Source organism: Myripristis murdjan, chromosome 16 (genome assembly GCF_902150065.1).
Source record: "Myripristis murdjan chromosome 16, fMyrMur1.1, whole genome shotgun sequence".
NCBI lineage: Eukaryota > Metazoa > Chordata > Actinopteri > Holocentriformes > Holocentridae > Myripristis > Myripristis murdjan.
The window spans coordinates 30,363,786-30,506,692 of record NC_043995.1 but is presented as its reverse complement, the minus strand read 5'-3'; the positions used below and the strand labels follow the sequence as shown (position 1 = coordinate 30,506,692).

Below are 142,907 nucleotides of genomic sequence, written 5' to 3'. Positions count from 1 at the left end.
GAATGACATGACTGGCAGATATCCAATATTTAACCATAAAGCCAAATGATCAGTGCAACACGTTCATCTCACCACATCCCTCCCAGACATAAAAACAAGTCACACGCATGTGATTTCACAGTAAAATAAAGAGCTTACTGCCAAAACAAGTTTGCTGCTCAAGAAACAGCTACAGCACTAATTACCCCGGTGTGCAAAGCATCACCGTCAAACCCAACGGCTGATAAGATATCAGCTTTTTGCTGCCATAAAACATCCTCACCGCTGCGTCTGCATGGTAATCAGGTCTGGCATTACAAAGAATCAGTGAGTAGCCATATCTATAGCATTAAAAAAAATCTGAAAACAACACAGTTGCAATCAATACTGGAAGCAGACGCGCCGATTACCATATGGTAACAACAGCAAGCACAAAGACGTTCCCAGGCTTTGATGGTAAAACAGTGGACACCATTGATGCTGCAGTGAATACGATGCACCCTCGCCGCCATAATATGCTGCATATGTTTCTCAAGCCAGTGCAACTCTGTGGGATTAACCCTCGAAAACCAGACATGCACAGAAATACACACACACACACACACACACAAACACACACACACACACACACGTAATCTCGGGGTCCCCCTAATCATGTTCCTTGCATGGGTCCCCCTCTCTTCATTAAAACTCAGACAAGAAAAGGGGGTGCAGACGGGAGGACGGTGGCAAAGAAAGGCTGGTGAGACAGAGTCCTCCAGCCTGTCTGGTTACGAGTGTGGGAGCGTGTGTGTGAAAGTGTGTGTGAGTGTGTGCATGGGTGGATATGTGCCCTCCGAAGGGGGTGTATGGGAATTGACTTTGGTATTAAACGAGGTGATTGAGAGACCCCGCTCCCGTCCTTGGGAGTGGAGCGGCTTGGGACCCACCATTACCACCGCAGCAATTTGCTGTCTGGGAGGCACAAAGGGGAGGTCAGAGGTCAAATAAGTGCACTGAGATGGAGGAGCTTTCTCATGTTAATGCCGTCACAAACAACTCCGCGTCGTCATTCCCGGGTTTTCAGAGAGACGTGGCAATGCACCAGGTGCTGGTATTTCTCAGTGCGTTAATCCAGCTGCAAACAACTGCTAATCAAAACTACAAAAGTAAAGGCAAAGACAACACAGTCAGTATTGCAGTCTTTATATTTGTGGAGATACTGTGAAAATATGATGTTCTGCAAAATTAGAAGATTAAATGATTTGGACCTCCGTAACTTTTACCGCCTGGAAACTTCCTGGAGTGCATCTTTATTCTTGACTTCACGCTGCATCAGAGGGCGTAAATAACAATTTCAACTAATGAAATCTTCACAAACGTTTGATCAATACTGCCTGGAGTCCTGTAAGGTCCAGAAACACATGCCAGAATCTGACTCTTGTCACAAAGTTCCTAGCCGAGCTCGATCCTAAGCTGATAACTGTTTTTTTTTTTCTTTTTTTTTTGCCCAAACCTGTTCCAAAAACACACACATATACAAAAAGAAAGCAAAGAGATAAATCTTAGATAGAAGAGTCTGCAGCCATCATCTGTGTATGCACATATACATAATGTCAAAAATAAAATGCACGGTCTAAACTTAAAATCTAAAGGTGCCACTGAGCCTGACCCGAGGTGACTGTGGCCTGCATCCTCCAGCAGGATCAGGTGCCATCGGCTCCTGATCAGGCCTGCCCTCCTCCCATCCCACCAAGTTAAACTGTTTACCTTCAAATGTAAAAAAAAAAACCCCTCCATTTTCAAGAGAGTTACTCAAACTTAAGTGAGATCAAGGTCAGTCAAACGTAAGTGGTGCCAAAATAATCGCACAAGGTGAATGCAAATAGAGTTTCTGTCGTCTAACAAGAGAAGGGCAGTGAGGTTCGTACGTGTGAAAATGTAACCAGAAACAACTGCGGAAAATGGCACTAAAATGCAAAGAAATATAGGCATAAGGAAAGAGACAGATAATGACATTCTTGTTTTTGGACAGCCGAGCATAAAAAAACTGCCCGCGGCAAAGATGGAGGGTAATGTGAACGTGAATTTGTTAAAGTCTTGAAATGTGAAAATAAAACAACGTGAGATGATGTGAAACTGTGACGTTCAATCAGGTTGTCCAAAGATCAGCGCCTGTGCATATCTGATTAATCTGCTTTATTATCACTTTGGACATTTCTCAACAGCAGACGATGTACTGCACCACCAAACACATGGATAGCATAACCATATATTTATGAGAAAACCCTTCAGTATGTCAGCTTTAACTGGTGTGAACAAGAGAAGAGGAGACACACGAGTTCATGATACTTCATTAGCTGCCAAAATCTCAAACCTGGTAGGCGGACAGGTCACTGAAACCCCGTCCAATGAGCAAGCAGCTTGTTTGGAGCTGTAATCAGGCTGCATGAACCTGAATGAGCAAAATGCAAAAATGAAACTAAATCATCTTTTCCACTGTGTTTCACACCAAAGAAAACCAGAGCGCAGGTGTGATTGCACCCTTGTACACTCTGCTGTGAGTCACCTCTCTCTTTCACACACTCAAACACACACACACACACACACACACACACACACACACACACATCCTTTTGTGGATGGCTGGCTGCCTCTCAGGAGGAGGCTGTGGGATCAGGCCTGTCTGGGAGCGAGCGAGCCTCCTGCACCTCCGTCCTCCTTCCTCTGCCGTCCCATTGAGGGGGCCCGGGAGAGAGAGAGGGAGGCCCCTCCACACGCAGACATGAAGAGCCGGCCGAGGAGCATTAAAGGTCCCGGCTGCCTGCTTGTCTTGCCGTCTGGTTGGAGAGGCTTTTCACAAAGTGGGGAGGTGACAGCGAAGGCCTCAGCGCAGGAACGCTCATTAAGGACGTCTGAGACGGAGACGGCATGGGCTGCTCATTGTTCCTCCTCTCCCTGAAAGACTAATAAAGATTATTTCTATACTCCATCCAAACAATCATATCAGTGCTCAGCGGTTTTCAAAGTGGGGTCCGGGGACCTCCAGGTGGCCTTGAGATTTATGCAGGGGGCCCTCTGCAAAATGAGGAATTTCACTATAATTTAATTTGACTGAAACTGTTATGATACGAAAATGTATGAGTGATTATTTTAACATTATGTTTTAATTTCATCACAGAATCTATTTGTCAGCCTTCAAGTTCGGCTTCTATTTAATACTATTTAATCTTTTCAGGGTCCCCTGGGTCAATATCCCTTCAACAGGGGATGAGAGGCTTGATAAAAGTGAACTTGAGGATCTGAAATATGAAATTGTTTGAAAACCATTTCCGTATCTTTCACAAAAGCTGGAAATAGCTTCAGCGTCTCACAGAGTGGATGAATGTCTCGTGTCGGTGTCTCCTCGCTCTTTCCTGCTGCACAGGAAGTGATGCGCCTTATGTTTCCAGTTTGTTTGGAGGAAACAGAAGAAGAAGAGCCGGGTGGTCAGCGTGAGCAGCGATGGCCGCCGTGGCTGAAAAGAGCGCCACCTACAGAAACTCATAATCATTGAGGCAGCGTGTAAAATGTATCTATCTACTTTAGTGGATGACCTAGTCTTATTATTTTTAATTAACTGTATATTTCATTGTATTTTTTGTACTTTCTTGTCCTACATAACTGCTAATTTAGATCTATTTTTTAATGTAGTGAAGTGCTTTGAGGTATGTGTTGTAATATCGAGCTATAAATAAATAAAACTTGGCTCGGTCACAGGGGGGAAAAAAGGATCTTGCAGATTAGATTGTAGAGCCAAGAACAGCTGTGCTGATAATTATTATATTTGATGGCTGCACTGCAAACCATTCCACATGTATTTTTACTTTTATTAGCTTATTATCATTATTGTTTATTTATTTATTTATGTACTGTTGTTGTTATTATTGCATTATAGTGCCATAACCCTTCTTGCGGACTTTCTACCTGCTGCTTGGTGTAAGAACAAACTTCCAATCCCTGAAATTAAACAGATTTCATATTTTGTGCATATCTCCTGGCTAATATTGTCATCAGGACTCCACACAGACGATGTGCTCAGGGCTGAAGTAACATGTGGACCATAGAAACCAGTTCAGAGAGAGAGAGAAGGTGAACTGAGTAACTTTATTATGTGCTTTTATTTTTTTGAGCATTACATAGTAGCTCAGTTAACATCAGCCATCTATGGTTCACATCTTCCTGGTTGGTATTTGGCCAATTTGCTCGCCTTGTTACCTGCAACATCGACCATGTAACTCAGTCTCTTTAGTCTGTACAGGAACGACATTTTATTTGTACTCTGACAATAAACTTAACAGTTTAAGCTGTAATAATTTTACCTACAGTTACTATAAGCACAGTATGGTAACAGCAGGCTGCTCACTCTTGCTTCAGCAGGCTTGAAGTCATATTTGCAGTTTTAACAAAGAACCAGGTGTGAGGTAAATGTCGTCACATGAAAAAGTGAATTTGCTTTAAAATGTGATGAAGTTGAGGTATCAGCAGATGTATAAAACCTGAATGTTAGTTAGTTAGGTTCTGTAATAGTTATTTTTCCCCCTCCTGCACTGCTCTGCCCAGAGATCACCTGTCAATCAAAGTGTGGGGGCGGGGCTTGGATCTCCTGTTGATGGAGTTTCTCTCTTCTTTGTCTGAGCAGACATGGTGGCCATCGCTGCTTCTTCTTCTGTTTAATCCAAACAAATCACTGTGCAGAAAAAAAAGAAGATAATATCGATGTTTTCATGAGCTGGATTTAGTTTTGGACAGTCGCACCTGCTGGCAGTGAGCAGCTAGAGCTTAGTTAGAGGGACTTTTATTCACATTAAAATGTCAGAGGTTGAGAAACCTTATTCTGAACTGAAAATGTTAGGTGAACTGCATTGTGGGATGGGTCAGGAGGACTTGATGACATCATCAGGGCCAGCATGTTTTATACACACTTTCCACTGTACTTAGCATTAAATGTATAAAATTTCCCAAAATAATTTTGTAATAATGGGAAAAGTTTTCAAAGTTATCAAGAAGTGTACGGGTTGGCCCAGATTTTTTATTTTATTTTATTTTTATTATTATTATATGCTTTTTTTTGTATTTATTTTTTAACCATTATTCAGCACTGTATAAGCCTTTACATGATGTGAAACAGGTTACATCATTGTGATATTTCTACAAAATCCCTAAACAGAATTATAATGAGTTTGTGCTGACAGTGAAGCCATCCTACATGTTTTCTCTCCTCCTCCTCTTTCTCCTATGATGTCACTATAGTTCTCCTTTAATATCCTTATAGTAACTTTTAGTGTGTATGTGTGTGTGTGAGTGTGTGTGTGTGAGTGTGGTGCTCAATTCGTGCTACTTTATGGTATTTTTTAGGCACCACTGTAATATTCCTGTAGTATTTCTATAGGAACCGGATGTATAATCTATGCCATGCAGGCTGGCACCCTCATTATCCCTCTAATCAATTACTCCGCAGCATGCATGGGGCGGCGTGTGTATATGTGTGTGTGTGTGTGTGTGTGTGTGTGTGTGTGTGTGTGTGTGTGTGTGTGTGTGTGTTGGGGGGGGGTTGCATTAGATGCATTCTTCTTGTCTGCAGGATCCTGTCTGTCTCAAGCTCCTGTGTGTTCAAAATGATTTTTTTTTAGGCCTGGATTATTTGGTGGATACTCTGAGACATTTTCGGATAATTTGTGATGCGAAAAAAAAAATGGCCTGTTACAATTTTTCTCTTAAAACGTTTTTATAATGTAATTATTACATCCCAAAACAATCGCTATAGAGCTTGTTTAGTTATTGCATAATTTGCCCTCAGTAGCATTTCTAATAATGATAATAATAAAAACAATATCAACAACAATAATAATAATAATATATATATTTTTTATCATAAATTAGGAGCACTAAATTTCCCATCTTGCTCAGAGCATTAGGTGCTATAAGTGTCAGACAGAAGCCTAACTCGGTATGTAATTGACTTTCTCCCATGGCGATCAATACAGCGCATTAAAGCGTTTCTCTGTCTCATATCTCGGTGAAATTATCTCCTGCTCCTCCCGCCGCCGCGTGTCCGCACTTCACACGCCGAAACTTCCTCGTTTCAATCTAAAGTGTGATCTGCTGCGACAGGACGTGAAATGTCAGCAGGAGACAAAGTCCTGGCCTCGGGTCTTAGCGACGCTCCGCTGCAGGACAGGAGGCCAGAGAGAGAGAGAGAGAGAGAGGCCAGGTCAGCGTCTTGGCTCAAGGGCACTCCAGCAGGACCACGTGCTGGGACTGGGATCGAACCTGCGACTCTCTGCTCGCAGGCCGGGCTGCCGCACACACACACACACACACACACACACACACACACACACACACATACATACCCGACCTGCAGCACAGCCTGTGGTGTTTTCAGTGTAACTTTATTAACAATAGGCTACATGACGGGACACAGTTTGCAAATTATTTACAGACACCAGGTTACATGAGAGAGAGTTTATTATTTAAAAATACAAAAATAAGAAAGAGATTTGAGCAGTTATTTTGGGACTTTGAGGGGGAAAAAAAAGATTTAATGCAAACACCATTAATGTCTGGTTTCTAAGGCGTCAGAGAGAATGGGCGAAGACGCATGAATTTCCTTTATCCATTTTTTTTTTTATTTTTTTTTATGATTATTATCATTTTCATATTTGTTCAAAGACACTTCAACAGGTCTCGAGCTGCTGTCCTGTTTACTGACATGCTGATTATTAGGATAAAAATGTATTATGAAATTCGTTAAATTTATGCCAAATTTTATTCATGAAAACTTTCTTATTAGATATTGCAGGTTTTTTCCAAACGGTTTATTATAATTCTGCTATCATATCCTAGTACATTATTAGCTGGAATTCATTGTATCTGCCATACAGGGTGAGAACGTCCACAGTGAATAAAAAGTTATTCAGATTCATGATCAGATTTGAACTCAAGCACCGGGTTGACAGGAGATGTGCACAACCGACATTTTTAAATTATCGATTAAACTTTATTCTAGATACAGTTATTAATGAAGACTTTATTAGCTGTATGTTTTTTTCCTCCTAAATGCCTTCAGAATCACATTTCAGCTTGGGTGTGTGCACAGTCCTTACATCATCACAGAAATCACTTAATTCAAACCAAACTTTGCTGGTAAAATCTGCCTTTTGGGATGAGGGATGATTTTTGGAAAAAAGTTATAGTTCCAAAAAAATGTGTTTAAAATCAGATTTTAGCTCAGATAATGCTCTGGCAGGAGGAGGTCAACTACTGATTATAATTCAGTCATTTTATTCCAATCTCCCATACATGCAAGTTATTCCTACCTTTCCAAAATGGGTTTAAAATCGGATTTTAACAAGAGAAATGGAGTGGGCCAGCTGGGGGGTGTGCACCGTCCTGAATGATCGTGCACATCATTTGCATTGGAATTCAATTCATTGCATATTAAGACTTCCCTGGAGTTTTTGGAAAGGTTTTTGCCTCCAAAGTGGGTTGAGAGGAAGATTTGTAACTCCAGCCCTGCATTGTGCATGGCGCTCTGCACAACCTACACAATTACTTACTTAAAAAAAAATGTGATGGAGGCGGGCTAATTAATCCTATATTGTGATAGAAGCTGCATAAATCATCCTATATATTACGATTTCAGCGGCCTAGAAGGTATGATCTAACGGCCCTTCGTGCCAGTGCCTGCAGGACCTTTTCCAGGCCTTTTCCAGGGCCCCTCTTGTCTGCTGAGGGGTGTCTAATCAGGGAAGACAAGCGGCTGAGGGAGTGACGATGCTTAATTGGCATGGAGTCGTGGGAACGCGTAAACAAACAGCTGCCATTTTCATTTTTTCTCTTGTTTCTCATCCCTTCCTCATGAATAATCCGCGTAAGTGGAACAGCAAAACCTGGCAGCTGGGAGGGTGAAGGAACGAAAAGAGAGTGAGTGAGAGAGAGAGAGAGAGAGAGAGAGAGAGAGAGAGAGAGAGAGAGAGAGAGAGAGAGGAGGCCCGGATTGGAGATTAGCCTATTTAATCCGCCCTCCATCTCCGCAAATGATGAAGATGAGGAAAAACACGCACCTTTTTTCTTTCTTTTTTTTTTTTTCCCCCAAGATAACTGCTTTTCACATTCAGAACACCACATTCCAAGGAGAGTGTGTGTTTTTAATCCTGCTCGCATGTCCCTGACAAAAAAAGAAAAAAAAAAAAATACTGTAATAATCCTATAATATTCCCATGAGGCTTTACAGTATATCTGTGGTGGGGACCTTATCGAGTTTTTACTGTGTTTTCTGCGCCTCCTTTGGTATCAACACCCCATAATATCCCTATTATATTACAGCAGGGTCTTGTAATGTGTCTGTGTTGCTCAGCTGTGGGATTACAGTGTCTTTATTTTATCAGTCTTTATATAGACCTCTCTATATATTATATCTCCTGTGGCATCACTGAAATGTTCCTGTAATATTCCTTTAGGGATTAATGTGGCTTTCAACAACATGCTACTCAGTGAGTACATAAGGGTCTTATTGTATTATATATATTTTTATTATTATTTAAAATCTCCTGCAGTATCAACAGCCTGCAACACAGTGATGTGTGTGTGTCCATGGTATTGAATAGTTTATACTGACTTTAGTGTGGCCCATGCTGTTATTTTTTTCATGTTTTTATCTCTATTATAGGCTATTCCTATAATATTTCATGTTTGCTGTGGTATATCTGAAACTAAGCCTGTTAGTGTGTGCAGTTACCTTTGTGTGCTACTTTACATGCGTTCCTTTCTTTCCTCATGATCAAATGTTAAAAGCCCTTGAAATAGTTCTGTTTCATAAGGAGTGGCTGGGGGTTTTAAAACCTCCATCAGTTATTGACCATGCAGCAGATTTCCATTCACAATGAATAGACTGACATCCTCAGATTTACAAATGAATGGGTGTTATCCAGCAACACCTTCCCTGCTAATATTAGCAGCAAGGTGCATGTGCTGGTCTTATTGTTGGCCCAGTGAATGATCCTGACCTTGCTGACATCTTTTTCTTTTTAGGTGTTGCCGATTACGCCCACCCGTGTCAGTCAAAGGGGGGAAATGCATTATTCATCCAAAACTGAAGGTCACTAACACGTTATGGTAAGATACTTGAGATTATCCATGTAAAACCACACATTGCATGCCATGCCTGGAGGATTTTGCAGCCAGCGCTGTTATTCCTGTACAACAAAGGCACGGTCAAGGCTGCTGCTTCACGTGGAAGTTGTGTTTTCCATCAACAAAGACATGCTAGACATGTTTTCAAATTTATTGTAATTTCATTTACTAATTATGAGGTGTCATTTACTGCCCATTGAGGGATTTAAACTGAGAGGGTATAGTTAGTCAAAATATCCCCCAAAGGATATTTTAAATCCTTTCAAATTGACTGAAAAGCTGCAGCATTGCCACACTGGCAAATGACGCTGTAATTTGATGCTGGAGTGTGTTATTCAACAGTTAGCATGAAGCTTCATATTAGTTCCTCTCCTTCTTGATTATGTTCTTATTAGCATTTCATTTTCAGCATTTTAATCCCTGCATATGTTATATCAGACAACCATATAGTGCTGAGCAGACATTAAGATTAAGCCCTGATTAAAAATGAGAATTAATTAATTCTTTTGAAGTTACACATCTCCTGATTGGCTCTCACAGTAAAGCATAACATAAATCTTAAACCAGTCCTCAGTCTCCATCACGCTCAGATCTGCACTGACTGGGTCACTTTTGAGGCCAGATAAACAGAGATTCAGCGCAGTTATAATTTTTTTGAATGGGCACAAATTCACACACACACACACACACACACACACACACACACACACACATATATTTACAATGCAAATCAACAGAGAAGACAGATATTAACCTAGTTACTGCCAACTTGGCAGCACACAGCCGCTGTGTGTCTCTGGCAGTGCCAACACAGCAGTGGAAGGAGCTGAGATATGAGGCGTGGAAGTGGTGAGGAGCAGTGGAGGACGGTGTGTAATTTGGGATATCATTATCTAAATATTACAAATAAAAACAACAAAATTTCCCTGTTCATTTAATATCTGAGGAATGTCAGATGTCAAAATTGGCCACACATTCCCTCTGAATCTGAAAGGCTTTGAAAGTAGTGGCTTCAAATGATGTCTGTCAATGTCCCAGTCTATTTTTCTCTCTATCTATACACACACACACACACACACACACACACACACATCTATACATATTTATATATACACAGATACAGATATATAGATATAGATTTATAATGGATTATCAGGAGTTTATGTACCTGTTGCCTTTGTGTATAAATAGCTCAAAGTTTCCAGTTAGACTTGGAAAAGGTGTTTGCATTTTTATGGAAAACACACACACACACACACACAAACAAACAAAAAAATGAAAATGCTGCACAATGTAATTTTATAATAGTGCAAAAAGTCGAATCAGTTTGAGAGAGTGTCGGTTGTGCCGCGCAGTTCGCTGATCCTTCAACAGGCTTATTGATGACATGAGAAATGTGTTTGAAATGAAACCCAATCAGTGGGCGAAAAATCCCTCTGTGAAGACAATGACAGGTGGGAGGAACGTGTGTGTGTGTGTGTGTGTGTGTGTGTGTGTGTGTGTGTGTAGGAGGGATGGAGGGGGAGCACTACTATGCTTGGAAGGATTTAAGGATTTGAGGTAGCTTTGATAGATTTCTTTACATGAAAGCGTATATTTTTCTTTTCTTTCTTTCCTCCTTTTTATTTTTTCCAGATAGACATAATTGAGTATGGCAGCGGAGAGCGAACACACACACACACACACACACACACACACACACACTCCTCTGCAGAGCCACAAGTTACATCATTTGCAGAGTTTTGTTGTATTTTCTGCTCATAAGGAGGGGTGTGCGTGCATGTGTGCATGAGTGTGTGTATGCGTGTGTGTGTGTGTGTCTATATATGTATATATGAGGGGGGCTGGTAGGAGAAGAAAGCAATACGACCACAATTGGGCCAATGAAGCATATCACGCGCATTCACTTTGCATTTGCCACTTCCTTCAAGACTTTTCTTTCTTTGATTTCTTTGAGGCACTGCGGCACTCCTCAGATGCTAATAATAGACTTGTCCATCAACTGTCCCCACCCTTGGAGTTAATTGGCGCTGTGCAAAGGGAGCCAGCATTGCTCTGAAGTTGGGCCGTCATTAGATCAGTGGATGCTGACCATCCCCGCTCGCACACACCCCTCTGATCTGCACACACACTCTCCCTCTCTCTCACATACACACACACACACACCACCCCACCTGCTCTCACCATACACCCCTGCCGGGTCAGACCCTCCCTCCGCCGTCCCGCGGCGTCGTCTTAGAAGGTCTCGGGAAGGCCGACCTGCAGCCGTTTCCAATGTTTCAGAGCTGCCGGTCGTTCTCTGGCCGGATACCTGACAGCCACACGGCCGACCTGGCATGTGCCGCCGCATCTTTTTACCCCAAATCCGCCGCCTAATTGCTGCCCACGTCACTCAGGCCTTTATTTATCGGATGCTCCCATTGATTCGGCTGTTTTGCATTTTGCAGCTGGGGCAGATCAAGCTGATCCACGGGGTGTTTGTCCACCGAGAGCTGACGCAGTGCTGCATGTTAGCAGCAGGCGCCAGGCAAGACACACACACAGGGGCACAGAGACGCTGCCTGCCAGGTAGCTTCAGCTGGTGTGTGTCACTGTGTGTGTGTGTGTGTGTGTGTTTAAGCTCTTGTGCATGCAAACAAATATGTGTAAGCCAGCGAGTGTTTCCTGCATTGGTATTCTCCTTTCCCTATCTGGATGTATGTGCTTGTACCGTGTGTGTGTGTGATTGTGTGTGTGTGTGTGTGCACAATAAGAATCAGATGGATCAGATCATAAACTGTACCCTTTAATTATCAATCGATACCTTCAGATTTGTAAAACTCATATTTTCAAACGCATACTCTCAGATTGAAGTTGGAAAATGATGCACCCAGTGAAGACAAACAAAGCACAAATAATGCTATGTAACATAAATAAAAATGTCCATAAATTGGATTTACCTGGCTTATGCTACACCACCGTCTGACTTAAAATTGTGCCACATGCATATGAGGAATTACTTTTGCAGAAAAAGCCAATTTGTGTGCGTGTATTGCGAATCCGAGAGCAACATTTCATAATTTGAGGGTACAGTTTACACACATAAGGGTACGAGTTATAAATCAGAGGGTCCAGAATTGTAATTTGAGGGTAGAGAAATCTTATTTTTTCATGAATTTATTTGTTCTACCATGTGACCCCAAGGGGCTTCCATAGAGATTCCAGTGGGGAGCTCTGTTGTCCCATGATGGTCTAAATGCTGTGTGAGAGGCTTTCCCCGCCCTGACAAGAATAGACGTCTTGAGGAAAAACTGAATCCTTGTAATGTTTTTTTTTTTTTTTTTTTTTTTTTTTTTGGTATGGAAATCATCACATTTACACACAACATCAGCACAAACTGGCTTGTCATGCTCTCGACAAAAGCTATTTTCCGAAATGTTTCTGTGTCTGTCCCTATTTAAAAGATTGAATAGAATAAAAAGGAAAAAAAAAAAAAAAAAAGGAGAAAGATCAAGACAATTATTTTGGAGGACATCCATCGTTTCACATGTTTTGACATGCCAGTTGGATTTGCACCCACTTTCCCTCCCATTCGGAAGTATTTCTTGCAGCGGGAACACTCGTCTCTCCAGGATTTTTTTTTATTGCCCCATCATGGTGTAAATGCCGTCTTGGAGGCTTTCCTCCTTGACGAGAATAAAAGTCTCGGGCAAACGGTGAATCCGTGTCACTTTTGTTCGTGGAAATCATCAAATCTGCATCCACGGAACATCAGCACGAGCTGGCAGCTCCAATCCAAAATGTCGGTGTTGGTGTCAGCCTTCGAAACCCCACATCAGCTGAACCCCAGCGCGCACACACGTGCATGCATGCATCAGTTCGTGTGTGGGAGAATAAACGTGTCCTTTGGGAGTGTGTGTGTGTGTGTCTGCAGGCCTATATGTGTGCACTGGGGGGGAGGTTAGGAGGGGGGTTGGAGCACAAAACGCCGCCTCATGCCCGCTTCGCCCCCCCCTCCCTCTGCCCTGGCACCTCTTCCCATGATGCCCCTGCCCCCGGCTTCCTGCCTCTAATGGCCGTCTCTGTGTGCCATCTCGGGAAGCCTGACATCCCCTCCAGAGGCAGAGGGCCCGGCGTTAATGGAGGCCATTGATGGGCAAAGAAAGGCTCCTTTGTGGTGCCGGGGGCAGGAGTGGGCACCCGTTTGCTCACACACAGCTTCCCCTCCTCACACACTGCGCCGGCCGCTTAGAACTGAGTGCCAACAGCGGAGATCGAAAGACAGGAGCAGCAAAGTGCCCCCACCGGGGAAATGGCAGAGAGGGATGGGTAGAGAGGCAGAGAGGGAGGGAAGGCGAGAGGGATGGTGAGAATGGGAAAGAGAGGGGGGGTGGAAACGAGAGAGGGGCGAGCTGGTGAGGGGGGGTGGGTGGCAGCGAGAAAGCAAAGAGGAAGGGATAGGTGGGGAAAGGCCAGAGCGAAAGAAAGCCAAGAGAAAGAGAAGGAGAGATTAAGCGAATAGGAGCAGATTCAGTTGGCACATAGGAGGAACAAAAAACAAAAAGCAAGACGGGGGGAAAAAAAAAAAAAAAAGCAGGGAAGGAAACAGGGTATAAACCTCACAACCGAAAACAGAAAAGAAACCCCGGAGAAAAGGGAAATTGAAAAAAAAAAAAAAAAAAAGGCAAAAACAAAGAAACGGAGGTTGGGATCGCCCACGTCAATGAAGCTGGGTGGCCCCCGGAGGAGAGAAAAAAAACTGTCCCGGGGTTGGAGAGGTCTCCCTCTGCCACTGTACCGCCTGTCAGCCTCTCGCTGGCTCGCTCCCCTCGCGGTGATTTATAACACCTGAATTGTTCTCCTTTAACAGAGTTGTGAATGGAAGGGGGAGCCGCCGGCGTGCCAAACAGCCTCGCTGTTATTGATAACCAAACAGATGTGTCCAGCTTGGAATGAACATCTGACGCTAAATCCGGGCTAACGGTTTTTGTTGTCAAGGAAATACTGTACGCTGGCAGCCAGGCTCTCAATAGAGATGTTTTTTTTTTTCTTTTCTTTTTTTTTTTTTCTTTTTTCATGTGACAGGATATTGTTTTCATTCATTCAAAAAGCAGTCTAGAAAAAGTCTTTTTTTTTTTTTTTTTTTTTTTTTTTTTTTTGGTGGCAGTGTTTTCCGGGTGCCTTCGCCTCGGCGTCGATGCCGAGATGAAGAAAAGACTTCATCACATAATCACAAATGCACCTTTCTGATTATGCTCATTTAATTATCCGCTGAATTCGAACACGCTCTCCGAGGCTTATGGGGGAAAACAAAAAGAGCCCCGGCGACGGGAGCCTTCCCCCGACTCGACGACGCCACCTACCGATCGGACCGCCGAGCCCCAACGCGCCTCTCGTCTCCCCTCCTGCCTCGCTCGCAGCTCCCCGCATTGTTCAGACCGCTAATTCATCCCAACAGCTCCTGCTGCTAATTTCCAACCGCTGGCAGCGTGCCATGGCCGGAAGTCGCGGCGCGCCCGCTGTATCCATGCGCCACCGTGGGAGAGCAGCAAGAAAGTAGTGCCATATTTGTCCCAGTATGTCATCTGTTTAACACGCCTGATTGGCTTTCACACCATAGCCTCCTAATTAATATGCAGCGGCCCCTCGCCCCGCCTCCCTCTGCCATCCCCTAAGACAAAAGCGTATTGTGCGGGCACCTCCTGTTTTAATTACGCTCAAAAGGGAGCCGTGTGAGTGTTTCAGTGTGTGTGTGTGTGTGTGTGTGTGTGTGTGTTCGTTTGTATGCTGCATTTATGAATGCATGAGCAATGACCGTGTGCGGACGGTGTGTGCATGCACAGTATGCGCGTGCATGCATGTGTGTGTGTGTGTGTTTGAATACAGCACTATACACAAACGTACAGTATGTGCATCGAGGGAATCATAAAACAAGCACATTCATCGTTCTGAGTGCATGCCATCTTGCACGTATGCCCTTGCATGTACGCGTGCGCGAGTGTGTGTGTGTGTGTTTTATGTTGGTGTGAGTGTGCGTGTGTGCGTGTGTGTGTGTGCATTCAGAGGGTCCTAAAACAAGAAGAATTGCAATGCCATTGTGAGGGGAGGAGCCGGCGCTGTCCTATCCCACAGAAAAAGTGTTGTTGCTTGTTGCCTTCATGCAAATTGGCATCCGATAAAGGTTTTGGGAGAGCCACAAAGAGGGCTTGTGATCGGAGCGCTGAGGAGAATGGGAGAGGTTAGGAGGGGTTATGGGGAAAAGACAGGGACAAAATTCCCATCGGCGTGCCCGGTGCCATCACGTTGCATTCCTCTCTTCCTCTCTCTGCTACTTTTTCACCCTCTTTTTTTTCTTCCCTCTCCCCTCCTTTTCATCCCTCTCTTCCTCACATCCATGACCCGGTTATTAATTTGGTTGAGATTAGTCGCTTGTTAATTAATGCGTGCCCCCCCCCCATCTTTTTCCTCTCGCGCTCTCTTTTCTCCTCTCTTCTCCTCTCCTCTTTCGATTGTATCGGATTCTGGGTACATTTTTTTTTTTCCTTTCCGTCTTTTATCAGTAGCTTTCGTTCTTTTCTCTCTTTTTTTTTTTTTTTCGCGCTGATGAGAATGAGGTAATGTGGAGTGTGAGGGGTGTAAGAAAAGGGGATTGGGTGGGTCCCCCCTCGAATCCCCTGAGGACCTTTTCAAAAGCAGATAGTGAGCTCTTAACGACTGGATATCACGGCATGAATAGTTGAATGAATTCATAATTTTATGCCATATGTGCCGGCGAGCGCTGCATTCTGCGCTCTTGCTCTTTAGATGTGCTGAAAATAACCTCGGACTGATTCAAGGACGGAGGGGGGGGGGGGGCGTCCTCACGCGCTCAAAATCCAATTTCTGCGTGTTTTGAGGCTGAGACAATGATGTTGCACACAGCTAAAGTTCAAAATCCCACAAATTCAGTTTACGGGGCGTCAAATTAAAACCGTCTTTACACTGGTGTGGTTGCCTTTGTCACTCCAGAGCTTCGCTGGTTTGGCGTAACGGAGCCGAGAGAGGACTCGGCTCGTATAAAGACATACAATGCAGTGCGGTTCAATACCTCGAGTCTCAGCATCACCGAGTGAATTGAAATTCTTGTGAGATCTGCTTGAAGTCGATTCAGCTCGGATGGCTTCATATGAGGCTGTAAAGGGGGGGGAGGGTCACGGTCTGGGCTAACGAGAACCCCGGACGGGTCGGTGCCACTTCAACAATCGTTTTCTAACAAGAGAGGGACTCAAGAACGTTTTCCTGCAACAAAGCCGCCGTCTTCACGTGTCTGTTTGGCTGTTTCAACACAATTAACAAATTATGTGAAAGCAGCGTAGCTCTGACCCACACATTGCATGTTGTGGATGCAAATTATGTGGAGAAGATGTTCCTCCAGGATTAGGATTATGCACGGCCTTTTGTTGATGGGCAAGTTTAGGATAGCAAAACAACATAGGTTAGGATTAGGTTAGGATTAGTGCGGCTAAAACACTCGGGCTAAGGTTCGGGCTGAGGTTAAGGTCATGATTCAGTGAGAAAAAGAAAATTGAACCCAGGTTGACGAACTTTACAATACGACACTTTCACTTTCCATCACACACTTTCACAACTTTTTCTTTCGCTTCCTTTGTATCAAGCAGGTATTCTCATTATTGTTTCTACAGTGCACACACTGCTGTGTGTATGAACTGTTCTACCATTGGAGAGAGTATTGAAGAATCATCCCCATGCACAAGTATTGTTATTTTGCTTAAATTACACTCACTAAAAGTGAAATTACTGGTGTAAAAAAAAAATGTATTTAAGAAAAACTGAAAAGTCGCTTATTGAAGACAACCTTAGGCCAAATGTTACCGAGTCGCAGGAGACACTGTTGCGTATAATCCTCCCCTTAAAATGTTAAAAGGGTGAGATGACAAAGTTCAGACGACACCGTGACACTTAATAAAGAAACAAAAACCAGGAGCTCAAGCGAAGAGGCACATGACTCAGTGTTATCAGCAATTACATTTGCCAGCCTCTGATGCAAAGGTTACGGACGGCCTGCGAAATTTGTACGCTGATAGATGTGATTTAAAACGGTGTGAAGTTCAGTCTCTCAGTCAGAGCATAATTAAGTAAAAGTACAATTACTCGCTGCAAAGTAAGAAAGTTGCAAATACACACAAAAAAAGCCAAAGAAATACCGTAACAAGATGAAATGTAATTTGTTACTTCCGTCCTTAAAGCGGAATCAGAGTGTGTCAGAGTTTTGGATGCCAATATTTTTTTGTTCTATTCTCATACTAAGAGTTTTCTGGTATCTGGGAAACATTATTACCTTTACATGAAGAATGAATTCACAGAGAAAACATCACTGAAATAATTAACTGAGTAAACAAAAGAGAGAGAAGAAGGATAGCAACATTTCACTGCAGGTTTCACAGGCACTTTAATACTGGATTTGCACCACACTGACTTACTGATCAGATATCTAATGAAAGCCCAATGTGTGTGTACTTCTGCATGAGAGCACAATCCCAATCAAAACAAGCGTGCACATCCATATATGTGTGTGTCAGATGCATGTGTGCGTCTCAACCCATGCGTATGCGTCCCATAACCTGCATCTGCATAAGGAGGGATTTATGTGAACGTCCATGAGCGATGTCCTCCTCGCTCCTCGTGCTCCCAGCTAGCCTAGCGTGACTTCCTAGCCACTCCTCTCTATTAGCGGTGCTAACTCGGCCCCCGGTGAGGCCCTGCTGAGCCACATGTTCCCTGAATGGACCCACTCAATTAACAGGCCATGAAGCCCCGACCTCTGCCGACCTCGGGTCACGCACGGCCGCAATGCCTGCAGCTCAGAGGAGTGCACGATGTGGATGTGGCTGATTTGGAGCGGGGAGGGGGTTTTGTGGGGTTTTTTTTTGGTGGTGGTGGTGGGGGGGGGGGGTCTCAGGGGGTGGAGGTGAGGGTGAGAGGGCGTGAAGGGAGGTGGGAGCGGAGGGGGTTTGGTGGTCAGTGCTCTTTTGTTCCCATGATGTCCATCTTGCCCCCCTCCGCCCCTTGTTTCTTTCATAAGTAGTGTGTAATAAATGCCTTTGTTGGTTTTTCCTCTTGTAATGGGTCCGGTGGGAGGCCTTGTTAGCGCGCGGGGTGCTAAGCCAGGGGACCTCGCAGGAACTTCGGGATTAGAGGCAGCCGTTCTGCCCTAAACGTGATCCCTCCGTGTCACAATGGTCATTCAGCCGGTGGATGAATATAATTTCCTTAGATCATCTTAACTGTGAAAGCTTTTTTTTTGTTCTATCTACGGCAGTTAAATATGGGTTTGGTTAGTCATCTGAAGTAGAATTAAAGGCCCAGTATGCGGTTTGAGGAGGGAAATAAAGGGGACGTGAATAACAGAGTGGCACATGAATGATATAATGACCTTTAGCGGTGAATGGAGGGGATCAAAGTAAAATCACATCCTTAGAGTGATGTTTAAGGGCTGCAGCTTCCTTCGTTAATAAGCAACTTTACTTGAGAGGCAGAGGGTTGGTATGTGTTTTTTTTTTTTTTTTTTTCTCTCCTTTTCGGTGTGTTATAAATTAATCTGTAAGGCTTTAACATGGGTAAAAGCGGCCACCAAAGGCATAGAAATTTGCATACAGTTTCAAGCTTTTTGTTTTTTGATTCCATATGCATTTGGTTTGCATCAGTTTAGACGATTCAGTTCAAAATAAATCCAAATGTTCGATGAAATCACATTACATTTTTAAACAAGGATGTCCCACGACGTCAACACATTTCTATATCTAATTTGGAGCCAGTCAAGCTTTTCTTACCTGCTTGGTATTACGGGTAAAAGCATCCATCTCAGCAGTGGCACTTGAAACTGAACCAAAACACACATATAAAGTCAAGCCGCGCTCTTCCTTGTAATTACATTCACGTAAAAAAGATGCATGCTTTTCAACACGTCTCCATGTGTAATTTGGGAAAACACATATGCACGACTTTTCAGCACCGCAAATGTTAATAAGTTGTCGAAAATGAAACACATGGGAGATTTGAAAGCGGTGTGTGTTTACGGGATATGTTTCTGTTTTCAGTGCATCTCCATCATCATTTTCACACATCCATGGTCAGAGCAGACTGGAGGGGAGCTGCAGGCGTTGCAGGTTGCACTCCGCTTTCACGCCTAGGATTTGTAAACTGTGAATGAGGCAAACATTTGCACAACCAAAATGAACATTGCTGCTACTTTTGTTGATTTGGCATTCACACTGCTAGCCATTTTTCAGGGAGGAAATTCAAGTGAAGCACTCCGGAGTACTTGTGGAGCACTGAAGGCAATTTCCCCTCAGTCAAGTGGCTGAAACCCTCTCCAGCTGAACAACTTCCTGCGTTTAGCCGGCACCCCCCACCGACACCACTGCTCCATCATCACCCTGCTTAGCTGGCATCAGTCACAACCTCACAGCAGGCCGCTGCTCTCTGCAGAATGGTGCCCAGAGAGCTACGACGACGCCTTTGTTCCCGGATATAATCTGGAACTAAACGACGAAAAACACATCGCTGAAAATCACAGCCAGAATCCGAGAACGTGGCATTATATGTCATTTTTCTTCCTCTTTTGATGTGTTTTTGTCCCTGTGAAGCTTTGTACTGTATCATGTGTTCTCTGTGTGGACCAAACAGAGATTTCCAGTGATAATTATATTGCGTTGACAAGTGTTGTTTGTCCACTCACGGAGCTGACACGGCTGTTCAAAACTGCCAGAAGTGTAAAATGGATGGGATTCACTCGACCACAGTTTTTACTCATTCACACTGAAAACAACACTGACAGTTATGCAGTTAGAAATTGTAGAAAATAGACGAGCAAATAATAAATGATGCACTCAAAATTCTATCAGTGCAGACATGATAGTGGCTGAAGCCGTGCTTGAGGCGACGCCACAATCCAAATATCTGCCTTCAGTCAAATATGAAGTTGTTATTAGCTGAGCAGTCGGTTTGTGGCTGACAGAAAGATTCAATCAGGACGTCAAATCCTCACAGTAGCTTTCGTCTCAGCCCATTATGGCTTCCACAGGGCTGCAGGCTCGGGCTCCCACAGGGGACCGGCAAGTCCTGAGGGAGCCTATTAACCCATTATGTTCATCTCCAGAGCAGTGTTAAGGACAATCACACATGAGGTGGAGGCAGAGCCACAGGAGGCTACATCTGCTTAGGACAAGCCCGCTGCCGTCCACGTAGCCCCAGGCGCTGATCAGCACCGTTCCCAGGCCTTCCCGTGCCTTGCTCAAGGGCCTGCGTTGAATACGTCTAAGTCATGTGGCGGCTCAAATGCGAAAGGTGGCCTCTTGCACTCACCAGAGAGAGAGTGACACTCGATGTGAGGAAAAAGGGGTTGGCTGTGGTTACGGTGATGTGTAATTCCACAATAATGAGGATTTCCTTCTTTCCTCTTTTAATTTTCTGACTCTGATATTTTTTTTTTTTTTTTAATTTCAGTGCAGCAAGGACAAGATGCTGTTGCTATGAAAATAACAAATTGCCATTTACACTCTACAATATGCAGCGGGCCTAATAGGTCTATTCCAAATCATAATATAGGTCAAACTCGAAGACGATTTGTTCAGTTGTTATTATGCCCTTAGTATAATTACACCGGGTCACTATGGAATACGTCTTAAGCAGCAGAAATTAAAATAATTAACGTGATGATTTTATCTCATATGGCGATTTTTATGTGTGGTGAGGTAAACGGCCTGCAGTGTGCATTATTGCACACCGCTTGTGGGTGTGTTTCTCTCTCTCTCTCTCTCCCTCTTTCTCTCTCTCTCTCTCTCTCTCCTACCTGTCTTCCTCTGGAGGGGTGGAGCACCTGAAGTCAGTCAAGCATCAGAATAAACGGCGAGCAGACAAACTCTTGCTGAAAGTCTGCAGCTTTGCCCTTTTGGGGATTTTTCTTGCTTTTTCTCCTCTGGTCTTTTTACCCTGGCACGTTTTTTTTTGTGTGTTGGTGTGTTGGGTTTTGTTATTTTAGTTTGCTTTGGCGGTCACTGGTTGTCCACTTATCGCTTTTTTTTTTTAAATTTAGTTCAGTTTACATCCTCTTTTGTCATTTAGGAGAAATAACCGGGTTTGCACGGTCCATTACGTGGCTCGCCCATTTGCCTCCTTCCTCATCTTTTATTCTGTTTGGCTCTGATCCCCAAAACCTTTTGCTTGCTTTCTTTTCCACTTTGACTATGCTTTTCTTTTCTCCTAAATAAAAACCTGTTTTTTTATGGTTACTCGGAAATCATGGCGTCCTGTCATATGTTTCAGATTCCAGTTGAGCCCGTAGTTTTTCGGGGAGGCCGTAACAATGACAGCTGTGGGATAGGCCTGTTGTACAGTGCATTACAAATTTCTTTTCTTTTACATCAGGGTTTACCTCAGTGTCACACTCACGCTTCCAAGGTCTTTAAATAATTGCAGGTATGATACCAAACTAGCACATTTCTGGAACACATAGAAGACAATACAATGATTACCATAATCATAATCATTATAATTTTTTCTGCATTTTAATTAGCCCTGTGAAGCTCAATTAAGCTCTTCAGTCTAAACGCCTATTCAGTAAACAGCTGTCCACCTGTCTTCTCTTTCCTGGGAAAAGACTGTGGCGCCTGTTCACGCGGCGGTACCGTCACCAAACCGAGGGGGGAGAATCAGGCTCGGCCCCTGCAGCCAGCGAGGGGCCCGGCCTACCAGGGGTGATTAATGCCACAGGCGGCCAGGACAAGCAGGAGAAGCATCTTGAAAACACAATATAGCTTGTTAAAGAGGGAGTCGAGTACAAGCAAAACTACTTAAACAAGACAGCTGCAAGTACAAATTCAGCTCAGACTGGGTTTTAAAACAACAAACATAAGTTATTGATAAAATCATTAGGTCTGTGTGCATGCTGCTGATACTGCCTGGAGCGATATTAACCACATGCAAACCTGCCAAGTCTGCAATTTGTAAAGAAAAAGATAAATTATCCCATCATACTTTGTTCAAGACAACAATTGAAAACCAAAAAGTGAGGCTTTCAATGCATTTTTGGTACACATTTTGTTTTTTATCGAAGTCAGGAGGACAAATTGTGAAGTCTTGATCTGTGCACCTGTGTCTGGAGCACCGGTGATTTCAGATTTCAGTAAATCTCATAATCGTGTTTGTGATTTGTTTCGAATTCGCAGAACACAGAGGTTTGGAGGTATTTAATTCACTTTATGAAGTCCTCATGTAATATATAATACTCCTCTCTTGACATTTTAATGACAAATGCAGCCTAATTTGGATATGACATTGCCTGTGAATAAAACCTGTACGTGGTGACAAAAGAGAGGAAATTAATGAATGAGAATAAATCCATGCAAGACGTCACGCTGTAAAACACGAGTTCAAGGGATGAAATTACTTTTATTTTGAAAAAGAGGTTAAAAAAGGAACAACTTCGCTTTAAAGCCATGATGTTTGTTAGCAACTTGTTTCTCTGATGGCATCATGACTCCTCAGATCTGGAGCAATCCTCCTAAAAGTCGAGGAGAAATCAAATCTAATCTGCCGAAAATGCCTGAAAATACACCTGTTCTCACTGGCTTTCTCCTAAAATAACAGTATTAATATATGTTTGTGTGTATGTGTATGTGTGTGTGTGTGTGTGTGTGTGTGTGTGTGTGTGTGTGTGTGTGTATGCATTTTTTCAGGTCTTATTTTCTGTTTGAAACACTTTGTAGCAGTTGCTTTGAAAAGTGCGATGCAAATACAATTTATTTACAAAAAAAACAAGTTGCTGTGTCACAGTGTAACATCAGCTTGAAGGAAAACCCTCTGAAGTCTCTATGAAAGTTCATCTCCTAATAAATACACTCAAAATATTGGTGTGTTGTTGCTTATGCCTCTCCTGCTTCTCCTCCTCCTCCTCCTCCTCCTCCTGTGAGGCATTAATCATCCCTCATACGCCGGGCCCCGAGGAGCCCATATCTAACAAGGACACCCGCTTTCTTCGGCTGTTTGATCCCCGAAAGTGAAACTGTGTTAATTACGCGGTGAGAGAAAAACCCCATCTGGATTGGAGGCATTAACCCCTTCCACAGAGATTGCAATATCGTCATTAAGTATTCAAGAAAGAGAGGATTAGTGTGGACTGGCCTTCATCATAACAAGCAGCGGCTTGATTGCATCCACTGCCAGTCGCCTCTCACCCACTTTCTCAGGTTGGCATGAAGCTTTAACAACATAAATTAACAGTTTGCTGCACATCCTGGCAAACAGGATCCAGCTGAGTGAAGTTACACCAAGTTAGGGCCTCCTCAGGAAAAAAAGCTAAATAAAGGTTTCCCTTAAAATATTTTAGTGTTTAGTGAGTTTCCCTTTGCTTATAAATTAAATATATGAGGTACAATGAAGCTTAAAGAGCAATGAATGAATGACACAATAACATATTGAACAATTTATTTTGTCGAAATAAACCATCGTTGTGCATTTATGTTTCAAGGCACAGTTTCTCCTCTTGAGCTAAGGAAGGCCTCTCTTTTTCACAACTATAGTAAAAAAAAAAAAAAAAAAAATAGACGAAAAGTCCATGAACCACAGTGGATGTTGTATAACAGTTCAGGCTAAAGTAGATTTTAATGTATATAACTGAATGACAATAACATTTCTATTCAAACTAATACCAAATAGTCTAATACATGTTTTTTTTAAAAAAAAAAAAGTCACAGAAAACCCCGACCCTAAAGTATTAAGAGAAAATGCACACATAAAAAAAACATGTTTCATGATACTGATGCATTCTTTCTTACTGAATACTTTTGTTTTAAACCAAAAAAAAAAAAGAAAAGAAAAGAAAAAAAATAAAAATGTCCTGATCTGATATAAAATGTGACCCATTTTTATTCTCAGTTTCTCAGGACTCAGTTCATTTTTTATTTTTATTTTATTTATTTATTTTTTACACTTTTTTTTTTTTTTTTTTTTTTTGATTCCATGTTTCTGGCTATGGGGGAATCTATTTGTCTTTGGTTTTTTACCAAGCTGTTGAAATTAAATTCTGTAAATATGTCTTGGCTGGGCTGAGGGGGGGGAATTAGACAGCATTTTTTTTTTTTTTTTCATCAAACAGACAAGTCATTTCCCAGTGCAGCCCCTTCACTGCCTTCACAGGCCTGTGGCACAGACCAATACAGCTCCAGAGCGTCCTCTAGTGGCCAAAAGGTAGTATAGCGATCTGTCATATTATGAAGTGACAGTGGCATTTTTTTTTTTTTTTTTTTTTTTTTTATACATTTTACACATAAACACAGATATGTGGCTGCATGTTGAAGGCGGTGGCTGTCAGGAGGGCAGAAACAAGCACCTCCACCTTTAATTTCACAAACTACAGAGCATAAATCTCAAGTGCTGGGATATTATGAGTGTGTATGTGTGTGTGTGAGAGTGTGTGTCTAACTGTTGAGCTTCTCAGATTCTTCTGTCCTCACAGTGGTCAGCTGGTCGTCATGACCGGCCTCTTCACCAGGCACCTGAGAGAGAGAGAGAGAGAGAGAGAGAGAGAGAGAGAGAGAGAGAGAGAGAGAGAGAGAGATGGGTTACAACTTCAACCTGCTCAAGCTTTCTTTTGGTTTCTGTGACAAATTTTTTCCCCAAAATGCAAATTGTAAAAATGTCACAAACTTCCTGTAAAGTTGTTTTTTTTTTTTTTTTTTTTTTTTTTAATCATTATTAAAAGTTGAAATGCAAGTCACAGTTGGAGTCACTGAAATCAGCATGAAAAACATCAAATAACCTCATACATTTATGCAAGGAGAGGTCAGAGAAAAGATAAGGAACTATTATTAAAAAAAAAAAAAGGACAAATGATAATAATGATGATAATAAAAAGTAGGAAAAAAAGTAATTTCTGAGTGTTAAAAAATGTGATAAGCGATTTAAAGGTGCTTTAAGCGCAAAAAAAAACGAAGTAAAAATAATAAGCAGAAAAATACAATATATATATATATATATATATATATATATATATATATAAATATATATATATGTATATCTTTAGTAAAAAAATATAACTCAAGAAGGGATTTATATATTATTTTTTATATGTCAAAGGAAAAGAAGGAAACAAAAACAGGAAGTGGAAATGTCTTTCAAGAAAATGCTCATGTTGTTACATTCAATTAAAAAAAAAAAAAAAAAAAAAAGAACATTTTTCCATTCATTCCCTGTCATGTTGCACTGAACTGTGGGAAGACAAAAGTAAAACTAAATGCTGCCAGTCAGGGTGGAGGCGCCTCATGTCACCAGGGGGGGCGCTGTGCTGTGCACCTGCTGGATGACATCATGCAGTGAGTGTGCACTTGCTCCACCTGGTGGACAGACAGCGGTACTGCCTGAGTCCGCAGAGCTGAGCCAATGCTGTGCGGTTGTTGGTGAAAGCACGCCATCTGGTGTCCAAATCACACTACAGCAGGACCTTCAGTCTCCTTCAGACTGAAAGTGAGGCTACCTCACCATTAGAGAGAGCTCATCTTTCCAAATGTTTAGGTGTGTAGTTTCAGATTTATAACCTCTAGTTTAACTTTCCAGTTTCTGCCATTCATTGTTTTTTATACACATATTTCCCTCGGGATGAATAAAGTATCAATCATATTCACTACGTTGAGCTCAAACTTTAGACAAATTAAGAGGAAAAATGGCACCATAGCACTTTTACCCAATTTCCCCTCAGGAATCAATAATGTACTCTTATTCTGATTCTGATTTATGTTTTTACATATCTAAATTTATTGTGAGTACACTGTTGTATTGTTTTTTACTTTACTGAATATCTTTGGTATTTATATTGTGCTTTGTAGGGCATTTTTAAAGCACCAACACAGCCACATTTATATCTTAAGGTGGTTTTCATATGAAGAATCACCAAAACAATGAATAAAGGTGTAAAACTCACCTCCCAGTAGATGCTGTCCTCAAAGCAGATGGTGTCAGGAGGAGCACCAAAGATGGGCAGCTTCAAAATGAATCCTACAATAGGAAGAAAGAAAAAAAAAAAACATATATATGAGAATCTGGATCTCTTTAAATGCCAGGTTTCACTGATGCAGTGAAGGTGAAGATTGGATTTTTCACAACCAGCTGTGGAAAAACTGGGTGTCGGTCTGCAAAACCTGCAGTGAAAGCTGCCTCAGTCTGAGGAAATTAATTGTCTTTCAGCATCATGTGATGTTTAAATGCTGTTTCAGTATAAATCACCCAGTATCAATAACCCTACCAACCTCCATGTGTATGGTCATTTTCTGCAGTATAAATGTTATTTATTGTCATTTTTGACTCTTTTATGGCTCTACAAAAGCGCTCCTCCCATTTATCAAACACATCCCGGGGATCTGGTGTGTACTTACCGACTATGAGCCCCCCCAGCAGGGCGATGCCCAGCGTGACCGCCAGGGAGATGGCCTGCCGGACGCCCTGGAACGACGCTTCGATCTCCCCTTTGGCCACGTCAGGGAACACGTCCTCCAAACTGAAACACATAGACACCCAATATAGCAGTGTTAAGTCATGCATTTTTCATCATCATCATCAGAAACACTTTATTTGCCAAAAACAACTTTTTCCTGCACTACATTTATCTGACAACTGGAGTCACTAGTTACTTTGCAGAAACAGCTTTTCCATGCAAAACATGTGCAAACTAGCCAACAGGAGCAGTTAGAGCTGCAACATTAAAATACCTCTAACAGGTAAATGCAGCGATAATTTAACTCTCTGAAAGGGGCTACTTTTACTTTCCTTACTTTACTTCATAAATACACGGCAGTACATGTTACTGCTGGTACTTTTACTGAAGTGTTTTCCCTTTGTGGTAGATTTTCTTCCACCACTGTCTGCAGGAATTTGTCTTGGTGACACTGGCTTCCTGACTGATGGTGCAAGACACATTACACTTCTAAACAGACAGTTAAAAGGAGATTATACATTTTACTCCGTATAGTTGTGTTGTCTTTTCCAGGTCTTTTAAAGCTTTTAAAAACATGTGCATGTCAGTTTGTGGGGTGGCCTTTTGGAATAGCCTTGGTGTGGCGAAAAACATAAAAAAAAATTGAAATGCAACAACAAACAATGATTAATGGACAAAAATAAGGTCGAGGAACTCAGAAGAAAAAAGAAGGGCCATGTCAGCTGTGTGATGTATTGTTCTGTGAGATATTTTTTGCATCCTCAATTTGGTGATTTATTTGTTGGATCTGTTTGAGAAAAATAAAAGAAAGACAGAAAGAAAGTAGTCGCAGTGAAACTATCTGCAGCTGCGTGCAGCTCTCTGGCCCTCACATTATCTTACTCAAACAGCTTATGGGAAAATCTGGAAATTCAGGATAAACCACTCCTGTTGTTTTTTCCCCTTATTTTTTCAGATGAAAAACAGTCAGGCCAAGATACTTGATCCTTTCCCAGTACACTCACTGTGATGTCACTCTCCCTCAAGCACTACCAGCTTATCTGTGCAATATTCAATCTACAAAACAACAACCTTAGGTGAAATTTTGCGAATCAGCAGTCTTTGATATTTATTTATTTATTTTTTTAAATCTAGGAGAGATCTGACGAGAACAGGCACTCCTTTCCAATAATGCTCTGTGTTCTTATCCATAAAGGGACACACTTAAATGCCTGGGAGTTTCCAAGCAATGGGGCCTTTATGGGACTGGTGCGTTGCTCAAGGGCATGTCAAACAAATATGTTGACGGGAGGAAGACTCGTACTTCATTGTGTATCCAGAGCCGCTCCTGGCCAAACTCGGGCCCTAAGCAAATTTCATAATGAGGTCCCCCCCAGTGTGTACAAAGTCAGTGTGTAACAAAATGCCATTTAACATAACAATCTTTATTAATAAGAACATACAGCATCTGAAATAATAATAAAAAAATAATAAATTAGGTCATCCAACACAGGTGTTTTGGCTTGTAATGTGTATTACATGCTTCAGCAGCACCGGTAAAACAAACACTCACCCGTCTCCATAGACGTCCCTGGTTGCCAAGGCGGCGGTGACAGCGCCCACTATAGCGCCCAGGATGCCGGGCATGCCGTGCAGGTTGTGAACCCCACAGGTGTCCTGGATCTTCAGCTTCTCCTCCAGGATGGGCTACAAGGAGGAGGAGAAAATTTGAGGAGGATTGCAAGGTTAAGTGTCTGATTTACGTCTTGGTGTGACTGAAACGTAAAGCCAGAACGGCCGAGTCGCCCTCACCGACAGATACTTGAAGCCCAGGACGGAGATGATGCCGGCCAAGAAGCCAACGATCATGGAGCCGAAAGGCGTCAGCATCATTTCACCGGCTGTTCCTGCGGCGACTCCACCGGCCAGGGCTGCATTTTGGATGTGGACCTACAGAGAAAAGAAAACTTAATTCGTTTCATGGTCACTACATTATCTTTTACTGCAGCTGCATCACATATAACTTGACCTAAAGGGACAATAGCACACCAAATCAAGGATCAACTAAATTAAAACAACAGATCGTAAAGAGTGCGAGGAAAAGAGAAACAGTACTGACAACATTCCTGTTGATGCTGAATGATCATGTAAAAGAGAAGTGGCCTCCAACTAGGAAATCAGCAAAATAAACGCCAAGGAGAGAGGCTGGAGGTAGGTTGTAGACAAATTAGGAAACACATGACCACTTTTTGCGCAACTCTGCTGGGAAACACCGGCCCAGGACTCAACTCAGCAACTGTTGCAGATCAGAGTATTTGTCTTTATCTGTTATTTCTGCCTCCAGAGCAGCTGTGCCTTTTATAAAAGCTTTTATAACTAAATCAGCAATCTGCAAAAGAAAGGAAACATGCAAGCCGGTGGAGGCTGCAGCCAGACAAATGAAGAGGAGTTGAGATCGTCTAATATATCTGGATAAGTTCCAACGAATTGATCGTTTTGCAACACGCCTGCCTCTTTCACAAGGTGTGTGGGTGTAATATTTGATTTACTCAGCAGACTCCTCGATCCCAGCAGGTGATTAGTCTGTCTTCACTGTCAACAGGGCTACACGGTATGTGCACTCCCTTCTCATGTCGTTGCAACACATATGATTGTCTTCTGGGTCTGATTGCTATCCGTGCAGGAATGTGTCATCTTGATTTCCATGTGATTTACTATCGACAGCTGATCGCTCGAAGGATGCAGCGAAGACGCTACCCTGTTTGAGTCACCTGTTGAGACGCCATGTGATTCAAATCTTTTTTTTTTTTTTTTTTTGGATGATCTTCCGGTGACACACTCGTGAACCTTTGTCTTGTGAGAGAGCTTGTGATGATTTTCAAACCCTGATAACCTGAGGTCTGCACTGCTGACAAGGTCGAGATGTTTGAAAACCTTTCTCTATGAAATCCCCTTGAATCTTTGTTTTTTACCTTGCACTTTTCTATTATCCATTTTCGAGTCACAGGAATATTTATTCTATGTATGGTCAGTGCATGGAACTAGGAACTTTTTAAGGCTCTCTGATTAAGAAATTCAGGTAAATGCTTATAACGCCAATGAAAAAATATCAATAGGAACGTTGGAAATGTGTGGAAATGAAGCTTAGCCTGCTGGTTCCTGTCTGCAACCAATCACAACCTGACCTGCTCGCCGTTAGCCAATCGTTTGTAAGCCGCCAAACTTTAAAAGCGCTCTCTCTCCTCTCAGCTGTCATTGAGCACTGTAGCGTTTCATGACCATCCTCCAGCGCCAGATCCCTCTCCAATCAAATCCCCCCATCAGAAGTTTCCTTCACATGAAGGCGTTCCAACGTCGACTTCTCCGGTTCCTCATCATCACCTCCAGAGTCTAGCCTCCAGGAGAATTTCCCTCATATACAGAGGCACTAAATTCATGGGCTGGCCTCCCGCGGTGATCTCCTTCCTGCCAGGGTCAAAGTGCCAGAGAGTATTTCCTCCTCTTGACTAATACATCTAATCTTACTTCAAAAACCTTATTCTCTCTTATAAGTCTCTCCTGATTGAAGTGTTTTCCGGTTTGCTCTCCACTTCAATGCCTGTTTGGGCTTAGACTTAAAATATAATACTACTAACAGACATTTTTTGATTTAATGCAAGCCCACACCTGCTATTACGTCAAATTGCTTCCGTAGTTTGAGCAGCCGCCAAAACAACCTGACGTGTTTATTTTATCATGATGTGAACGGCGAAAATGAGGATCATCTCAGCATCTTAGTGAAGCAGACATGAGCAAAGGTTTGGCATTTTTTTTTTTTTGTTCTTGAGAAATGACTTAAATGATTGATTAAATGATTATCTAAATTAACTGTCCTTCCTTTCAGTGCTCCTATCGACTGTAACAGTGAAACTCTAGAAGTCAATAAATCAGCTGAGAAAGGACTGGCATGAACTCCGGACTGAGCATCCCTCATGGCGGCTGGACGCCTCGGTCACGGTGTTCGCCTCCGTGTCCTCACCATGTCCAGTTTGCCGTCGTGGGCCGTGAGGGCGGACAGGGCGTAGGTGGACAGGGTGCAGGCTGCCAGGGAGTAGTAGGTGTTCATGGCAGTGCGGTGCTGGTCGTCTCCGTGGGCTGTGATGGCAGAGTTGAAGCTGGGCCAGAACATCCACAGGTAGATGGTGCCTAAGCAGACGTACGACAAGAAGAACTTACAGTAAATTAGGTTAGGTTATTTTCCACTGCTGTTTAAATTGTTAATACTTCTGTTTAAATTGTTCATATTTCTATTTTTTTTTTTATAATCCTGTTTATAGTGTTTATATTGCTTACTGCTATTTATCATGTGTATACTGTATATTTCTTCTAAATTTGCACATTGACCTACCTCTATGCACATTTTATACACCCATGCACACGGTTGCACATTTTAGATCTTATTCTGTTGTACTCAGATCTTATTCTGTTGTACTTAGATCTTATTCTTTTTTTTTTTAATCTTTTTTTTTTATTGATTTATTTAACCTGTAATCTGTGGATACTGCTGAAAAACTGCGAATTTCCTGCGGGATGAATAAAGTATCTATCTATCTATCTATCTATCTATCTATCTATCTATCTATCTATCTAAATTAAAGCCGAACAGGACAATTCTTTGACTTTAATCACCAGAAATCTTTGTAAACTGCACTAAATATAACTGATTCCTGTTTGATTCATCAGTTGTTGTGCAGGGATTTCCTCCATACTAACGCCACAGTTTAATTTGGGTAAATACAATGAATCTCAGTCGATTAAAGGGGCTCCACTTTGTTATTCTGCTTGTGGCCACGCTGATCCGTCACTGTATGGACAGACGTTTGACGGAAAGTTTGTACACAGTAACGTCGAAAATAAAAAGTTAAGCCTCTCTGCATTTCTCTGTTTGTGAGATCCAGAAAAATCCAGAGCAGATGCAAATGGACACTCCTCATTGAAAAACAATTAAAAAAACAGCCAGAGGCACCTTGGATCAGTGTGTCCACAGTCTTACAGTAGGCTGAAGGCAGGTGTACTGGTACATATCATACTGCTTTTTGGTACTGGTAAGGGTTTCCAAGCATCAAAAACAATCAAAAAGTATAGAAAAGCCTCAAAATGGTGTGCTTTCAAGATGTGAACTCGAGTTTCTTTCTTTGAAATCGATGCATTATGATTATATGTGGAAAGCCGGATGACAAAAATGTACTTTCATCACAGCTGCAGGTCTTAAACTAGAAGTAGAAGAACAGTAGAAGCATCAGAGAAGTCTTACCGATCATAGCGAACAGATCAGAGTGGTACACCGAGCTGTTCCTATGCTTGCTCTTGTCCAGGTTGGGCCGGTAGAGCACCCGGGCCACCACCAGGCCGAAGTACGCCCCGAACGTGTGGATGGTCATGGAGCCACCAGCGTCCCTGGCCTGAGGGAAAGTCAGTTCACACCCTGTTATTTTTAAGGCCTGCAGTGTTTGTGCCAGTCCAGGAAATTACTTAAGGAAGACTCTACACATGAGGAGTGCAATCCCAAAATGAGATCTAAGGCATTTGATTGAAAAATGAAACCTAGTCTTTGAAAATGATTGATAGCATAGCATTAAATCAAAATAATGGCACATTTACTGTAAACTAAGAGTGCCTCGTTTTTTACATCAATTAGATATAAAGAGTAGAAAAATATGAAAAAGCATGATTATTGCTTTTAAAGAGGTTAATTTACTATATTTCTTTCAAAAAAAAAAAAAAAAGATACATAGCATTTCAGGAATAGGACTCTTCACATAAACTATGGGTGCTCACCCCCAGAGCCGACAGCAGGATGAACTCGTTGACGGCGAACAGGGTGACCTCAAACAACGCCATGACCAGCAGCTGGACGGGGCTGGTTTTCCCCAGAACGGCCCCGAACGAGATCAGCACAGAGCCGGTGCAGAAGTCAGCGTTGATCATGCTGCAGAGGACAGAGTCGGCGAGAAACACCATTTGCAAAGGATTTAGCGAGTGGTAGCACATAAGAACAGTAAAAAGTGCAGCTTGCATCATTAGGCTGCAGTATTAAAGGTAAATAGTCAGATGCCAAATCAACATCTGTTTGCATTTGCATTCAATTTTTGTGCAGTTTGGCTCCTTGAGTTGTCTTTGTGCAGAAGAGCTGCAGCAGACGACAGGTGGGAGAAAGTGATGTGTGTGCATGTGTGTCTGTGTGTATGTGTGTGTGCGCGTGTACATGCGTGTTCCTACATGCCTGAGGGTGTGAACAGGTGTGCTTTGGAGTGCACTCAAGAGAAAGGAGAGGGCAATAAAACTAAATAGCATACCTTGCATATTCAGTATTTTGCAAGGTGTCCATGGTTTGTGTGTGTTTATGTGTGTATATGTGTGCGTGTGTGTGTTTGTGAGAGTGTGCATGTGTGTGTGTTAAGGATGGGACAATCCATTTAAATTCAATATGCTGTACTATAACAATGCTAGGTAATCTAGGAAAGAAAAATTAAAGGAATAATTCACCACTGGAAAGATGTTCTTTTCATAAAATTGGGCTTTCTATTCGGTAGAAAGGTGCAAACTTTTTTGAAATGGGTGCACAACGTGACTGGAAAAAATGCAAACTGGGGCAATGTGTGTGCTAACCTCTTGAACAGGCCTCATAAAAAAAAAAATGCATTGTGTGTACAACAAAACAAAAAATGCAGGTGAACACTGATCATTTGCATATACTGAAACATTTTTAAAGTCCCTGTCATGTATCGTATTGTCCGTGTTGTCCCATCCCCGGTGTGTGCACATGTTCATCACGCACCTCTCCACCCCGATGTGGATCTTGCCGTGGTGCATGCCGTGGAAGAAGCCCTGCATGAGCGTGGCCCACTGCAGGGCGAAGGCGGCGATCAGGAAGTTGAAGCCCACGCTGCTGAAGCCGTAGCGCTGCAGGAAGGTCATGAGGAAGCCGAAACCGATGAAGATCATGACATGCACATCCTGGAAACCTGCACGGGGCAGAAAAACGCAGGATGAGACTAAAAAAGGATGGAGAAAACCCCACAGAGGTCGGAAGGATGCAGGTGGACGAAAATGTGTCGATTACATTAAAATGGTCATGTGTAATTTGTGAATAAAAAGGTATGACGGTGGCACATCAGTGATGAATAAACCCAGGTCAATCTGTGCAAGAATTTTAATCATGGTCTGCTTCAACATCCAGAAAAATCTGCACAGGTTCCTGCCAGCGACTGTATCACCTCAGGACTTTGTCACTGAAAACAGCCGCTCTTTGTGAATCAGTGGTTATATAACAAGTAGTCAATGGAAACTCCACAGGTTCATCTGGCCTAGATAGACCTTCACTTTGTGACTCAGAAAAGATGCAATCATCCAAAGCACATCACTCACAATCTCTACAACATAGATGCTCCTGAGAGGTGATCGCTTGTTAACTAAGGACTTCTATGCTTCAAAAAAAAAAAAGCATGATAATTTCCTTTTATATGTCCCACCAATCATTTTGAATCATTTTGTCACTTTTCTGAAATGGTGGTGAAATGCTCCTTTTGCATCCCGGGGGTTCATTCAATCCTCCTCTCTGTCCTGATTCACACAACCTGCCAGAGCTGCATTGTAGCTGTCCTTGTTTGCTGGAAACTGATAGACAATATCGCACTGTGCTGTGGCTGCTGTTGCCATGGCGACCGGTAATTGGCATGGCCGCCGGAGGTGTTGCCAGCGTCCCCGTTGGCATTTTGGCCCAGATTCCTGGTGCCATCCGCAGGGACACTGATGCAAACACAGGGGTTGCTGGGTACAGTGAGTGACATATTCTGACACAATCTGCATTTATGAGGTAAACGCAGAAATTTGTGAGCGAGTTCACCGTGAAACCAGCGAATTTGTATTAGAATTTGACTGATATGGCTTTGTGAGGGTTGATAGGTTTGATTTTTCTTTTCATCCAAGAATTGTGTGGGTGGGAAAGGGTGGAAAAGCCTCTGAAAACGCCTTTAGAGCAGTGGCTCTCGACTGGTGGCTCGCAGGTTGATTCTGAGTGAATTTAGGCATCTGAGCCCATTTAGTCAGAAGAAGAAGAAGGAGAAGAAGAAGAAGAAGAAGAAGAAGAAGAAGAAGAACAAAAAACAAAGCTTTTTTTGTATAACTGATGTACAGTATTAATGAAAACTAAAAAAATAAAAACTAGTTCAAGAAAGGTTTCTTCTCCTCAGCCTTTTCAACAAAAGAAAAAGACAAGGATGTTTATATTAGGCCTATTTGTGTATTTTTGTTGTCTTAAAAAAGAGCTTTGGAGGCCTGGATTAATCTCTAGTTGCTGTTTCGGTGGCTTATGATCTCTTTGAGTGAAAGCACTGTGGATTACTGCTCTTCTAATTTTGCAAATTGAAATTAAATGGCTCTTGAGTGAGCCTGAACAGACCATGAGACTCTAAAACACCTCAGTGAAACACAAACTAACGGGTCTCTTAGTCTTAGGTGGTGTAACAGCTGCATCTTTGGATGAACCAGGGGGCCTGTTGGATCGAACCAGCAGCCACTTCAAAACTAAATGTTTCTGGATACATAAAACGCTGAATGATGGGTATATGCCGACTGAAATATTCATCAGGTATCTCTTCCTGACCATCAGCCGATGAGCAAGAAAAGATGTGACATAACGAGAAATCAATACCATCTTTCACAAGACGGCATGTGCATCTGTTGATTTTGTTGCTACGGTGACAACAAGCAACCGCCAATGCAGGTTTTTTTTTTTTTTTTTTTTTTCAAAGATGATTTTTTTGGCATGTCTGCTTTATTTGACAGTCACAGTAGAGATAAACAGGAAAGGCAGGGGAGAGAGGGAACGACGTGCAGCAAAGGACCTGAGGTTGGATTTGAGCCCCGGTCACTGCGATCGGGACTGAGCCCTGGTACATGGTGTGTGCTCTTAACCGGTGAGCCACCGGGGCGCCCCCACCAATGCAGGTTTTTGATCAGACTATGGAAGGAAACAAAAACAGGGTGCCATTTGTCCACCTTAAGCTCACAAGACATTTCCCAAAACCACCTTAACTCAAGATCTTCTTCAGAATCAGAATCATAAATCACTGATCCCTGAGGGGAAATTGGGTAAGATGGAAATGACTGTACACTCCTGATCATTTCTACATGGCTGAGTGTGTCTTAAGAAACACACACACATAACGACATCACTGCGAGGTCTGTTTTAGTGTTTTAGTGTGAACGATGTGCAAAAAAAAAAAAAAAAAAAAAAAAAAAAAGCCACCCACCCTCTTCACAACCTGTGACCTTTCATTTACAGAACAGCCTTTCTGATCACTAAAACTCCCTGTGGCGTGTTGCTGTATGTATGGACTGTGTGTGTGGGTGTGTGTGTGTGTGTGTGTGTGCTCTCAGGTGACCTGTTGCACAAGAGGAAGACAGTCGATATCTGTAGTTTACATACCATCCTTATCTGCAGGGAACATACACACAATACATTCACTTAAACCGGCCGATGCATGCTAAAATGCCGAGCTGCACATGATCCTGCTTTAGAAAAAAAAAAAAAAAAAAAAAAAAAAAAACTGCTATGCATTCATGTGCAGCGTTGGAGAGTGTGAACCTGTTTGTTTATACGTGGATGTGCACGCTGTGTGCACACACTGCAATAAAACAGAAGGGCCAGTTTCCTTCTAGCTCATGTGACAGTCAAGTTGTCGGGTTAAAGATTATCTGACACACTTATATTGAACTGACCTTCACTCCCTACTGTTTTTTTTTTTTTTTTTCATTCAATTACAACGGCAATAGCTGTAACAAAACTACGATTGTGCATGTGTTTAATTTTCCAGTTTTTCATTTAACGGCCTGATCTATCTCAGAGTTTTACGACCACGCCCACTCCGTTTTAGTGTCGTTTTATGGTCGAAATGCAGCTTCTGAAGGTTTTCCACCATGATGAGAATGGAATTACGGGGTGAAATGCTGTATTTTTTTCTTTTTTATTTACATAAAAACAGTTTAAAAAAAAAAAAAAAGTAACATGGTGAATGTTGGCAACTTCAAGGCACATGGCTGCATAACTATCAGAGAGAGAGACAGAGCAAGAAAGAGAGAGGGGGGAAGAGAAAGAGAGAGAGAGAGAAAGAGAGAAAGAGAGAGAGAGAGAGAGAGAGAGAGAGAGAGAGAGAGGTGTTGCAGAACAGGTAGATATTAGAGCCCGACCGATTTATCGGTAGGCCGATTTAATCGGCCGATTATAGCCATTAGGGAATAATCGGTAATCGGCCAAAAGTTGGCCGATTGACGCCGATGTTAACACTTATTTTTCCACTAGTAAAATGCAGGGAAGATGGTGTTTTCTTAGAAGTAATGTCCTAGCGTTACGTATCCAGTAGAGGGCGCTCCGACTCCTTTCACGTCCCGCTCAACAGTGAAGCAGCAGAGTGAAGTAGTGAGAAGAGGGAAGAGCCGACAGCGTGTTTACTGAGCCCAGCGGTTTGCTTCAATGGTAAGTTTATAACTAGTTTGTGAATTAAACAATAACTCAATAAGTTTCCCATTCCCCATGGCGAGCCTCGTTGTGTTTGTCACACTTGACTGATATGTTAGCAAGCTAAAGTTAGGATGACCTAGCTTAAATATTACCTTGCTGAGCACTTTCCATGCTAGCAGACTAGATAAGACCGGAGCACATTAGGATAACGCGTCGTCGCCGTGCAAAAACCATTATGGGCTGCATTCATTTACAGCAGCGCACCAACTGTGTTTTTTAACTTGTGGCGCTGAGGTAGAAAAAAGCGTTTCTGGTCCAAGTTATAACTTCATGGAGGAAAGAAAATGTGAACGCACGTTTAGAGGACATCAGAGAGGCGCATTTCAAATCATGTTTTACCAGAGACTTTTATGACGCTGTTTCTCCACCTACCTATTACCTACAGATAATAATTTATTAATAATTTGTAATTTATTACACTCACTGACCACTTCATTAGACACTGTGCAATGTAATGCACACCAATAACAGCCCTGCCATGAATTCTACTTTAATAAATGTATTACTTTGTAAATGTTGACACTGTCAGAGAGATTTCTTTATGTTTTCTGAGATGATAGTGGGTGTTGCTGTTGGTGTGGAGAGCAGTATGTTGAAGTGTTCAGAGTATTTTGACCCTCTGGTGCATGTAAGTGGGGTTGACAAAATATCAGACACCTCAATATGATGCTCCTCACACCAACACCCACTGCCACCTCAATAATAACCATAAAGAAGAATTATCAGCTTTCTTACAGTCAACAACATCTTAAAAGTAATAGGTTTAGTCTAGTGAAGTGGCCAGGAGTGTACACGCCATATTCATGTGAACACAAGTAAGACAAATGCTTAATGTCTGAGTTTCAAAATGGCTCACATAACTAGACAGATTTGTAACGTTATTTTTTAACTAACGTGTATTATGTCTTACTGTTTTTTTACAGATGGCAAAAGAAGGTGGATGCAGTATGGTGTGGGACTACTTCACCAAGGATGTCACTGGTGAAGCAGTCTGTAATATTTGTGCAGCTTCTGTAAGCCAGGGATCAAGCAAGCAAAAAGCAAAAAACACAACCAACCTATGGCAGCACCTTAAAGCTAAACATGATGACATGATGATACTGCCTTTTTGCACATCATATTTTTGATTTGTTTTATGTTCAAATTGTTCATATGCTCCTTGTTCCACACAATTTCTGATAATAAAAGTATTTGAAAATAGTAAAATGTTCTCCCTTCAATTAATATCTTTGTAACAAGTGTTTAGAACTATATTTAAGCCATCCAAAGCAGGTTGTCTTTTTTTTTTTTCATTGAAAAATGTAAAAATTTAATCGGCCGATATATCGGTTATCGGATTTTTTTTATTCCCTAATATCGGAATCGGCATCGGCCCCAAAAAATCCATATCGGTCGGGCCCTAGTAGATATGCAGGTCTGCAGGCCTGTGGCAGTAAGATTGACAGACTCTGACAGTGTCAGACTTGTTAAGACACGCCCACCAGCTCTCTCTCTCTCACTCTCTCTCTCTCTCTCTCTCACACACACACACACACAAACATCTAGACACAAGCACACATTACTTCAGACTGATTTGTTAAGGTGGAGCGGTGGGAGGATTCAGTATCTGTGAAGTTGAGTTGAATGTAAACGCGTAGGCGGCGCTGACAATCAGGTGTGACTGCAAATGTAAATGTGGAGGTGCAGTCGCTGCAGCTGTGACCGTGTGTGACTGCAACTCTAAGTATCTACAGTGATGATGCGCTGATGTGGCTTAAAGCTGACAAGATGATGATGATGCAGTGTTTTTCTGACACTTTTGTTTTTTGTTTACGGCCTTAAATTCACATATAATGGGTGACTGGAGGGGAAGGGGTGACTCCACAAGGCTGGATCAAGTCTGACAGCTCCTGAATCCCAGTACCGGGCGTCAGGTTGTGTCACTTGGTCTCACGGTTTCACACTAACTCTGAACCTCCGGAGCGTGTTGTTCTTCAGGGTTTTGCAACTCAGTTCTTCTACTCATTTGTACTTACCCTCTACTTATTTGTACTTCTTGTACTTTTTGTACTTTTTGTACTTTTTGTATATTGTTGTATATTGTATATAGGTCGTTCATTGTATATAGGAATGTCATATATTCTTTCTATTTTATCTTTATTTTTTTTTTATTTTTTATTTTTATTTTTATTTATTTATTTATTTATTTATTTTTATTATTATTATCGTTATTATTATTATTATTTGTATTTTTTTTATTTTTATTTTTTACTTGCACAGTGCTGGAGTTGTTGCAATTACATTTCACTGCTGCTGTACCTGTGCATGTGACGAATAAATCTTGAATCTTGAATCTAAAACTGTAAAACCAGCTATCCAGTCACACCGACAGTCCATATTTTCATTTTTTATAAGGCAATATTTATTTTTGCAGACACTAGAAAAAGGGGTTTTACTGTCTGAAACTCAAAATTACTGGTCTGTGTTTCACCTGTAGTCTGGAGGGGAAATGAGCTTTTTCTACACCATCAATCCATATAAATCAGGAAATTAATGATGAGAAAGATCAATGGATCAGCGTCCGTGGGACGTCAGTGGACTGGAAAACATCTCTGAGAGCTGTTTACTCACAGAGAATGAGGCCACAAAAACACTCATCCAATTAGGAAATTGGATGTGTCTGCTGCAGCAGCTTTTTCTCGTCACTTTACACAGGACTCAGAAATGTTTCCCAGAGTAGCTGCGAGGGTTGCAACAATCTGACCACAAACAAAATAATCCACACATGCGAAGAGGCTGAGAAAGCATGCAAAGCTGTCATACTTACACGTAGGTAAAAATCACTGAGGGTGCATGTAAGAGAGGACAAGACTTCAGTGTTAGTAATGTATTGAGCTTCATTCGAGCAATAGCAACTATTTCTGTTCATTTTGAGACCATCAGTTGGTGTTTGTTACTTTTTTCAGCTTTTTTTTTCACATTTCTGCAAAAGTTTCCAGAGGCTCAGTCTGAGCAAATGTGGAGAAAGCAAAGTACCAGCATCTGCATCATGGTGCTCCAAATATCCTCATCCTCCAAAAGAGGTAAAAAGGAAATTCAGGCATGCATTACACTGCAAACAAGTCTTCATCGTAACTAGTTATGTAGTCAAAAATCAACTGTTAAAATGTTTTTTCCTCCAACAAGTTTAACAATTTGCGAGTGGAATGAGATAATCCCACTTGCTTCCAATGCTAATCAAGTTTATTTTCTTGACTCAAGTGTCATCTTTTTAATCCTAATGTTTCAACATATTTATACTTTATGTTCGCAGAAAAAATTGTGAAAAAAGTGAAACTGCATTGGAAACAAGTGGGATTATCTCATCCCACTGGCACAGATGTTTTATCTTGTTTGAAAAAAAAAAAAAGAAATATGTTATGATATATATATTTTTCAGTGTACTTGTCATAGCCAAAGCATCTCCAGCTGTGAGCCCTCGTGTCACCTCTGACCCCTCCACCCCGCTCCCTCCCAGGCGGCTGCAGGTCACTCACTTGGGTATCGGTAGTAGAAGTCGTTGTCATAGTCAGAGTGGTTGGTCTTGTGCTCGTGCCACAGCCTGGCGTCCGTCTCGTAGTTGTACTGCACCAGGGTGCCAAACAGGATGATGAGGATCACCTCCAGGATGATGCAGATCAGCGGCAGCTTGAGCCGCATGTTGGTCGCCGCGTCTGTCATGTTTTCAGAGAGTGTGAAGGAGGAAGAGGTGGGGTGACAGCGCTCTGCTGCGAGCCTCTGAGGGCTGCGCTCAGGTTGGGGATGAAAAGGGATAAAAGATCCAGCGAGTTTCCACAGAAAGCCACAGTCAGCCTCTCTCTCTCTGTCTCTCTCTCTCTCTCTCTCACACACACACACACACACACACAGGCAGGGGTGTCTTCAGTGCAGAGTTGAGGCAGAGTGTGTGGCGGTGGAGGGAGACGCCAGCAGACAGACACATGGATCGGTCTTACTTGTTGTGTGTTTTTGTTCTGCTGGTTCACGCCCACCAGACCTGCCTCTGTCTCAGCCCCTCCCTTCTCCTACTGTACGTTTTAAGGTGGCCTGACATGTTGAAGCTCACCTTAAAGTAGTCATCTGTAACCTTTTCCATGGAAATAAATGCATGTATTGGTGCTTTATGTCCCAAAATAACGATTTCATAAAGCGTCTCTCTCTCCTGCTCTAAAAACTCAGTGTCTGGTAGGTCTTTCCTGCTGCACAAGAGGTGATGCTTTTACATTCAGTTTGCAGCAGGGTGGAGCAAAAGGCCTAATGAAGGATGAGTTTGCAGGTTTGGAAGTAATGACCCATCGTGATGAAGGGGCAGAGGGGGCTCACCTTTCCTCTGATTGGCTCTGTTTCTCCTCCACATGAAGAAAGATCTTGTCGCAGCTGGACAACAGAATCAGAAGGTCATGGTCCACGATGCCAATGACGTAAATATTGTTGCGCCTTCGTCTTCCCTCGAGGTCCTCACGCTTATCTTTTAAAAGTGCAAGCTTGGCAGATAGTTTAATCTCCTCACTGCAGAACACCTCCAACTTCTCCAGCTCCACCATGCAGGTGCTTTGTGCTTGAGATGTGTTGATCCAGAGTCACAGTGTAGGCGGTTGCGGGACGGGACGTGCACCTCGCGGGCTGGGAGGTCATGGCCTCTGCCCCTTAGAGATGTTACCTTCAGAAGTAGCCATGTTTGTCAAAGTCCCAAAATAGCAAAGTAGATAGACCGACTTACTTGTCCACCATGGCTGAACAGAAAAAAGAAAAGAGCGCCACCACCAGAAACTCAAACTCCATCAAAAGAAAGAAAATCCAAGGAGAAAGACATCATAGTTCCCACCCACACTTTTTGATTGACAGGTGATCTCTGAGAAGTGCATTACAGAAATACTGCAATAATAAGCCCTGTGCAACAATGGTGGAGACTAAATTAATAACTGTGCCTTCGATCTGATGCTTTGCTTGTAAAATCTTTCAAATCAGCCAACAGTCGGCTAGGTGCAGCAGTTAGAGTTACAATACTAAAACACTTTTTACAGGTTAACTGCATCAATCAAAAAAAACGGGAATCTTTGAAGTGCGTATTGGCAGACATGAGCAAGTGGCAGCACAATTTTAAAAAAATGAATATTCCATCATTGTTTCTTAAATGGCATGTTTTAAGGTTTCAATTACTATGAATAAAATATTTTTCTTCCATCACTCTTGGTTTTATTGGATTGTCAAAAAGTTCCCGTTTTTTTTGGGTCACCCTGTACATTTCACTGCAAAAACTTCTGTACTTTTACTGAATTACAACTTTGCATGTTTTAATTATGTAAAGGATTTGGACACTTTTTCCGTCACCGCTGTACACTGGCTAGATTATTTAGTAGAGGCTAGCATGACTGGCCAGCAGCATGTTAGCATGTTAGCTCTCTCTTTAACTGCATGCGGTTGATAGTACATGTGCAACAACTGCAAAACTAGAGGCCTGATTCTAGTCAGAGCTACAGCACTGGGATAAGATGTTATGCATGGCCTTGTAGGAACTAACACCATTCAGCTGTTTGCACAACATCCTGAGGAGATACTGAAACCAAACCATCATATTCCACTGACTCCTCCACAGTCACAATAGAGGAGGCATGCGGGCCCGTGGTTGCGATGGCAGCAGCAACACAGTGGATCCACAGAAGACTGGGGTGGGACATTATGGGGGCGCAGACCGGCTGATACAGTGCGAGCGGGGGAGGGGGGGTCGGTGTCGGGATGGGTTTGTGCACATCCTCGTCCTGCAGAGTCTGATAAGAGACGTCAGTCACGCCTCTATCGGCCTCCTCCATCAGCAGACGCCAGCTTTTACTTCAGAAAGGTGCAACTGACAGGAATGCTGTTATGGTTTTGGGGAATCTTAACTATTGCCACTTCAGACTGCAGGCGTCAAAGTCAATGCCATGAACTTTGCTGGAGAAATTCACAAAAATAAATAAATAAATAAAAATTACACAACTCCACTTAGTATTTGTCATATGTGAGGATATCCACCTGGCTCTCTGTCAGGTGACAAACTCCTCTCTCTGTGTGTTTGAGGTCTGTTAGTGTCGAGGCAGTGCTGCCCTCCAGGCTGCAGAGAGGAAGCAACACAACACAAGTCAACACAAATGAGTGAAGTGAAGAATGAAGTCTTACCAGCTCTAGCAAATGAATAAATGTTTATTCACTCTTAGCAACTGGTGATATAATTACTAATGTCATAACTAATAAAATGTTCCACTGAGAGGGTGGTAATGCATTCAGTTGCTGGACAATATAATGACAGTCCATGACAACTAATGATGTACTGATAATGCTGACTAATGAGGTAATAAATAAAGTTGTTACATTATTAGTCAAAATTATTATTATTACATCATTGCTTGATATTATTACATTGTCAGATAATAGGTTACACCTTTTAAACACTTATTGATAAAGAGTCATAATTAAGAAATTTGGTCAGTGTATTACATTCAGATTTTTTTTTTTTTTACACATTATCTTCTACATTTTAATGTTATGATATTATTTGGTGAATGGCACATTGTCATTTAGTTCATTTGAGTTTTAGATTTGCATAATCACAAATTATGCACAGTAATTATGCATAAGTAGGAACATAAATGTAGTTTTACTGATGTATAATAGAAAAAGACAGTGTATGAGCTTTTTGGTTGGAACTTTGTGGTTCTATTGCCTTTTAAGGTGAAGTGTTTTTATTTCCTATCCAGCTACCAACTGATATACAAGCTGGAAAACAAAAATCACCTGAGGGCAGTTTGATAATGTGCAGGGACCAAAAACCTGCCGGCCACATGTTCCTCTCCCCCTGTTCACTTTTTGTGTGCGAGCTGCAGGGCCTGTCTAAACACACACAGCCCCGCTCACACGCTGAACCCCTCCAGTTTCTGCACTGGAAACTCTGGTCAGGTAAACGTCCGCAGGTGCAGATTCCAGCGGCGACTCTTTGCTAACGTACCTGTGCCGTCTTGCTGGGAGAGCTGATGGACAGCAGGATAAGCTGCTCAGCGCTCTGCTTTCACTGCACTGTATTTTAATGTGGTGAATGATGGGCCCGCCGAGGCAAAGGGGCAGCTACCTAAGTACATTTGCACTGGTTATTGTAACTGAATAACTTTTATTTTAGTGTGTTTTTTGCTGAAGTTTTGTAAATAAAAAAAAAAAAAAAAGGTGGAGTCATTCACAGCGAGCAACCAGTCAGCAAAGAGAAAAGCACAATCTAGCTTCAGGCTACTTTGTCTGCATACTTTGTTTTGCACTTCCAGTCCTCAGTCCTGCTTGTCCCACTGGTGGGTTCAACATTATAAATGCACACCCATGTTCAAACCAACAGAACTTTATTTTAAATTCAAGTGAAAATGCCAAGGTTTGCAGAGATACCAAGTCTCAGAGAAATGTGTGGAAAATGCTGAACATCTAGACTTGTTCTTTCTATCTGATTTGATGCTGCAGCTGTGAAACAAAGGCTTCTGGGGTTTGAAGATCAATCAGTGTAAGTGTGACGTAGCTTCAGCAGCGAGCTATATCTGAAAAAGAAAGAAGATTTTTCTAACTCTGAAGAGGAAATTCAAAGGGGAAAATCGGAGTTTAAGGGGTTAAAAGAGGTCTGTGTTGTGGTACTTTTAGAAATGCATGGAAAATATCACATGCATCGTTGTTCTCTCTTTAAATAGTGACTTTTACTACGTTTGCATGAGCTACTTTTTAACTTAATAGATTTTTTACACCGGCATTTTAACCTCTGCTTAAGAAGTATTTCAGCCACGTTACTTCTACTTGAGTCAGCTGTTTCACCATCCCTCCCATCCTTGTTCTGGTGTCAAGAAAATGGAGAAAGTCCAAGTCTTAGACAGAATACACAGCAGGTAGAAAACAGAGAAGATTGATACCACATGTCAATTGGAAATGCATGTTTTTCTCCTTTTTTTTTTTTTTTTTAAAATACAGCCCTTCATATTTGTAACTGTAATGCAACTGAAATTGAACCACAAAAACAGGAAACCCAACCCAGATCTGAACCCACGTGCATTACCGCTGATACAGTGCTGGTTTCATTACCCACAAGTTCATCTCAGTTCTTTATTATAATCCCCGGGAGAGGCAATCTGTTTGCAGCGTAGAAAACCATGACAGAACACATAGGAAAAGAGGGAAACAAGAAGAATAAATAGAGCAATAATAAATGTTTGTGTTGATTACACTTTAATCCCTGCCGCCCGTGATAATATGTGATGGACGAGTGAGATAAATAAGACTGAGTTTGTCTCTGAGTGCCTGAGAAATGCCAAAAGTCACAGCCATTCCAGAGCATATTCTAGTGAAGTAAGTCACATGGCACATAGTACAAGTTTTTCAAGCCAAGCGTATGCTCGTCTCGTGCTCGGGAAAATACCAAGCATTTCTTTTGTCATCACGACTTTCATCTCCGATAGAAGATACTACATTTCTTGAGATACCTCCAGATTCCATTGTGCTTAATGTTGTACAAATAACTAGAGCATACTGAAGAATAGCCAGCTGCTGTTACATGTCTGTGTATTTACTAAGAAACTCTGGACCTTTCCAGGCTGTTTCTGCAGCAGAGTCACCTCAAAGTCCTGTGCAACAAAGCTCATTGGTAAGAGGATGGTTTGATCCTGCTTTGGCCAGTTATGTGTCTCAGATAAAAGAAAAACACAAATTTCAAATAGCTGTGCCGCATTTATTTCCTCAAACTTTGTGGTGGCGTATCCCAGAGTTTATTTAGGCTTATGCTTTTGATGTGTTTAATAAAAAGTGCTTCACATACTTCTGAACCAAATAATTTCCTCAAACTTCACTTCCATACGATGCAGCCACATTAACTGCATCAGACGACATCCAAGACATTATTATTCATCTCGTTGTAAAATGGCCTGAGTAAGAGCATCTGCAGAAAGAATATAGAATATAGTCAGGACCGAAAATTGAAAAAGCCCCTTAGAAAACAACATGGTAGGCATTTTTGAGGAAAAGCACTTTATCTGTTATTTCTGTATGATTTTTTTTAGTGCTGAATCCATTTCTGCCATATGCCAAGCTGTAAAAGTTACCGTTTAGTCATAATTATTGATTAATTAGCATGATTATTGATTAGTCGCCCAAAGTGTCAATATTCTATATATGATTGTTTGGTATCATTGTAAAGGGGACCTTCTCAGCTTTCATTTAAGCCCATGGGTGTCTCTTTCTGACAAACACAGAGGTCACATGACCTCCTTAAACCATAAATTGCACACATTTTCCCACATTTTTCGCCTAAACTATATAGTTTCTTTTATCCCTGTGGGATCAAGGGATATCAAGGACCCAAAAGACAACAACCACAATACCTAATGGACTTTGAGGATTCAGGAAATGTATGATATACCCATACTATTTCTTTGTGAGAGGTTATTGTGAGCCTTAAAATAGCAGTAACCGACTCAGGCTCATTCACCTCCATTCATTCTCCAGCATTAGGTAAAAACGACCTCACCAATTGTTTACTGTAGATATAATGATATTATTACTAATACAAATGTAATAATCAAAGTTATCAAAGGCCAGGTAGACATTTATATACTTCATTAATATAATTCAGTGAAACAACATAGGCCTTTTAGCCGGGGTGTGTGGTCTATTAAGGGCGCTAAGGCACTGCACCTCCTGAGGTTCCAGCTGTGAAATACATATTTTCATGAGAAAAAAATTTATAATTATTATTGTATTGAGTGTGTGTGTGTGTGTGTGTGTGTGTAGTGGTAGTGTGAAAATAACACCTAAATATGTATTACAGCCAAGTGAAAAACAGAGGAATGCCCGGTAAGGAACTGATGTCATCAAAGATCATTATGAGCAGCCGGGGGCGTACGCAGCTTTTTGAGAGGGAGGCGGATAATGGAGTTTTCAGGAGACAGACTTTCTTTTTTCTCTTTCTTTTTTTTTTTTTTTTTGTTGAAGAGTTGCTGAAGAGTTGATGAAAGCTGGGTTTGTCAGAATCCAGGACCAAATTTTCAGCAAGTTTAAACAATGCTGAAGAAATAATGCAGAGAATTGACAGAGGACCTGTGTGATATGGAGAAACATTACCAGTTCCAGCATTAATTAAGCCTTAGCAATGCTGGAGTCAGTGGCCAGTGACCATGATGCAGTGGGTCACTTCCAAACTGGCGCAAATTACTGGTTTGCACTTCCAAGAACCGTGAACAGAACTGCTTTGGTCGAAAAGAGATATTAGATCCTATTAGTTTTACCGTGGAGAGATAGTGCTCAAGCTTTAGTTCCAAAAAAAAAAGTGGACCAGCAAGTGAGCTCAGAACGCAGCATGTGACTCAGTAATATTTTAGATGTTGGTATTGATAAACGCTCCTGCCAGCCCCAGACAGAAAGTCATTTTGTGCTCTGACAAGGTAAAAATCTTTTAACCATGTTCACTGTTGAGAAGCAGTTCCTCACAACCAGCGTTGCCCAGAAGCTGAAGACCTCCAATATGGCTGCCAGAGGGAGATTTACAGTTACTGTGTGTTTCTGTGTGTCGCCCCTCTGTTCATCATGCAGCCTCAGCTCCCCACATCCCAGTGTGCGTGACACTGAGTTTGTGGAAGTGGACGTTTCTTGTCACTCCATCAGATAAGACAATCGCACAATCAGACAGCGGTGACAGGACGTGTGTGTATCTGTGTGTGTGTGTGTGTGTGCTTGTGTTTGTGTTGGAGGGGGGTGGAGGTGGGGAGGGGGCGTGCAAGAGGCCTGGCACCAGATCAACTGGATAAATGCAAGACCAAACCTGCCCCTTATGTAACGCTGAGATAACACAGCGAGGAGCCACACAGGCACTTCACACTTAGCATCATAAAGCACAGCAGCTCTTTCATCTGTGTTTCAGTGGAGATGTGTGTGTATTTCAGAAACACTCACCTTAATGAGCCATTTCATCTAATGTGGTCTACAAAGGGCTGTGGTGGAGGACTTGATTCACCCTTTGTCTCCATACTTATTTTCATATTTTCACTTATCATGCATATTAATCCATATATCACTCCTTAATATTTGCAAGATTAATGACACTAATTGCAAATCAAGCTGTTTCATGAATTGTCATTGTCTTGATACTGGTGAACCAGAGCCCTATGATGGACTGGCCACCTGTTCTCCCTTGCCTTCCACCCAGTGCATGCTGGGATAGACCACCTACTTCCCTATTTCCCCATGGAAAATGACGCCGCTGAAACCCTGAAACAAGTGAAACTTCTGCGGAAACATCTGCATGTCTTCAGCATCAGCACGTTGCAGTTCCAGCTACTGTGGGCGGTAGCAGGTACATTATTATTATTGTCCTGATGGTCTTTTGAGCGTTGGTGTTGTGACATTCACCGGAGAGGAAGGCGCTTGAATAAGCTGCAGGGTAAACAGAGGAAGAGAGGAGGAGGGAGGAAGATAAGTCGACATTCCCATACCTGAGATCTGTATCTGCTACGAGTGTGACTATCACAAGGGGAATCCACGTGCTACGAAGCCAGCCCTCGACTCATGAGTGATTGGTGAAAGGCGCCTCAGGCCCATCAATAAATCTGTCCATGGCTGGGGCAACAGGTCGAATGTGAAGATGAGGCCTTTTATCCCGTTAATTTACTCAGAAATGACCCAAGGCCAGAACGCCGCGCCAGACTTTCCAGGAATTGCAATGTTTGTTTGAGCTCTTGATTTTATCTCTATTTATGTCCCATCGTGAAAAGCACTTTGTGTAAAATGAGTTCAATTTAGAAAAGTATAGATATACATTTGATTTGACCTTAATCTTATTGCTTAAGGGGCAGCATATACATTGCAGTGGAAATACATGGAGGCTCACAAGAACCGGCACTGCGGTGGAGATTGCAATCGAGCCAATCGCAGATGATCCTCGGTGGGCGGAGCCTGCTCGCCGGCTGGGTGATAGGTCGGCCGGAAATCACATGACACATCTCCGGCAGCCATCAGGAGACCACGAAAATATGAAAAACACAGCTTCAGTCAGGAATGTGTGTGTAGATCCTTTATCAGTGTTGTGAGGGCACAAAGGAGTTAAATGCTTTACAGCGGCCACGGAGGCAAATAGTTCAAAAACTGTGTATGATTTTTGTGATGTATTTTCAAATGCCGGGTCAGCATACCTTCAGGTTCACCTGCTTAGGAGTGTTTTTTAGTGAAAAAACTCCTCAAGGCAAGTGATGAAAGACTTACAGAGGAGAGAAAAACGAGAACAAATGAGGTTTGTTGAAGAGTGACATGATCTTTTATTTAGGGTCTTGTCGGAACATGGAGGAGTTCATTTACTCGTACACATGTTTTTGAGCAATTACATAACATAATCTCACACAGCTAATTTGTTCATGTAACCGCTTTGAAGTTACATTTAGTTTTGTTGAGTAGTAACTTTGTCCTGTTGGCTTTGTTCATGTCAGGGGAATGTGAGTGGTGGAAAAACAGGGTTTGTAAATTTTGCCCTGAGGGTGGTGCTAGAGGAAAGGTCATGAAGTCATCAAAGGTTTACAGGATTCATCCTCCGGGGAGTCCGAATGTGCTTTCCTAATTCCACGGCGATCCATCCAACACATTTTGAGATATCAAATGTAACATGTCTGGGCAAAAGGTGGCACTTCAGGAAAGGTCATCAAGAGTCATCAAAATTAAAGTCTTCCTTTGGGGAGCATGAATGCACCAACCACATACCAAATAAATAAATAAATAAATAAATAAATAAATAATACTGATGTTTTGGTCTGAGTCTAGCAAAACACAAGGCCACCAAAATCATCAGGGTTCATCCTCTGGGGAGCATCAATGTGTTCTTCAGATTGACATGACATGACAATCTGCTCGATAACTGGTACATGTAGAGATATGCTGTTCACCTGTTTGGCCTGAGGGTGGCGCTAGGGGAAAGGTCACAGGGTCACCACATTCAAGAAGAATCTTCCTTTGGGGAGCATGAATGCCCTCACCAAGTATCACGCCATTGCACTGATTACATTTTGTGATATCTTGAGTCCAAAGCTCAAGTTTTTGCATAAGTGCAGCGCTAGAGGAAAAGACATGAGGTCAGAAATCGACAGGGTTCATACTCTCAGGAGCATAGATGTGCTCACCAAATTTCATGGATACCTGCTCAACAGATTTTGAGATGCATATATTGCCTTGGAGCTGAGCGGACAGACAGGCCGACACAGCCGTCCTAAGGCCCACCTGCCAGCTGGTCAACAACGCAGCTCTGGAGGAAAGAATAACTCCTGTTTTCAGTCCCATTCTGGTTATTTACAGCAGCTGATTGTTTGTTGCAATACCAAGGGTCAAAGGTCAGATTCAAGTCCATTCAGATTCGTGAGCATAACAAGTGTAAGGAATGCAAAAACCCCAGCAGTGCCCACATTTACCTGCATGAACAGGAGGGAGGATGCAGGCAGCGCTCAGTCAGGAAGGGGGAACCTCTCTGAGCTGTCAGCAGCGGTCAGCTTTTTAAACTCTGACGAGGGGAAATCTTTCACAATGCTCAAACTGTGTCAGTCACAGTGCGAACTTTGGGAGAACGGGCACCCCTGTAAGAATGTTAAAAACGTTTCAGGAGATAGTGTGTCTTCAACAGAGGGGGAGAGGGAATCTTTCACGGCGATAAAAAAGCTGTCAGGAGGCGCATACCTTTCGACCGAGAGCGCCTCCATGACCCCGCCGGCTGTCACAGCTTTCATCAACAGCGTCACGCGCTGATGAGCCCCGCAAACTGATACTGCAGCGGGGCTGCAGGCAGGCTCGACCTGCTCTCTATCGGCCTCGCTCATCTGCTGCGCACTGACGGCACAAACAATCAGTCAAGGCAGACGGTGTGAAACTTAAGGTGGGTTGTACGTGTTAAAAATGTATAGCTGAAGAACTGTGAACGTAGCTCCAAAACTCTGTGAGCGACCTGAAAAGTGCTGTAATGCCAAGGTTTAAGCTGAAACAACATGTAGATATATATATATATATATATATTTTAAAAATTAGATATTATTAAAAAATAATGTAAAGCTCTTGTAGAACAGAAGATTTTCATGTAGGTGTTTTCGAGAACCAGCGTTCCCATTTAACTTTTCTTTATTTTGTTAGTTTGTATAAAATATTATTTATCACTTAGAGACATAGTGCATATTTATAAACTGTTCTGTAAATGTTTTCAAGTAATTTTAAATGTCAAAAGCCCCCTAGCTATAATAGCATTTTTTTGGTCAGTGGAGTGAACCCCCTTTTATAACATGAGCCACCTACATAATGTAGCTCTGCAATAGCTTTAATTTGCTAAAACTCTAGTGAATGAAATGTTTTCACTTGTATATTAATTGCATTAAATTTAATTAATTCAGTGTGATTGAAGATTGAGGAAATACAAGAAATGTATTAGATTGTGTCTCATCAGCTCACATTCTCATGAGCTCTTCCCCTCCAAAAAAAAAAAAAAAAAAATGTAAAGTGAAAAAAACAAATTCATCAGTCATATTGTGACGAAGCTTCACACACAGGAGCACATAGCCGCAGGGCGCAGGACTGTTTAAACACAGTTTAGGATGAGTTATGAGTTTGACAGCTGCAGACAGAGTTAGAGAAAAAAAATGGCCAAACAGGGAGCTAGACACTGAAAAAGATTGATTTCTATTTGATACACCAGTTTGTGCCTAAGCAGGACTTAAATTTTGGCAAGTTATTTGTTTGCTTTTATTTAAGCATTAAACAGAGCCAAAAGATTCTTTGGCACACAAAATCCTCACCAAAAACCACTGCATGTTTTGAAAAATACCCTGCTGTCAATGTAGAAATGAGTTTTTCGTCTCATATAAAAGTTTTACATTTTTTCATTCATTTCATTCTCTTATTTATTTTGAACATGTAAAAGGAAAGAGAACATAAAAACAAACAGAGAGAAAGAAAATGACATAATTTCCAACAACAAGAAAATGTCAAAACACACACATATTTGAAAAGGAGTGGGGAGAAGTGGGAACCCCACCCCTGATTGATCATTAGATTAGATTAGATTAGATTAGATTAGATAAAACTTTATCTATCCCTTTGGGCAGGTTCCTATTATTTTCACAGCCTTGATATTCATAACGTTTAAATAAAAGGTAATTGATTGTATCATATATAGTCATATTACTTTTATATCTGTCATAGCCATACTAAGTAATTAGTATGTATATGCAAGTATATGATGTAGTTTACAACTAAATCATAGTAGTAGATCATGTAGTTTACAATATATATTTCTACCTCAAAATACACCCGCATACTCATATCCAGCTATTTACATATTTAAATTGTTATTTTATTGTTATTAAATCCCTGAGGAAACCTGGTGACAGTCAGACCCTCCTGCACCTCGTGAATATCAGGTGTTTGTCCTTCATGTTTGAACATGAACACTCTATCACTAATCTGTTCCATAACTTCACCCTACATACTGAAACACTAATATTTAATTCAGTTAAATTTACCCCTGTGATTATAACCCCCTTCTTGATCCCAGAAAAGTCTCTGAATATTTGCTGGCTGCGTGTTATTTTTGGCTTTGTGCACTATTTGTGCTGTTTGAACTTCCACAATGTCCATAAATTATAATTTGGATTTTAGAAATGAAGTGCTGGTCCAGATATCTGACTTTGTGAGTGATTCTTGTTGCTCTGTTTTTTGCAGAATGAGCAGTGAACACAGTGAAGAGCTCTGCACAGTCATTCAATCATTTAAATATGGCAGTAGGAGTGAGGATGCAAGATTTTGACCTTGCATGACCCTGGTTTTGACCTTTGACCTTTGACCTGTAAAGATGAGAGAGTGTAGGTGAAACACCGGAGCTTTCAGCCCTGATTCTGTTCAAACACTTATGAGACACTTGACGGGACAACTGTGTGTTAAGATTACACCGAACGAATACTTCAACATTTATCCTGCTGATGTGCCGGCAGTGTGCATGCTCGCTCAGCAGAGGGCGATGTTTCGGCAGCTCACTCACCACGTCGGGCCGAGCTGACGGTGGAGAGAGAAGGTGAAGGCAAAGCAGTGAGAATGAAGGGAGAAGGGAGTGAAAGTAAAGGTTTGCAGAGCTGCTGATTAAAGAGTACAAATGCTGATGAATGTCCCGGAGAGGAAACTGTCAGAAATGACAGAGAACAATAACTGAGGAATATCCAATATATCCAAAACTAACAAGAAACTAAACACTTTCCTGAAGTTTACTGCTAAAATAGAGAGAATTTATCTAAATAAAGAGCCTTTTGTCAAGCAAGGGTTTAACTGTTATTTTAGGTTTCACTATCTTCAAATTGTAAAGCTGAATTAAAGGTGCTGTGTGCAGCATTGTAGACACTGATTGTGGTACTTTGGTATAATTACTGTAAACATACAAGAGCAAGAGGTGAAGACAAGCAGGTGTCTCTCAAACCTCAGACCTCATTTCCCATAAACCCTCTTACCTCTTGGGGATTTTTGCTCCTTCAGTCAAAGGTTTTCTGTTTGGCTCTGCTGAGGATGATTGACCTTTTGGAAGTAATTTGTCCTTTGGTCTCTCTCTCTCTCTCCACCGTGTGAAAGCTGAAGAAATTCTTCAAGAAACTCTGAAAGCAGCTTTGTTTACTCTGACAGACACGGTGTCCTCTTCCTGTTTCAGGCCATAAAGCAGTCTAGCAGATTTTCCTTCAAATTCAGATTCTGCCTGAAAGCCCGACTCTGATTCGTTTCTATACTTGGCGGTCTCAGCATCAATGTCTGGTAGTCTAACTAACAAAACTAACAAACTAGACTACCAGTCTAGTCTAGTGAACAGCATGAACTGATGAAGCTACTTGGATAAGAGGCAAAACGTGTTCTAGACATATAACTAAGTCCAGCTGACCTGATTCAATTTCCTTGAGATTCACATCATGTGATCAAAATTGCTAATTTTTCTAATTAAGATTCTTTAGTTGAAACAGCCGCCTTCTAATGTTCTGCTTCTGCTGATTCAGAAACCACACAGCTGATGATTGGCTGTGGAAAGCAAAACGGTTCCCCGGGGACTATTTTCCCTGGCGGAGGAGGAGGAGGAGGAGGAGGAGGAGGAGGAGGAGGGAGCGTTTCAATTTGAAAAAGTCCTGAAAACACAACAATGCTGCTGCTTTTAGGAAAACTCATGTGGAGGACTTTATTCCGCTGGAGTGAAGAAAGTCTGAAGTCTCTGAAAGGTCATTTTCATGTCGTAGTGGAATGAATGGAAACCAGCGGCTGGAGAAAAGGGAGGAAACATGATATCGGATTTCTAAAGTACGACGGCTCGCTTTGGGAAAAGATCAGTATGAAGAAACGTGAAGTTTATACATTTTGTAGATATTTTGCTAAAGATGCAGAATCACATGTGCGGTCCTTTAATGATTTATTGAGATTTTATGTGAACTTAGTGTCGACTTAAGCGTTGGGACCGGATAATTAATCAATCAGTTAAACAAACAGCATGTAGCACATTTAGGACAATAATATCCAATGCAGTATGCTTCAGCGCTAACAAAACAGAGCATTAAAAAGAGGAAAAAAAGACAATAAAACACAAATTTAGAAACAAAAACCAAATACCCATATGACTGATTGTATTTCACCAAAGGAACGGCCCTCCATGCCAATACAGCTTCGCTTTCCCGGGCTCAAACACACTCTGGTAATAAGAAGAAACCACAATGCATAATATATGACGTGTGACATAGATGGATAGATGGACAGATAGCTAGATGGACAGACAGATAGAGAGAAGAGAGAGAAAGAAGCAGGAGACAGAGAGAGGGGACAGTCGTCACCTAAGTGTGTCTGCATGAATACTAATTGGTGCATTGGAGGGCTGAGAAAGAGTCCCATTGACGACGGAGCACAATGGAGAAGGGACACAAGGGAAACAGAAGAATCCCATTATTTCATCTTTTTCCACATTGGACGGCGTTTGCGTTGTCATTGTGAGGAGATAGGACACCGCGGCCCTCACAATGCGGCCGTTGTGCCCAGGGGCCACAGGAGCAGAGGAAACTGGAGCCGACACAGCTTCCTCTCCTCTCGCCCCCAATGCTGTGTGGGCAATAACAAAGATGGCTGAATGCGCACCACAGTCCTCTCTGGCAACAGCCAAGTGGGAAAGGTTAGAAAACACAGCAGGGATTGTTGTCGCCTGTATTTAGTGAGGGCACATCACTACGCACTGTATCATACACTATGTTTGTTTTCAAGTTCAGCTCATATGGGTTTTTTTCTCCTCGGTTTTGATACCATTAGCTGACATTTTCTCGCAATCCTCAAACAGAAAATATTTACAAGCACTCAGTTCCTTTTTTTTTTTACCCCAGAAATGTACTGTGAGCATGGAAAAGCCTTGGAAACAGAATTTGGACCTGATGGAGCAATAAAAATCTCCAGTGAAATCTGCAAAAATGAATTTGAGGAGGGGCGGGTTTGCAACACAGAACAGTGAAATTAATAATTTTGCAAAGAAAAAAAAAAGTCATTGCTTGTTTTGCAACCAGCAAAGCAACATGTCAGTCTAATGTTTGTTTTACGTAAAATTATTATCTGTAATATTTTTCTCAGCCTGTATTCAGCTCATGAATCCTTTCCACTCGCTGTCTGGTCGCTGCTTCCTGCTGCACAGGAAGTGATGCGTTTTATGTCTTTGGTTTATTTGGAATTAACACAAAAAAAAAAAAAAAAAAAAAAAGAGCGCCACCTACAGAAACTCAAACTCAAACAGAAAGTCCAGAGACAGAGAGACGACACAGTCCCTCCCACTGTGTTTGATTGACAGGTGATCTCTTGGAGGTGCAATGCAGAAACACCACATTTAGCAAAAAGTGTTGCCAAAATTGATGAATTTAGGATCTCACAACCTGCCACATTAATCGAACAGAATATTATATATATTATTATATATTATTATATTATTATAGAATATTATTATTATTAGTGTTCAGAGTAATTCAGTTCCCGAGGCTGACGGGAAACCCAGCAGTGGACGATACTCACCACACACTCCAAAAGCATTCACACTATGTTTATAGAAATACAAATCCCTCTTATGCCTCTTATACCTTGCACCTTATATGAAGTGTGTTACATCTGATCTCCTCGGTCATTTCCATTCATGTCGGCTAAAATATACACAAGAAAAACAGTCATGTGGACAATTCTTTTTTTTTTTTAATTGTTTACCTCATTCATATTTTATTAGTATTTATTTTCTGACTATTTTAATTATTGTACATTATCTTATTGCACTTTTTTACTCTTCCTCATATGCAGCACCTTTTGCTTTTATATTTCCTCTTGATGTTGTATGACTATCTAACTATCTATGACTATCTACTTTTTAAAATTTTTGTCTTGTAGAGTTTTATAAGGTGCTGTATAAATAGCTTATTGTTATAAAGCTTTTCAGCTAAATGGAAGGGAGAAAAGGGACAGAAAGACACAAGCAGGGAAATAATGGCAGACTGTGGCATGGTCATTAACATCTGGAGCAGAGACGACAACAATCCTGTTTACACACTGTTGACAGCAGCCTGGACCATATGACCTGTGTGAAGGAGGAGTGAGAGAGAGGGAGAGAGAGAGAGAGAGAGAGAGAGAGAGAGAGAGAGAGAGAGATGAACCGGCTATGACAGCAACAGCTGAACCTAGGCAGCTCTGAGTGAGGAACAAACTGGAAAGCTGTCTGATCTGCCACTTTCAAAACATCCCATGTGGGAAAACCTTGGAGGATGAGCCGCCGCTCCTGAGGGGAAAATCTGCATCTTCTCATCTCAGCTGCACAGGTTTCAGCGATTACTTTTCTCGCTTTACCTTTGAAACTAACAGGCTGGGGTCAAATAGCGCTGGTGAATACCTCTGGGGTTTGTTGCTGTACCTTACAGGAGACTAGCTGACATGCATTTCTGGCGAATGACAGCGCATTTGTCACGTTTGCAAACTGCCTTGATGCCGTGAAACTGTGCATGTCAAAAATAAAGACAAAGCTGTTAGATCGTCATGTATGGAGCTACTTTGGTTCTGTGCGCCGGGCAGATCATAATAACAACTCTGTCCTGTGTTTTCTTATTAATTTCTAGGTGCTTGAAGAGCGACTCCTTTCATAATGAACTGTGCTGCTATTCTTCTATTAACAGCAAGCTGCTTCACCTGGTCCCCAGCTATTTACATCCCCAACAGACCAGGTATTCATTCATTCATTCATTAACAGTGGAAGAGTGCTTGGACACTTTCTCACCTAGAGTACAAATTCATTTGGCCGGTCTGATCAAAGTGACATTGATACCTCTGGTTCAGTCTCTGTCTGGTCTGATTCCGTCTGACTCTACACAACTAAGCATTAAAGAAAAGGGGGCGTGTTGGGGAGGCTAGGAGGAGCAGCGCTAGAGACAAATTGACAAAAGTCTTTGGTCAGAAATGAACAAACTTTTTGTGAGTGCAGAGAAATAATTGAAATTACTAAACTACTAAATCAAGCTTGGAGAACCTAGAACCGATGTCACAGTTACATTTTGTGATTGGGAAGACGTTGTGAAGGCTCAGGGTGCAAACAACGTGTGGATCCACTCTTTCCAAAGAATTTTGTTCTCACTGCAAACTGAACCTCACCAGTGTGAGTCCTGGCAGAGGCCGGACACCAGCTCTTGCAGTCGGCCTCAGACTGCTGGTTTTGGGCCAACAGAACAGCACCAGTGGTGCAAACCAGGGTTCAACTCAAACAGACTAAGTGCTGCATTTGTGAAGCTCACTCAGGCTTCTGTTTCCTTAGATAGCTTCCTCCTCTCTATTGTGAAAATGAGACTACTGCCAATTACAGACTACCATGCGAAATTAATTTGCCAGAGATATCATTGTTGCAGTAATCCTTACTCGTTGTCAAAACGTTGATTAAGATCCCCTTTAAATCCATGAATTGCAAGTGATTTTGCAGTGTGAATAATAAATTGTGCAACATAACAAAAGGAATTTGAAACCATGAGCCCTTTAACTGGATACTGTTTTACCCACAGAGTCCAAGAAGCTCAAATATCTCATCGAGCCTCCGGTGTACGCCGAGGTCAGCGGCCGCAGGGGGGAAAATGTCACCTTGCCGTGTATCCTGAGAACCAAACCCAACCACTACAAAGTCAAATGGACCAAACTGGAGCCGGAACATCGCGGGACGGAGAACATCGTCATCATCTCAAACGGACACACCTTCAAGCCGTACGGCTACCTCGGCCTGCGGGCCAACCTCCGGAAGGCTCACGTCATGGACGCCTCGCTGCAGCTCAGCCACCTGGAGCTGGAGGACGGCGGCAGGTATCGCTGCGAGCTGGTCAACGGCATTGAGGACGAGAGCGTTCTCGTCACTTTGACGATTGAAGGTAAGAAGCTGCAGTGAGCTCAGTATCTGCTCAAAATGATGACATGAATGTCTGCTTCCCAACCTGGGACCCAAACACCAGAGATACTGGGGTGTGTGTGAGATGCAAGCTTTGATTTTATACAACTTGTACTGGTCTAACTGGCACATTCACCATGCTGCACTACCTATTGGCTGTGGGTTCTTATCACGTGTGATTTAGGGGAATCTTATTGGGTGGGAACAACAGCGTCTAAGGATACAAGGATACAAGATACAAAGATACAAGGAAGTTTATTGGTCATTATACAACAGGTTGTATAATGAAATTAAAATGTGGTTCCCTCTTGATTGATGAATTGATTTGTCTAAGGGTTGGGATGCATGGACTTTGCAGAAACACAGGACTTTTGAATTGAGTGGAAATTAGCACTGACCACATGACGTCCTTTCATTTTTAGGGGTGGTGTTCCCGTATCAGAGTAAAAACGGCCGCTACCAGTTCGCTTTCCACGAGGCGAAGCAGGCGTGTGCTGAGCAAGACGGGACGTTAGCCTCTTTCAACCAGCTGTACAGAGGTAACACAATAAGAAGAGCTTATTTCCAAAATTATACAATTAGTATTAGTTTTCATATACTCATAAAACAAACTCTCCCTGGAGTTTCTAATGAGTAAATACTTTAAATGAGCACATAACCTCAGATTATTCTCAAAACATTGTATCTGGAAAAATAAATCATTGTCAGAGGTTCATCATTCAGTATCTGAGAACTCGAGAATCCAGCCTGTTAACATTAAAAAGATATCATTTTTGTCAGCCAACGGCTGAGATGGCCCGTCTCTGTTCTGTAATTAGAGTTCATTTTGCACAGTCAGTCATTTTCTAAGTGCAGCCATCACTTTTTTTCAAGTGGATAAACATCTCATTTTGGAATAAAACCTGTCATATCTGTGCAGGAGAGTCTGTATTTCTATGGGAAATAGCCTTTTATTTTTATTCTCACTTGCTATTTTTATTCTGGCTGCAAAGATTATACATGTTAAAGCTGCACAAAGTGTGTTTGCAATAGAGGCGAGTGTCTCCGCCAACTGAGATGCTTTACATTTGCCAGGATTCATTTTATGAATAATAATATTATGACTATTGTTATAGTAATACTCATATTTTATGAATTATGAATAAAATCCAAACAGTCTCCTCCACAGCTGTCCAGTAAAAGTTGGACTCACAAATGTTTAATGTGTTGTCCCTTTGGTTTTCTGTTCATATAGAGCATCATCACAGAGCAGCCTGGTCAGTAAACATTAATGTGCTGTGTGTAGTTTTTCTGATATCCTTACAGGATTTCTGTCCCAGTGCACCTTTAATCAGTAAGAGTCATTGTCTGATTTTTCTTAGCTGAACGTCTTTGCTCCTGCAGGTTGGACGGAGGGTCTGGACTGGTGTAATGCCGGCTGGCTCCGTGACGGGTCGGTTCACTACCCCATTCTGCGTCCCCGTCCCACCTGCGGAGGGGAGCTGCTGCCTGGCATTCGCAGCTACGGACTGAAGGACAAGAATCACGACCGCTTTGACGCTTTCTGCTTCACCTCTTTGACCCCCGGTAAGCAGAGTGATGCACACAGCTTGTACTTTAGCACAGTGGGTCCAAACCTTTTTTTAATTTTAATTTTAATTTTTTTTTACTTTGTGAGAAAAGGCCGACACAGGCTCCACATGCAGGTGCACTCTGTAGGTGAGCAGCCCATCTAACCAGTGACTGTCTTTTCAGGTTGTTTCATTACTTAATTGTTTTAAAGCTAATCAGTATTTCACAAGAAAAACAGAAAAACCAGTAAACTCTTATTTTGCATACCAAAAAAGTTTTTTCTTTCTACTTTTTCAACTATCTTGCGACTCAATTACTTTAACTCACTTTAAGTCAAACAGCAAGATTTTTTTTTTTTTAATTACTGAGAAATATTTGTTTTATTCTCTATCCTGAGCTTTGACATTTTTCATAGTAACCTCATGGGATTCAGGGGGAATACAATTAATCGCATTTTATTACTTTGCTCTTTTTGTACAGATGACCGAGATTAAGAACCACTGGTAGGACTAAACCTCCAGTCTGCAAACTGGAATAAATTTTTACAGTCGACTGCCATCTATAAATAGGAAGGAAAGTCAGGAAAGTCATCTCATAATATGGATTTTCCCAGGCATGGAAAGTGCTGCTTAATGGTATTATAGATAATAAGGATATTACCTTAACAGGTGTTGGGGACTGGATTATCGATTATTATCATTATTGATGTCCAAAATATCAATTTTATTTGGCCTAGTTTTCCCACTTTAATCCACAATTAATAATGAGGTTATAAAGGCAGTGATGGGAACCGACCTGGTATTTACTGAATCCCAACTCGTCATGGCAACAAGCTGACCTTTAACACTGTATACGAGTGGGATCAGCAGGATGAGGACAATCAAATCTGTTGTTGAGACAGGACAGAAATCAATCTGTGGGAAAGTACTTGGCGCTGGTCGTCAGTGGAAACATCTGCAGCTGAAAAAGAAAAATAACTGGCCAACAACTTGAAAACTTGATGAGAGAGAGGGCTTATTATCACGACTATCACACAGATCTAATATGCAGAAGTGCTCACATTTTATGAACCAAGAACTCATTTTAAAAACGAATACATTTCCTGCACTCGTTTAATCTGAGAGCTGATTAAAAAGGATTTCTATCTTGTGAGAAAACAAGCTCATCAATCAGAAAGACACGTTGGAAATTTGGGCGTCATATCAGAGCTCCTGTTTCACTGATTTCAGTCCAAGTGGCACTTGAGTCTTCCTTTTTATTTACTACTTTCAACAAATACTGATGCATATGTTTTTGGTTTTCACCCTGGAGGAAAATACAGGTTTCCTCTTTTTGTTGGCCTGTTTTTTCCCAAGCTGACTGTGTAAATGCAGTGCTGTCACAGGTCAGAAATTTACAAGATGGATCCTCAGAGTTCCCAGCAGAACTGAACGCAGCACATGTTGTTGTTTTTGTCTTTTGAACAGGACTCTGTTGTTTTAATTAATGCTACAAGCAGCTCTGTTGTTGTGGCTGTGCTTCCCTCCTCCCGCAGGCACAGTGTTTTACATAGCAGGGCCTTTCTCCTACAGCCAGGCAGCGCAAGCCTGCAAACACAAGGGAGCAGAGCTGGCCCTGGTCGGCCACCTCTACTCCGCGTGGCGTTTCCAAAACTACGACCAGTGTGACGGGGGATGGCTGAGAGACGGCAGCGTGCGGTATCCCATCACCACCCCCAGGGAGCGCTGCGGAGGCATGCCTGAGCCCGGGGTGCGCTCCTTTGGGTTTCTCGACAAAAGCCTGCAGCTCTACGGAGCGTATTGCTATAGGTAGCCTGAAACAGCAGCAGCTGGTCTGAGACAAGGCACACGTGTGCTACTTTGCAACACGCCATGTATGTGTTGTTATCAACATTAATGCATGAGTGTTTTACCAAACTGCTGTAGACCCAGTGTGCAGAGAATAGCATCTTTAGAGTTACAAACATCAGTCGTTACTGTTGACTTCAATCTCATAAAGAGCTTAGAGATATATAAATGTTGCTCATGAACAAATAAACCAACAAACCAACAAACAAACAAACAAAAAACCGAATGGGCCCAGAAATGTCCACCTGAACTGCAGAACTGGAAGGAAAAGCTCACATGTGAAGCAGTGTGGCAGTCACACCTGTGGTGAAAATGAACTGGTGCAAACTCATTTATCAGTGATGTGCATTGATTTTTGACACTTTATTAAAAAAAAAAAAAAAAAAAAAAAAAAAAAAAAAAAAAAAAATGAATTACTCTAAAATGAACACACTCAGACAAAAACTGAGATGCAGAGTATGTTATGTGTAAATTAACAGCATAAATGATGCATAATTAAATTAGATTAAATTTTGTTTTATTTTATAAGAGACTTGGCAAATGACCACAAGACGCTACTCTGCCAGTTTTTGTCTCAAGCTCCTTTTTCGTTTCCAAAATCACTGCTGGCTGCTGAAACACTGACTGTCTTCTTTGGAGCGCGAGACGGTTTGTTTTGCTGTGAATCAACTACAGCAAACCTGCCATGACCATAAACAATCATTTCTCAGTCGTAAACCTGTAATAACGTACTCTGTCATTCCTCAGTGAAGGTGCGGTAGATTTTGCTCTAAACTGAGGGAAAAGAGCACAAACTGAGTTGTGTTTGGACCACGAGGGAGGGGAAGGCGATGGTTATGCAAATTAAACGTCTTCGGTAAAGTCAAGAGTTCATGTTCAGGCGATTAAAACTCTGTTTAAGGTTTTTGGTCCTGGTTAAATATTTCATAAAGGTGTCAGTGTAGGAAATCTATATCTTGACCAGTCATTCGCTCTCATATTCACTCCTCAAATCTTGTCAAAATGAGTAAAATAATCAGCCTGTGGTTTGGTTCCAGTGCTAATCAACCTGCTTGACTTGACTGGCATCTGCATTTTTCTGCTTTCTTTCAACAAATTTCTACTCGTCTCATCCCACAGGCTGATTTTTTTCCCCCACAATTTAAGGGGAAAAAAACTCTAAATATGAGAGTAAATGACTTGTTGTTGCAACAGTGAGTGTGTCGACTGAACCCTGAGCTTGGTCACTAAACGTCAGTCACGGCTACTTCACGGGCTGCACTGCTTCATCTGTGATTTGATTGCATGTATAATTTATTGATTAAAAAAAACCTGATCACCATGAACTCGCAGGTTACAATATGAGCTCACTGATTCACCCAATAAATGATCTGCACCTTGTTTCAAACTGAATGTGCTCATGTGAATGTGTTCAGCTTTCTGTGCTTGTCAAAAAAAAGAGGCGTGACGTGGCTCAGGCAGCTCTTCCTCCTCCTCCTCTTCTTCATCATAACCAAGATCATCAAAATTAGATTTTTTTTTTCAACCAGAAAAAATCATGAAATCATTAAAAGAGCACATCAAACAACCACATTTTTATAAGATTCTTGTTTTGTCTTTAGTAATGTTTCTCTCCCAGTGTAACTCATTTCTATGGTGATTTGTCACATATCATATGTTATTTGATTATTACACCGTTAGAGGATTATTGTCTTAATTTGTCTTAATTGTGCTGCATTTGTGTGCTCATGGGAAAGTCCGAAAATCAGGACTTCAAAGTTGGGGCTTCTCGACAGGATTGTACTAATGTGCTATTTTGCCACAAAATCAGAATCCACAAATCACATGTTAAATAATCATGACCCAATATAAATATCGGTGTCAGTAAAATCAATATCATCACATGATTTGTTTAGAGAAATAAAAACATACAGATGCCTTGTAGAAATCTTCACAACTTTTATTTGATTTACAAAAAAAAAAAAAGAAAAAGAAAAAAAGATAAGTAAAATAAGTACAAATAAGTAAACTCATAACTACCAGAGGTACTGCATAATAAAATGGCACGGTGTTCATTAATTTATATATCATACTGCATATTTGATAAGACATTGGACTATTATGATAAAAAGAGACATTATATATTTATGCACCTTAACATGTACATTTTTTTTTTAAACTTTTTTTTCTTTTTCCACAGTTGACACACTGTCAAATGTAATGATAGTAAAAATTGCAGACTACATTACAAAATTACATTTCATTTGTCCTGTCTTCATTGGATTCACTCTTTACCGTGTTATTTTCTACTTTTACATTCACTTTATTGTTTGTTATGTTAGATCAACAGTTAACATTATCTGCAGGGTCACTGTCACTGCAGCTGCTGTACTATCGTTACTTTAATTACATTATTATCAAAACTCCAATAATAATGACAGCCAGCTGATGTGCCAGCCAGGAATCCTGATGAATTTAAAATTAAATCCACAGTTCACTATAAGCTAATGACCTCAGTGTTACGGCAGAGTACAGATACAGTACAGTGCATTTCAGCTAACCGTGGTACAAAGTCTACGAGACACCTGAATCAGAAGCACCAGAGGACGAGCAGAGGAAACCGTCTGCACTCTCACAAAACACATGTCAGTCCAGTGGCTGAACTTTCTCTTTTCGGAAATCAAATCTGTTTCCAGCGTCTAAATAAAGAATTAAAAAAGGGTGACTAAAGGTGAGGACATGGCCCAATTCAGCACATCTGAGTGGGACGGCACTGATTTATCACGATACCTGCTGATGTTAAAGCTGCATGGAGCAAAGGATCTCTGGAGGAAAACGTCTCCTCCACACACACACACACACACACACGGCGACCAGGAGAAACCTCACAGCGAAGTCCAGGAGTGTGTAAAAGGTGGAGGCATACGTGCACATTTCAAGGAGCAAAAAAAAAGTTCACTGACTTAATTATTCCAAAAAAATGCAGTAGAAATAGATTTTGTGAGGTAAAATTGCAATGAAGTGAAAAAATGCTTTTTGTTTCACCTTGATAGCCAACTTTCCATTTATCAATTCTACTTATTTCGTGTAATATTACTTTTATTAACGAAAAAAGGTTTAAAAAAAAAGGTAATAAAATAGAGGATGACAAAAATAGAGAAGGTAGTAATATGAATATTTCCATGACCAACTTTTCAGTCTTCCACAAATTAATTTTTTTTGTGTAAAATTCTGTCACCTCTTGCTGTGATTTGCAGCCGACAGGTGTGTGTGTGTGTGTGTGAGGTTGCCGAGTGCAGCTTTAACTCCCAGGTGTCGAAAAGTAACACGCACACACACACGTGTTGCTGCCAGCTTGATGAGACACACACACACACACACTGAAACTGACACATCCTTTTTTTTTTTTTTCCTAGAGCGCAGATTACGGGAATAGAAGTGTATCTGTACATGTATCGGACAATTCCTGACATTCATACAAATCCCTACAAAAGTAAAAACGTGGAATCCTCCAGACTTTGAAGAAGAGAGAGGCTTTTAGTGGATGTCAGACCAGCTGAGGCTGAAAACGAGGCTGCGCTTTATTAAAAACCCTAACCGAGACTCGCTGCAAACACAACCTGTGACGCGCGTGTTAAAACAGAAATGCAGTCAAATTCATGAATTCAACGTTGTCACCGAGGAGGCTGAGGTGCCGTCCCAAAATGAGACATCCACCATTTCAAAAAAAGAAAAAAGAAAAAGAAAAAAAAATACTGCTGAATGTGAAAGTAAAGGACATTATAAGTTACTGTTAAATAGTTATGTTATCAAGGGTAGAATCATATTTGTTTTTTGCTTTTTGTTTTTTAAATACTGATGAATCTCTTGAATAAAAATCTTCATATCACCCAATCCAACCCGTTTGAATGTGGCATATTTGTGTTTTTAACTGGGTTTGTGTGGGTGATTCCTAAATCAAAGTCCATGTGATTTCTACTGACTGTTTCATGACCGACATGTGTGAGTTTCTACAATCAAACGCTACTTGTTTTTCTTGTTATTCTTGATTCCCATTCTCTCATTCGAATGTTTCGAGTCTTGTTTTGGCTAGCTACGGAGCGCCGCTTGGTACGGGCCGGTCTTTTACACAAATTAAACAAGCTTCCAAAAACCGTTGAGACGTGAGTCGCTGTCTGTGATTCCAGGCCTGTGTCCTATTCCATCACTTTTCCAGGTTTTCCATGACTGAAGTCGCCTTGAGACGGTGATTTTTTGTTTTCCATCTCAGTGCATCTCAGGGAATGGGCCGGATAGTCTTTGAAACACAGGAAAAGTGGGGAGAAGGAGAAGGGGGGTGCTATTAAAAACAGGAGGAGGGGGTTTATTTGTTCCACTTGATGTCCCAGTACTGAGGGGGGGCTTCCTCTGTGGCTGCGTCCCCTGTGACTCCGTCATGCTGAGAGGGAGGCGTCGTCACCAAACCGTCCTCCATCGCATGGGCTGAAACAGGGAGGGAAACAGCAGAACACCATAAATGATCACAGCTTTTGATGCCTATCATGGAAAACTGAAATCCGAAGCATGAGAATAAGGGTTTAAGCTAATTTACTTCACCCTGTGGATAATAAACTTCCAATTTTCTGCTCTCATATCAAAAATAATGCTTTCTCATAGGTCTGTTTGAACTTTTGTGACATTAAAACAGTAACAGCGTGTCAGGAAGATTAGGGATGGTGCTTCACCTGGACAGTTTCATGCGTCCCCATCATCAAATGTTCATTTAAACATTTTGATATTTAGGATGTTCTTCATATTAAAGAAACCCTTGTCATTTCCAGGCATATAAACATTGTTACAGGCAGAATGAGGAGGATTTTCCTAAAGAAACAATGTATAGACTCAAGACTTGTGAGTGTGAAGTGTGTGTTGGTGTGTGTGTCTGCACTCTGTCCGGGTAGCGAATGTGTAGCTCCCAGCCAATAAGAGCATGTGGTGCTTGACTGATAGCACGACATCCAATCAGAAGCTGCGAAAATCATGGACGCAACCCACAGAAAAAAGGAAATCTAACGTGGAGAAACGCCGAGAGGACAAAGCTCGTTCCGATGAATCTGGGGTTGAGCTTTCACTGAAGAACGACGCGCCAGGTAGGTGCTGGAGGTCCAAATTGTTTTCCTCGGATGGTGACGTTACATTGTGGGCGGGTATTTCAATCCGTCACCATTCTAGGAAATGAAAACTCACTGCTGGTGGTGGTTAGCTTAGCCAGGGACTAGGGGCCAACTTTGCCTTTGCCATTAACTTGCCGCTACAGATGTGTGATTTCTGTATCTCTGTATAGGTGCACTGATGTATATTGCTAATGTAGGTCGACCAGTGGTAGCTGTGGGTCTTTACTGGGTATGCAGGTGATCTGAGGCTCCTCCCACTGTCCGCTGGGCAGGCACTTGATGACGGGGTCTAGCCTCTGCAGGAAACCCTCCTCGCAGAAGTACCGCACCTTGGAGTTGGTCTCGTAGCGCAGCCGCTGCTTACCAAAGAGACTTGCATTGGGAACACTGGGGGGCTCCCCGCAGGAGGCTAGTGAGGGGCAAAGGGGGGGAAATATTAAGTAAATTAAATTATTTATCTTAAATAACAGCGAGTGCAACAATAGGCTTTAGCTCATAGATCATCAGCATCACAGTGACGGAGGGTTTTCAGGTTGTACAATGACTGGCCTTGCAGAGTTATAGCAGATAAGCCTTTTGGGTGCTGCCTCTGATCTGTAGCTCCTCATGTTATGGAGTTTAGGAGTCAATCACTCCCACGGTTAGAATCAAATTTGAGACTTGACCTCAGATATTCCTGCAAATGGTGCCACCGAGTTGCTGGGAGATTTACAGAACTGCATGGTGAAAGATGTCACTGGTAGTCCTGTAGCATCTACTACCATATTTCTTGGTTTCATTAAGTGAAAATTGGGGCTCCAAAATGCTGCGTACTCACTGGTTCCCTTCTTGCAGGTGTAGGACAGGTGGTAGTTACACGGCACGTCACTCCAGCGGCCGCCGTCGTGCCACACCATCACGGCACAGTCCTCCCCGGACAGGAAGTAGCTGTCCGGCTGGCCTCGGTACCAGTTCTCAAACAGCTGGCAGAAGGCAGAGCAGGTGAGAATAAAGTGAAAGGTCTGTGATGATTGCATAAGCAGACAGAACAGAATAAAAACAACATGAAAGAAGCAACTCAGTGGCCCAGTTGGAGTGACTAACGCTCACCAGAGGGTTCCCGTCCGACCAGCGGAAGTCTCCCTCGATGGTTCTGTCGTTTAGTCCGATCCACTGGTATTCTTTGTATTTCTCTGGAGACGTTGGGAGAACGACAGAGGGGAGGAAGAGGAGGGTTCAGGTCAGTGTACAGTGGTGGAAAAACGTTTTCGGACACCCCATGCATTTGTGAAATATTGCATTAACAAATCACTCTTAGGTCTTCAAGTGCAATTTCTTTTAGTACAGTCACAGCCAAAATACTAAACATATCCTAAAAAAGCCATTAAAAACTTCAAATTGATTGGTTCCATAAAAATACATTAGAAATTTTGAGTATTGGGTCATTTTGGTACCAGTGATGAAGGTCGTTCTTTTTATTAAAAGACACTATTTTGTTATATTGTTGCCAAGCTTGGTGTCTATATAAAGTCAGCACATTTGAAAGTTCTTCAGACACAAAACTGGCTAAAACAAGGAACCTAACGCAGGAAACACACCTGAAGATAAAGATTAAACTGTCAAGAATTTAGGTTTGTTAGTTTTTCTTGTAAACAATAAACAAAAAAATATAATTTGTATTTGTTTGTATCTGTCTAATGCAGCCACACCTTTTGAAACACAAAAAAGATTTTTTTTTTTATCTGAACAGGGCTGTACAGATGAAATAAAGACTAGGAAAGGGATTCAAATCCAGCGAAGATATTCACTTCACATGCCTCCTTGCCACAATACAAGGTGTATTTGTCTCACAGGTTTGTAGTCTGAATTGTTTTTTTTTCTTTTTCCCCCCATTTACTTACACTATATAGGACACATTACATAGCAAAATCATAACAAAATTAGATAAAATAACTACATCTGTTCACTAAGATGATCACATATGCATTACATGTACATACATTTGCATTCACATAAAGACATGGAATGAAATGTCAAAATAAATGACTCATGAATTAAAAAGAAAAGAAATTAAAAAGACTTGTTGTTGTTGTAAGGGTTACAGTGCAATGTAGATTCAATTAAACAATCGAGACTCAGACTCAGGCTCAGCTTCTGCTTTGGAAATCCTCACACTGCCCCCTGGCTAAAGGCTGTGTGAGACCTTATGGAAGCAACTCGTCTGCACTTGCTAAACACACCGTGCTACAACAACTGCAAACCACGGCACGGCTGCAGAGGAACCGCCAGAGGAATGCCAGATAATTATCTCACCGCCTTGTTGCCAGACACAATACCAACGCCGACATCAAAACCGTGACATTTTCCGAGGAAACGAACTCAGTGAGAGGCGAGACATGAAAGACAGTTGTTTTGTCTGCTCTGGACCACACAGGTATGAAAAAACATCCCTATGAAAACAAACCAATTAATTCCTTGGTGTTAATGCTGGGTTTGAAGTGCAGGAATGTTACCATCACCTGGTGATTCGAGACACAAAGACATAACTTTGATCCCTGCAACAGGAAATATAATAAGTCCAATCCTGTCAAAGTGTCCTTGAGCAAGGCACTGAACCTTAACTGAACCAGAGGCACCACTAAGATGAAATGAGCGCAATGATGAAAATATATTTTAGTGTCTTAAAGTTTTATGTGAAGAAGCAAATCTAAGTTACACCATGTAGTATGGAGACTGAGTGCTGTAAGTAATATTTCCTAAAGCAGTAGATGTTTTTGCCACACCTGTAGAGAAAGAACTGAATTGAACTGTTTCAGAAAGGCAGACTGGGGTTTTATTCTATAAACACTTAGAGCTGCTTCAGACGCAGAAATATCTCACTGGTGGAGTTTAATTTTAATGCGCAGGGCCAAAGACCAGTTTTTTCAGAGCAGATATTAGCGAACAGGAAAGCTTGCATGGTGAACAAAGGAGCTCTGCTCAAGATATAAACAGATTCAGTGGATAAAAAGCTGAGCTACATGTTTTTCTATTGCACCAGCTTAAATGATAAATGCTGAGGAAACGGGCAGAGCTACAGAACCACAGTTTTTTCTGTTCAGCTTTTGTAACATTAAGTAACTTTAATGTTAGACTGAGGGCACATCCCTTACGAAACTAAAATATATTGCTGTATATTGGAAAATATCATGTGATATATTAGATAATGCATTTCCATATATGGGAACTAGTCTTTATATTTTCCAATATATTGCAATATCTGAAATGCGCAATTACTTATGTATTATTCCATATATTAAAATATATTGAAGCAATATATATATATATATATATATATATATATATATATATTATATTATATATGTTTCACCAATATATTATTCCATATATTGTTAAGACATTTTCAAATACATAACATATAAATTTATTGTAATTCCATATATTGAATGTAATATATTGTAATATATTTCATGTAATATATTGATAAATATATTTTCTTTCCGTAAGGGATGGTAGGGGAGGATGCAGCTAATACTATGAAAAACTCTGCTATGGACTGATATTAATTTATATCTAGCAATTTTAAGTTATCTCGGTCAGCTGGGTAACATAACAGACCACCTAAGATCAAATTAGCTGTTGCCAGTTCTCCTGTAGGTGGGTTAGATCGACCTTCCAAGATCATGAATGTCATGCTGTGCTTCTCTGCCACTCCAGCTCAGTGAACTGACTTTTGCTTTGAAAGACTTTTGTGGTTCTTTAGCTTCGCCCCCGGATGTTTAAAGGGCCATTGATGTTCGTTTTGTTTCATACATTTTTCTTAAAACAAAACAAAGTGGAGGGACCAGCTTGGGAATGGGAAAGGGAATTGATAGATAGATAGATAGATAGATAGATAGATAGATATGCTTTATTCCAGACTCAAGGTCCATACAAAAGAATTAAAAATAAAAATAAAGTAAAAAATAAAATAAAAAGAAAAACACACAAAATAATGAACACACATAAGAATGAATTGGTTCTGATCAACAACACCTGTGAACCCTCCCGGCTCTGTTATGGTCCTATATTACATGTATCTTTAAGTCAAATGCTTAACTTTTCTCTCTCTGCCTCTGAGAAGTGTCTGCATAGCTCAAACTTCGGCTGTACCGTTGATGTAGTCCTGCTCCTCGGGGGTCATGACGGACACCAGGTGGCCTCCACACATGCGACAGTGCTGCTCGGCCACCTCCCAGCCCTGCCGCTTGGTGAAGTGACGGTAACAGAAGCCCTCAAACTTCTCCCAGCCTGGCTCGCATGACTCCAGGTCTGAAGGGAAAAGAGGGAATCAAACGGAAGGGAGAAATACATGGAAATAATGGAAATAAACACAGAAAAACATTAAGGTTGTAAAACATCAGAAAGACCTGTTTTTGCCATGAAAGTCATCATCCAATTTTAAATTACAATCAATTATAATCTATATGCAGTGGATTTTTCTAATCTAACCGAGTTGATGTACCTGTTTCACACAAGTCTCCTCCATAACCGGGCAGGCACAGGCACCTTGTTGGTCCACCTTCCACACAGGTGCCTCCATTCAAGCACAGGATCCCCAGGCAGACATCTAAGACAAGGTAAATATCAAAAATACATATCATATATCTGTTATGGAAAAGACTAAAGTACCAATACTACTTTTTATGCTGCTAAGTGTTTTAAAAATCCAAATGATTTCCTTAAATTTCACAAAACAAATGTCTTATCTCATGTACTTTCCTGTCTGCAGTCATTGGTTAGAGGTGGGCATCATTTTTGTTCATTCTAAATGTGTACATTTTTCAGGTCTTCATTGCTGGGACCACTGGAGGGCGCTGTTACACCTCATGTGGGACTCAGTCCTCCAGAGGCTGAAGTGGTGCTTTTCATAAAGTCTCAAAATCTCAAACAACTTCAATAAATCTTCTGTTTATCGGAAAAAGTACTTGTATTTCTGAATGCATAATCACAGTAAGCCTTTAACTTTGAAGATTGTTCATTGTTGCGGTAAGGTGGAACTACTATAGTTGATGAAATACTGTGCAAAGATCCAGATTAATTCCCAGAATAGTTTATTTCATGTTTAAGCCACAAAACAAATTTGATAGTTCAAAGGTTCCAGTTTACTTTAATCACATGTAAGTGCTTTTAAGATCAAAACATGACTGCATTTACTGTTTGTTGTTGATTAAGTAAACAAACATTAATGCTGGTTAAAAAAAAAAAAATGAATGGCATCAAAGATATATCTCTGTTTAAGAATTTCACAAAATGATACGGATTATTCAAGCTGTGTTCATTGTACAGTCACTTTTACTGCATTATGATTTGTCTGATTCACAGGCAATAAGGAAAAAAAGGTCACCTACCTTTACAGAATAAATGCACAAACAAGAGCAATACCGGAAACATTTGAGTTATTTTAAGGCTTTTATCCTCAAGATCATAATAACATAGTAGTGGATACAATTCTTCGTTTTTTAAACTAGTCTAAAAATGGATGTATAGCAGTTTGGAATGAAACCCCTCTTGTGTAACAGCGTGAAGAGACTGCCGCTGAGAGCCCGCTGTGTGTTATTCTCCAAGAATTAATCCAAATTGAGAAGCTAATCCCTCTGTTGTGCTGAGTCAGCTTTGAGGTGCTAAGATGCCATGCAAATCCTTCCCCTGATTAAGCAGTTTGGAGGCAAACATAAAACCCTCCAAAATCAACAATTGAGTGTATTAACATTCCAACTCAATTTTTTTTCCTTTTTTTTTATCAGTGAAAATGCAGAAAATATTTATGCTGAGCCGTTACCTGAAACGCCCTCTTGTCTTACTGCAGATGCTCCACTAGCAGGCGGTGTAGCAGCAACGGTAGTGTGCTCCTCTTCCTCAAAATCCTGCAGATGTGAGGTGGCAGCAGTCACAGTCAAATCAGCAACTGTGGTGAAGGCCGGACTCGGGGTCTCCTCTGGTTCTTCTGTAGATGGGGAGGAGGTCGGCTCGTCCTCCGTGACCTCTTGCTCTTTCGGGACATCATCGGGTTCCTCGGTAGCAGGGGGTTCGGCGCTGTATTCGAGGTCAGAGCGGGACTCCTGCGGTGCGGTGGGGGAAGGCTCTGGTTCCCAGCCGGGGGTGACGGTCAGATCGGGGAGCAACGTGATTTCTATGTCTGCTGAGGGAAGGTCGGTGCCTGTCTCACTTCCCTCGGATCTGTGGTCTGTTGAGAGATTCGGCGTTTTTGACAGGAGGTCTGGTTTGACCCCTGAGCCTTCTCCTGAGGATTCACCTGATCCCACATCTGATCCCGAATGTTCCTCTTCTACTTCCTGTCTGGTGCCCTCCGGATCACCGTCCACGATCTCCCCCTGTCCAGAGGTTGCATCTGTGATATTTTGAGCAGCGCTGAGGAAAATCTCTGGGCTTGCACCTAATCCCTCCTGCTCAATTTTATGCTGGACTTCTTCTTCAGACCCAGATGGGGCATTGCTTTCAGGAATGAGGGTAATAAACTCACCTGGGGAGCTAGCCTCAACCTCAGCAGAAGGGGGCGACAAGGTCACAGGAATCGGTGATGTCAACAAAGTTACCAGATCATTCTTTGGGACAGAGCCCTCATCACTGGAGCCAGAGTCATCGGTGACGGTGATGACTTCTACCGTTGGGATTTCTGCAGCATTAGTGTGCTCAGTCTGGCCGCTGAAGCTGCTGGCATCATCCGGTGCCGTCTCCAGTGAAGTAGCTTCAGATTCCTCGTCACCATGATCAACAGGGGCCGAGGACTCGATTGTTACACCTGACTGTTCATGAGTATGACCGTAATCTGTTGAGAAAAAAGGATCACAAAGGTCAGCATAAATGTCTACCCAAAAAAAGGACAGATACAAAAGCAATAAAATCTTCGGAGGAGTCATGATTAAAGATAATGTTTCAGGTTCTAAAGCACTATGAAATTGGTTTTAGGTATGAGAAATGCAAGATATCATTTGACAAAACTATTAGTATGAGGACCACTGTTGCGTTGTTTAGGAATTTACATTTTATTTAAATGTATATATTCAGGGGTACAATGATACTTGATACTTGAAGCTGGGAACTGCTGTTTTTCAGTATCTTTGCAGCTAACTGTTTTCATGCATTGAAAAAATGAGAATAGCCTGGGAAGCAGAATTCAAACCATCATGATCCACTCTAAAACTCTCCGTTAAAACCCACTCTAATGATTTTTTTTTTTTTTTTTGGTGTAGCAGCATCTTAAGGCATGGCACCCACCACATCTATTCAGTGGCTGGAGAACACTGAGATTCACTACTGCCTTTAAATGAGTGATTACTTTACAAGAAACAGGTATAATTAAAGGGCAAAAAAATACAAGAAAATTAAGTTTTGTGTTTGCAAGTTTACTATTTTATGTAGGTGTTGTCCATCCCATCCTAAGTGGGTACATGACTGGCCAATACCTGATATTTCATATAAGCCCTGCTTTATATCAGTCTAAACCTAACATTCATTGTAAATACTTACCAGACTCAGAGGTAGGGGCCATTCCAGAGTTGACATACATGTCCATGTCAATCGGGTTTTGAGTGACTGAGTTTGTTGTTTCGTCAGCGGCAGAACCACCATGTTCCCCTGTTTGGATGACAGACGACTCAATAAAACTGGTGTCTTCATCTGGGAGGGGATTTGCAGTCTCCTCTCCAGAGTCGTCCTCTGTTTGAGGGTTCTGCGGTGTTGTGTTTTCAAAGTATGGAAACACGGTGGTGGAGCGGATGTCTGCTTCATCATCGTGGGGTGACGTAGCCACCACCGACGTCTCCTCAACACCACCAGCGCTAGCCTCCTCTGGCCTTCCTGAAACCTCATAAGAGACACTTGGGTAGACCAGCTCAGTTTCAGTGGCATTCTCCAAGTGGATATCTATGTTGTGGTCCTCTTGAGAAACAGGAGCATCAGTTTCCTGATGCACATGTGGAAAGTTCTCAAGAGTTTCATCTGTATCGGCTACAGATGTTGCATTAAAACCGGAGGCATCAGTCTCTTGTTCATTCTCAGAAATAAAATCATGTGGATCTGAGGACTCAGCATCCTCTGTGAGCAAAGTGGGTTCTTCACCAACAGTTGAAATCTCTGGAGAAGATGTTGGACTTTCATGAGGCTCCTCATGAGATGAAACAGGGTTGCTTATGTCTGGGTCTCCTTCAGGTGCGGGCTGATAGGACTCAGGGTACCTAACCTCCTCCACTGGCTCCCAGATGTCCTTGGTGGACGTGGGCTCTCCATGTTGGGACGGGGGAGTGACAGGCTCATGAGGGTCCACGGTGAATGGCAGCTCCGTGTAATATCCCACCGTTGGAGTGTGGCCCTCCGCTGGGCTCTGCTTTACCCCATGCCCCTCTGAGACAGGAATGGCTGTCTGGGCACCTTGGCCCTGTAAGCCCCCCTGCACAGTCACCTCACTCACGCCGACCTCCTGCATGGGATTAGTCAGGGAAACAATGTCCTGGCCAATGTCCTCCGGCTCGGTGGCCAAGAAATCCAATGGAGATTCAGTGTGTGGGCTATTATTGCCTGAAATGAAGAGAATTGATTGATTTAACTCATCCTTGTACTACTAAATCAATTTGGCTTCCATATTAGAAAAAAGAAAGGGCATCTATGATTGCATTTTTGTTAGTGTTATCAAGTAGGCACCTTCCAACACAGGTAGAATAATTAATTTGGGTTATTTTAAAACAGTCCGGTCCTTGAAGTCCTTGAAGCTCTGCAAGTTTTTGATCCTGGTAGGATGGAAAACTTGCAGTAGAGTGGACCTCAAAGAGCAGATTTGAGTGTCACTGTTCTAAGAAAAACCTAAAATACAGAAGGTGCAGTGCAGCAGCTTAATCTTGATGATGCCATGCATAGAAATACATCCACTGTTACATTTAGCGATTAGGGAATGCTTTTTTACTTCTGAAGCAGTAGACATCGTGGCGAGTGTGAGGCTCAGGGAAGCCCGTCTGGTTGCTATAGCGATAGACAGTTCTGACGCCAGGCTCGCCACCACCACAGCGCTCTCTAGGGGTGACGATAGGGTACCGCACGCTTCCATCTGCCAGCCACCCCGGACTACAATGGTTCAGCCCATCATTCCAGGCTGCATACAGCTGACCTGTGGTAGCCAGCTGCGCCCACTGACTCTGGCAGTAGGCCTTGGCCTCCCATAGGGTGAAACGCTGGGGGGCGGCGCCATGGAAGACCTCCCCTGTAAATAAGGAGATACATCAAGTTGTGAGGATGTTTTAATATTTTTCACCGTATTCATTTTTAACTTTTCCTACATGTAAAACCCATTGCAACTTTGCTTGTGCATGTGCTAGACAGATTTTTATTACAATTATTACTATTATTGTTGTTGCTGTTCTTGTTCTTCATATATGGATCTGCTTTCGCTAGTGCTTTAGTTTGTTATATTTCCAACCAAATTAAATATGCAGAAGACAATTTGAACTGTCTGCAGTGTTACCCTCAATATTCTCCACATAGCAGTAGACATCATAAAGCTCATCAGGCTCCAGCAAACCATAGTTCCTCACTCCTGGCAGTCCATCCATGTCCCCAAAACAGCCCTCTCTTGGCATCTGGATGGGATATCTATGGAGGAAAATGTTCCACAGCTTTGAATCACCAAGTGCCAAAGAGTCCTCCTCTATAATAGCAGTACTTTTATCGTAACATCCACTCCTATGAGCACTTCTTTCAGTGAATGTTAAAGAGTCTGATCTCAAACCTGACATTTCTGCCCACTTAGCCACTTGACAACATAATCTGTGTGTTCCCATCTGCACATGTGGCATCAAAAGAGCATGTCAAATGCTAGCTGCCAAGTGGCTGAGTGATCCACTGGACCCTCTATCAGCCCTCCATACTGTCTGGCCTCCATACCAGATGCTCCCTCAGCCACTCAGATAGTGACATTTCAGCACTCTGCCCTAGCGATGCTATTCAAAGCACATTTTAGAGTGTTGTTGTTTGCCTGGAGCGGCATGAAGGATCTGGGATGTTGCCAAATGGATGCTGGAAATGTGAGAGTCTCAAACCTCAATTTAACCAAAACGCAAATGCAGATCAGAAGTGGCCACTTGATCCAGTGTTGCGTGATAAGTGTCCGGGTTGACATTGGGATATATATATATATATATATTTTTTTTTTTTTCCTGAGGTCCTTACCTCACGGAGTGGTCTGAGAGCCACCCTGCATCGCACTGCTCATATCCACTGTTGTAGGCAGCCAGGAGCTGTTCTGGAGAGGCAATCTGAGCCCCAATCTCCTCGCAGGCCTCTCTAGCCTCCTCAAAGGTGAAGGCGTACCGGCTGGATGCATCACGATAATGGAACACCACCCCTGTTAACCCAGAACCACAGTCTCATTAAATCCAGGTCCGGTATCTCATGTAATCATCCTGCAAGCAACAAAAAGTGGTGGCAGGGTGACCTACACACCAAAATTGCAAGTGTTAATTCAACTCTGGAGAGTGCTAAAATCAACATTATGCCAGGGTGTGGAAAGTTCACAGCGATTAGAGTTAATTTAATGCTGTTGATAGTTTTGAGCACCCAGCCCCGGAGCCAGATCAGCGCTATGAGAGAGCAAACAATTCTCCACTCAACACTAAATTGGCACTGAAAAATCAACACTGCATTAGAGAGCTCACTCTTTGACCTGAAGATCATGGTTCAAGTTTTCCATCCTGCTAAAGTGTGACCAAAACACTGAGTTCCTCACAGCTCCATTCAAGGAGCTGTTCTGCAGCTGACCCCAACCACTGACCTCTTTGTAGATGAGCGAGAGAAAACAGAATTTCGCCGGTGGGATCAATAACGGATCACAAAGTGTCACTTCACATTTTAATGGAAAGGCCTGATTAATTGGATTAGAAAAGATCCTGGCCACATTGTGGAAAACCATCTCCAAAGTACGACGCATTCTGGGTCCTATAGTGCATGAAACGCAGCGGTGGAAAGGCCTAATCAATTGGATTAGCGATAACTGTGGTCTTGGGATGCACGGCAATAGCGGCAAAGTACCCTCAGGCTGTATCGCAGACTCAGTTTTGTACTTTCTGGGTTCAGTGTTTTCTGTGGTCATGCTGCTACCAACATGCAGTGCCTGATATATTGGGTCACAAATGACTGTGGTCAGGAGATCCATAATCTATTACGTGCTGGGTGCATAGGGTGAGACAACCAATTCATCATAGCAGAGTGAGAGTTGCATGATAAAGATACAGAAACATTAGCAGTGCAGGAGCTTCTCCCTGTTTTGCAGGAGACAGCAATGTGTGACCTTGAATACTTTCGTGACTTGCACTAAATCACTTTTCAGTCGCTAAAACTCTGTCTGCTGACACATGTGTTGACTCACACACGCCTGGACTGTGGCACGGGACAACACTGCAAAAAGGTTCATCGTAAGTTATATAAATTCCTATTTTTTTTGTACAATTGCTAAAAAAATGCCACTGGAATAGGATAATGTAATTAGTTTCCCATGTAGCTCCGTTTCAATCGGGTGACAGTGTCTTGAAATACGGCAGATCACTAAACATGTTTCAAGTTGAGCCGTATTGGAAGCAAGTTACTGCAAAATATCTCACCTGTTCTGTCAGCGTCGCTTGAAAACTACTACATTATCTGCTTTGGCTGCAATTTAACCGAAACCTGCACTTACTGCTGGGAAATATTTCATTATGTGAGTTAGAAGGAATCCATCAAGAACTCACAAACTGATGTGAGAAAAAAAAATCCACAAGAGGCCAACTAATGCAAAAAAAAAAAAAAAAAAAAGTGCTGACATTTACAAAAAGTGTTTCTTCAAGTGGAGGAAAGTGCAAAACAAAAATGTTCATCTTTTCTTGCGTCTGCTTGTATTTTAATTGAGGAGGCAAATCTGTATTTCTTGTATTCAGAGTGCGACATCTTGTTGGATTCTTTTGAATGCACTGAGTCAACCCCCCACTTTTACAGAGGACGTTGAAGTACAGATATAACATGTGAATAAAACGACGTATGTTTTTCTCTCACACCTTTAACTTTGACCTGAACCACATCGTCGGCGTCCTCCAGGCCCTGCTGCACCTCACAGCGGTAGAAGCCGGTGTCGTTGTGCCTCAGGTTCTCCAGCCGCAGGGTGAGGTCGGCGGGCGAGTAGGCGTAATTGAGCAGGGAGGCTCGGTCCTTGTAGGCCTCGCTGACTTTCACCCTGTCTCCACGGGCGACCAAGATCTCGGCCTCGTGGCCCTGGGTCAGCACGCTCCACTTGACGCGTGGCAGGGAGAGGACGGCGTGCCGGCCGTTGGTGGAAGGGGACGGCGGCGGGTGGGACAGGGACACCAGGCAGGGCAGGGTGAGGGAGGCGCCCAGGACGGCCAGCACAGGCGGGCTGGTGGGGATGGTCACCTGGAGGAGCTTTGAATCATCTGAGGAGAGAAAGAGTCCATGTGGCTGTGCCTCACGTGAAAAGTATAACATCCACAGAAACTGAAGGAGTTTCCAAGTGGTTCACCTTGGAAATGGAAACCATGGAAACAGTTGTATGGTGCACGGCTAATGGAAAGATGTTCTACATTCAGAAGAAAATGAAAAAAAAGCACTGTAAAAATAACTTTGTGGCTTTTGACTTTGATTCAAACATAAAAAAAACAGTTTTGGGAGAAGCCGTTTCTTCTTCTTCTTCTTGTGTCTCTGGTTGGTTGCTGGTAGCTTTGCCAGAACATTATTCAGTGACTTTATTCACAGCACTGCAGCTAATTACAATCACCTTAGCTCACATCTAATTAACTAATATTAACGTTAGCCTGAGATCAGCTATGAAGTCTCTTCCAGTAATTTTTAAATAACTTCAGCAGCACACTGATGAGTTTAAGTAATTTTATGTGTACGACGGCGGTTTCAATAAAGTTATTCACACAAACTAATACTTGAGCCAGTATCAGTGAACAACACAGCTGTTGCCTTGGCAAGGTGAGCCACCCAGAAATATATATATATAAAATACTCTGATCTGCTGTGAACCAAAGGCACACGCTGGTTTCCTCCATTCAGTTTCTATGGTAACATCCGTGTTGGACTCCGGGCCAACAAGTGATTTGACAAATATGCTGATAAGATTATTTAGTTATTTAACAAAAAGTGTGAGGCAGTAAGAAGATTTTTACAACCCTACTGCACAAAATGAAAATAACACACAGTATCTGTAGGGGTTGACACGGTAATTAATCAAGTTTATTCCACAGGATTTGTACGGGACAACGTTACTTCTATCATGTTGCTGCGATTTCCACTGGTTGCAGATGGAGGTCAATAAAGGTCATAAATTACTTAATGTCCCTTTAAAGGGGGATGCTGGTGTCATTAACAGTTATAGCCCATTTACTTCTGTCTACATCCTGTTCACACTTTCTCCAATCAGTGCATGCAATTTGTAATTACATTTTTTAGCATTTACTCATTTTTCATTACTATTAATTAAAATCTAAATTTCACAGCGTCAAATCTAGCTGGAATGAATTGCTGGACTGGCTAAAATAGATAAATAAAAAAAAGACATGGCATTGGATAGTAACAATTGTAGAGCGACATGTTTTGAGTGTGTGATAATGCAGTGCTGATGTGAAAACATTCAATAAAAAAACAATAAACTGAACTGAGGCCTCATGTTCACTGTGATCAAAGTTGGCGTGGGAAAACGTAAAGGCAAGCGGAGCCGAGACAAAACTTATAGAAATCCATTTATTAGTCCTCTTTATTTCTTTTTGTTTCTCTTTTTAGTTGCCTTTCTCTTTTGTTTTTGAGATATGTGTAGGTACTAGAAGCTGGAATAACCAGAGTCAAATTCCCAAATAATAAAGTTTCTGATTGGGATTCTGACTATATAATTGGCTAATAATTTAACAGTGGTGTCCTCATAGACAAATAGATATATTTGACTTCTATTTATCTATCTATCTATATATCTATATATATAGATATATAGATAGATATAAACTAGGCAAAAAAAGTTCCGCACCGCTTTTTCAGTCTACAATTTCCCCCCTTTATTTATATTGTTGTATCTTATACCGCTGTAAAGCCTGATTCGTCCTCTTTCCAATGAGATACAACTTGTAAGGATCCTGCATTTCTGGAATGAGTGACACCGGTAAATGTGTGGGAAGTGACCAATTTTTTTTTGGAGAAAATCCCCTGCAATATTTTTTCAGTTGATCATTTCTCCCATTTAACAATACCGATTGGTCTTGTCTTTTATACCGTTATATATATATATATATATATATATATATATATATATATGATCACTGGCTAGAAAAGCCCTTGGAGGATTTCATAAAGGGCAAAATTGCCTTTCATGTTCAGTGAAGTGTTTAAGCTCTACAGCAGGTACGCTGATGCGATCAGGTCTTATTCTGTGCTGTTATAGTTTCACATCCCTCCCAGTAACATTTCACCACAAGGTGACCTCATCGGTTCACAAGGTTTCTCTGAGCGTCAGTGACCCGATTTGTCCGGCTAATGTGGGGATCCGGAGGCCATTTTAACGACTTCATCACTTTAGGCGAATCCTCGGGTCGCATCCGGTTAACCTTGATTTCGCGCCGTGGCACCGAGGCGACCTTGAGAGCGGTTTCCGGAGCGCACGTGTCAGCGAAAACCAACGAGCGACAGGAAGGGATTAAAGAGCGCCCCGCCGCCCTTAAGAGTCAGAGGTCACGTATGATTTAATGGACTCGTGGATGTCAGTGGGGGAGGGCGGCGGCGAGGAAGAGGAGGGGCGGCGGGGTGATGTGTACCTGACTCCTGGTGGGGGGTAGAGGAGGACGGCAGGACGAGGAGACAGATGGCACACAGCAGCAGAGATAGAGGTACATCCAATCTGTGGGTGAAAGACAGGAGGAGGGTGTGGGGGGGGGCAGCGAGACAGAAGGAGGAGAGGGACAAAACAATTTGCATAAATAATTAAAAACCCAGAGCTGCAGTATTTCACCCCTCCCTGCTCCACTCCGCTCTTTTTTCCCACGATTCCCCGTCACGTTGATCGATCCATCCCCGAAAACTGCTTACATCTTTACATCGTGTTTGCGTGCGGCTCTGCACTACGGCACCGATTAATTACAGCCCAATTAAGTCTCCAAAAACACCACCCGAAACTCGTCCTTTAAAACACTTTGACACCCCATCTGTAACGGGACAGGTTTATTTTGCACGACGGCGGAAATTGTGCTCTGCCGTGATGAACGGCGAGGGAGGAGGAGGAAGTGCTACAGTTTTTTTTTTTTTTTTTTTTTTAATTTCTTCTCACCTTCATTACAAAGGATTCCAGGAGTTTTACTTGTAGAAACCTGTGGGCCGCATAACATCGATGCATTAATTTGTCACTTCCTATTCTCTGGGTGTTAATGGATATATTACAGTTTCTAAAAATAGATCAGCTGCACATCTATGTGGATCATGAGGAAGCTGGTGTTTAAAGCATATTCTTACATTGGCAAAGGGGCATCGTTTTTTGTCATCTATTTTTGTCTCGTTTTGCACAGTTTGAGGTTTTGCACAGTTTACTAGTTTACTAATTTATCAATATTTTCAGACAGGAGACTCAGAAAACTGCACAGATCTTCAGTGTGAGACAGTAATGGGTGTGACTCCCTCAGTTTCTCTGCAGATGCCCAATGTGGAGACAAAAATACACAAATATTGATTCATGCTTAGAGCCATTCATCAAACTCAGAGGAGATTACAAGACAGTGGCAAGCGGCCAACTTTCATCACACACTTCAGCTGCTGCTGGAGCGAACGCCGGCCCGCCATCACTTTGGCTGGAGAGGAAAACAGATCGGCTGATGACTTTATCCATCATGGGTGAAGTCGATGGAAACGCTAAAAAATGCCAAGTAAATATCCAGCATTGCCATCGATTCGGGAGCATGAGGGATCGCTGCAGAGTTTTGTGATGCAGAGTTTTGCTTTGCGAAGAATAAATAAATGACTTTGCAGGGCAGGGTTGTGGCAAATTGACTTTCAATTTAATATTTTGTATTCAATCAAACTGTAAAGTGAAACTCCTGTTCACTCGTTCATGAGGAGTGCTCTTCCTCAGCTTCTTCATTCAAAATATACAGTATGTTAATATTTTAAAGAAAAAACGGCTTATGAATTTGGATTTGGAGATGAATCCACTTCCTTGAAGTGACTGAAAGAGAACCGACTCTGTTGACTCTACTGGCTGTTGCACTTTCAAACAGCAAACTGCAATGGGAAAATATCTTTTTTTTTTTTTGTTAGAGAGGAAGATATTTCAGGTACTTTCTTGCGCTGATCCCATAATAATCAAATCAAATAGCATCTCAGAGTAAATCTCTCATTGCATTCAAGCTGTGCATATCCTAAGCATTAGGATTTCATTCACCTCCTCCCAACACACACACACACACACACCAACTTAAAGAGCTGTACTCAAAGTACTGAAAAAGAAAATATGGAGATGAAGCTGTGTCTCGGTGTATCACAATTCATACATAAGTAAACGTGACTCTCTTATGGAATAAGACATTTTTTAGCATTATCTTGCAGCTCCAGCAAGTGATTGTTGCTGTGTTTGTGTGTGTATGCGTGTGTGTATGTGTGTGTGCGTGTGAAAGAGATATAAAGAGAGCGAGAGTGACTGCCTGTGTGTCCTTGGTGTTTTCTAGCTGGCATGAGTCAGGCTTCAGGAGCTCCAGAGTGTGAGCTGAATGCTGATTTCCCTCAAAACTCCCTGGAGGGAAAGACGAACGCCAACCTCCAACTTAACTCATTTACCATTATTGCAGCTCCTTGAATTCTTGTGAATAGTCTTCTTTCTTAACACTTTGTTTTACTTTATTATATTTGATTATTTGCCTTTGCCATGATCTCATTTTCCTCAGTCTCATCATTTAAGTCTTCTCTTCTCTTCTCTTTTCTTCTCTTCTCTTCTTCTCCAACTGTGAATTGCCTTCATCCTCCATTCAAACCAGTACAGGACACTGGCTGAGAAACGTGCAGAGTTGCAAATCTATCAGAGGGGTTCACTGGGTTCAGGGAGGGTCTTTGGGGACAGCGGCCCTCGCCCAAAAAAGAGAAAATCTTCAGTTTCAAGCCGCACTTGGCAGCTTCACAGTTTGTTGGCTCCGAATGGCAGTGAGAGACAACTGTTGGGAAACTTCAATACCCAGAAATCCTGAAAGATGACATCAGTAAAGCAAAGGATCCAGGAAACCAAAGGGTCCAGCTTTCTGTGGATGAAGAGTTTACTTGCCGCTGTTTAGGAGACAGGGTTTATTTCATTCCCAGGCTTAGATTTGTCCCCTCATGCATGACAAAATCCGGCACTAGAGTTTAATTTGGCTCCTCCTTGGATTTGAGAAGGAGTTCTTTAAATGCTTGCTTCAAAAAAAAAAAAAAAAAAAAAAAAAAGAAAGGAAAAGAAAGAAAAAAGGGAAACCTGTTTTGGAAGCGGATATCAGTTGTTGCAGCCTGTGGTTTGTGTTGCTGATATCCCCAAACAATTCACGTCGTAAGAATTCAATTCATGAACTGCATTTCTGTGGAAGAAGCGGGAAATAAATAAATCAGTAAATGATGGGATGCCGCTACTGGACTTGTGGAGGAATGAAAAATGAATTCACGCCGTCATGCTGCAAACTCTGCAGCAAAGTAGATCCTTTTACTTTGAAAGTGTGATGTAGCTGTCCAGCACAGCGATACAGAGCGACTGTAGATCTGCCCTGGTAGATTCATACTGACTGTCTGTCTGTCTGTCTGCCTGTCTATCTGTATGTCTGTCTGTCTGCCTGTCTGTCCGTCTGTCTGCCTGTCTATCTGTCTGTCTGTCTGTCTCTCTGTCCAGCCAGAAAACAGCTTTATCATCATGGACTGGATTTTGCCGTTGTTCAGATTTTCACAAAATTAAGGCTAAAGCAAAAAGAGGACCAGAAAATGGATCCTCTGTTTCCTCTTTCATTGATCCTATATTTTACAAGAGTTTTTAGAGAGTCTACAGACAGGAAAAATACATAAAAAAACATGCTGAAAGTACAAGATCTGTTTCATTCAGACAGTCAGTAGTAAAAGCAGTCCACCGGTGCTGGTATAATTTGCATGGCTGTAAATGCAATCTCTTGGTAAGTTTTACATTCAGTCATTGATTTACTTTCCACTTTAACTGCATTACCGGCGGCGTGATTTCCTAAACAAGCGCCTGAGTCTAACAGATCTGCTGAAGTAACAAGCAGTTCTCCTGCAGAAGGAAGTAAATTAGGCTGAATGACTCGGAGAGACTGATCCAGACTCTTTAATCTTTCACAGAGGCTCCTTTACAAGCAGCCCGCGGTGAGGACAGAGGAAGACGTGTCGCGTTGCCGTGTTGGAGCAGAATCTGAGCATCTAGGTGGAAACTCAAAGACAAACACCACAATTATGCTTGGAGAATTTTCCTTTGAATGAAAGTCTGAGTATTAAACCTGCAATGACGTCGGAAATTAAAGTTTGTTTTGTTGGTCGCAGCAGAGAGACATTTCTAATCAAAACAGGATTAATAAAAAATCGCTCAATGGTTTCTCCTTTAATACCCGAGTTTGGCTCTGCCATCCATGATAAAATCTGCGTGGACAGAAATGCCACTCAAGATAAAGCCGGGCTTTGAAATTATTTCACCGCTACAGAGCTCTGCATGAACTGATAAATACTCATATTGATACGATTTGATGGGAGGAAATGATTGAAAAACAAATGGAAAACGCAATACAGCGTAAAGTGTCTTCTGAATGAGAAATAAGTAATGCTGAGATTGTTAACTGTTATTTTGCACTGGGGCCCAAGAATTATGAGCATCCTCAGTAATAATGACACACAACTGTGAGTAATGAACTGCATTGTATTAAAAATGAAAACATGAAAAAAAGAACAAAATCCAGGAAAAAAAAAAAAAAAAGAAAACTCCACAAACAATTACCAACTTTTGCTGCAAATGCAAAAATCCAACGTAATTAGTTTGGTTAAAATTCCATATGAATGCATTATGACTGTGCCCCACCAGATGTGACCCATCTTTATCTCCATCAAGACATTATTATATGGTAACAGGCGATTCTGGTGTTAAAATGGCAAACTACTGAGTCTCAGTGTAAGAAATGGACCCAAACACATCACTGTGCTACCAAAATAAAATCAAGTTTCATTTTTATCGCCCATTTCAATCAACAATTCAACCCGGTGTGCTATATGGGTAAAAAGCAAAATAAAAAAAAATGCATCTCGGCGGAGGTTCTTTCAGCATGGTAGCAGACTAAGGTGTATTTTCTGCCCATATCCCTGTAAACATCTAAAATGGTAAATATGTAAATGAGCAAACCGTCAGATTTCACTGATTTGAGCTCCAGTTTATATTGAGGAGATGGACAGATTTGGCATAATTAGTTTACAAAGTTGCCAATCTTTCACATCTCTGACTTGCAATATGGTGATGCTTTTCAGATTGTCCCAACTATTTCTCACTTTCTAACACACACACACACACACACACACACACACACACACACACACACACACACACACACACACACACACACACACACACACACACACATTTTCCCCCTCTCTCTCTCATGCTGGGTGTACGGCCCCTCGCCTTGACCACATTTCCATACGCCAAGGAGAGCGAGTGGTGGGTTTCCTCTGGGGAGGCGGAGGAGTCAGAGGACGCGTCTCGGGCAACATCAGATGTGCTTAGACAGGCATCGCAAGTGGCTGAATAACCAATGACTTCACCTTGAAGTACAGGAAAGGCGGCCGGGGCTGAAAGAGGATATTTAACCGCTCAACTTGCCAGCAAAGGTCCTGCGAGGCTGTGGGGTCAAGCTTCACTCTGAGAAGGACTGCAGTAATTTTCTGGGAGTTTAATTGATTGGTCTCGTTACCCTTATCTGTCAGAGAGGACTGGCACTGAAATAACCCGCACATGATCACACTTTAGCATACACTGTCCGGAAATCCCAAGGTGCTGGCATTATGCTAAAAGTAAGGAAATCAAAACTTTGAAAAGTTACAAGGCTGGATGGCTGATTAATTTAAGTGACGCTCATCAGAATTCATAAAAAATGTCCTCCTGCTTTGAAATGCGGGACTGAACGCTCATTCAGAATTCAAAATCGAAAATTCAGGCAAGATCGATCGAGCCCCAGTTTGCCCCTGTACTTTATTTCTTCTGGTTTAGTCTTTGATTCCAGAAATGCAGCGGTGCATGTTGCAAAAGGAAACTTAAAGGCTGTCCCCTTCTAACCCTACCGTCCCATTTCCAGACTGTCTGTTATGGCCAAACTATTTGAATCACCTGTAAATGACCAATTGAAACCGTTTTTATCTGATAATAATATAATATATAATATTTCCATTCAGGTTTAGATCAGGCCATAGTGCTGTAACAGTGGCTATGCCAGTTACCAATGGTATCATCAATTCTTCAGAAAATAAACAGCACTGTGAAGCTCTATTTGTTGATTTATCTAAAGCATTTGACTCTGTAGATCACAAAGTACTGGGTCAGAGACTCAGCTGTGCAGGCCTTAGTGAAACAGCTCTGAATTGGTTTCAAGAAATATCAATCTGAAAGAGTTCAGTGTATCTCAGTAGAAAACTATACCTCAGCCTCTTTACAGTAAATAAAGGCGTCCCGCAAGGATCTAATTTGGCCCCTGTTAAATTTTCTATTTTTATAAAAGCCTTGTCATGGAATAAAGCCGACAAAAATACATCTGTATGCTGATGACACAATAATATATATGGTGGAACCCTCTTTGAATCAAGCCAAAGAGCTCTTGCAGGATGCTTTTCAATCCCTGGAGTGTTCACTGTTAAAAATTAAAACTGGTTCTGAATTCAAAAAAGACCAAATATATGACCTTCACTTGGTTGCTCTCTAAAGCAGCTGATCCCACTGACATGATATTAGAAGGTACATGTATAAAGAGAGCGATTTTTTACAAATACCCAGGTATATGGTTTGATCAAAATTTTGCTTTTTCTGTGCATATTGATAATCTATTGGAAAAGTTTAGGTCAAAACTGGGCTTTTTTCCATTTAAAAAAAGTTTTCATTTTAAAGACAGAGGGAAAATTGTTTAAATTGCATTTCTATCTGTATTACACTAAATGAATGAATGAATGAATGAATTAATTAATTAATAAACACTCATGACATCACATCAACATCATCATCATTAATTTGCTGCACCAGTTTGAGACGTGCAGATGTTGAGTGTTATTCTGCAGGCCACTTGTTTTTTGTTCTCATGTTTTCTCTGGGGAAATATATTCTGCAGGCCAGGTGGTAAAAATGTTCAAAGAAATAAGGTATCTTTGTAAGGCTATGTAAAGATGGGTTTGCTCCATACATCCATGGTTTCCATGCAGAAGCGTCAGAGTGCATTTAAACCTGGAGTCAAGAGGAAAGTGAGCGGAGAGTGAGGGAAGGTAGCCGGATAGCTCAAGTTTTTGCTTTAGGGATCAGATGTGCATCAGTTTTGATGAAGATTGAGATTTTCAGAAGTTATGAATCCAAGGGTCATACAATAAAATCCAAAACTAACTTCAGTTTGCTGAAAGGTCTACCATCATACTTATTCACTACATAATGCTAACGCTTTGGCATCAGAACCAAACTACCAGAGAACTACTTTTTCCGCTTATCTCTACCAATCAGCTGATATAAAAAACAAAGTGATTTATCCTACAGCCAGTTCATTAAAGATTTTTTTTTTTTTTTTTATCTCAAAGGCCCGATGAAATGGACTCTCTGCTTTCATTATTTGATGTATTTCCTGTTGAAACAGGAAGTTTGGGTGGGACACAAATCATTCACACATGCAAACCAAGAGGATCTCAGTTTGGGAGAGAAACACAGTTTTATTTTGAAGGGACGAGGTGGATGAGAGAGGATGTTTAAATATCTCTTAAGTTTTATTGGTTGAAATGTTCATTTACATCCACTAGTGCAGGATGACACTGATAAGAAGTGGGAGTCATTTCATGAGGACTTAAAGAGCAAATTTCTGATGCACAGAAAGTGATGAGTTTTATTTTATTATTATTATTGTTGTTAACAAATAAGAAGATCCACCTCCTGAACTGGCTGAACAGAGAGTGGATTTCTGCCTGGTAGACAGCCGGAAAGTACAAACTCACCCTGACACGCTGTGGTGCTCATACAATCAGAGCTGGTCACACACACACAGCCAAGTAAAGTCACTCCTTGTTTCTGTCATTCAAAGTTAAGAATGTGGTGCGAAGCCACTCGCTGAGCCATCGCTGGATAAACCTGACACCATGTCCTCCCCTGAGCTGTACCCCTTTCTCTTTCTCAGCGCAGGGACCACTGCTGTTCCCCTCTTTCTGCTGCTCACCAGTTCCTCCATCACGCCGGCCCACCAATCCCACATCGTGCCACATCGAATGACTCGCTCTGCCCATCTCCAAGGGCAACCCGAACCCCCCTGACAGACACAATCTGACAGGAAGCAAGGAGCCGGGGAGGGCTGGAAGCGAGGGAGACCTCTCAGAGAATAGGGTGACGGGAAGAAAAGAAGAAAGAGGGAGCGAGGCAGACGCTGAAAGAGAGAGGGAGAGGAGGAAGTGGAAGGCAAACACTGTACAGAAGGCACTGGGTTCAGGGAGAGACGTTACGTCCGGAGGAACGATTCGGAGCAATTCATCAGTTCCTCCTCCAGCATCAGCCGAGCGTCCTGTTAGCAGTTAGCCGCTGACTCTGTGCCGGGGGGCCAAACTTTTAATGAGCTACAAGATTCAAGCTGTCGGCCACGGCAGATTTTAGCACTGACTCATAGGTGAAATGTGTGTGTGTAAGTGTGTGTGTTCCCACATTGTAGTGCAGCTGATTAGGCAGAACCGCTGTGTGCTTTAAAGGGCTCATGCTTGAGACCGAGTGACGGGGAGACAACAGAGAAACAGCACCAGGCCGACCTCACTGTTCAATGAGAGTCATATTTCAGAGGAGCAACTGGAGGCTTTTAAAGCTGCGGCTGCGAGCCGTGTGAAGGTACAGACGAACCTCACAGCGACTGCAGGAGCCACTTCATGACCCGCCGGCCCGAAAACAATCCCACTGCAGCATCAAAGCACTGACAAACCATGATTCTTTTTTGTTTTGTTTTGTTTTTCCAAAATACTATGTGCATGATTTGAATAAAGAAAAGTCATTATCTAGAGGATGCTGTTTGTTTGTGACATTCTTACACATCCTGATGTCAACTCAGTACTTTAATACAAAACTTTAAAACGTTCATTTCAAATGGTGAATATGTCACTTTGGGTGAAAGTAATTTATCCTCACAAAAATGTGTCAAAAGAAAAAATCACAAACTCATGGAGTGTGCCCTGATTCAAATATAAATATAAATATAAACCAAGAGGTCAAGGTTAACAGAGAAACATGGCATCTTAAACTACAGCTGCACTTGTCATTTTGACTTTTTGACTTTTGAAATTCAATTAATTTCTCTGAAATCAGAGGTAATTTTTTTTTAACTGTTTGGTAACTGCTGTCCCTTCACACAACTGCTCAACCTGCAGGTGGGAGCCAACAAGTGATGGATACATCCCAGAGAAGGACTTAAGGATTTAATGCGATGGATTCTGCATTCATTTCTTCATGTGAACACCAGAGATGGCAATGAATGGAAAAAAAACAAAAAACAAAAAACAAAGAAGGCCATTCTTAGCTAAAAATGAGGGAGTCCTGGAATTAACTGGATTTGGATGACAGGCCACCGAAACTGTCCAATTAACAAGCTGCTTGTTGGTTTGTGTATCTTTTGTTTACAAGCCTGGTTCACTTGTAATTGGGCAGTGAGAGCGTAAATAAATCAAATTAAAAAAGTGATCTGTGGTAATCCAAACCAAGGCTTTCATCTGTTCTCAATACTGACATTACAGGCAAATAACCGCTTTAGGAAAGGCCATTAGTTAATATTTACAGTACCATCACAAATGTGACAAACATGTTAGTATAGTCTTAACTCATCTTTATACTGAGCATAAAACATAGGTACCTTCTGTTGTACTTTGTGGCCTAAAAATGGCACCAACTAACATTAGAGGTGTTTCCACAGAGGCGTCCCAGGCAAACTCAGCACCTTCAGAGAGGGACAGGCCCATCATCTTAGTTTATGTCAGAGGAGGAGAAAACTCTGTGCTATTTACTTTAGTGGAAGTATATTGTCCTGCACCTCTGATGCCCCATATACCATCAGCAGCCATCACAGAGGCATTCCTGATGGAAAAATCCATGTAAAAGTTTTATATTAGTCTTTTAAGCGTGTGATGTGTCAGTGTAAAGGCAGTAAGATCATTTATTTATTTATGCATTCATTCATTTATCTATATTTTAATCTCCAATGCCATTACTTTAATATTCCTATGGGGACAGACAGTGTGTCTGTGGTATACAATAGTGAGGTTATTGTAACATAAGGTGATCTAGGCCTTTATGATTTTCTTTTTAATACCAATGGTATAACTATAATATTCTTGTACTATTCCTGCAGCGATTTGTGGTCTGTGATGCATGATGGTGATGCTATAATTCAAAATGAATTGATTCTACGTTATTATACCTCCTATAAAGTAACTTAAATTTCCCTATAGTATACCTAGAGACTTACCTACTGGCACTGCCCAACAGTGAGTTTATAATCACCTTATGGTAACAGCATTTCTAATATATATTCCTGTGGAGACTTTAATTTAGGAACTCTCTGTTATTATGGTCAGATTATAGAGCATACAGAGGAAAGTCCCTTGGGAAATAAATTGCACATGCAGCAGGAGCCGGTGTCACCGTCTGGATTCACGCATGCAAGTAGTGGCATGCAATTGCTTATATAAAAACACTTACACGAGCGCTATTTTCTTACATATGCATGAATCAAAATGAATAAACGCGAAGAAAAATTGTTGGCAATTCGGAAATAACAGGTGCCCTGCATGCAGAGTTTTGCCGAGAGGACAGTTCAGCACATAAATCAATAAAAGGGATATCATATCTGGTAACAGAAGCTGGATCGATAAGAGTAGCTCTGAGCAGCGGAAAGGGAATCGCTTTTTCTCTGCGACTGTTCAGTCTTGAAATGCAAATGCACCGCACTTACTTCATCTCCATCAGCCTCAACTCTCAGCTTGCACGGCTCTGCACAAGTTCTCTGGATCGCTCCTGAAGCCTCTGGACAGGTGCACGTCTGATTTTCTGTTGTTGTTGTTGTTGTTGTTTTTGTTTGTTTGTTTGTTTGTTTTTTCCGATCAAAATTTCAGCCCAATAATCAATGAGTCGATGCTGCGGCTGTCGGCTCCGAGCCTGCAGGAGGTGAAGGAGAGGCGGCTGAGCTGCTTCCGTCTGCCAGGGAGAAGGAAGGTGAAGAGAGGAAAAATTGGGATGAGGGCAGTGTTAAGACTGAACCCCCCTCCCCACCCGCCCCCCCCCCCCCCCACACACACGCACTTTCTCTCACAGACACAACTCTCTCTCTCTCTCTCTCTCTCTCTCTCTCTCTCTTTCTCTCTCTCTCTCTCTCTCCCCCCTCACACACACACACTCACACACTCCTTCCCTGGCAGCTCATAACCCCTCCTGAGGCTGAGATGGGAGGTGAACAAATCAGTGTGAATAATTATCATAATTATCTGCCAATTAGTCCACCTGTCAATTATCCATCAGTGAGTGGATGCAGCCTCCCCACTATCAAATGTAAAGGAATCAAAGGGTGTAGAGTCTGGAGTCTGGAAGGGTGAAGTTGAGGGATATAGTGATGTAATGCAATGCAATGTACAGTGTGCATCTGCCTTATGAAGTGAACACCCAGTCAGACAGGTGAGGCAAAGGACACTGACTACAGCGCCTTGTACACTAAGTGGAGATAGGACACCGTAAGCACATTTATATGCAAGATAATACATGTTTTACTACAAAGCTTTTTATGAAGTGTACATTTGAATCACAAGAATCACAGAATGAGAATCTCCCTATTGGGCATGTATGTGTGCGTATGAGAAATTTATCTCAGTGTTTGCAGATGTGCCTTGTTAAAAGACAAAGAAAGGTAAAAGGGACGATATAAGAGCTACCAAAACAGGAATATATACGAAAGGATTATATGTACACGAATGTTTCTTAACTGCAGTTGAATTTCATGTATTCATATTTGCTGCCATGGAAATGGCCTTGGCCGATGAAAGGGTCCTCATTCAAATTTGCAATTAAAGCTGCACACACAAAGAAAAATGAAAAGGAAAAAAAGAACACCATTTTATCAGTCAGACTAAATCACAAAAGGAAGAGGATCCCATCCTCCTCGGCTAAAATGTTGTAGATTTTCCATATTCGTCCAAGTGTAAGTCTGGTGTCTTATATGGTGTATTATTACTTTTCCACCAACAGAATGTTTAAAAACATAAACTTCAGCCTGAAATGTGAAACTGGCCTCGAAACAGGAGTGAGCAGCTCCGTCCAGAGAAAGAAGGACTTAGTGACATTAAATCTTTGGTGTGAAGTCGAGGCTGCATGGGCTGGTGAACTTGAGCACGCTGTGTGCAGTTTACTGACTTCCTCCTGCACGACTTCTGAGAAACTGAACTCAAGCCGTTCGCTCCCGTTGACAGTCGGGGCTGCCAGCGTCGCCCGGCGCAGCGTTAAACTGCATATTATCACATGTGAGCCCACAGCTTCTGCTGCCCTTGATGCAGCCTTGACATTTGCTCTGCCTGCCTGCTGGGGATCCAGGCGTCCTGGTAAGATGCTGAAGCTCATGCAGCAGAAAAAGGTAGAAAACACTGGGAAAATGCACTATCAGCAAAAACACACACATCATTTTTTTTTTGTTTGTTTTGTTTGATGCATTTTACGCGAAAACGCTTTCACGTGTTGGGAGGGTTTCCTCTCCTTCATAAACATAAGATTTTGTTAAAGCTGCTGCATGGATTCCTCGTCTCTGCTTTTACACAAAATAATGATTTGAGGGCAAATTCTCACAATATTTGGACATTAAGCTACAGCAGATTTTGAAACCAACAAAGCAACTCAAAAGCCAGTTTTTGTACATTTGCTATCTTTCCAACACAAGACCAACTGGTTATACATCGTTTGTATCCCCAGCCCAGCTTGCAAAATCTAAAAATCTCATTCCTTTAACAGAAAGTAAGAGGTTGTCTGACCCATCGTGCAAAATGACCAAAATACATCGGCAAGGTTTAATAAGATTATCAGAGAACAATAACTGACTCAGTGGATTCCTGGTCAGGTGCTGAGAATCACAGTTTGAAAAATAATGATTGAAATCCACCAATCCGTGCTCCACAAGACAGGTGTCGTCGGCTAACAGCAGCATCATCAACATGGCAACAGTAACGAAGGAGAGGCGGGAGTTGAAAGAACATGTAGATGACATCTCTGTAAAGGACCAGTTCACCCAAAATGTAAAAAAAAAAAAAAAAAAAAAAAACCTGTGGTGCAATCTACCCATGCACATGGTTTCTGTGGGTTTCAAAGGGTTTGGACGGGGGATTGTTTTGTTTTGTGAGCCTCAAACGATCAAAAATCACATTTACTCGGTAGCAACAGCTCTTTTTTTAAATTAATGACGTGGATAGGTGGAATAATCCACAGCTCTTGAGGCTAGGCTTGTGAATTTCCCAGTCTGGGATCAATAAAGTATACCTATCTATCTATCTATCTATCTATCTAAAGAATTACAGTGGGAGCTATTTCCTGCCAAAGCACACCGGCAAACTTCATCTAGCGATTTATCAAATTTGCCGGTGTTTTCCACAAAACAACGCCTGTCCAGCTCCAGTGTGGTGCCAGCACACTCAACTCTCCACAAAGACTCTAAAAGACATTTGTGGTGGATCTCTGCTGTATTGACTTTATTGTTTGGGTCATTTACAAGAAACTGCAGCAGGAGGGAGGGGTGGAGACTGAGCTGCAGTTCCCGCTGTCGCTGATAATCACAGATTGCTTAACTCCTCTTTAGCTGCGGTTGGACTTGTTGAGGACCGAGGCCCTCAGTTGGCGCCCCGGGTGTTGAAGTAGGTCAGAAATGAAGAACAGCTGCGCTCGCTAACAATATAAAAGGTGTGTATGTTGTGCTCCCTGCTGCGGGGTGATACACCATGCTGCCTCCAGTCCATGCCTCCTCCAGGCATGTATGTGCGAGCTAAATGCCAATGTGCAAAATGGACAAATTCCTGATTGGCTTGACACAGTGGGTAATAAAAATCGTATTAAACACATGCTGCTGATGCAGGGCCATATAACGAATATGTGCGGTGTGTATGATGTGTGAACGGGAAGCGGTAATCTGCAAAATCCCCCACTTGACCCCGGGAGGAGGGGTACAATCCATATTGTATTCCCCGCCGACAGCAGGGGGCGCTTTCTCTGGAGGAAAAGAGCCGACTAATACGCCTGGCTCACATCCAATGAGATTTCAGCTTCATGAGGCAATTCTGCATCTGCTCATTAAACTATATTATACTATATTCTTATTTCAGTTCAATCTTTCATTTAAAATGTGGAAGTCTTCAGAATAAAGCGCCAAATCACAAGAAATATCTGTAAACTGAAGGGTGTTTCTTGCTTCACTGACATTTATCACGCAGACGTGAACGTGAGGCGAGTTTTGCTTTTGACACTTCAAACCCAGCAGCCCGACGCAGCCATGAAAGAAAATCCAAAGCCACCTGTGGATTTAAATCTCATGGAGCTCATAACAGTGCATTATATTGAATTAATCACATTATTGCCCCGGCACAAGGCGATTAAGGAGGATAAACAATATGAGATAATCTAGACTATGGAACGGATTCATTTATGTTTGGATTACCGCGTCGTATTTTCTGCTCAGCCCTTGTCTTCGCTAAAACCAAAAGCCGGAGAGAGGTCAAGAGTCACCGAAGAGTCAAACCAAGAATGGAAATTTCAGCCAGCAAAGAGTTACTTTCCTAAAAGGCTATAAATCCGAATGTTTGCAGGAAAAACATGTAAATTCATCATCTGCTGGAAGTGAACGCAAACAAGGACGTGGCGCTGTTATCCTGCTCCAGAGTTTTGTGATATCAGTCATTTTCTTTTTTCAAATTTCGGCACAAACTCTGCAATTAAAATGCTGACCAATCACGGTTATTTGATTATTGATTCTTATTACCATTTATCGAGACTTCATAGTTCTAACGAGACAACATTTCAGAGGGAAATCTACTTTTTGCTGCACTGTTTCTCTGAGTTAGGGTTCACTTGGCAGAGGAAGCTTTTCCATGCAAAACCTCAAATCAGAGCCACGACCTTGAAATACTTCTTACAGGTTAGCGCATCAATAATTCACAGACCACTTTTACTTTTCATACCTCACTACATTTTGCTGCTAATTCTTATGTAATTTCACTTAAGTAACATTTTGAGTCTAGACCTTTGGACTTTTTTCTAAACTGTTTTTTTTTTTCCATTATAAAATTGTTAATTCGTTTTCCCAACACTCTGCTTTTGTTCTGGGTCAAAAAATTCTTAAAGGCCAGATAATTCACCAGGTGTCTCTGTTGGATCTGTGATGTAATTAGCAAACTAAAAATATGACTTTACTGTTTGTGTTGTTCACAGGCCTCTGTTCACCCAGCAGACAGGGTGTGTGTGTGTGTGTGTGTGGCTGTATTTATTTTACCGATGCTGTTGCAGCTCCCAGTCGCCACTAGGGGTCGACAGAGGCCCCCGTACGTGATGCCGCTTTAATAAAGACGCACCAGTGGCAGGAGAGAGTGCCAGGCTGGGTTCAGGGCGGGGGGATGGTGGGGGGGGTGAGAGTACGGCGGCTCAGCTGATGCCTCTGGCCGAGTGGCGGCCCGCGGAGGAATTTGACACGTGGGCACGGGACGAGACGGTCAACAGTGCCGCCGGGACAGGGCGAGGGGTGCGAGCTGACGGGGCAGAAAGGCTGATCTGTGACATTTTCATCGACATAAATATCCCATTTTCTCCTCTCAATCGCTGATTCATTTAGCAGAATAGTCATTCATCCTATACCGAGTGGAATAAAGCCTTCACATTTCCTTTTTAACATCTATTTTGTAATATTTAAACATGAATTCTTCCTCTCTGTTGCACTCAGTTTAATTTGCACTGGAAAACAGCGTCATCTGAATGTTAATGGTTGTGTGTGTGTGTGTGTGTGTTTTTTATTATTATTTCTTTGGTCTGAAAGCCCAGTGTTTTTGCATTTCTTTGAGTTAATTGGTGATGCATTTGTTCTCTGCTCTTTTTTCTCGGTGGTGTGTGTTTATCTGTAAAGCGCAGCGATTAGCCTGTTTTTTTAAAGATACCTTACAAATAAAGTGACAGTCCGTGTGTGAGAGCTGGATGCTTTGCTTTGGCTCCCTGGTATTATTCCCCTCTCAACTTAAATGATTGAAATGCAAAGCCTGTTTTCGCACGTCTTATATAATCTGTCTGCCTTTACTCTCTTGTAGTTATTTTTCCTCCCCTTTACAGTCAGCACCAGCGGTTGAAAGGAAACCAATCTGAAAAGAGCTCGCTCCCCTTCTCATGCTAATGTAAATCTCTAATCTGTGGTAATGGTGAGATGTAAGCTCAGTTCGGCTGTTTCAAATTCCATTGTTCAGTCGCAGAGTCACTTGTTCTTCCCTTTTTATCGGCGCGTCTCGGCCTTGTGGAGATCGCCGCCGAGAATTTTAATTTGTACGACTTTGAATGAGGCATTAAATCACCGATCAGCACCCGTTAAATTTCAAATATGGACCTTTCATCTCTGCAGGCCACGAGCGAGGAATAAATCGCCAAACTGGATCATTTACCGAACGTTTCCCCTGAAAGCAGAATTGTAGATGAAGGGAAACGGACTGGACTCACGACACAAGTCTGGTTTCGCAGGACAAATCATCCCAAAATGAATCATTCTCGCTCTGAAATGAGTGACATATGTGATGTTTTTTAAAATGATTGCACAAAATTAAAGCTACAAATGTTGTGGTGTCTTTTCTAAAGGCTGGTGTTTCAGCGCAAGAGACATTTTCTCTTTGGGACGGCATTGCACAGCATGCTGCCAGATAAGAAGTCTCTACAGTCATGGAAATTACTCCACTTTTTGAACACCATGTCAGCATTCAAACATGAAAAATAAATCTGGCAACAACTTATTTTTTGGAGCTCTCCCTTGTTTGGTCGTGCGGGTGCAGAGTTGTCATTTTGCCCGTCAGGTGCTGTGGCGTCGTGTTTGGGAGAGGTGACGTGTGACGGACGCCGGGCAAACACACAGCAGCTCTGTGCCCGCCGCGCTGACTCAGCCGCTTTGACACGTTACACTCAAGTTGGCAGCTCACTGAGAATTTTCGTGCAGTGTATCATGGGATACTATGGGGTGTGGCTAAATGGCCCTGCACGCACACACTCACTGCTGTGATCTCTACATGGACGTGTGTGTGTAGATGATCTCAGGCATGTCGTCACCAATGAGAATTTGTATTTGTTATTTAGTTATTTATTAAGCTCCTGGAAAATAAGACCTGTTCAACAGTATTATATTTGAATTTTTTTTTCATCCACCTGTACTTTAAATGTAACTCTACTCTAATCTCGCCCTCATTAAAGATGCACAGATCTGTGAATATGCAAATAGGCCTCATTGTGCAAATATGCAACGTTGTGCTATAGTTCATAATTTAACCCTGAAAAATGTACATAAATCTTTCAGCGAATCTCTTAGTTGCACTGATAGTGTTCATGTTCAGCACGGCACCTCAGCTGACGGCTGATTGGCTGTGGGAATTGTGATTTATGATTTTGGGTTCATTTCAATGTCAGATTTTGGGGGCGAGCACACACACACACACACACACACACACACACACCTCCACCTTCAGCAGAGGAGCGTGAAAACACCTCTCTAGTGACAAATTTGCACAGATACAAGTCAAGGTCGCACATTTTAGGAGACAGATATGTAAGAAAAACACATTTTTTTGAGTGGAGGGGACTAAAAAAGGAAAACATAAGAACAAAAAAAACACTAGATAGAAATGTTTTGATGATGGATCCTCCTTCGTTTGGCGTGCTGTTTCTCCCCAGTCACTTTAGCTGACTTTTATCCTACTTTTTAAGTCAGCTGGCCTCTTTTTTAAAAATTCAGTGAGTCTGTTCGCCTTGCCCTCGCTGCACCTGAAACAGAGTTTGCACATCTCAGGGCTCTGAGTGCAGACACTTCTCACTTGCTCAGCCTCAATAATTTGGCAAGAGGGAGTAATTAATCATTTTTCTCACATGCAAACACAAAGTCAGTGTAGGTGTGATCTAATCTCACAGCAGCATGAATCACAGACTGGCACCGGGTTTCCAGCGAGACCACAGCTCCTGGCACCGGCACGGTACAACTTCCTGACAAACGCTGATTCAAAGTCAGAGGGTATCTGTGAAGAAGAACCGGAGAATGACGGCGGAGAGTGTTGCCCGTCCCGTGTGGAAGACTTCTCCTCTTTAATCAACTCCTCTGTCCCGGCAGCGGTGTCTGCTGTGGCTTTTTTCAGGAAGGATGGCGAGCTGTATAATTAATGTGCTGCTGTTGAACTCACGGTGAGGAAATAGTGCTGATTCGCTCACCTTTAAGGACAAACAGTGCCAGAGGATACAGTTTAAGTGGAGCAGTGTGAGAGACGGTGGGAGAGCGGCTGTTTACACGACCTCGCAAGATATTTCTGCCCGCGGTTTTCTGGAAAACTGGAGTCCGAACATCAGCTGATGATGGGCTGGATGGGAATATGACACCAGCCAAAATCCTGGCTCATTTGAGTTGTGGCTATTTGTCAAATCTAACATCCACCAACCACTCTATCCTGACTATAGTGTGTCTGACTGATATTGGGACAAACCAACTGCAAAAAAAAAAAAAAATCCATCCTGATTACAGGTCTTGCTTGATTTACAAATTCATATCTGCATTGACTGAGCAGGCAGGATTTGTGCTGCCCACAGCAAATCTCCAGTAATCAGTCAACTCATCTGACTTTTCCACATTTGAGATTGTCTTTCTAAAAAGGTGCTAAGAAGTCATTTTGCATAAACCCTGCTGCTTCCTGGCGGAGCCGGTTGCTGCTTGTCCCACCTCCACCTGGCTAAAGACACCAGCCGATATACATTTTCATGAGCTAATCTGAAGATAATAAATATGCATTTTGAACAGTCAAGGTGTTGTTATCCATATGACCTGCACAGTTACACACTTCCTGTTTTGTGCTGGAAAGCAATTCAGCAGATTTGGCATCAAATCCTCCTGCTAATGGTCTTCTTTATTTTAAGTAATTATACAAAAACCTCAAATTTCTTGTGGCAATGATTTATTGATGTTAAATGTTACATATGTTGCTGTTTTTAAATTTTATTAACTGCTGGCGTTGCATAGATGTAGATAATCGGTATGAACTGATACCCAAGTAGCAACAAGTAACCTGTTTTTTTTTTTTTAAATAGAGAGATAGTGGAGCATCCTGACATGACAAATAAATGACATTCTATCACAAAAGTGTAAATTGACTCATAATCAATAACAGATCATATTTTTTCTTGATTATGCAGGCCCAAATGGAAAGAACAAAACCATGAATAAGACAGCCGAGGGGCTGTGGCGTGAGTCTGGGTCGAACGACACCCTGACAGTTTCACTGCAGAGTCGATTCACAAAACTTTAATGAAACCTTGTGGAAATTCTCTAATGATCACTTATGTGAAATGAACCACTGTCACCCTTTTACTTTTACCCTAACAGATTCTTTCATGTAAATTTATTTGAACCTTGTTCCATAACAATGAAAAGATCAGTTATGCTTAAAAGTAAACATGCAAACCAAGGGTTAATATTTTTAATGTCTTTCCCATATAAAACTGGTCTTGCCTAGAGAAACAAGTCTAGACAAACTGCATCCCAATTTAACGAAGTACTAATAGTACTTCCAATGTAGTACACTGCTTTCTAGTGTACTTATGGTTTCATTTCAGGTTGGTTTCACATGACTGCCCCCTTGTGGCAGAAGCACCATAAATAAAAGCAAACCCTGAGACAGAAGGCAGTTGCTTTAAAACTGAGGGTCACAGGCTCTGGAAGTAAAAGTACTCTCCTTCTTCTTCCTCTTCTTCTTCTTCTCCTCCTCCTCTCATGAGGCAGTACAGTTGTAAATGTCAGGCAGTTTGCTGACGCCCCTCCTCAGAGCATCTTCCAGTGGGTTTCAGCGTCCTGTTCAGTAAAACTTCATCCGGATGCTGGCAGAGCTTGAACCTGGAGACTCTCAGTGAGCAGGCGGTCTCTTTAATCAACACACCGATCACCTGCCACATCAAAAGTCCATATTTATTACCAAATTGTCTGCAAAGCTGGCACTCGCCGGCCTACGACTTGGAGACTAACTTCCTCTCCCACTCGGCCTCCACCACCTTGTACAGCTCCATGGTGGCTTTGGCGTCCTCCACCGACGAGTGACCCCTCTTCCCCGTCTGAAAACACAAGGATGGAAACTAGTCATCGACATGGAGGCGTCAGCTTTAAATCATGACATCAGCTTAAGCATTTTTTTCTGCTAAAACATTAGTTCTCTTACATTTGCAAGTGTGTGTGTGTGGATGTTTTCATTCTAACTGGTTGAGTGTGTTTATCGGTCAAAACAGCTTTGGCAATAAAAATCTGCAAACTCTTTGGTCTCGACAGCACATGGATGTTGACCACCTGGACTGTGTGCTGGTGTCAGGGAGTGTGTATACTATCAGGATCACCTTTCCAAAATCATGCTGCCCCTATTTTATTCATATCAATTTTCATTTTTCACTGACCTCTGACTTTTGACCACATGACTTAGAAAAGTTCCAGTTCTGTCAAGAAGTAAAATTCCCTGACTTTTGCATGACTTTCCATGCCTGAAATGTTTAATTTTCTATCATTACAATTTTCTATATTTACATTGCCATGACCTGCTCTGTTTGTGTTTGTTTATGCACTGGAAAGTTTTGTTTTGGGACTGGTTTTGCTGTGCTACGGGAGTGAACGGAGACACACAAACACAGTGGTGTTGATTAGCAGCCCAGGGAGGCTCAGAGCGACTAATGAGGATATTTTGACACAGTGTGGACTCGTACAATGTGCAGGTCGCTACATAACCCAACACTCTAGCCAAACTCACTTCTGCCTTAACTAGAGAAGTCAATAAGCCATCTCAACTGCTGCCTGGATTTGCTTGTTGAGTGGATTTAATGGAAAGAGCACAGCAGAAGTCATATTTTGGATCATTAGCACTGGCTATCAAAAAGTGATGACTATCAGCACATTGCCAATTTTGCTATTTGTATTTTTAAAAAGCGGTTTTTGTCTGTGTTCCACTGGGCATGAGGAGTTTGCTTTCACCTCCCCCAGCGACTTCCTCTCGGGCTGGAGCTGTGCTAATGAGCAAAATCAGCCGCTGACTGTTTCGATTGGCTGAAAGAGAGAGACGCATTTTATCGGCCTAAAATTCACAGATTTAAAAAGGGCTTTGAATGATACTGAAAGTTTTTTTCTTTAAGTTTGAACAGTCTGAGTCGTGAAGCTACAATGGAAACTCCGATCTTCTTATCGCTCAGGGTCATCTGCACTGACGACATCAAGCGAAGTGAAGCCTCAACATTTGATTGGCTCAGTCATGAATCACACCTCTGCTGAACATGAGGCATGAAAACAGGTACTGTACTTCCCACACACTGCTCGACGTATTTTCACGTGCTCCCACCTGGATGTCTCGATTGAATATGGCCTTGGTGAGTCTCTTCAGTGAGGCGACCTCCCTCTCGCAGAAGCCGGCCTTGGCGTTGAGCAGCGGGATGCGGGACGTGTCTCTGGTCAGGGCGGCAGGGTGGCAGTAGCCCAGCACCTTGAAGTCGTTGTGCACGGCGTGGCCGATCACCACCTTCCCCATCAGCATCTTGAGTATCTGCCACCACATTAACACGAGCTCATGAAGGCTGCTTTAACACACTGACCACAGCTGAAGATACTAAAAAAAAATATTACTACACCTGCCAAAGTGAAAATTTAACTGAATATTATTATGTAGCAAAAGTGGGTTTGGGGTAGGGCTCCACCATTATGAGTTTTTGAATGCCAATATGAGCATTATGTTTGGACTCAAGTGGTCAAACGCCAATATGTGTAATAATAGTCAGCAGAAGAATGATTGCTATTGCTGTCGCGGTATGAAATAGACTTCAGGCCACTTTCCACTGAAACCAAAACCAATGAAATTCCTTTAGGGAGTTAGAAAATCTTAGACAAATTACAGTGGAATTTGTTGCAGCGTGTTTTGTCATTAACACAGAGTGAGCCACCACAACTGTTCAATGACCGGGAAATTCCTGGACACATTCAGAGGTTCAGTGAATAACTAATTTACACAAAAACCATTTAACTGAACGTTAAATGAACAAACTTCTGCAAAGAAAAAAAAAAATCAATGCAGGTTGAACAGACTGTTAGGAATCTGAATTGTATCGGCAGCGGACGAAATGACTGGCTGACACCCAATAATTAAAAAGAGGCCGGAGTTAGCAGGGCCATGTCTTTCTTACCCTGATGATGTCATTATTATTTTCTTTTCAAAGTTTTCCAAGTGTGTCACACTCGAGACAAAAGGAAAAACATTAGAGAGAGACAGCGGCATAAAGAAAAGAGAGACAAGAAATTAACTGCAGATCTGTAGAAACCGTCCACTTTTGGATTCTGTCAGCATTGCTGTTTGCAAACTTATTTTTTCTACAGAAGGCAGAGAAACAGTTCTGCGGCTTTGACATGCACGTCTGATCATTTTAAAACTGTGACACCAGATGACTTTTAAAGTTCCCGTGCTGCATGATTGACACAGGGGAAGTTTTTACAGGGAAGTTAGAAAAATAATTCCTGTCTAACCTGTTCAGACATGCACGGCCGTGCTTCCTGATTCATGTCCTGCACCTCATTTTGACACGACTTGTGACTTTTGGAGATGATGCTCAATCATGTTTTATGTTTCTGATCGGTGTGATTTAAATAATAATAAAAAAAAACAAAAACAAAAAACAACTCTAATCTCTCCCTCTGTTGCAGCAAATTGCTTTTCTTTATCATTCATGATTATTCCAGGGATACAAGGATATTTGTCACTAGGACCTCAAATCAATGTCACGATTAACCGAACCATTTACCTCAATCACAATTATGAACAATTTTTGGTTTTTTTGTTTTTTTGCCCTGATAGTTTACTGACAAGGTTTATACTGTAAATATGCTAAATGATTAAAGCTGCTTGCAGAGTGAAACTTTGCAGATCATTCTGAAGGTCAAAGCCTCACCGGCTGGTTCTCACCTCCTTCCTGGCGTCGGTGAACGGCGTGGCCTTGGCCAGGTCGCTCTGCCGGATGCCGCTCCAGCGAGTGCGGTAGTCGGTCACAGGCACGGAGGGCTTGATGAACTTGTCGTACACCACGTCTCCGTCGTAGGACACTATGCTGCAGCGTGCCAGCTGACTGATGCTGCCTTTGGGGCCCGTGCCCACCATCTCACAGTCAATAGCGAGGTACTTCGTTGGGTTTACGCATGTTGCTGAACCGCTGGGGAGGGTGGCAGTGGGTTTCTGGCTGCTTGTTACTGAGGCGGTGGCGGCTGACTTTATGTTTACAGTTTTGGTCGACCGTCCCGGGCTGCCGGTGTTGGTCACAGTGACAGTCAGGGAAGCAGAGCTGTTTATGGACGCAGAGGGTTTGGAGCCGCAGTTTGCAGCGACGGCTCTGTTTGGTCCGTGAGGTGAGGCAGCAGGAGGCAGCAGCTGCCTCATTCCGTTTCTCCATGGAGTCTGCTCCTGAGGCCCGTGCCCCTGTTTGAACTGTCCCTTCCTGCGGTTGCGTTTGTTCTGTTTGTCCTTAAGGTAGCCGCTTCGCTCCAAGAATTTCCTCCTTTGAAGAAACTTTTTGTGTTTATCGTTCCCGCTTCCTGAAGGAACATTTGCCGGCGGATCTTCATCCGAGGAACACAGGTTGATCGTCATGCCCGACATGGCTGTGGGCGTCCGACTGAGGCCACATGAAACGCTCAATCAAAGCACTATGCCACAAAAATGTCCCTGTGGATCTGCCTGATTGGACTGCCTCAATAAGTGAACACCGTCTTTAGCCCGACCTGAACAGGAGCAGCTGAAACAGTGTGACCTGCAAGTCAATCAACAAACAAATGTTAACACATCTTGTCTATAATGAGAAAGCAGGGCTGCACAATACAGACACAGATTCATACCTCTATATTTACACCATATACACTACTCACAAAAAGTTAGGGATATTCGGCTTTCGGGTGAAATTTCAGGATGAACCTAAAATGCATTATAACCTTTACAGGTGAACTTAATGTGACCTTCTGTAAACTTTTGAATGCACATGTCCAACTGTTCAATGTTTCAGTACTTTTTGCACAAGTTGCTGTTCTCTAACAAGGAGTTTAACGGCAAAATTCACATCAGGTGTTTGATGCTCCAGCTCATCGAGGTCGTATCATTAGGGCAGTGGTTCCCAACCCAGTCCTCAAGTACCCCCTGTCCTGGAGGTTTTTGTTTCAGCTCTACTCTTTCACACCTGATCCATGTAAGGGCTTCATACTGATTGGCTGAAACAGATCTACCTGAAGAGGGTGTGCATGAAGGTGCAAGGGCCTTAATTGGATCAGGTGTGAAAGAGTAGAGCTGAAACAAAAACCTCCAGGACAGGGGGTACTTGAGGACTGGGTTGGGAACCACTGCATTAGGGAACGGCTGCTGGAGACTGGGGTACCTCAGATGGAGTGGCCTGCACTTTCTCCAGACCTGAATCCCATAGAAAACCTATGGGATCAGCTGAGTCGCCGTGTAGAGGCTCGGAGCTCTGTACCCCAGAACCTCAATGTCCTGAGGGCCGCCCTTCAAGAAGAGTGGGATGCCATGCCTCAGCAGACAATAAGTCGACTTGTGAACAGCATGAGACGTCGTTGTCAAGCTGTAATTGATGCTCAAGGGCACATGACAAGTTATTGACACTGACATTTTTTGTTGTGGTATATCCACCACTGTTGTTGGCTTTTGTTTCAAGAAATTGTTTGAGATGAGGAAATCACCAGTGTATGCTTCTACTTAAATGCCCTACTTTCATGATATAATATCACTGTAGCGTGAACATTTTACATTTTCCATAAATGTCACCCAAAAGCCAAATATCCCTAACTTTTTGTGAGTAGTGTATCTCTATAGTGATACGATAAGACTGTGGGTTCACACTTATTTGTAATTATACGTGTTGCAACAGTGAAAATTAAGCATTCTTCTAAAAACAGCATAACACCACATGTACATAGAAAATGCAGTTACTTCACAAATATTACATTGTTCAGAACAAACTAAGCGATAATACTGCACATGTTCATTATCTAGATACTGTTCAGCCCCATTTACAACTGACATTAATTTAAGACCATTTAAACCTTAAAATGGTAAAGTTAACGTAGCATTTCTTACAATGTTAGGAAACAAGCCTAACTGTAAATTTGACCACGGGACCAGCGAGCCAAATACGCAGCTGGAATCTAATTCAAGCTGGTAAATTAAAACCAAAATCCTGTTCTCTTTATGTTATTAGCAAGCTACGTTAGCTCATTAGCTCGCTAACGCTCCCCATGCTAATGTGGCTAAACATTAGCATTTCCAAGCGGACGGACTCCACTTGACGTTTTTTATGGACATAATTGGCTCGACGTGGACACGATATTCATCATGAGCTCTCGCTGATAAAAAAAAAAAAATAACAGACTGAAATGTAAAACCTGACCTTCCTTAAGGAGCTCACCACGAGCACTCCGGCGTTTCCCTGCTCGCAATCTTTCAACTTCCGGCGCAAAAGTCGGAAGAGCAACAGACTAAAAACTGCCTTAAAGTTCATCCGGAAATTGCAAAACAATCACACGTCAAGCACCGCAAAGTGGTGTATATGTAAATATTACAGGAAAATGCGAATATATCTATGCTGTATTAGCTATTTAGGACGAAGGCCATCTATTTATCATGTGTATACTGTATATTTCTTCTAAATTTGCACATTGACCTACCTCTATGCACATTTTATACACCCATGCACACGGTTTTTTCTGTTTTTTTGATGCACATTGCTTTTTGCACACTGGGTTATTCTGTTGTACTCAGATCTTATTCTGTTGTACTTAGATCTTATTCTTTATTTCTATTTTTTTTTTTTATTTACTTAATCTGTAATCTGTGGATACTGCTGAAAAAAATGTGAATTTCCTGCGGGATGAATAAAGTATCTATCTATCTATCTATCTATCTATCTATCTATCTATCTATCTATCTATTTAAGTGCCAACATCTGATTGCAAAGTGTCTATTTATTAATTTGAACTTCGATTAAAGTAAAACACACTGCATTTTTTCACTATCCGCTGCCTTATTTAGGATGAAACACAATTCAACAGAGCTCTCTCAGTAACAAGCTCAATTTTTGTAATTTTACAGCAAAAGCACTTGAATGTGACTGAAAACATGCCGCATTTACGACATCGACCGTCGAAAGTACGAGCTTGCGAGAAGCACGTGAAGGCATCAAGATCCCACACGTGAAAGAGTGAGCTAGCTAGCAGGCAGATCCACCCGCCTGCGATCAACCTGGGATTAATATTTGATTGTATTTTATTAATTTATTTTTTTTAACCTGTGCTAGCCGTCCGACATATGATTATACATCTGCGTAGCTTTTCTGGACGCAAACTTTTTTTTTTTAATATTATCATTTTTAACATTATCGAGTTGTGTTTTTAGCATGTAGCATGTGGAGATGTTTGCACCCAGTCTCTCCGCCGAGCAGCAAAGACAGCTGGCCAACAAACTCACCACCTTCCTGTCTCAGTACACCAACTTATCCGACTCCTACATTATTGTACGTAAATCTCCACATTTTACAGATTCTTTACTCGCTTTTATTCCTCCCCAGCTGGTGCTACACGGCAGTGAGGGTGTGTGTTTGTTGTGTTACATGTCAAGCAGCTGCAGGCCAGGTGTGTGTTCATATTGCAGAAGCCACAGTAAACTTTTAATGCAGCTTAGCCGGAGAAAACTGGTTTATTTTTAGCTCGGGTGTCCAGACAGTTATTTTTGTGCCATGTGCCTGCAAGTTTCATTCCAACCAGAAAGTAAAGCTGCTGATGAGTTTTTCTTCCATGGCTGAAGGGTTAAGTGCAGGTAGAACTGGTGCACAGGTGTACTTTGAGAAAAGGACCATTGCACTAACTTCCTTTAAACTGATAAATGAAATGCCAAAATAAAGGTGACTTTTCTGCTGCCTGGCTTTTCAGATTGTGAATGGAAACAGCTCATCAGTCCATGTTGCTTCACCCTCTGATGCTTGCTTACTTTCTTACTTACTTACTTACTTACTTACTTACTTACTTACTTACTTACTTACTTATTAACTTAATGAAGTATTATTTTTTATCAATTTAATGTTTTTACTGTCAGTTGGTATTCAGTTTGATCCCAATTATTTATTATTATTAACTCAGCTATTTATTGGAATTTTCTATAGTGTTTTTCTTTTAACAATTTACTATCTATTGATTTCTTTATTTATACTGTAAATTTGCACATTGCCCTCATCTATGCACATTGTATACATCGATGCACACTGGTTATATTGATTTTTTGCACATTGTTTTTTTGCACATTGGTACTTAGATCTTTAGATCTCCAGGGTCATCTTTTATTCTTTATTTTTGATTTACTTATTCTTTATTTTTGATTGACTTAATCTTGTACTCTGTGGATACTGCTGAAAACTGTGAATTTCCTTCGGGATGAATAAAGTATCTATCTTTTCATTTTAACACTTTACTATTGACTGATTCCTTACCTGCTGTTGAGAGTTTTATTGACTGATTGATCTTATTTCTTTTATCTTCACCGTGTGTGTGTGTGTGTGTGTGTGTGTGTGTGTGTGTGTATTCTGTCTGGACATGGCTCAGTGAGGTTATTCATGCTGCATCGTCTTGCACTTTTAGGATTGTGACTGATCGATATGTTTCTCCGCCTGCAGGAGTTCTTCACTGAAGATCTGTGGGCGACGTTACCCATCAGCTGGCAGGTGGCGCTGCGCGACCTGTCCTATCCACAAGTAGCAGACCTCCTGCTGGATGGAGCAAAGAGGGACCGGAGGTACGGGAGTTTTTCTGTGCAGACGTTGTAAAACAAAAAGCATCACAAATAAAGCAGACACAAGACAAGACGGCCATAACAAAACCTACAGGGGAGGATGAAACAGTAAATAAATGATCATTATATGAAAGCCAGACTATAACAGTGAATTTCCTGAAGTGATTGTAGAGATGACACAGACAGTCTGAGGTCTGTATGACATTGGGAAAAGGACATAAGCTTATCTCATGATACAATTAGACACAGTGTGAACTTCACAATTTGATACAACTGTGATACAGTGTAATAAATAAAAGTTCAATGACAACAAAGTGTGACTGTAGAGAGTTATGATTTGGACTGAATTCTGTATTTTTAGCAGCTCCCAGTGGCAGCGTACCTACAGCTCCGTCATTAGTCGGGTTTCCATCCAAATATATTGCAAATTTTAACAGAATTTTCAGAAATTTGGCAAAAAAAAAATGTGAATTTATGCATGTTTCCATCCACTTCTGTTATGCAAATATTTGGAGTTGGTTCATCAAGGTGAGCAATAGGTGGCACTAATTCTCCAGCCGGGTGACATTATACCACTGCAGAAGAAGAGGGCACGTCAGTCAAAAATCAAAAGTTTGTTGTTTACTGTCCAGTACAGCATTAATATTGTTTTCTTTAATTAGTTCAAGAAAAGTTAAAGTCTGTTCTTTGGTCCAAACAAACCAGCTGTTGTTGTCACATGATTATAAACAACACCCTTTATTTGCTAAACCTATTTCCATGGCACTTATTCACATTTTCCTGTTATCGATGCACCAACTTTTCCACCCCCCGCAAGCTAAAAACTTTTTTTGCGATATTTGGGAATTTTTTTTTCTCGAATTTTCAGTGTTGCCATTCAGGTTTTTAATGCGCAAATTGAAACTGCGAATAAAAAGAGGTGGATGGAAACGCACCTAGTGACTGGGTGTGGCCAGAAGTGCGACACGCCTGAAAGTTTCAACCTCTAGGGGGCAGCGCAGCAAACGTTTTCTGCTGGTGTTGATCCGCTCTTTAAAATCAGCTCCAGCATTAAGACCGACTTGGTCCTGGTAATCTGTCGGTGTTCACGGTGAAGCTTGACTGTGGAAATGGTGTCGTTGCAGATATCCGTCTGTGTGGCCTCTCTCCCTCCTGGCTTTCCGCTCCACAGCTCACGGCCTGGCGTTCCCCAGGTGCGAGCGGGGCGGCGGCAGCGGGGCGGGCGCGCTGAAGCCTGAGGAGTTCCTGGAGAACGCGAGCCAGAGCTCCCTGCTGGGTCACATATTCAGGAAACACGTCAAGCCCAAGAAACAGCACGAGATCCGGAAGCTGGGCCTGGTACGGGATTCATGTCCCGTCGCTGCATTTACATTTGTGTGGTGGACCCATTCGTAATAAAGTGCTGAAACGATGTTAGTTAATTGACAGAGAATGACTCAATTATAATTTTGATTCTTTTTGTCATTTATCAAGAAGGAATACCAAATTTTCTAGTTACTTCAAAAAAGAAGGGCTTTCTTTTCTGTATTTCACATCATTATAGAGTGTAAAATTGGCTGCTGACACCTAATTTTAACATATCGCTTTGGGCTCTTGTAACATTTGTTTTCACATTTAATAGGCAAAACGATTAGTTGCAGGCCTTGTAGATAAAGTTAATTTGCCTTTTTTTTTTATTCCTAGTTGGTAAAACAACTGTGTGACCAGACTGACTGCAGGAAAGTGGTGGATGTTGGTTCTGGACAGGTAACGTATCCGCTTCACGGTATTGAGGCTGGAATGATCTCTGCCTCCTAGTTTTTGTCATATTTTGTCATATTTTTGCCATCCCCTGCCATGCCTTTATGTTGCATCTGTCCTGTATGGATTCAGCTCCCAGTCGTATCTTGTTCCAGTAATTCAGCGAGCCCACTGTAACAAAACAAGAGGGATTTCTGCGGTGACTAAATCTGCACACGTCTGCTCTGAACAGGGTCACCTGACGCGTTTCCTGTCGTTCGGGCTGGGACTGTCTGTGACGGGAATCGAAGCTGATCACACGCTGGCCACGATGGCGTCCAGGTTTGATGCACAGTTGCTGTGGGCCTTGGAGAAGGAAAGGCAGAAAAAGGTCGGTGCTTTGATGAGCATGTTATACATATTTCATCCTTAAAAGCTTGGTAAAAGTCTGTAGGAATTTAGAAACCAAGCATATTGATCTCTGATGAAGATTGAAAATGAAAATGTGACTTAAAGCTGCACTGTGTGGTTTCTGACCACTAGATGGTGTTGAGACCTCAAACTCTGGGGTCACAGCAGTGTGCCTGCACAAAACTGAAAGTTAAGATGGAAAAATGTGTTTTTGGGGTGGAAATGAGGGACACATTTCACTCTCATGCCCTGAGAGTGAAGAGAGAAAAGAGAAAAGAGGTGAAAGCAGGTCCTGAAATTACTTAATTCAGGTTTAAGTAAAACTAGAGAAGTATTATTATAATGTGGTAAAGTGCCTGGTTCCTTTCAGTGTTAAATTATTGATGCGTTAACCTGTAATAAGTATTTTTATGGTGCAGCTCTAACTGCTCCATATCCTGCTAGTTAGTTTACTCTCTAACAGTGTAGTACATTTGATAATTTCCATTGAAAAGCTTCTTCTGCAAAGTAACCAGTAACTCCAGCTGTCAGTTAAATGCACTGCAGTAAAAAGTAGATATTCCTCAGAAATACAGTGCAGGAAAAGTAGAAAGTCACTTACACAAGGCCTTTAAGACAAAATATAATGGATCTGTTTTGTTTTGGTTGTTTTTTTCTCCAGAATAGCTCATCTCAGCTGCCAGTACCTGGATCTTCTCCTCGCCATGTGGCCAGTTGGGTAAACCCCAAGGCATCATGGGAGGCCTTCATCGAGCAGCTCAGTTCTGCTGAATGTGTGAGCGAAGGTCACCCGACTCCATCTGGACCCAGTAAGAAGAGACTGCGGGGCTCTGGGCAGCCGGGACGAGCACAGGAGACCGGGCCAGCTCTCGGTCCTGCAGACTCCAGCGCCCCCTGTGCAGTAAATCCCTCACAGGATGTTGAAATGGCACCACAGCAGCGGCTTAGCGAGAATGAGGAGTCGTCCCCGAACACTTGTTGTGTCCAGCCTCTCAGTCAGGAGGGTCGTCGCCCCGCGGAGGACAGCCCACAAGCCTATCAAGACTTTGTCCTGACTGGTCTCCACGCCTGTGGTGACCTAAGCGCCACCCTCCTCCGCCACTTCGTGAACTGCCCGCATGTACGCGGCATCACCTCTGTGGCGTGCTGCTACATGAAAATCAGCACCAAAGAAAACCCAACGCCTCCGGGGCTGGTGGAGCCCTCCCCCTCCGTTCCACCAGCACCAGATCACGAAACGTCACCCTCGCAGTTCGGCTACCCGATGAGCTCCTGGGTACGGGGCTTACCCGGACACCAGCTGTCTTACAAGGCGCGAGAGGGGGCGTGTCACGCCATAGAGGACTATGTGCGGAGGCTGAGGGAGGAGAGCGCCTTGCTAAGGACACACTGTTACCGGGCGATGCTGGAGACGATCATCAGGAGCGCGAGGCCGGAGCTGCGCAGGGCGGGAATCCAGACCATAAAGAAAGCCCACATGCTGCCTTTCACAGAGTGAGTGTCGAGCTTTCAGGCATGTGCAGGGTTTCAGCACCGGACCGGGAAATCTGGAAACGTGTGGAGGATGTGGATAGAGCTGGAATGCTGCCGAGTGTTTGGTGTGCAAAACTGTGTACACTGTAGACAAAAGCTCTTTGGATAAAGAGTTCTCAAGCATCTCCTTAAGAAAGTAAAGAAAAGTAAAATGAAAAACTCTATTTAAAATATGTTTAGCCTTACAGAATAAAGGTTTTTGCTATATTTTTGGAGTGCTTTAGGATCCCCTCGTTAAAGGAGGTGTCTGGAGAATGTATCTGGTTATTCCAAGGTGTGGAAAAGAGCGAGAATTGGACCAAAAGCCTGGAAACGCAACGCAAGGTTCTTAAAAATCAGGAAAATCCTAGCAAGGTTACAAATGCTGAAAATTTGTTTGCCAGGCCTGTAAAAATTTTCAAAAGTTGCAAAATATAATTACATATTTGGAAATAGTTTCAAATAATGATACTGTTTATTTTATCATATTTAGCTGCAGATAAAAAAATGTTCATATTGAGCCAATGAGGAGTAAGCATTTTATCTATTGCGTAATGAATGTCTGATGATAGTTACCATTATTTTAATCGTTTTAATCATCTTTTATTCAGTGGACAGTAAAATTCTGACTTACTGCAACTTTGAAAGCTTTTGATCATTGAGGAAAAAAGACTCATTTAATTTTGCTGTAATGCTTCCTCTAACCAACTGTAAGTGACATTAGTGAAATTCAGCTGTCATTCATTTTGCTGGACCCTAGAAACGAAGGATTCCACTCTTATTTTCTTTTACTGAGAATAAAAATGTTTTGCATCGACCCGGTCAGAGAGCCCAGACGTCAGACATCAGCAAACTGCTAACGTACCTTTCTCTCTCGATATCCTCGTTCCCCTCAGGTACGCCCGTCTGGGTCTGGCCCGGGTCAGCCTGCCCGCCGCCTTGGCCCTGGACCTGGACCCGGAGCAGGTGGAGGCCCTGTTGGAGCAGCAGGGCCGGGTGGTGGTCTTCTTCAGCCTGGCTCTGCTGCTGGCGCCGGTGGTGGAGACGCTGGTGCTGCTGGACCGGATCATCTACCTGCAGGAGCAAGGTGAGGCGACACACACAAAAGATGCACCAGGCTTTGGCAACTGTGTTGTACTGACAGGATACTCACCTTTTTATCACCATTTAATATCTTATGATTATTTTTTTTTATTGTTGATTACTCTATTAATCTTTGTTTTGATTACTTGATTATTTTGTCTGTAAAGTGTCAGAAATAATGACAAATGCCAAATACAAGTTACCTGAGCTTCAGTTCTCATCACAATTTACCCAAATGAGGTTTGTTGCATTTGAGCAGCTGCCAAAAAAAACATTATTTCATGTCATGTTCAAATTACATGAAAAAAAAAAAAAAAAAAAGAACTGTGAAACTGCAGCCAGCAAATGTTCTGTATTTTTACTTGACAAATGAAACAATTAATCAGTTAGCAAAACTGCAATTTTACGCTGGTTGATGAATTGTTTCAGACAGGGCAAATTTAAAAAAAAAATTGGCATTACTGGAATTCCATGGCAAACAAAAGTAATGTCAGCAGTCGACAGTCCCAGAGATGGTTTGGCGAGGTGCTTACAGGTAACTGGAACAGCTTTGCAGGAGCTTCTGCTCGGAGGTTTTGATGTTGGTTGTGACTCTGTCTTTGTCAGTGCTGTACGCGGCTCCTGGATTCAGTTCGGCAGCCAGTTAAGACTGACTGGGATCCAGTTTGAAACATGGCGGACTGCTTGATGCTAAGTGAATGTTTCAGCTGTTTGATTCAAAGAGCTGTAGTGCAGTTTCCGCAGCTAGACTGCAGCTCTGTCTGGTCTAGTCCTTTGTTTGTAATTCCTCCAACTCACGGGACATCCACACACACACACATACACACGCCACATATATTAGAGTGAGGTTTAAATGACTTGTCAGATCGCAGGACACATTTTGTTAACACCCTGAACCCCAAACCCGCCGGCGGGATAGAAAGACATGTATTTTTTTAAAAATCGCCAAAATTCAATCGTTTATCATAGCTGGAAGCTTTAAAAACCTATTTTTTCGTCGGAATTTGAATGTCCCTGAATGCAACATGTCCGACTTCGGTTTAGCGGTAGAAAAAAGGACGAAACTAAGCCTAAAAAAGTGATTTTTCATTCGAATCATTTTATTATACATGCTTCATTCAACAATTCGCCAAAAAATAGTTATTTACTCAATCCAGATAATTCAAAAAACAGAAAATTCTGCGGTCTTCAGCAGATCTGAGACATCTTGATTGATACAGGTGAGCCCAACAGTTGCGTGACAAAAATTCACTGAATTTCAGTGTGTAGGCAACAGTAGTAACATGGAAGGGCGCAAGGCAGTAAAAACACCTAAGTTTATACAGGTTGGAAAAATGTTAATATTTCAGGAAATAAATCATGTGAAGCCCTACTTTTTTTTTTTCCTGGATCAGTGACACTTGTGGGCACCTGAAAAAATGTTCTGTACATTTATTCCAATGTTTCTCGATTTTTGTAAAATAAATTATCATAAAAAATCAGTTTGCCTTTTTTATTTTTTTAAATTATTTATGGCACTATAACTCTTTCATACTGTGTGAAAGGCATTTTTGAATGGCTTCAGGTGATAATCACAGCTGTGCTGTTTCCATTGAGGTGCAGCACTTGTAATTGCAGTGAAAAACAAGCCCACAGTGAGCCAAAATGTGAGGGGAGCAGAAAACGCCCAAAAACTGCTTGGGGTTCAGAGGGTTAAGGTACTGAATGTTGTGTCATATTGAAGTAGTGTCAGAATAGCTGAAATGCCATCCATCCATTATCATTGATTATCTCACAAATAAAAATCTGTTCGGGTCAATCTGTGTCCGTTGCTAGGCAGAATTCGTAAGTAAGGAGCAAGGCATTCTTCATCACTCCTTCATCACTGGCTCGAAGTCAAATGGAGGAAGGAAGTTCTGTTTGTTCAGTCTGAACATTACGCAATGCGAAGCTCATTTACGGGGAATTTTCCAAAACGCAGGGCTGTCAGTCTGAAAATGTCGCAGGTTTTCTAATAAGGTGATTTTTTTTTTTTTTTTCATATTTTCACTTGACAGCAGCTTTAAACAACTTTCTTTTTCTAATTCCCCTGCTAGATAAAACAGCTGTGCCCACGGCGAATTAATGTGACCTTTTTTGTCCGTCAGGGTCTAAAAATTCCTGTGACTTTCACTGTTTTCAGCATCTAGCAAAAAAGAAGGGAACGGGTGAGAGTTATAGATATGAGAGTTGGTTGCCTGCCAAGATTGGTGGTAGGGTAGAGCAAGGGTATGCTTACACCTACAGGTTTTTTTTTTCACCTTGCTGCATACGAAATATTTGGTTTGTTAATGTTCGCGCTGCTCAGCTGCAAGTCAACCAGGGCTTGTGTGGTTTTTTCTGCGGTGTTTTGGTAACATAATGTACTTTTTACTGACTTTTTATTGACCTTGCATTTTTTGGGATATGTTCCTGTAATTGGTTCATATCATGTTCTCGCTCTACGGTGCAGTTTCCTTGTCAGAGGATTCGCACCGGCCACCTGCATTTGAGCGGCATCGTTCTCACAAGGCCAAACAAACCAAACTAACCAAACGAAATCACTCCAAAGGTGTTTTCCAGGTGTGTTTTGTGGATGTGGAACCAGTTCAGCTGTAACTGGTGTGTCCTCTCCCTGCAGGTGTGGACAGTAAACTGGTTCCTCTCTTCGACCCGAACTTCTCTCCCCGTAACTTTGTGCTGGTGGCGCTGAAGCCGCACGTGGACAGAGGAGGAACATGAAGATGAGGCCGGCGATGAAATCACAAGTTTCATTTCAGACCCGGTCGATTTTATATGGAAGTTACCACTTTTGGCGGGGGTGAAAGGTCATGAAAGGTCACACTTTTAGTCTTAATGTCGATACTGCTTCTATTCTCATTATAGACTATATATTTTAAAGTTATTGAATAATGGACATCATTAAAAGATTTTAATTTTTTTACCTAAAAAGAGTAAATGGCACCCTGCAGTGAAAGCCTCAGATCCCCGTCCATTCATTTTTACCCAGTTCCAGTTGTATTTATTTATTCTGGGCAGCAGATGGTGCTGTTGCAGACTTTATTTTTTTGTACTTGTTTGTGGTTTTCTCTTGTTTTTTTTTTGTTTTTTTTGTTTTTTTTGTTTTTTTAGTGGACTTGTCTTGTTCCCTACACTTGCCTTGTGAAGCACTTTGCACATGTTTTGAAGCGCTTTTTTTTTAGCAGTAACAAGCCCAGTCACTGCATCTCCGAGTCAAAGCAATAAACAACGAGTGCTTTAAATTGAATCCTCACCCTGTCTCGTTTGTCACAACACAAATGAACTGCTGGATGAGGTTTAGGTAAATGTGTAGATTCCTGGTCATTTGCAGCAGACTGTACAGACTGTGCAATAAAGAGGAATAAAAGGGAGCATCAGGTGGTCTCCATGTCTGTGTCTGTCTCGCTCACACAGGTTTACCACGGGCGCACCACCATCCAAAAGTCTGGATTACTGATTATTAATTAGGTGTTTCTCTGTCTCTTTTTGACCATTTTAAACCAAAATGAACCTCAGAAATGTCAATTTACTACGTCCTGTAGCTGTAAGATATTTTTTTTGCTTCGGTAAAAGCAGTTTTCATTTGCACTTAATATAAAGGGAGTGTTTTCTGCTCTTGTACCAAATGAACACTTTGGCATGATTAGTTAAATATGAGGTGACAGAGTGTTGTTAGTACAGTGGAGTAATGGCTGCTGGAGATGTGGCTTTGCAATCATATTTAAAAATGGAATAAAAACAAAACAAAATAATTATTTCAAACAGGAATAGGCATGTCTTAGCTGTATTTTTTTATCTGTTTAATACTCTGCAATTAAACAAAACAAAACAAAAAAATATGAGTGATTCTAGACTTGAGAAGCAGTCAGTAATGTTCATTTTTTTCATTTCAGGCAGAAATAATTGATTGTGTGGCAGATCACACCAAAGTGTGTTTAACAGATGTGTTTGATGAATTTAACCTGTGTCTTGGCGGATCATTTGTGACACCCAATAATCAGCTGATCAATTGACAAATCAGTCATTTTGAATAAATTAAAAAAATGTGCAAATCAGAAAAAATGGATAAAAAAAATGCATTAATTAATATGATCATGTATGAAGGAATGAAAATATATATTATGGCACAAAACTGAATTAACTGATAAAAACAAAATATTTTATAAGATGTTTTATAATTGTGTTTTTGTGTTCTTGGTTTGCCAATTGCGTTCTCCATTTTTATATTTGTGAGTGGTTATTTTGCTTTTTTTTCATTTTTCTTGTTGACTATAGGTAGATCACTGTTGAATGAGGAAATGCACAGGACAGGACACAGCTGATCAAAGCCAATCACAATCTTTATTAATCACAGTAGGTCAATGGCAGTTATTGATCACTGCATAATATAATGTATAATGTGCCAACTGGAACTTTAATAACTGTGGCTGATGTCGCAGGCGTCCAAGTCAGCACTTTATTTGTAGCCGCAGGTGGAGATTTTAGGTGTGTTACCGCAGGTGGAGATTTGAGGTGTGTATCCGTCAAAATACCCGCAGCTGGCCACGGTCAGCCGGGTGACGAGACCAACAAACTCCTCAAAATTCACTTTGCCGTCCATGTTCTTGTCCAGGTCACACATGATCTCATCCACCATCCTGGGGTCCCGGCTGGCCTGGAGACAGAAGAACCGAACTTTCACAAACAAGCACCACTTTTCAAAGCACATGAGGGAGAGCGACCATTTTTATTTTACTTTGTTTTGTCTCTTTTGCTAAGCTGATCTGGCCTTTTGACTTCCTTTAGTGCCAAATGATCATAATATACATTTACAGATGAGTACTGATCTGATCCATTACATTACTGTCACTGAACAGTGCAGGCTTTGATTTTAGTTTGGGATGGCTGGACTTAAAAAAAGAAAAAATCATTCAATCTTTTTTCCCTAACCATTTGACAAAAAGTCATGTGGATGATGGCATACCAGGGCCATGAAACAGAGAAAAAATATATATAGCGAGCCAGGGGAGGGATAGTAATATTTGGAGAAAAAATCTCAGAATTTTTGAGATTAAAGTTGGAAAACTAGTTTTTCCTCTCCTGTGGGATTCAGTCAGAAGGAAATCCTGCTGATTTGAGCCCAGAATGACAATCTTCTCATCAGCATCTGGACTTTGAAGAGACGTTGCTGTGACTTGGGCCGATTCAGAGGAAAACGATATTTATAATACGGGTACAATATACAGTATTGCCACCCAAAATAACGCGATACTTCTCTGTATTGATTTTTTTCCTCCCACCCCTAATGCACGGCTTCCTGCGTGGAGCTGAGAGCAGCGGGTCGGACAGGAAGTACCTCGAGGTAGTGGCACAGCTCTCCACGCAGCAGGCCCTTCAGCTCCGAGCGGCTCAGGCTGAACTTGTCGCCGTCTCTGGTGGCGTAGTAGTTGAAGACGTCCATCAGGTTGTCCATGGCGTTTTCCAGCTTACTCATCTTTGGCTCTGTGATGCTGACTGCCTGGGAGGGACGAGGCCAAGGGAAGTATCAGTTCTAATTAACTAATGAACCTTGCCTCAAATTCAGTCTGTAATATATATATATATATATATATATATATATATATATATATATATATATATATATATATATATTTTTTTTTTTTTTTTTTTTTTTTTTTTTTTTTTTTGCCAGTAAATGATGGCAGTATCTTGAAGCAGGTCAGAGGAGTCAGAGCACTGAAGACAAAGACATTATAGAGTCAATTCAAGATTATTATTCAAGAACAATAATCTAGAAGATTATTATTCAAGAACAATAATCTAGAAGATTATTTCCAGGGTCTTTACATTTTATTTCAAATAAAACGTAAAGACCCAACACTAAATTTCATGACTTGTCAGATGGATCTTGTTTGCATCCAAGTTATCAGCCATGCTTTCTCTCTGCCCTGTTTATGCTCTGGTTATTCTTAATTTGGTAGAAAAAATACAGATATCACACCTTATTTTTTTTTATTAGTTTACAAAATATTGCTAGATTGGATTATTAAGATTCAGACACCATAAAACCCTGACTATACAGTTCAGATTTACTGTTTTTAAATATGTGTTTTTGTTGCCATCTGTTGGAAAAATAATATTACTACATGCTCTTGAGCCGCAAAGGCATAAACCAGCTGGATTAAATATTGTGTGTTACAGTTATTTACAGGTACCTGCACAGGTAAACACAACAGGGCAGCTTAAAGCCATTGGATTGCAAAAAAAGTTTAAATCTACAATTGCTACAGTTAATGTGAAAGTTCTATTTTATTAAGTAACTGTAAACATAAAATACTTTTCCCCATCTATTGTAAAGCTACATGAGGTGTATTTTTCCCCTTTTCTTGATTCTCCATAATGCCCTTCATGTGTCAGAAGCAGCTTTTAAGAATGCTTAAAGGTAAGACTGTCTAACCAAACCCCTAACTGAATTATCAGAGTCTTATTTAAATACCCAATTTTAGATATTTAAAAAGTTTGGAAATTTTGGCCAGAGGGCTGGGAGAAAAGCAGAAACCGTGGAAGTTGGAGCAGAGACTCTCCCTCAATTAGATTATTGATCCCCAGGGACTTCTACAAAAATAGCCCAGTAAAACTGGCTGTTTGGATCTGGGTTATGCAATTAGTTAGTTTATAGTCTATTCATCGGTCATGTGCTTAAAGTGAGAACACTGAGAACAAAAGTTTGGTTCCCTTTGTACATCACACATACATGCACGATAATGGTTAAATAAAGGTTAAATAAAGGCTATAATAATAATCAGGTCACATTTTGCATTTTTGATTCAGCTCCACAGCAATGTACATGAACTGTATCCCAAATTATCAAAGGATTGTTTTCTCATGAGTTTGCAGTCATATTTCTGCATCAAGGCCCACACCATTCATGTCGCTGGCTCCACAAAGGGTTAACTCTGTGTAATAAGGGTTAAACTCACTGTTGGCTTCTCTGAGTGTCCACAGCAACAGAGAGCCTGGCGCACAACACCGGCAGGCATGTGGCTGCACAAGTGACTATATATAGTATTTAAAATGAAATGTGTCAGTAATATGAAAATTTAATGGAAAATGTGTAAGAAGCCAGTCCAGCCGGTTAAATCAAGACACCACAGCAGTGGGAACTGCAGTGACGCTAGCCTAGTTTTTGCAAAACTCCCACCTACTTTTTGCAATATTTTATCCTGCAGTTGACTCAAATGTGTCAGGGCTTAGCTCGCAAACACCAAATAGTTTTATTTCTCATCCTGCCTGTACATAATCTGATGAAAATGTACATTCTGAAGACATTTCATCTGCAATGTGTCCCTTACAGTTGGGACTTTGCACTTGAAAATATCACCTACCCATGATCAATGAGACCTTTTCCATTTAAAACATCAGTAATTTCCTACTGGCTCAGAGCCATTTCTTGTCAAGGATACAATTCTCAAGGTCTAAGCCTCAAATTAAATTACTTACCTCTGCAAAGCTGAAGGTCACAAAACGATGAAGATGACTTTCACGTTCAACTCAGCGCTTTTAAGGAGTTGTCTGCCGAGATAAAAATCAGGCCCCTTCCCTCTGATGAAGATTAATCAGCTTGGGTGTGGCTCCGGCTGTGACCTCTCGACAGGTAACAAGGGCATTTGAGGTTTTCGTTTTGAGTTCCTGACATTTTCAAAAATCTTTTGCCAAACCGGAAAATGTCAATCAGACTTAGGCGCTAAATGAGGTGAACAATGAGGTGGTTGGTGCAACTGTTTGGCCACAAAACACTAGAATTACACTGCACAAGCTAATTTGGAGAAAAAAAATAGATTCTAAATCTAGTTACTAGTGACCAAAACCAAGTGCAGGGGTGTATCTGGGCAACATTGGTGAAACTATGACATTTACATTAGAGTTAAAGGGATGCTTTTCTCTGTTTCAGTCCTACTTTGTTACTGAAACTGCAAGCCAACTTTTTTTATTTTTTGACATATATATATATAAATATCTTGCCTATAGCGCTAATTTAAATCTGAATATTTCTCCCATGGATAGGAAAAGGCGATAAATGCCTTCAAATGTACTACTACTACAACTTCCACTACTAATACTTCTATTACCAATAATAATAATAATGGTATCAACATTGTATTTCAAAGCAAAACAAAAAGTGTAATGATATAAAGTCAACATTAAATAGATACAGAAATAGTGAGAACTTAAAATGTAAATGTTAATGAAAGTCGGTTCATTTGGAGCCGAGGACGCTGCAGCTCTGTTTGGGTTTTCACCAGGAAACCGTCCCGTTATCCACATGGAAATTGGATCCGTGCCTCTTCAAAGTGAATCCTTGAGCAGGACGGGAAGGAACATCGCCAGGGAATCACACTTTTGATGAAGCCAGTGGGCCCGTTCTGGTGTGAGGGGAATCATTTGTATGACAACGTGCTATTTAAAATCTTTTTGCTTTCCGTCTGCAGTCACAGGTGTACACTCATTCTCAGGCTGTGCTGTTGAGCGTCCCAAGGGCACCAGGGAGCCATGGCACGACAAGCCAAACCATTTGATTAGAGATCGTGTGTTGTTTTAGGCTGCATTTTTCAGCCCGGTCAGATAGAGCATGCCATTTGTCACTTTCGTTTGAATGACTGGCATGCAGTTAGTGCTGCAAGTCCAACTTTTAACCTCGATTAACCCGGGAAGGATTTGCTTACAATGGATTGCTTTCATTTTCTTGGCAGTGTGCTGCTTTGCAAGGTATGCATATTCAAACACGGGAGCTGCCACCATCTGCTGCTGTAAGCTACTGGAGGTTAAAGGTGAAATGTGCAACTTTTTATTTTAAGATTAAAAAAAATAATAACTAAAGAGGATACATTATACATCATCAGTCTGAGTCTGTGTGTAAACCTGTGTGTTAATATCTAAACCTCCCTGTTTGTATCATTGAATTTTCAGTCAGACTGACGATGTTCACAATTTCAACTGGGCAACAGATGACAGAGCTACCAGATCAGAACTGCAACACATTTTAGCAACAAGGGATTAAAAAACTCATCATTTTATTACGAAATTCATCTTTCACTGGTGTAAAATTTTAGAAAGATCAAAGACACACGGAAACTGCAGTTCCTCTCTTTACTCGAAAAAAAATGAACCGTGTCTTTTCAAGTCAGTGTGAGCTCTGTTTTACATAGCCTTAGATCACTAACAAGCACAGCTCTCTACCGCTGGTGGCATGGTGCACGCTCGGGATGCAAGTAGTGGAGAATGGGATTTGTACATTTTAGCCTGAGGTTGATGCTAGAAGAAATGTCATGTGGTCACCGAAGTTGGCAAGGTTCATCCTCCGGGTAGCATGAATGTGCTTTCCAAATTTAATGGCAATCCAGCCAACAGATTGTAAGATACCAAATCTGAGGAAAGGTTATCGGGTTACCACAATCGAGAAGAATCCACATTTGCGGAGTGTGAATGCACTCACCAAATATCGGTGGATATGCATATCCACCGATTACAATTTGTGATATCTTGTTTGCAAAGCTGACATTTTGGTCTGAGCGTGGCACAAGACGAAAAGTCATGTGGTCACCAAAATTTACAGGGTTCACTGTCATCTGAGGAGGATATTCCACACCAAATTTTGTTGTAATTCCCCCAGCAGATTATGAGATATTGTGTACAGGCTAAAATTTGGCCTGGTGGTGGCACTAAAGGGAAGGGTCATGAGTTCACCAAAACTGACTGAGGTTCATCCTCTGAGGAGCATGAATGTGCTCACCAGATTTCATTTCAACCCACCCAACAGATTTCGAAATATGTTGCCTTAAAGTAAAATGTTGAATGGATGGACAGACAGGTGGATGGACCAAAGGACTGACGTTGATATACCTGCTAGTGGGGTTAAAGGTTGAGACAATCAGTCACCTTCACCCATCAAGTAACTTCATTTCACTGCTGTGAATTTTTGTTGTGCAAACCTCTGGAGAGGCTCGTCATGGTCTGAGACTGGCTGCACCAGAGCAGTGCAGAAGTATCATATACTATATACTGACCCTTAATACCCAGCATTAGTCTGTATTATTACTGTATTATTACTTACTAAGTTTAACTTATTGTACTGTCACCCATCAGTACTCAATGAAGTGACTAATTGACAAATGTCACATACTTTGAGTTACTAAATAGATTGTTGCACTGTATTCTCAACCCAGTGTTAGCCATGATAATGTAAGTAATGATCCACACATACCAGTACTAGACTAGAGATAATCCACCACCTGTGGCCCAGAGCAGATAAACACATGGCATTCTCGTTTGACCGGTCTCTTGTCCTCATCTTGTGGCATCGCTCACAGGCCTTTGTTGCTCATCAGGTTGTTGATTGTTGCCAATCTCAATGTGCCATCATGATCAGAACAGCGACAGGGAGCCATGGTGTGAGAAGCCAAACCTTGTAAATAGGAATTCTGTTTAGATATTGTCTCTCACGTATGACTTTTTCACTTCTGCACAAATGACTGCATGGCATGTAGTTAGCTCCCCCCGTCTAACTTTTAACCTTGATTAACCCAGGAAGGCGCTGCTTTAATTTGATTCATCTTTTTCAGCAATGCGCTGAACTGCTTTGCATTAAGGGTATGCATATTCAGCTGCTCATCACAGTCACCATCTGCTGCTGCTGGTGTCTTAAAGTTACAGTCGCCGGTATGCAGCTTTATGTGAGGTTACAGCACATTTCAACCACCAAAAACTCTCATTCTCAAGCCAAAAAGCAAATACCAAAGTAGTGGAGCCAGAAAAATAAACCATTTACCCACATATCGATACAAGCACTGTTTTAGCTAGCATTGGCTAGATTGCTACAGAAGGAGATCAATCACTTGCACTATGTACCTTCAGTGCTTCAATGCATTTGAGACGCATTACAGTGTCAGATGTGAACGGACATAGTCTGCAAAGTGTGAGCAGGGCCTTTGTGAAGCTGCAGCCAGCGTTTTCTTCTGTGGTAGTGTGTTGTATCAAATTGCCAATCCTGGTTTCATTCTTTTAAAATGGCAGGGAATAATATCCATAAGAGTGCTGAGGGTTGGTTTTTTTGGCTTTAAGAATCAATACCAGTAAAATCCCAACAACAATCCAGTCCTTTAAGGTAATACAGAACATACTGGCCATTAGTGTAATGTATTACGTCAGCGCTCTGCAGGTTTGCTTTGCAGATACTTGATGGCACTATTGATTCCTGCACATAAAGCCGGTCCTGTGCTGCCCTGTTTCCATGACCCCTGACTTTCTAAACGACCTGTTTGCCATCTATCTCCAACCAACACGCCATATCACTGCCTTGCATTTTACGGCCTCTGCAGCTGATGCAGTATCATTGCACCAGGGCTTGTTCCAGCATTGATGACAGTCAGACAAATGGTTGTTACATAATTGAACACGCCTCAAGACTTTGTAAGGACCAGTATTGAGTTTCTCCAGACTGCATTGTGCCAGATACCTTTTGAGGATTGTGTTCAACTTCAATGCTTCTTCGCCCTACTTGTGCTAATTGAGACATTGGATCTAAGGCGGCTGCTGTCCGTCCCTGTGTTCCCGTCACACGTCTCTGCTGGAATTTAAGTCAAGCTTTGCATTTTATTAGCCTGCTTGGACATGCCGCAATCAGTCTCACCAGAATGCCCTCTTTGATTTCTTTTGTCTAAAATGTCAACCATACTCACTGTCGCTTTTGATTAGTACTGGTTTGCAAACTGTATCTGTTTCTCTGCAAAGATCTGTCTTAAACACTGTCACATTTTTTTTAATCTAAAAAGGACTAACACTCCCATCATTTTGAGAACCTAAATGGTATCTTTCATTCTAGGCCTTCAGTTGGCAGTCTCGTCATCCAGAGCAATGTAAAGACGCGTGCAACAATAGAAAAAGCATCCATTTTTTACACCAACAAAATTGAAAATAAGGAGTGAAAACCAGGGCAAAAGTGCTGTTACAGTATTCCTTTGATTGTAGATGGCCAGATGCATGTATGAGCCTTATGCAAGAATAATACTTTAGCTACAGCATGTACAGAGACCCAGCAACAGAGATTACTTTGGAGATGGTAAATTATTAAAGACGACGTGAGATACTTCAAAGACTTTTGAGGTTGTGATGGATGATGGTAAAGGACTCTGCTGAAAAAGATTCCTCTTGCTGCACCAAGAGAACCCCCCTGCTGGGTGTTTATACATATTTTCATATGGTTTGGAGGTGTTTTTATTATTATTATTATTATTATTTGCTCTTAAAATGACCTAGTGAAAATCCTGAAATAAGGACTGATGCTTTGTGACAGCTGGATGAATTTCAAATGTGAAGCTTCTGAAGTTATCAAAGACGTAAAGTCCATAAACACTGAAAAAAAAAATGGCAGAGGTAAACAAAGATTATATTTCTTCCATAAAGTCCTATGCTTCAAGGGCCTACAGACAACGATAATTTAAATATAAATCAGAAAATGCTGGTTTTGGAGCTGCAGTATCAGTGGATTATTTTTCCTCCAGCATTTATGCAATTTAGAGGCAGCTCATTCTTAGAAGCAGCAAGATCAAATAATATTCACTTCACTGCAGCACTGAGTGTGCTTGACAGAAAAGGTCAGGGCCAGGACAGTGTTTAAACACCTGAAGTACTAATATGAGGCCAATAATTCAAGGGCAAATTCATTCAAATAGTATGTAAACACTGTGGTAATTCAAGTGCAGCATGGCCCAGAGAGCTGGCCTGCAATGCATTGCCTCAAAAAATGGCTGTTTTATCTGCTAGTCAAAGTGCCTTTATATCCTCCTTTTGAAATTTATTGCCATAATATGTTTGGTGAATGACATCTTAGAGCCTGCAGCTCCAGGACTGACATCACTTAATGTTCCTGCCCGATGCACATCGCTCTGCACAGCTGGCTTTTTCAACTCCGTACAAAACAAAGTGCCGAGCTGCTGGGTGAATGAATGACGTCAGCGTCAGGAGGCTTACATGCTGTAGCCACAGGAGCCACTGGGTGGCGGTCAGAGGTTTATTGATGTGTCTGGTGGATACAACTTGTTACACATGATTCAAAGTCCCATATTATTAAGGTCTGATTTTACTTTAAATTTGAGTTTTTCTTGACTAAATCTGAAGTGCTCACAGGCAGGACTGTCACAACACTGGAGCCTGACTGGCTGACAACAGCAGCTTCTCTGAATTCAAATGAGGTAAGCCTGCTGATGCTTTCCAATTCAAATGCTGCAAAGCGATTAGGTCGGCCATAAAGTGAGGGGTGCCAGTCAGGGCCAAGTGCAGTTGTGAAACATTTCCTAGAGTGTGTATGAAACTGTGAAAGGGGAAAAAAATAAAAAATGGGTTTTGAAAATGTGAAGAGCTCTCAGACTATCAAATTTTAGCAAAGTCTTCAGATCAGCAGAGTGGATGATAAGGTCTAGATTAATTAGAGAGACAGTGGAGCATTACAATTCAAAAGGCACTGAGATCTTAGTATATTACATCAATAAATATAAAAAAATGTCCAACTTTCAAAATTTTATTACATGAATTATGAAATGATAAAGCTTGCTCTTCACAAAAGGTGATGAAAAAAAACATCTTTATTAAGATGAGGTCTTTCAAGGAGCAAAAGGAAATAATCATTCATTGGAACTTGTGCATGCGTGTAGCCCCCCTTTACAAATGTCAGAGCTGTGAGAAATGTTGCAACAGGAAGCTTACTGCCAATAACATGATGATTCATATGTATGAGGATGTTGAGACAAGCCGTTTATTGATTAAATCTACAGTCGTGAAACTAAGAGTTTAATTGGTAAGAAATGCCAGTAGAAGCAGCGAGGCCACACCTCTCACTGCACTCAGTTGCTTAAGTTCTCCACAAAGAATTCATTGCAGGCGACAGTCAATGCAGCGACCAGAACGACAAACTCCTGGAAGTCCACTTGGCCGTCGCGGTTTTCATCCAGGTCCGTCATAATCTTCTCCACCACCATCGGGTCCTTGCTGGCCTGGGAGAGTGCATGTGAAAATGAGGCATTTCACGCGTTTCACCACTCCTTTGATCACATGCAAATGGTTCTGGTGCTCATGTAAATTGGGAAACGGACACATGTCTAGCAAACAAACGTACTGCACTTACAAGGGTGCGTTTCATGCTGCACAGTTGATACGGCAACCATCCGACAGGCCTTATCAAAATGTCAGCCCATAATGATACTTAACTTTAACTGATCTGAGGGGAAATTGAGACATCCCAACAAAGCAGGATATACTTAAGCGTTTATTTATGCTTTACACTGTGGTAGATGAGATTAAATGAATTTGTTAGTCATTTAAAGACTGTGCGCTGTGGATGGCATGCATATCAAAGGCTGTGGAAGAGTTATTTGAGGAGGAGCCCTGCCACCCACAGTGTGACTGGCAACTGGCAAGTTTAGCTTAGCTGTCTCCCATTTGGCACTCTGTTTTCTGCATCTTTGGCTCTGAATGGCGACTGACAACAGGGCTGCCAACATGGCTGCCCCTGTCAAATGATGCATTAAGACAGATAATTGACTTTTTAGCTCCTCTCTGAGTTTAAAAGGTGAGAAATAACCCCTAAAACGTCTTGCTTCGCCAGCAAGCGAGCATCAATTACTTCCAGTGAATTTGAAGCATACAGTAGTTTGTGACAAGCCGCCACACTTAAAGGGTAGGCTGACTATTTTTGCAGCCCAGGCTGTATTAAAGTGTTGATTCTCATCATCTATAATCCTCACTGCAAGCTTTAGAGACAAGACACTTAGCACGTTGCTGCAGTTTCTGTCTCACCTTCACAGCCACCTGGGGCAATCATTTCAGCCCCCAAAAACCCATTATAAATGTCCTTTTGGAAAGTGGGATTTTTATGTTTATTCACTTTTTAAAATGACTGTTCATTAGTACATTTGGTATTATTTTTTGTAACAACCACTATATATCCTTAAAAGTTTGTAAACTTACAAAAGACTTTGTGTATGCAATTTAGTGCATGTTTTTCATTAAAAATGGTGAATAAAATGTGTTTGGAAACTCAGTTTGCAACCATTGCATCAGTGGTCAGTTTCAAAATGTGTTCAACAGTACTGTGAATTTCCTGTTTTCAAAAATTATTGCATTTATTGGTGTTTGAGAAACTGGCTCAATTGCTCCATTCAGCTATGTTGAAACAAGAAACTGTCGCACAGTCTAAGTTTGTGTTGTGTGTGATTGTAAATGATGGGATCCGACATTTAAAACCAGCCTGGGTTGAAAAGGTACCATAACCATCCTGTGATATTAAAGACAGTTAAATTTCTGAGGGTCATGTGCAGTTTATCCTTCCCCTGGAAACGTGCAGACCATGAAGAATACTCACTGCCATGAAACAACTGAGTTCCCCCTGCAGAAGATTCTTCAGCTCCGGTTTGCTCAGCTTGTACTTGTCACCCTCCTTTGAAGAATAGGAGTGGAACACTTTGATGAGGCTTTCCATTGCGGTTTCCAGCTGGGAAGTCATTTTTCTTCTCTACAGCGAATGCCTGGGAAGGGAAATTCAGTCGCAATCAACCACATAAATTGGTGTCACTTGAAAAGAAACCGTCTTTCGAGTCTGGAAATCACATGAAAATGGTATTTTGGTAGCATCTGCTGATAATTCAACATTCACCAAGCCTATTTCTGGTTGAAACAGGATACCGGGTCAACACATGGACCTGTGGCTGGTTCATCAATTGGACTTTTTATGCACACCATACAAAATTTAATTTTGGTACAAAAAAAGGCCAAAATTTGGCCTTTAATGTTTATTACTTTACAGGCGAACTCCCTGTATATTTTTTAATCATCTCTCTAAAACGTACCCATGCCATGCCTCTGAAAAAGTTGCACTTTAGGTTAAGGACAGCTATGCAGGTGGAGCCGAGTCAGGAATTATTGAAGGAGTTAAAACAGTTAACATAATCTAACCTTACACTTGCCATTCACCTACAGACATCTGAAACGCTGCTGCAGCGGGGGGCGAGTTGTTTCACCTCCAAGCCCATGTCCCGGGAGGACAAAGGACAGACCCCCCACAGGGCAGGTGGCATTGCTATCGGCAGCAGAGGAACTAAGATTCTGGATCATATATTACATAAAGCAGCTGAGCCTCCTTTTAGGATTAACTCACTACACAAAGCCTCATCATATGGACTGGCAGATTGATGATTATTAGCTCTGCTGGAGGGACATGGTCCCATCAATAATGCAGAACTGGTCTATTTGGTGTTGGGGTGTGTGTGTGTGTGTGTGTGTGTGTGATGAGCCCAGCTACCAAAGTGACTCCAGGCTTCACGTTTGCTTCAGCTCATGATATCCTACATTACATCCCTGAATGATGCCCAGCCACATTCAGCCATTAAGTTCAGATGTTTTGCTATTAATAATGTATTCCAGTCATGATCAGTGAGCCAATTAACAGGCTCCGGGTGCCATCACCTGAGGCAACAGCTGGTATTAATTAACTTTCTAAGCATCAAGCGCCCATTTTCTGACAGTCTTTATAACGACTCGCCTTTACATCAAACTGCTAATTGATCACATATTTCTGAAAAAAAAAAAAGAAAAAGAAAAAAATGCAAGTTTATGCTGAGGCATTAAATATTTTAAAGAGAAGAATCTGATTTTGAAATGCAAGCCAATGCATCGTCCCCCTGCAGATCTGCCCGCTCTAATCTGCAGCTTCTCGACTTAACTGCTGCGCAAAACTGCAAATGAACCCAAACTGCGGCCGGGAACTCACCTCACTGCTGACGCTGAGAGCCGCCGGGAGAAGAAGTGGCTGCAGCCTTCATGTCGCCGGTTATATGGCCTCTCAACCGCGTGAAATAAATCACAACCAGGCGCCTCCCTCCGGGCTGCGGGAGCATCACCTGCACAGGTGAGTCACCTGACCATGTAAGGCCACGAGAGCTGAGCCCAGCCCGAGGACACGTCACCTCAGACAGACAGCTGATGGAGGCAGGGCTGCTCTGGACCCGCTTCTCAAGCCTTTAATCATTATTGTTATTTTAATGACAGGATCTCAGTAGCAGGGCAAATCGGACTGGATTAGAAAAAGTAACACTGATCATTCAAATTGGGATTTGTGCAACCCAACAGGCTGTTTCTGTGAGATTTTCTGCCCCAAAACTGGAAGCCAGAGATTGAAATATTCCTTATGACAGAGGGAAAAAATAGTGCAGAGTGTATTTCAAGACATGAAGGGCATCATATAGACTATATAGACATTATAGGGAGGATTAAACATAGGTGTTCATTATTCACATTTTACTAAAAGAGCAAAATCTTCAAAGCAGTCATCTCAGAGAGAGATTTATTTATTTTTTTTAAAAGGGGCTTTGAATTTTTTATGAATGAACAGTTTACAGAGAAATGACAAGGTTTGTTTTGAATTATTTAGCCATCCAATGAGACTTGTAAGTTTGTCTTTGATATCGTCTGCATGTGTTTTATTTATTTTCATCCGGTTCACTTGTGTCTTTTTGGCCTGACAACATTTTTAAGACTCGGCCCACAGATCACTGACCACACAACGGTTTGACTTTTCTAAACACTAATGCATCTAACCTCTTTATCACAGGAGTGAGCTAGAGGGTCAAATCCCCACAGCAATGGACATTAATTGGAAAGGCTTTGGACTGTTGAGGTGCCCTTGAGCAAAGCAGTTAAGCTGGTTGGATAACTTGTTTCCAAAAGTATTTATACTCATCAGTGTCTCAAAGCTGAGCGATGCAACTTTCGACCACTAGTTTTGATTCTGGTGCTAGTGAGCACATGAGTAGAAAAACAAGTCACTCAAACATGCATGAATCCACAAACGCAAGTTTTTTGGGAGATATTTTGTGTGTGTGCAGCCTTACCTTTTATTGTGCAGTACCAGCGGTCTGAGCACTCCTGGTTGTGACCGAGACGGGTGGCAAAAACATGATTTTACTGCTGAAAATGCTAATTTGTGAGAGACGGGTGGTGCACGGCTGAGCAAGTAATTAAAATGTAGACGGCTTACGGCTTAGTGCAGTATCCAATAGTACAGTTTTTTTTTTGTTTTTTTTTTTTGATAAAGATGACAAATATGATTAAAATGTGATGTTGCAGAGATGCACCAATCTACCAATCATGTAGACCTCTCCACATTGTCATTATCTTCAGTGTTAACATCTATTTTTTTACAGTGAAAATTAAAATTCTGATGAAAAAAATAGAATAAGTAAATTAAAACCATGATTCATGTGAATCATGCATTTTTTTGGGCCATATCATTCAGCCCTAGTGGGTTGGGTGACAAATAATCTAGCCATACTGTCGATCCATCTATCATTCATTCAAACAGGAAGTTACTTTGCCAAGGATGTGTGTGGTTTGTGTGTGACAGATTAGGGCAGAAAATGAAGTAAACCTTCAAAAATATCCACAAAACACCACAGCAGTTCCGACGTTTCATTGTGTTGCATTTTAGAAGAAGTAGCCTAAATTAGGCGGAGCAAGAAGTTAAATTAAGTAAAGTGCTGTACAAATCTCAATAAAAACCAACCCTATCATCACTGAACAAGGAGACAGTGTTGATGACTTGGAGTGAGATTCTCTGAAACCAGCTCAGGTAAACTCTCCACATCGCTCTGCCAGCCTCTCATAGACAAACAGGAGATAGGCTGAGGCTCCGCGGGTGTCCTCGGCTCACATCGACTGTCTTTGTTTGCTGTCCATGTTAGTGCTTGCTGTGACTAATGCTTTTGTGCTACGGTCATTGGCAAGTCAGGCAGATATCGTGTCCTGGACGATAATGCAACTGAAGTGGCAGTAAAAGTAAAATGCAGGCCGGTCACGCAGGATGCAAAGCTCACCAGGTGATTTACATTGCTTATCGCCGGGCGGCCGGTGGATATTTGCATGCTTCTTGTTTTACATTTCACAAGTACAGGAGTGGCCGAGCACAAACCACTCAGACAGCACATCACTCTGCAAACAGCACGGCACAGAAAGGCCTTCTTAACAAGACGACAGAGCTGTTTGAATCATCTTTTTTTTTTTTTTTTCTTGCTTTCCACTATGACCACACATGCTAATATACACTCTCACGTCATTAGGTCCACCTGCACAATCTAATCCAATTCAATCCACCTGTTCTACCATAAGGTTTCCTTCTCTGCTGCCTATAATGCTCAGCTTTTCTTGTTGTCACAGTAATAGAGGTGGTCATTCACTTCTGTGTTTGGCATTGAGCTCATAGTTAGTGCTGCTGTTGGACTGGACTGCATTTTATTGACAGCTGTTTCCACTATTCTGTCCTTCCTAAGTTGTGGAAATAGGGGGGGGGACAAAAAATCAGAAACACCACTCAATATAATGTAGTCCAGTACAAGACCTCTGCAAATTACAACCTTAATAACAAACATAGAAGTAAACTGACACATTCTCCACAATGTCAACACAAACTGAACATTATAAACTTTGTTAAAAGGTAGAATTTATGGCAGAGCTGCTGACCTGAACTGCATTAAACTGTACAGCTGGAGCTGATTAAGTGACACTGAGTGTTTATATTGTACTGTGTTTATTCTTACAACAAGTCAACAAGTGAAAAGTGAAATAATTCCCCGTGTTGCTCGAACAATTTGTTTCAATTTTGTCACTTTTTCCCCAGGAAAGTTCAAGAAACACATTATTGAAATCAAGTGAAACTATTTCACTGCCACTAGGACTGTTTCTTTTGACCCAGTGACGATGTTCACTAGATATGCACCTGTGTGACCTGAGGAAAACTCACTCACCTTTTGCTTTAGTGTGGGAAACCAAAGCCTCCATCTCTAATTACCTGATAGAAATCCCCAAGTGGCACAGTCACCCACCAGAATCACACTTTTGCTCATGGGTAAAAAAAATACATTTTTATTTGGTCGCACAATTATAAATCAATAGTAAAATGTTACAAAAAATTTTCAATTTTCCTGCATTTTCTGGTTGTGAAATCAGAAAGACTTAAAGAGGATATTAATAGTAAAACATTATTCAAGCTCTGTGTAGCAAAAGTGCACTAGTAAATGTAGAGCAGGTAGACAGCTGCAGTACTTAAAAACACAATCATGTACATTTTTTTTTTGGATTCAGAAAAATGTGTTTGATGCCATTGCATAATTCATTTCACATATACAATAAGGAGGGCTTGAAGTTTAATCACTGTCACTCTTCTCATCATCTGCCAGCTCTGTAATGGAGATAACATCTCTCTCTCTCTCTCTCTCTCTCTCTCTCTCTCTCTCTCTGGGGTAATAAAGGCGTCAACTGGAAAACGCTGAAGCATTCGAGGGTGGCATCTACTGGCCATTTACAAGCTGTGCCGTACATATGTAAACTCATGACATTTATCTTTTCAGAGAGACACTCAGACACTTTCTGATCCTCACCACAGTCAAAATGTAGGATTATGACTTTTTATGATTTTTTGAAATACTTGAAAGACCTCAATCAAAAAATGTACAAAATATTGTTCAAACAAACAAACAAACAAACAAAAAACATATCCATTGTGGGACAGCTCTTTAAATCTTCATACTGTCTCAGTCACACTGTGTGCACAGGAAACCTGCAGTATATTCTTTACAGTAATAAAAACAAGGTTATTTGTAATAACGTCGTAACAATATATCCATACCAGGCTGCACAGCAATTGTTACGGCTTTTCACTTCAAACTACAAACTTTATTCTCAAATGGTGAAGCCCTAGACGAGTATACACATACAATCAGATGGTCTGACAACACTAGACCTGAATTTAAAGAAACACACCGAGCTGTGGGGAGACCGGCCAACTTTCCTGTGAATTAATGATGACATTATGATCCCAAAAATCATCCATGTGTCCCTGGTGGACTGTTGGCTCCAGGGAACAACAATAATTTGGACATACACTATGCTGAATGATTATAAGTGACTAATATTACTGAAAATAAGAGGGCTGATTTTTTTCTTTTTAGCAACAGAAACTTGTTTGTCGCTTGAACAATATGCCCATGCAGTCATATATTACCAAAAAAGGGATTATTTTTGGAACTGTGATGAGCAACCATGCATTCATCAGCTGTGCTAGGATTGTTTGCTCCCCTCACCCACCACCCTCACTTCCTGTGAGAACAAAATAAATAAATATATAATAAAAAAAAATCACACTCCAAGTCTGATGACAGGGAGAGCTTTCTAAATCTGGTCCCTAGTAGCTCAAAACAGCACACTGTTTTGTCTTATAGTTATTGGTAAATGTCACCAGTCTCCCACACAAAGCTGCCAGACTGGAGTGCACGTCATTTAAGATGAATTACCATTTGAGTTCCTATTTTCTCACTTTTGAGATAACTCTAGTGGCCGACTGTCACTCAGCATAGTGCACTGCATGGAGCACCAGAATGAAATGATGTATTGGGCATCCATGGATGATTTTCATGTTGTCATCACTTGACAGGTAAGGCTGAGTGATGGGCCAACCCCCCAGAAACTCGGCGGCTTCCTTTCAAGTTTTAGGATTATGTGGCTTGTGTGGCCTTTGATTTCGCCCGGTGCATCGCACCGCATGCGCCTGATCATCGGTGATCTAATACCTCACCAGGAATGTAATGGACTGTGTTCCCTTCACGGCGTGGCACCTGTCACCACATTGCCCTGGCACCTTGCTTGTTATCCAGAGTGCGACATGGGAGATCTCATTTGAGTCACCGAGTTCGTGGCCTTTCAGCGCCTGTCAGCAGGGCTCTCGGCCTCAGTCTCTCAGAGCGAGTGCGGAGCAGAGGGCATCGGCTCGGCCCTCAGGGATAGCATGACAGAGTGCTGTGGGCGGCGGAGGGATCATGTTATTCTCTATCATCATAATGAGACGTTGGCTTTTGCTCTCAGTTTGGCAAACCCCACTCTGCCACAAACACGAGACAAAAGGTTACCTGAGTTCAGGCCTTTGCTGATAAAGTATTGATGGATTTCAAAGTAATCATGCAGTTATGGTAAAATCATTATCTTTTTTGCTTCTTGGTCACGCAACTGCCACAGGGATTGGCCTCAGATTGGTCATCTCATTCTCATTCCTCTTGACATCCTCTTTTCGGAGTTGTTTTTCTCCGTCTACCTTAGCCTGCCTTGTTGCTGGCCTCCCATCCTCCACAGGAAGCTCTATCACAGATTCAGCACCCACTGAAGAAGTTATGCTTTTGGCACTGTGCAGCCTCTCTCTCGTCTGCACTGGCTTGCCCAGAACGCTCCTAAGCTGTTCCCAGAAAAATGCCTGCTGCTTGACTTGCTGGGGCCACTCCAGATAAGTCTTGGTACTCAGCATCTTCTTAAGCTTGCAGTATTTGCTGGGCAGAGAGTTGGGATCAATGGGCTCCTTTACCACCAGGATGACGTCGCTGAAGGTCTTTCCCATGGCTCTCTGCTGGGCAAAATACAGCTCATAGTTGCACCACTCACTGTTTACAAAGTGGCGTGAGAGGACAAAGATTACCTGAGGATAGAGAAAAGAAATAAATTTACGTTGCATTTCAGATATAATATTTACCAAGCAATGGGATCGGATATTGGAAGTAGGTGTGTATAACAATGTACAAGTATGTAGGTCACCGCTGTCGTAGAACCATGTATGTGGATAGAGGAGATATTAAAACTGCCTATTACTCAAAAATTAGCTTAACAAGAAGTATTTTCCCAAACCTTTGTATTTATTTGCAAAAAAGGCAGGCACCAAACAGTAAATATGTTTTCATATAGCAGTTTTTTTCAGGCAGTTTATTCCTGTTAAATATCATATTTAATGTCAACATCAATACATGCTAGTACCTTTCGGCTGTTTTCAATGTTCTCGATGATGTTGTCGATGATCCACTTTCCTGGCATGAAGTCCCTCTCGTGAATACAGAGACGATAGGGGTTCCTGTTGTTCTCCAAGGTGGGCAAGAGCTGGTCCCTCACCCACTCTGCATCAGAGTGGCTGTAGGATATGAAGGCGTGATAAACAAAAACCTCTGTTTCCCCTGTCATTTTTTCCTTGTGGGCTCTGTATTTGGCCCGGATGATCTGATATGTGGCTTTGGTGTACCATGGGATATCAAAAATATAGCAAATGACCATCAGGATCAAGATCACCGCCGCAGTGGTGGCAACACAGATGACGATGACCAGTCTGATATCACACGCCACGCGTCCTGGTAAGTAATTGGAGATGACTGTGTTGAGAAAAGCCTCAGGGTGGTAACACTTAAAGTTCTCAGGCCAGTCGGTGAGGTTGACCTTCCCTGTTGACATTGTGTCCTCGATAAAAGCATGGAGCTCACAGGTGCAGTGGTAAGGGTTGTTCCCTGCCCTCAGGCGAGACAGTTGAGGCATATCCTGGAAGGACTCCATGCTGATGAGCCCAAATGAATTCCCATCCAGAGCAAGTGACTGCAGTGACGGGCTTTTCCAGTGAGATGGGATGTACTTGATTTTATTCCCACTAAGCAAGAGCTCTTTGAGGTTAGTGGCTTTCTCAAAATAAGTCATGTCCAGCTGATCCAGGTTGCAGTAGGAGAGGTCCAAGAACTCCACCGTGGTGGGCAGGCAGTGGAGGGCTTCGCTCACAAACTGGTTGTGATGGGCAATAACCCGACTGATGTTTTGCTTCCAGACGCAGTCCCGACTCTCCTCAGCAGAGCCAAAGTTGTTGTTGCTACAATCCAGCACACTGAGCCGCTGGAACTCCCTGGTGAGGGCCGACAGATCCTTCAAGCTGGTCAGGGTATTGGTGCTCACGTTGAAGGTGTGAAGATTCGGCATGGTGCTCCTGTACTCGCACCGCTGGTTGAAGATGAACGAATTCTCCAGTCGATTATTGGAGACGTCCAGAACCTGCACGCCTTCCATTTCAACCCAGGCGTCGCAAGGCACCGAGTTGAAGTACACGTACTGAATGGACAGCTGTCGGATTTTGTTGAACCAGGTGAAGCGCCAGTCAAACCGCAGCACATCAGGATTACTGATGTACCTGCAAGGGATGGAAATTTGTCGTGTTTCAAATTGCACATGAAAAACAAATGCTGTGTGCTCAGCATCTCTGTATTCCATTCACTTCCCACAGTAAGTAAAACCGTGAGCTTATCATAATTACAGAGTTACTATTACTATGCATTATACTCATATCAGAAAGTTATTTGCCGTACAATAATCTCACAAAAAATCTGCACCTGGAGGTACCTTATATTTAATGCCATGTTGTTGTTTTTCCCATCATATATCCTAAAATAATAATGGTAACACTCTTAAATTATGTTCATGATACATAACTCTGTGAGACCATCTTTTCAAGGAATTGAATTAACATTTTCTACATTTCAAACTGTAGTATGAACTCCTCAAAAAACAGGAAGCTACATACCAAAGATCCAGTTTATCCAGCTCCAGATTTGTTATGCTGGATCCTGCTCCACTATCCACAAACGTAGGAGAACGAGCAAAGTCGATGTACTGGAGCGTCAGCCTTTTGATAGGGGTGACTTGCAAGTTCGTCAAAGCCATCCGCAGGAGATTCTCATTGAATTTACCTCGATGAAAGATGAGCCGACGGGCTGTAATATTTTCCAAACCCTGGAAAATGTCTTCGTCTCCTGTATAGTACATGAACTCGAAGAGGTTGCGGAACTGGATGGTGCCAAAGGTCTTGTTGGCGAGGTCATTCAGCATGTGCGGGAGCGTGTTTGGTTGTTGATCTATGGCCATGTCAAAGCCCATGTTCCACGTCTGAATAACTTCTAAACTACCAGGCTCGTAGTAAATTAGATTGGAGGAGCACTTTATAGCAAAACCCTGCAACTTAATGTTCCTCAAGGGCTCAAAGTCTCCTTTCTTTAGACCCATCACCAGAGGGCCACCCATGGACAAAATCTGGAGTTTGGAAAATTTGGAGAAGTCGGCAGCCAAAGTGGCGTTTTTGTAAAGGTTGTTGGACATGAAGAGCCTCTTTAGGTTGGACAGGGGCTTCAGAGCTGTGGCAGGAATTTCTTCCAGGGAGTTGTTGAAGATATCAAGATGCTCCAGGAACGGGTTGTATGTGAAGGCATCGTCGTCGATACGGGAAATATTATTGTACTGCAGCTGAAGGACTCGAAGCTGAGGGAGGCGGCGGAAGTCATTGACACTGACAGCTCGAAGTTTGTTGTAGGAGAGATCGATGTCCTCCAGCGTGGACGGGAGTTGTCCCCATGGAACGTGGTCCAGTTGTCTTCCAAGGCAGTCTGCAGAGCGGCCGGTGTTGTGGATGCGACAGGGTCCTCCTTCAGTGTTTGTGGCTGGAGACGGAGCCGGAGTTGTGGATGCCAGGGCTCCAGCGAGGAGAGCACTAAAGCTCATCAGTCGCCAAATCATCTCGACAGATCTACAAAGAAATAAGAAAGGGAAAAAATGACACGCTGCCCTTTTCTTCTGTCTTTTGATGTATGATGAGAGGGAAAGGACAATGAACCACATTTGTGCTGCCAATTCCCAAAAGAGAAGTAGTGACTGGCAGCAACACCAGCTTGCCTCAGCAGCTCGAGCAGGGATTTCCGTTCTATTCTAATTCAATTCTTCCTATTTTCCACATCTGCTCCCTAAAAACTTAAATTATTACTCATTCTTTTATTCTTGGGCACACATGTACACTCTCTCTCTCTCTCTCTCTCTCTCTCTCTCTCTCTTTCTCCCCATCATTTTACCTCAATCATAAATAAATAGTTGATGCAATCACCTGGTTGGGACTGTCATTGCCTCAAATGAAAGCCAGCTCTTACAACAGCTGACAGCACAGAAGAGGATGTGTGCACAGTCCTAAATTGCAACACCGGTGCATAATCAGATCTAATTTTGGTAAAATGCATGATTTCTTTCTGTCTGATCAAAAAAAAAAAAAATCCTCAGGAAATTCACACTGTTCAGGTCAGACAAAGAAACCCAGAGAGGATAAAAATAAAACACTTTGCAGAAATGAAGCTGACAGAGGCATGGATGCCATTTCAGAAGACATGAACATGTATATAATTATTTTTAGGTTATAAGATGTGTCTCTGCGTGTTCTGTCTCGTAATAAATCCCCATTAAAACATAGAGGAGGAGGGTTTGCTTTTACAGAACAACATGAACACTGATCAGATTCAGAATTACTTTTCTTGCCAAGTGCAATAAACATGCACTGGAGTTTGTCTTAATGGTATCAGTGCAGACACATGAACAGCTAGAATATTAACCACAGCACATAATGATACATGATTTCATGGATATACAGTGCAAGGGGGAAAAAAGAGCATACATATCACTAAAAATGGACATTCATCATTCAAGCATCTCCTCTCAGTCAGTGGAAAAATACAAAGACCTCATCCATACAAATGAAAAAATCTGAAATTGTCGCCTTGAGCCAGGCTCCTGTCCCAGTGGTCCCGTACTCTCTATTGTGCTGCACTGCACGTAGAAAACTCTGCATAGAACTTACCCTCTTAAAGCCAGTTTCCTGCTCAAGGCTGTTATGCAGACTCCTTCTAATCCCCACTCCTCGACCTTTATTTATGTTGCTGCTCCGAGGCTACGCACTGTTTTGGCCCTCACGTGGAGGATCTGTCAAGCTTTATGGCCGCGTTAAACAAACAGTTTTTTGTTTTTTTTTTATATCCAGCCCACAAGTGACGTGACTTCAGTAAATATCTATGTCTTTGCGGATATGGGTGGCACAGAAGTATGTTTATCATTTTGTAGAGTATCGTGCTTCATTGCTGTATGGCCTGTTAATCTGTAACTGTAATCAGTCAGTGAGCAGAATATGCCTGCATGTCAGCTCGCAAGATGGGGACCAGTAAACCCTGTGAATGTGGGCTGATTTGAAATTAATGGCAGATTAAAAAGACCCTCAGGTAATCTCATCCCATCCCAGCTCCTGTGAAGCTGAAGAATATGGTTAAACTGGACAGTGTGTGTGTGTGTGTGTGTATGAATGTTACGAATAGTGTTGAAGCTTAGAAAAAAATACACATGCATGCTAAGTAAGCCTTTGCAAAAGTTGAAAAAACATGTTTTCTGTTATTTATGAATTTTTTCAACCCTCTTCAGCAGTAATGAATATGAAAAATAGCATTATGGCTGCAGTACGGCATGTGCACTCCCATCCTGACAGGTGTTGACATTCATCCAAAAACTCCCCCTTCATCTCAGGTCAACAGTTATCTGAGTGACTCATCGCTCACGGGCTCCTCCAGATAAATACGCGATAGCAGATGAAAGACCGTATTCTTTGAATCATTAATTTCTCCCTGTGTTTATACACGACTGGCCGTAAAAGTATCTTCCTTCCTTGTCGTGTATAAACAGAGACGCCGACCACGCCGGTGCTTCACAGAGGCAAACAGAACCCTTCCTCAGCTATCTGTCCCGGTCAACAGCAGACAGCTGTGCCTGGAAATTGACAGTAGATTGGATGAGCATCAATAATATTGACTCAGTGAAATGCCTCACATTGGGCACTGCTGTCAAATGATGTTGCTGTATAATAAAGTAATAATCAAACTTCACTAAAACAATTCTTTCTTTGGTTTCTTTTTTTTTAATGCATTCGTATTTAAGGAGATTTAGCTGATGCAGAGAGATTTAGGCAAAAAGCAAGACAATAGCACTTTATAACGTCTTGCTTACTTTGACAGGACATTGGCTGCCGATCAGTGTCTTTTGTGGTGATTGATCCTGTGACCTTTCGGCTCTGGGAAGTCACGCTGTCACCCGTAAGTGCATTGAACTCTGAAGAAGTAAAAGTTTTTCCCTTCCTTTTATTATTTTTTTTTTTTCTATTTACACAGCAATTATTCATGAGGCATGACTCAAGTCGGAAAAAAAAAAAGACCTTCCTCATGGCAAATTTCACCAGTTTCACACGGCCATATCAGTCAGCCTGACCTACATCTGTGTGGGGGGGTCATGGGTTCATGCATGCCAGCTGGCTTGTCATTAACTCGCAAGGTGCTGAGTTTACCGTCTAGGCTCAGATGTGGAGGAGTACATGAGTCACAATGAATTTATGTGCACTTTACACATTAAAACCCCACTGTTGTAAAGCTAAAACATGTGGAATGTGCCTGTATCTCAGAGAGGAATGTCTCTTATTGGGTGTTTTTTTTTTTTTTTTTTTTTTTTTTTTTATCTCTTAACCTCCGAGCCCCACGGCGAGGTATGTTGAAATCTCCTCCATTCCAGGTTGCATAGCTGAGTTCACAGTTTTTTTTTTTTGTTGTTGTTGTTTTTTTTGTAGGTTATAAACTCTGAAACTCTGCCTCAAGATCATTTCTTTGAATATTTACAAAATGCTGCTCATCTTATACACATAAAGAATATATTGCTTTCTTCCCAGTCAATATTTTCCTTACACAGGTTGGCCCACTGCCAGTTTAATATAGCGCAACCAGGAAGACAGCTGGAAACCCCCCAAAGAGCACATGCAGAGGGGAAATATTTGTTTTCTCTGGACCCTAGAGTTGGCTCCCAGAGACCCAGTCATGTTTTGAAATGAGTGGACTCACATGACCCGTGAACGGGGAAGAGGAGGAATTTTGCATTGTTCACATTATTGTTGAACTGCAATCTAAAACCTGATTCCCCAGAGGCCATCCTCTCCTGGCAAAGA

The 142,907-nt window shown here is 41.8% G+C and overlaps 7 protein-coding genes and 1 long non-coding RNA gene across 12 annotated transcripts; 2 read left to right on the top strand and 6 right to left on the bottom strand.

Annotated features, from left to right (window-relative positions):
* Positions 1–22,789: 22,789 nt before the first annotated feature.
* Positions 22,790–41,093, bottom strand: rhbg (Rh family B glycoprotein). 4 transcript variants are annotated; one of them, XM_030072194.1, is made up of 11 exons: positions 40,655–41,093; positions 33,396–33,582; positions 32,396–32,546; positions 31,872–32,019; positions 30,597–30,763; positions 28,391–28,528; positions 28,152–28,285; positions 26,541–26,662; positions 26,090–26,163; positions 24,583–24,668; positions 22,790–22,836 (listed from the first exon to the last, which is right to left on the bottom strand). In XM_030072194.1, the coding sequence occupies exons 1-10, from the start codon at positions 40,836–40,838 to the stop codon at positions 24,591–24,593; spliced, it is 1,383 nt and encodes a 460-aa protein (XP_029928054.1). In that variant the 5' UTR covers positions 40,839–41,093; the 3' UTR covers positions 22,790–22,836; positions 24,583–24,590. The 4 variants fall into 4 exon arrangements, with proteins under 4 accessions (XP_029928054.1, XP_029928055.1, XP_029928053.1 ...); XM_030072195.1 differs by lacking the exon at positions 22,790–22,836 and having other exon boundaries at positions 23,852–24,668; positions 40,655–40,984; positions 41,022–41,084; XM_030072193.1 differs by lacking the exon at positions 22,790–22,836 and having other exon boundaries at positions 23,852–24,668.
* Positions 41,094–51,814: 10,721 nt separating this feature from the next.
* Positions 51,815–64,834, bottom strand: LOC115374533 (uncharacterized). Its single transcript, XR_003929623.1, has 3 exons — positions 64,361–64,834; positions 61,621–61,624; positions 51,815–51,825 (listed from the first exon to the last, which is right to left on the bottom strand). It is a non-coding gene; the product is annotated as an uncharacterized LOC115374533 (long non-coding RNA).
* On the top strand, positions 56,897–62,253 carry hapln2 (hyaluronan and proteoglycan link protein 2). Its single transcript, XM_030073507.1, has 6 exons — positions 56,897–57,007; positions 57,302–57,406; positions 58,232–58,588; positions 59,028–59,144; positions 59,989–60,171; positions 61,691–62,253. The coding sequence occupies exons 2-6, from the start codon at positions 57,328–57,330 to the stop codon at positions 61,966–61,968; spliced, it is 1,014 nt and encodes a 337-aa protein (XP_029929367.1). The 5' UTR covers positions 56,897–57,007; positions 57,302–57,327; the 3' UTR covers positions 61,969–62,253.
* A 2,489-nt stretch (positions 64,835–67,323) lies between the features above and the next one.
* Positions 67,324–82,205, bottom strand: bcan (brevican). Its single transcript, XM_030073178.1, has 15 exons — positions 82,192–82,205; positions 81,952–82,034; positions 79,189–79,581; positions 77,333–77,507; positions 76,629–76,756; positions 76,074–76,367; positions 75,570–75,691; positions 74,645–75,500; positions 72,958–73,943; positions 72,505–72,625; positions 71,619–71,723; positions 71,267–71,425; positions 68,225–68,307; positions 67,953–68,097; positions 67,324–67,544 (listed from the first exon to the last, which is right to left on the bottom strand). Exons 1-15 carry the CDS (start codon positions 82,203–82,205, stop codon positions 67,324–67,326), a joined length of 3,885 nt encoding a protein of 1,294 aa, XP_029929038.1.
* Positions 82,206–100,669: 18,464 nt separating this feature from the next.
* On the bottom strand, positions 100,670–107,158 carry isg20l2 (interferon stimulated exonuclease gene 20-like 2). Its single transcript, XM_030073267.1, has 4 exons — positions 107,073–107,158; positions 104,594–105,431; positions 102,986–103,186; positions 100,670–101,723 (listed from the first exon to the last, which is right to left on the bottom strand). Exons 2-4 carry the CDS (start codon positions 105,278–105,280, stop codon positions 101,619–101,621), a joined length of 993 nt encoding a protein of 330 aa, XP_029929127.1. The 5' UTR covers positions 105,281–105,431; positions 107,073–107,158; the 3' UTR covers positions 100,670–101,618.
* Positions 107,159–107,851: 693 nt separating this feature from the next.
* mettl25b (methyltransferase like 25B) lies at positions 107,852–118,297 on the top strand. Of its 2 annotated transcripts, none has more exons than XM_030071542.1 (9): positions 107,852–107,882; positions 108,077–108,194; positions 109,347–109,465; positions 110,587–110,800; positions 111,146–111,208; positions 111,435–111,572; positions 112,254–113,086; positions 114,001–114,191; positions 116,826–118,297. In XM_030071542.1, exons 2-9 carry the CDS (start codon positions 108,093–108,095, stop codon positions 116,924–116,926), a joined length of 1,761 nt encoding a protein of 586 aa, XP_029927402.1. In that variant the 5' UTR covers positions 107,852–107,882; positions 108,077–108,092; the 3' UTR covers positions 116,927–118,297. The 2 variants fall into 2 exon arrangements, with proteins under 2 accessions (XP_029927402.1, XP_029927401.1); XM_030071541.1 differs by having other exon boundaries at positions 107,864–107,942.
* Positions 118,298–118,539: 242 nt separating this feature from the next.
* On the bottom strand, positions 118,540–121,750 carry s100a1 (S100 calcium binding protein A1). The gene is made up of 3 exons (XM_030072519.1): positions 121,685–121,750; positions 119,541–119,702; positions 118,540–118,859 (listed from the first exon to the last, which is right to left on the bottom strand). The coding sequence occupies exons 2-3, from the start codon at positions 119,676–119,678 to the stop codon at positions 118,662–118,664; spliced, it is 336 nt and encodes a 111-aa protein (XP_029928379.1). The 5' UTR covers positions 119,679–119,702; positions 121,685–121,750; the 3' UTR covers positions 118,540–118,661.
* Positions 121,751–127,751: 6,001 nt separating this feature from the next.
* Positions 127,752–139,643, bottom strand: tlr18 (toll-like receptor 18). Its single transcript, XM_030073177.1, has 6 exons — positions 138,648–139,643; positions 137,075–138,257; positions 136,279–136,742; positions 136,124–136,157; positions 129,597–129,746; positions 127,752–128,229 (listed from the first exon to the last, which is right to left on the bottom strand). The coding sequence occupies exons 1-6, from the start codon at positions 139,631–139,633 to the stop codon at positions 128,080–128,082; spliced, it is 2,967 nt and encodes a 988-aa protein (XP_029929037.1). The 5' UTR covers positions 139,634–139,643; the 3' UTR covers positions 127,752–128,079.
* Positions 139,644–142,907: the final 3,264 nt, after the last annotated feature.

What these genes read in the sequence shown, in the direction of transcription:
- s100a1 (XM_030072519.1), bottom strand. Translation starts at nt 119,678, where the DNA reads ATGAGTAAGCTGGAAAACGCCATGGACAACCTGATGGACGTCTTCAAC. An exon ending in AGCTGTGCCACTACCTCGAG is followed by an intron (nt 118,860 to 119,540) that starts GTACTTCCTGTC and finishes TTCTGTCTCCAG; the next exon opens with GCCAGCCGGGACCCCAGGAT.
- isg20l2 (XM_030073267.1), bottom strand. Translation starts at nt 105,280, where the DNA reads ATGTCGGGCATGACGATCAACCTGTGTTCCTCGGATGAAGATCCGCCG. An exon ending in TCACCGACGCCAGGAAGGAG is followed by an intron (nt 103,187 to 104,593) that starts GTGAGAACCAGC and finishes ATGTGGTGGCAG; the next exon opens with ATACTCAAGATGCTGATGGG. An exon ending in TATTCAATCGAGACATCCAG is followed by an intron (nt 101,724 to 102,985) that starts GTGGGAGCACGT and finishes TTGTGTTTTCAG; the next exon opens with ACGGGGAAGAGGGGTCACTC.
- rhbg (XM_030072194.1), bottom strand. Translation starts at nt 40,838, where the DNA reads ATGACAGACGCGGCGACCAACATGCGGCTCAAGCTGCCGCTGATCTGC. An exon ending in ATCCACATCGGGGTGGAGAG is followed by an intron (nt 32,547 to 33,395) that starts GTGCGTGATGAA and finishes TGTCCTCTGCAG; the next exon opens with CATGATCAACGCTGACTTCT. An exon ending in AGGACAGCATCTACTGGGAG is followed by an intron (nt 24,669 to 26,089) that starts GTGAGTTTTACA and finishes TCTCTCTCTCAG; the next exon opens with GTGCCTGGTGAAGAGGCCGG.
- tlr18 (XM_030073177.1), bottom strand. Translation starts at nt 139,633, where the DNA reads ATGATTTGGCGACTGATGAGCTTTAGTGCTCTCCTCGCTGGAGCCCTG. An exon ending in CCAATCCCTGTGGCAGTTGC is followed by an intron (nt 136,158 to 136,278) that starts GTGACCAAGAAG and finishes TGTTTGTGGCAG; the next exon opens with AGTGGGGTTTGCCAAACTGA. An exon ending in AACTGAGAGCAAAAGCCAAC is followed by an intron (nt 129,747 to 136,123) that starts GTCTCATTATGA and finishes CATTCGCTGTAG; the next exon opens with AGAAGAAAAATGACTTCCCA.
- mettl25b (XM_030071542.1), top strand. Translation starts at nt 108,093, where the DNA reads ATGTTTGCACCCAGTCTCTCCGCCGAGCAGCAAAGACAGCTGGCCAAC. An exon ending in AGATCCGGAAGCTGGGCCTG is followed by an intron (nt 110,801 to 111,145) that starts GTACGGGATTCA and finishes TTTTATTCCTAG; the next exon opens with TTGGTAAAACAACTGTGTGA. An exon ending in AGAAGGAAAGGCAGAAAAAG is followed by an intron (nt 111,573 to 112,253) that starts GTCGGTGCTTTG and finishes TTTTTTCTCCAG; the next exon opens with AATAGCTCATCTCAGCTGCC.
- bcan (XM_030073178.1), bottom strand. An exon ending in AGGAGACTTGTGTGAAACAG is followed by an intron (nt 71,426 to 71,618) that starts GTACATCAACTC and finishes TTTTCCCTTCAG; the next exon opens with ACCTGGAGTCATGCGAGCCA. An exon ending in GGTCGGACGGGAACCCTCTG is followed by an intron (nt 68,098 to 68,224) that starts GTGAGCGTTAGT and finishes GCCTTCTGCCAG; the next exon opens with CTGTTTGAGAACTGGTACCG.
- hapln2 (XM_030073507.1), top strand. Translation starts at nt 57,328, where the DNA reads ATGAACTGTGCTGCTATTCTTCTATTAACAGCAAGCTGCTTCACCTGG. An exon ending in CGTCACTTTGACGATTGAAG is followed by an intron (nt 58,589 to 59,027) that starts GTAAGAAGCTGC and finishes TTTCATTTTTAG; the next exon opens with GGGTGGTGTTCCCGTATCAG. An exon ending in CTTCACCTCTTTGACCCCCG is followed by an intron (nt 60,172 to 61,690) that starts GTAAGCAGAGTG and finishes CTCCTCCCGCAG; the next exon opens with GCACAGTGTTTTACATAGCA.